This window comes from Mustela putorius, unplaced genomic scaffold (assembly GCF_011764305.1).
Source record: "Mustela putorius furo isolate JIRA1106 unplaced genomic scaffold, ASM1176430v1.1 tig00000759_pilon_pilon_pilon, whole genome shotgun sequence".
NCBI classification, from domain to species: Eukaryota; Metazoa; Chordata; class Mammalia; order Carnivora; family Mustelidae; genus Mustela; species Mustela putorius.
The window spans coordinates 5,060,305-5,204,483 of NW_025421467.1; the positions used below are offsets into that span (position 1 = coordinate 5,060,305).

Sequence of the window (144,179 nt, forward strand, 5' to 3'; positions counted from 1 at the left end):
AAGTCACTGTTATCTTTTAACCCAGAATAAACTAGCCTCTACTGTTCTTCCCGTGTTTAATATTTACGTCTCTTTTCCATGGAGGCAGCCAAGAGGATCCAGTCACTCCCTTTCTCCAAATGCTTCAATTGCTTTAACACAAGCTTTTAAGTTTTTACTTTGACTCATCCTCCACCTTTAGCTTCTTATCCAGCTCCTTCCCCTTTCACTGTGCTCTAGCCACACTACACTGGTTTGTGAATTTTGAAGATACTATTTATCCTCTCTGCTGTCTGAAACCCTTTCACCCTCACTCTTGTGAACAAATGCTAACAATTTTTTCTTTCAGGCCCCAGCACCTCCTCAAATAGGACACCCTCCAAGAGGCACTTACTGACCTCCCTATTAGATTGCTGCATTAATTAATTAAATTACTGTGTTCATTACTGTATTATTTTCTCTGAGAGTACCCTATACTTTTTGTCGGTAGTATTTCCAACTTTTTATTCATTTGAATACTTGTCTGATATTGTTTTCTCTGTTACCCTGCGGACTTTATAATGGTGTCTAGTGGGTATATCACTTCTTGAATAGGACCTAGCAGTGACTTGTGCAAGTAGAGACGCAAAAATATTTGATCAGTGAATTAAAAAAAAAAAAGTGAATGTGAAACAAAAATTAAACATTGGCAATTTACCAACAATACTAACTATTCCATACTAACATATGCCTGGTGACAATGCTAGGTATTTTATTAAAATGTTAGTCTACAAGGAAGTCTATCAATATTTTCTTCATATACAGAAAAAAAGAGGGGATGAGAGGGAGGGGAATATAGTTCAGTGAGAGGGAAGAATAAAATGATTTAGTGACAAGTAGTGAGCCTGGCTGAGAGAGCACCAGTTCTATGGACAGGGCAAAGCTCTTGGAAACATTTAATTGTTCACATAAATATTTATCTGAGGCTGGAAGGGGTCATACATTATTTTTATTTTTTTATACCTGATGGCAAAAGAGTTGTAAAAATATATGTTTTTTCCCAAAATTCATACAGCAGGTTGGAAGATAAGTACACATTTCTTAACTTTCATTCCTAAGTTTTATCTGCAGAACTGCTGATACAGCAGGTTCCTGTAGCCTCCACAATCATCTGTTCTCTGCACGTAACTCTCCTGACATCTGTCGTCCTAATGCAGACTCCAAAGAACCTGTAGAATTTTGCTTAGCAGCACATAAGAACTATGAAGTCAGCTGGTCTCAGAGAACCAACCAGTGGCCCTTGTGCAGCTCCCCATGCTTCTCCTTTCCAGATTCTTGAATTTGCCCTATAAGCAGGGACTTAAGAGAAATTAATGTATGTTAGCATGTTTTTATGTTAGTATGATTTTGGCAAAAAAGGAATATTCCTGAGTTTTATCTCAGAAATTTGGATTTAGTCATTTTAAACCAGGGCCAAGTATCTGAATTCTTTAAAAGCATAGCAGATAATCCTTATGCTGATAGTCTACAGAGAATAAGTTGAAAAACAAGTGGCTATTTCATAGATTTTTATCTGGTTACCTATTTTCTGAAGTGGGAACAGACATTCTGTTGTTTAAGGTGGCCAAATTTTGCCACTAACGCATTAACCTTTGTGTAGGGTCAGACTTATTTAAAAAGTGTTTTCTGTGCTGGCACTCTAATCTCATATTTCCAGATCCTATACCTCTGAGAAAATAAATTTCTTCTGCCTAAGTTAAAAAAAAAAAAAAGAAGTTTGTAAATTGGCATTCCTTAATTTAGTATTACTTTTGGCAACTCATGACATACGCATTTTTTAGTTAATGTTTCAAAAGGCTTAAACTCTTCAATTCTTCTATTTTATCCAGCTCTCAATATAATGAATATAGGCAATATGGATTCAAATTTTTAAATCTATGTAATTTTTCTTATTCTACCATTTTGATAGCATAGGTTTCAGTGTTTTTTTAAAAAGTGAAAAGAGAAACGACTTAATAAACTTTTTTTTTTTAAAGATTTTATTTATTTATTTGACAGAGAGAAATCACAAGTAGATGGAGAGGCAGGCAGAGAGAGAGAGAGGGAAGCAGGCTCCCTGCCAAGCAGAGAGCCTGATGCGGGACTCGATCCCAGGACCCTGAGATCATGACCTGAGCCGAAGGCAGAGGCTTAACCCACTGAGCCACCCAGGCGCCCTGAGACTTAATAAACTTTAAGTGAATTTGGCAAGAAAATTAAACATCCATTAATTGAGTTCTTTAAAATTAAGTCTTAACAGCCCAGCTATACAGATAAAATTAGCATTATGTTACCTTCAGTTTGACTACCACACTGTGCTGGATTACTTCCAAGTATCCCCTTTCCAATCAAAAATGATGATAGAAATGTGATGTTTTACATCAGACACTTGACTAAAATATCTCTACTCATCAGACTTCTAAGAGTCAAACTGCAGGTGGTCCTGAATTTATTTTAGATGTCTGCTATTTTCCTCCATTTGAAGTCTCTTTCAAATAAAACAACTTAAAGGAATATCAGGAAGCAATTTATTGGAGATTATGTATTTATTTTAATCAACAGAGAGAATTAACTCAATCGCTGTAATACATCATCTGGATTCAACTATACTCTGTGTGCTTTCTTTTTTAGATGAAAGACTGAAATTTTCTTTGGTTCATTAAGTGCAGTATGTTTCCTCTCTTTTTAATTAAATTTGAATCCAAATCCATTATTATTTTTCACATTAAGTACTATTCTTCACTCCAACTCAAGATATACTGACTTATGTTCTACCTCATGATCCTGTGCTGTCTGGTATAATTTTTCATGCTTCTAAAAATCCTTATAAATTCTACTACAATTATGCCTTGCAAAAACAAAATTAAACCTATACTTCTTTAATTGTCTATGTCAGAACTGAACTAGTGCATATATATTTGCTTCCTTTTAAGGTGAAGAAATCGGTATACTTGTCCTTCTACCTTCGTATAATCTGCAATTTTTGTCGTATAATCTGCATGTTTGAAACGATTTACCATAACTTTTAAATATTGTTGATTTTTTTCTTTCAGAACTTTTTTATGTCATATGCCCTATTTGATATCAAATTAATGTTATTTTTGCAACTACATACAGGCGACCCCCAAGTTACAATGATTCAACCTACAATTTTTCAAATTTACGGTGGTGCAAAAATGATATGCATTCAGTAGAAACTGTATTTTGAATTTTGAATCTTGATCTTTTTCCAGGCTAGCGCTGTATGACTCTCTCCTGATGCTGGATGGTAGCCACAAGTCACAGAACCCAGTCAGCCACATGATCATGAGGGTAAACAGCCAATACACTTACAGCCATTTTGTACCCATACAACCATTCTGTTTCTCCCTTTCAGTACTGTATTCAGTAAGTTACATGAGATAGTCAACACTTTATAAAACAGGCTGTGTTTGATGATTTTACCCAACTATAAACTAATGTAAATGTTCTGAGAACAGTTAAATTAGGCTCGGCTAAGCAATGATATTTGGTAGGTTAAATATATTATGCATTTTCAATTCATGACGCTTTCATCTTAGGATGTGTTTATTGGAATGCAACCCCATCTTAAGTCAAGGAAGACCTGTATTTCAGTATTTTAATAATCACAGACACAATTAAATAGGCTGATTGTTATTCATTTAAAATGAAATGTTTTTCTTAATTTTAATAGTAATAAAAAGGTCATTGTTTAAAAGAAGATTACCAAAAACTGTAACAACAAGATGAAAATTTTCTGTAATCCAAGCAAAAATATCTTTGTGTTCTTCTTTTCAGACATTTTTTTATACATATACACCAAAAGTTTTCTATAAGTTCCTATAGCATTTCACTCTCCTTGTTACACAGCCTGCTTTTCACTTGACAGTAGATCATGGATATCTTTCCATATCACTGTATGTCTTTATATGTCATATGGATGTGTTTATGTGAATATAAAAATTGTATAACATTTCAAGTTAAAGTATAATGTACAGCTATATAAATGTATCTTTCAATTTATAATCAATGATTTTGTGGACATTTAGATTGCTATTATAAACAATACTGTGATGAATATCCTTTTTACATATTGGTTCAGTTAGTTTCTGTAGATCTTTTTCTGGAGGAAAAAAAAGGCTGGATCACTTTAAGTTTTGTCATATGATTCTAGAGTGTTTGCAATTGGCTGTACTAAAAGTGTGTAAGAGTTCTGCATTATCTATACCCTTTTCTTTTTAAAAACTTATTTATTTGAGAGAGAGAATTAGCAGGAAGATGGGCAGAGAGAGAGGGAGAGAGAGAAGAGAATCCTCAAGGAGACTCCCTGTTGAAAATGGAGCTGGACACAGGGCTCAATCCCTGGACCCTGAGATTATGACCAGAGCTGAAATCAAGAGCTGGAAGCTTAACGGACAGAGCCATCCAGGCACCCACACCCCCTTATCTAAGTTCTTACTATTATATGATATCATCAACATTTTCATCTTTTTAAAACTGAAAACAATTTTTTAAATTGAGGGTTAATTTGTATTTCATGGATTTTATGTGAAGATAAATCAGGACTGGCTACATAAATTTCAGGATCCCATACAAAATGAAAGTCCAGGCTCTTTTTCCAAATTACTAAAATTTCAAGAGTATGACAACACAGTATTACACTGAGCATTGGGCCTTTAGAAGCTTGGGGCTCTACTGACTCTAAAAATTTTACACTCAGGAAACTAACCCGAGGTTTAGCTTTTCAAATGCACATTAACCCTTTTTATTTAATTTGTGACTTTTGTTTATGAGTGGTTTTCACCCTGTTTTAAAAACTCTACTATATCTTTTTATTGATTTGTATAAACTTTTTATATACCTTATACTGGAATTACTAAAACATTATCTATTTTTTCTTATGTTTTATGAGTTTTTTTATTTTTATATCATGTTTATGTATTTAATCTTATAATGTTTTTACTCGAGATCAGATCTTAAGTGCATTTTCTTTTAACCAAACTGGTTATTCAGTTGACCTAATGTCATTTTTCTTGTAATCTATATTCCCCCCAGTGATTAGAAATGCCACATTTTTCATGTGTCAGTAAGAATGTAGGACCAGTTTCTAGATTCTTTATTCTTTGATTCTTCTAGATTCTTTAGTTCATTGATCTGAGTAATCTTTCCCCATATCTACTCTATTTTAATTACTATAGTTTTATGATTCTATTCATTCTTCTTCCTTCAGAATTTTCCTGGTGATTTACATACTGGTTAATTTTCTAACCTATGTTTTTGAATTATTTCATCAAGTTGAGAAAATTCTTGAGATTTTGATTGCCAAAACAATGAATCGCTTGATCCAGCTGGAAAAACTGATGTCTCTAAATATTAACTTTCACACCTAAAAATAAGGTATGAACCTCCATTTATCTGTCTTCGTTTATGTATCTCAGTAAAATATAGCTTTCCTCATATAGGTCTCACACATTCTTATTTATTCTGCTTTTATATTTTATCCTTTCAAAGGAAAATAAAAAGCTGTTATTTTTGTATATTAATTTTGCTAGTGGTCACCATGCTGTTTGCTTCTTATGACCTATCTTTTCCCCTACACTGTGGTATGTCAGAGGACAAAGTCCACTGTGTACTAAATGATTTAGGTTCCTTGAATTCTATTCTGGCTTTCAGTTGAAAACATAAGGAAAGGATATCTTTTAATATTTTGTTAGCCTAGAGAGAATAGCACTTATAATTTGCAGATAAGTAACTTGATGTGCTACAAGAATTCGGTTGAATTCTTCTTACACTTCTTACACTTACTGGGCCTCATTTGATCATTTACACAGAACTTAATTTTTTTTTTTCGTGGATACCAGCTGGGCTTTATTGGAAGCATTGCGGTCTGGGTGTGGAGGAGAAGCTGCACTCCTGCCACACTCACCCCTGCTCACACTCACACTCCCATTGACACTCCAGGTCCTGAACCTGCTGGGTCAGATCTGGTGCAGAGCTACACAGAACTTAGATTTAAGGGATTGGCAAAGTATAAGGTTTTATTACATATTCAAACATTTAGCTGCCGGAAGAGAGTAAGAGCTAAATCCTCGGATCACTAAAGAATTTTTATTCTTTTTTTTGGTTTTTAAATCAGGTACTGTATCCACCACCTATTGCAAGAATGTGTAATACAGATTGTTCTTCTACTGTGATATGAAACTACCACACTGGTATGAATTTAGAAGAGATAAAAAAACAAAAACAAAAACAAAAACCTCTCTAAAAGCTTTGTCTTTATTGGCTGGATGCATATTTTCTCTGCACTTTTTCACCCATAGGCCTCCGTTAATAGAATTTGGTATTTTAAGCAATTTATATGTACCCTCACATCAAGGCTTTACATATCCATCATCTAATGAAATACCTTGCTAACTTTCAGAATAGAAAAACATGTCAAAAATTTTCCCTCTGGATACTTTTTTGTCTAGCTACCTTTAACTGTCAGATGTCAACAGTCTCTTATAATTGACATGTGGCAGGAAGTGAGGCCTCAATTACAGCACACATCTTCAGTCCAAATTCCTTGAAAGTAATATTAATGATTGTTACAAGATTTGAACTTAGTATTTTGATTATTATTTCATCTTATTTTCTTGCTTCAAGAACCCATGTGAATTCTTTCGATAGTATATGACAAACACTTGTATTTTTTTAATATTTGACCAATTATTAAGACGTGCTATTTTAGTGAATTTCCAGATGTTGAACTATAATTTTACTGTGGAGATAAATTAAATGTGTTGTGATATATTATTTCTTAATGCACTACTAATTTCTTTTTGAAAAGTAATTTATTTATATAAAGTATAATTGACATATATTACTGTCAGGTGCACAACATAATAGTTTGATGTTTGTGTATATTCCAAAATGATCACCACAGAAAGTCCAATTAACATCCATCACCATACTTAATTATTCATTTTTGTGTTGTGATGAGACTGTTCAAGATCAATTCTCCTAGCTACTTTAAAATATGCAGTACAGTATTACTAACTATAGTCACCATGCTCTACATTATATCCCTATGACTTACTCATTTTATAACTTAAATTTGTACCTTTCGACCCCTTGAACCCCTTTTCCCCACCCACCTCAGGCAACTACCACTCTTTGTTCTGTTTCCATAAGCTCAGGTTTTGTGTTTTGGTTTTTGTTTTTATTTTTTGTTTGTTTAGATTCCACATATAAGTGAGATCGTATGGTATATATCTTTTTCTGAGATAGGCACTTTTAAAACAAATTTTGTTTCTTAGGGAAGGCTTTTTTTTTTTTTTCAAGAATAATTTTTAGTGTTGGATTTTACTCCTTTTATGAAAACAAACTATTATTTTCCATTTTTCTTCACTCTGTTTTCTTATTCTTTAATGTAGAGAGGTCTTTTATGGCCTGGATTTGTTTAAGTAGCACATGGGAGGACACATTTTGATATCTTTATTGTACACTTAACGTATTTTTCAGAATATATTTTTTACCATTTTAAACTAGAAAGACAGCAAAAATTTAGTAATCCTGCATTCTAAAAAGAATTGGAAGGATGCTAAGACATGGGCAAGCTGAGTGAAATAATTTAATCTGTGCATAATTTCCTCTCTACAATTTATGAGCCTGCTATTCCAGGGACCAGCTTTCTGTGTCTCACTTTCCATTTGCCTCAGTTTTAAATTTACAGATGTGGTGTATCTTGTTGCCTCTCCTGTGTTACTGCCCAATCATTGGGAAGAATCATAGTAGATCAGGGAGAAACCACCACCTACTGGCTTCCTCCTTGAGTAACTTACGTTCTCATGTGTCTCCCACTGCAGGTAATTCAGAACCCTGCTGATGAGAGCAAGTGAATGGATGTTAGAAAGGTGTTCCCTGCATATTATATGTTGTGACATTGCCTTTATCCTTTTTTTTTTCTCGAAATTATGAGTGCCAGAGTTTCCTAAATTTATTTTCTGTAATGTTAATGTATGGCTTACAATCTCAGGAAGAAGAAGCAATGAGTCATTGATGTGTTTCCAGATAAATTAACTCAGTTTGAGGTATATTGATTAGTCATGGTTCCTAAGACTATACAGGATTTTCACCATTTTTTATGTTTCTTTGGGCATTTTGTTATTGATTACTAGGTAACTGAGAATGTTGGGTTGGCAAAGATGCTAGATATACCTATTCACAAGACAATTACTTGTCTAGAAGTCATCATCAATAGCTTCTCATTCACAAACTTAAATCCTCATCAAATTGTGTTGATCTAGAATCATTAATGGAGCTTTTACTCACGTGATCTCAGGTGTATGGAGATTTTAGCTAAAAATAAATATAGATATTTCCTAATGCTTCTTTTTCTCTATATTTTCTATATACAATTCCATCAAGTTTTGTGGCTTTAGTGATCTCTACTTTGTGGATCACTCCCAGATCTTACTACCTACATTTGCATTTTCTGTAAACTCTGGTTTAACCATGCAGATGATAAAGGCCTTAGATATTATGATGATGACTTCAAGTCAAAGCAACATGTCCAAATCTGAGTGCATCATTTTCTACCTCCCAAATCTGCTTTACTACCTGTTCATTCATCTGCTTATTTATATACGTTCATCATTGTACTTATTGAATATTTTCTTTTCAGGTTCTATTGCTGAGTGTATATTGAAGAAGATGGTAGATAAGGTCTCTTCTATGAGGATGTTTACACAGAATTAAGGGACATGCATGCACACAAGTTAGCAGAAAAGTATGAGATGGCATGATAAGTGCCAAGTTATGATGAGCTTGTGATAAGATGAAAAAAAACAAAGAGGTCACCTAATCTTGACTTGGTATCAGAAAAAGCTTTTTTAAAGGAAATAACATCCAAGCTGAATGCTAGAGCTTGAGTAGCAATTTATCCCTGTAAAGGGGAGAAGAAGAGAATATTACAGGTAGAAATAACAGTAAGTATGAAAATAAGAAAGGTCATGACACACATCAAGCCTAGGAATAGAAAATAATTTATTATAGTTAGAGTACAGGTGGTATAGAGTAGTAAGTTTTGAGACAGGAAAGGCAATCAACAGCCAAATTCTTTAGGGCCCTTTAAGCTGTGTTATTTCTTGAGAAACAAAGAAAATATTGAAGTTTATAAGGAAGGGAGTTACATGATCAAATTTGAGTTTTAGAAAGAACATTTTGACTACAGTGTGGAGGTGCATTGAAAGGTCAAAACCAGGGGAAAGATCAATTAGAATCAAATGAAAGGTGATGAAATTTTTGATTAAAGTAGTGACATTAGAGTTGAAGAAAGCTGAGAAGTTTAAAATATATTTTGAAAGACTTGGTGATTTATTTATTTGGGACCAAGAGGGGGAAAAAAAAAAAGACAAAGATTTCTGGTTTGAGTAATAGGTTGGATAAAGATATCTTTACAGGTAATTTTTTTTTTTTTGTCATGACACTAATTAATTCTGACACTAATAGGGTGTCCTACAATTCAATTAAAAGCTGACACTAACTACCCTGCAGGTAGCATCAGCTTCCAGTTTTAAAGGCTCTCAGTCGACAAGACTTCTGTCATTTCAGATGCCAGTTGCAAGTTTGGAATCACAAGGTTATCTTCAGTTCAGTTCCACTAAGCTAAAAAGTCCTGCTAAACTGGTAGTGTTCCTACAATCCCCACCCCCACCATTGTTCACTTCTGATAATTAGAGTAACTCACAAGGCTCAGAAAAATACCTTACTTGCTATTACTGTTTTATTATAATGGATACAACTCAGAACAGCAAATGGAAGAGATGCATAAAACAAGGGATATAGGAGGGGACATAGAGCTGCCATGCCCTCTTTGAGTGGACCTTCCTCTCAGCACCTCAACCCAGTAGCTCCCAAACAGGGGATTAGAGGTTTTTATGGGGGTCTCATCCAAGTTATCTCATAGAACAAATGGTGCTCTTATAACTCTTATCACTGAGACAATTTCTAAGGTTCTGGGAGATGTATGCTGGGAACTGGGAATAAATACCAAATTTTTTTTTTTTAATTATACTGCAAACTTCTATGGAGAAATGAAGCAGAAAGAGAGGAGCAAGTTAAGCAGGAAAACTTGTTCAATCTTGAACATCTTACATTTGAGCTTCCCAAAGTATTTATAAGCATAAATAGTCAAAAAGAAGTTAATGGGTCTGGAGTTTAGAAGAAAAATCTGAACTAGAAAGTTGACTTTGGGATTCTTAGGATACTGATGATTATGAGAGCCAGGAAACTAAATGGAGGTTGCCAACAGTGAGTACATCGCATGAGAAGAGAGAAGACCCAGGCAGAAGAGAGTCTACTTAAGGGCACAACCAAGAAAAAGAAGCATACAAAGGAGATTGTGGGGTCATAAAAAAAGTAATAGGAGGGGCTCCTGGGTGGCTCACTGGGTTGGGGCCTCTGCCTTCAGCTCAGGTCGTGATCCCAGGGTCCCAGGATCGAGCCCTGCGTCAGGCTCTCTGCTCTGCGGGGAGCCTACTTCCTCCTGCCTTTCTGCTAGTTGTGATTTCTCTCTGTCAAATAAATAAAGTATTTTTTTTTTAAGTAATAGGAATAATCACAGGACTAAGCTAATATATTTTGAGCACATGTGTGCATGAGTGTTAAGGGCGGTGCCCTTTGCATGAATTGTCTTTTGTAAAGCTGCAGACTGTGGAGTTAAGAAGGAAGAAGAAAGTGTTCAAGACAGATGGAGGTGACTCTAGAGCTGAATGCGGCCAAGAAATCAAATATGATAGTGACTTTTTTTTTTATTATATTTAGTGCAAGGAGATCACTGGAGGTACAAGGAGATCACTAGAGACCTCGAAAAAGCAATTCCTAAGGAGTGTTTGGAGTAGTAACCATCTCACAGAAGGTTCAGGAAGTAATGGAAGGAGAGGAAATGTTTCCGGTGAGTATTGCTAACAGTTCCACTATTCTATGTATCCAGAATAGAAAATTGGAGTCATCTTGGATTCTTTTCTCTCGTGTGTCTTCTGTTGTTAATTCTAAACATAATGACTCTTGCTTCTTTCTTGCTTCTCCTTGTCATTGCTTTTAATAGGACCATTCTCGTTCAGTCCTTGGCTTATATTCTCACACCCTGCTTCAGTTCCTGTTTATGGAAAATCACACAATATGTATTACTTCAGGCCCAATCCAAATATTGCTTGTTTGATTACATTTCCCTAATGATCTCATACTCAAGCAATCTACTTATCTCGAACTCTTCTAATACTTCACTGATACTTTTTATAATGCTAATAACTTTCTGCATTAAGTGTGACCACCCACATGCATGTCTTAACACCTTTCTACACTGTTAATTTCATTAAGGAAGAAATTGTATTTATTTTTACATTATACATAGTTCCCAAAATAGAACACCCAAGAACTTATTTTTGTTCTGCATAATTTTGAGTTATTAGAACTTCATGAAGTTTTACCTAGGCCTTATGAATATTTTCCCTGCCAAAAAATGATGATAATATTATCTGTTCTCCCTACTTCACATTATAAAATAGTTTTCTGAATTTTAAAAGTATTTGAAACTATAGCTTTATAAGTCACTATAATATAAAACAATTTAATATTTTCCTTGTAATTACCATTGCAGGAGTATTTAGTGTTATTAGTAGTAATACTAATATAGTCATTTTGTACTAAGCATATTTAGATATGCCACAAATCAGCCAATTACTAGTTTAAAGGTTAATTTCTTCAGTTCAGAGCTTATAACACCTGTGGTGAAGTGTCTGCCAATTTACTTTGATGAATAATTCAAGGAGCATTGATTTTACTTAGAGACTGTTTCTTTCCCTAGGTGTTTATATTAGGAGATGTAGTAAGTGATTTATATCAAGGGTCTTGAGGCCAATTGGTCAATTTATTACTTTTTTACTTTTTTCAGTGCAAAAATTAATGTATGCTTTTTGTATATAAACAAACTACTTTTGAGCCTGGTAGTGGGTATTATGGAGGGCATGGAGCACTGGGTGTGGTGCATAAACAAAGAATTCTGGAACACTGAAATTTTTAAAAAAATTTAAAAAATGTATATATAGAAACTGAAAACCCAATTCCCAGAAATAACCAGTTAAAAGTGTTTGGTATATTTATTTCTAGAAACTTGTTCTATATGAATACATATTTATTTTTTGTTTTTGTCAATGTTGTTCTCCTTCTGTCTCTCCCTTTCCTCACCTCTGTGTGTGTGTGTGTGTGTGTGTATATATATAATGCATATTATAACTATGTTACCTTTTGTGACAAAAGTGCATATGTGATTAAGGTTAAGGATCTTGAGGTGGGGAGATTATCCTGATTCTTAACTTGGGCCTACAACAATCTCATGAGTCCTTAAAGTGTAGGAGAAAAGCAGAAGAGTGAGTCAGATGACTATGACATGAGAAGGACTTGACATGTCTTTGCTGGCTTTGAAAATGAAGGAAAGGGGTCGAGCCAAAAAATGCAATGGAATGAGAAACCAGAATCTGTCTTCAGTTTACAGCCAGCAGAAAACTGCAGACCTCAACTCATTTAATGGTGAGACACTGTATTCTGCCAACGATTGAATAAGCAAGGAAATGAAATCACCCCTAGAACCTTCAGTAAGGAAGGCAGCCTTGCTGACACCTTCACTTTACCCTAAGGAGACCCAAGTCTGACTTCTCACCTAAAGAACTGTGAAATAATAAAGCTGTGTTGTTTAAACCACTAATTTGTGGTAATTTCATAGGATAGTGATAGAAAACTATACAGACATAAATGTTATTTCTATAGCCATCTACATAGCTTGGCAACATCATTTTTCTTAAAAAATATACGTGGATATCTTTCCTGTCATTTACTTACATGTATAGCTCGCCCAATATAGGTGTAATTTGTAGGAGAGACTGCTACAAATAGCTCACACAAAGAATAATCTTTACCAGGTGTACCCAAATTGTCTTTTGGAAAGCTTCTCTCAACTAATATTTTCACCAATAATATTTAAGAGTGTCCATATTCTATGTCCTTGCCTGAACTGGATATTATCAGTCATTTTAATGCCATGTCCTTTGTCCTTTGCAGAAATGAAAATTGCTTTTGTGACCATTGAGTGCTATTATTTTTTCTTTGTCTGAATCTCACATGGATTCTAGTGTGACATATTAGAAGGCCACACATGATTTTATAAGACTAGCCTCTTCACCTAATATATTTTCTTAGTGTCTATGAGGGATTAGCAGTATAAAATTCATTATTAACTCAGAAAATATTTAGGCAACTTTGAATAAAATGTCTATAACCCCTGACTCCCAAAGCTTTGTGTTTGGATTTAACTGAAAGGTACCTAACTGTCTACATTCAATCAGATACTTTTTGTACCTCAGTTCATGATGTTATCAGCACTTACCAGATTCCAATGTCACTCTCCAATCTCTTCTTACCACCACAACCCTTTTCACCCCAACTTCTGAGAGTATTAGTTCCTAAATAACTTAAATATAAACATAGGAGGTGTCTTGGGATATTTTCTGAAGGCACAACAGCTTATATGCAGTGATATTAAGGTAAATATTTAATCAGTGGGGATTCATAAGAAAATAGAATAGCTCAGACAAAGAGTAGACATGCTTTATCAGAGAAGAGTTTCATAAGAAACCTATTTCAAATTATACTTGCTTTGGGAGGTTGGGAAGATGAGAGAGTAGGAGGACCCTAAGTTCACCTTGTCCCATGGATACAACTAGATAACTCTCACATCAGTGTAAGTAATCAGAAAATGATCCAACAATGGCAGAACAAACTATACAACTGAAGGAAAAGAAGAAGCCATATCAGAGAAAATAGGAACGTTGCAGACACTGTTTGGGAGTAAAAAGAACCATGGCTGTCTGTGAAGGGTAGGGAGCTACCCCAAAGGATTAGGAGAAGAGCAGGAAAACAGAGTATCATACTCAGGAGTCCACATAGGGAAAACAAATCCCTATAATATTTGGCTTTGAAAGCGAGGGGACCTAATCTTGTGAGTTCTTACAACTAATGGGACTTAAAGTCTAGAATTTAAAAAATCAGGGGTTCTGGCTCTGAGAAAGTCCCAAGGGTATTAGAATGATAAGCATTAGGTGTTATACTCAACTTATAAATCATTGAACATTATATCAAAAACTAATGATGTACTATACCTTGGCTAATTGAATTTAAATCTAAAAAATGAAAGTTAATTAATTTTTTTAAAAAGCGGAGTCCTCAACTTTAAAGAGACAGCATGACAAATAGCCTGCAGGGATATAGCCTGGAAACAGCATTTGGAAAAATGCCAGGGCCAGAGGGGAGGGAAGTACCCATCCTAGAGCTTGGCCTAGAGAGGCAGGGATCATGGGAAGACCTTGCAGGAACAAAGGAGCTGGCAGATGTCTTTTCCTACCCCAGCCACCCATCATGAATACATAGCTACCTGCGAGAACCAGTGTAGATTCCACACTTTTTACATAACTTGCTTATACTAACCCCCACCCAAATCTTGCTTCAGGGGGTCCATCCTTCCAAGCCATGCTTGCCTCAATTGTGGCGATATGGTTCCCCCTTCCCTAGAAGACTGGTGCACCCTCACCAATACCTCACCTCCCAACCTGTGCCGTTCATGGGACCTCAGTTCCAGTAACAGTAGAGGCAGCAGGGCAGGTCTCATTTTGTAAGCTGGCCAGTGTACACCTTCTTAAAATGCACCCTACCCAGCCAGGGACCAAGCACTGCCCATAACAGGCAGAGACAGCCTCTGCAGACAATTGGACAATCGGACTGAAGGAAAAAGTGGCCAGAACTCAATAGTAGGGCACATGTAACATATGGAGGAGACACTTCTGGAAGCACAGGCTCTGGTGAACAGGCGACACTGTGCTTCAGGGCACTAGGGGAACTCTTCTTCATAAGGTTATTATTTTTAAGAGCAGGAGATGTAATTGAGTTTCCTAACATGCATAAACAGATACATAGAGTTAGATAAAATGAGGAGAAAGAGGAATGTCTTGCAAATGAAAGAACAGAAACAACCACAGGAAGAGACCTACAGGAAACAGAGATAAGTAATATGCCAGATAGAGAATTTAAAGTTATGATCATGAGGATACTCACTCGGCTTGAGAAAAGAGTGGAAGACCTCAATGAGACCCTTAACAATGAGATAAAAAAAAAGAGCCAATCAGAGATGAGACAAAATAAATTAATTTAGAAATACACTTCATAGAATAAATAGGTAAGAAGAAGCAGAAGAATGGATTTGTGACCTGGAAGACAGAATAATGGTAAGTAATCAAGCTGAGCATAAGGAGAAGAAAGAATTATGCAAAATGAGAATGGACTTACAGAACTCAGCAACTCCACCAAGCATAATTACATTTGCATTATAGGGATCCATGAAGATGAAAAGAGAAAAAAAGGGGATAATTTATTTAAAGAAAAATAGCTGAAAAATTCCCTAATCTGGGAAAGGAAACAGACATCAAGATTCAGGAGGCAGAGAAATCCACCAACACAATCAACCCAAGGAGATCCACACCAAAACACATAGTAATTAAAATGGCAAAAAGTAGTGATAAAGGAAAAAAAAAAACCTATAAAGCAACAAGAGAAAAGAAGATAGTTATATATAAGAAAATCCCATAAAGCTATCAGAGAGTTTTGGCAGGAACTTTACAGGCAAGAAGAGAATGGTATGATATGATTGAAGTGCTGAAAGGAAAAAAACTGTATCCAAGAATACTCTATACATCAAGAGTATTATTTAAAATAAAAAGAGAAACAAAGAGTTTTTCAATACATCTATACATCAAGAGTATTATTTAAAATAAAAAGAGAAACAGTTTTTCAAACAAAAACAAAAGGAGTTCATGACCACTAATGTAGCCCTACAAGAAATGTTAAAGGGGACTCTTTAAGTGGAAAGGAAAGATCATAAGTGAGAGTATAAAAATTTGGAAGCACAAAATCAGTAAAAGTAAGTGTATCTGTAAAAATTAGTCAAGGGATTCAGAAAATTCTTTAAAAAATGTAAAATATGACACCATGTACCTAAAACGTGGGAGGTGGAGGAGTTAAGAATGAATTCAAATTTAAGTGACCATCAACTTCATATAGACTGCTATATTTAGAAGATGTTATATACAAACCTAATTGTAACCTCAAAACAAAAACCAGTAACACATACGCAAAGAATAAAGAGAAAGGTATTCAGGCCTACCACTAAAGAAAGCCAACAAACCATGAAAGAGAGAAAGAGAAGAAAGAATCAGAGGAAAACTAAAAACAACCATAAAACAAGTAAAAAATGGCAATAAATACGTATTTATCAATAATTACTATGAATATAAATGGACTAAATGCACCAATCAAAAATCATAGGGTGACAGAGTGAATAAAAAAACAAGACTCATCTATATGTTGCCTACAAGAGATTCATTTTAGACCTAAAACCGTGTGCAGATTGAAAATGAGGGAATAGAGAGACATTTATCATGCAAATGAATTGCAAAAGAAAGCTAGAGTGGCAATACTTATATCAGGGAAAATAGACTTTAAAACAAAGTTTGTAATTAGAGACAAAGAAGTACACTAGTCATTCAGGGGACAATGCAACAAGAGGTTATAACAACTGCAAATATTTATGCACCCAACATGGAAGCACCAAATACATAAAATGGTTAATAACAAATATAAAGGAGGTAATCTATAGTAATACAATAATAGTAGGGGACTTTAACACCCAAATAATATCAATGGAAAAATCATCCAAACAGAAGATCAACAAAGTATCGGTGACTTTGAATGACATACTGGATCAGATACACTTAACAGGTATATATTCAGAACATTCCATCCTTAAACAGTAGAATACACGTTCTTTTCAACTGCACATGGTGCATTCTCCAGAATAGACAACATATTAGGCCACAAAACAAGTCTCAACAAATTAAGAAAGATATAACTCATGCCATACATCTTTTTTGACCACGGTGACATGAAACTAGACATCATCCACCGAGAGAAAAATCTGGAAAGAGCATAAATATAAGGAGGTTAAATAACATGCTATCAAACAATGAATGGGTCAAACAAGAAATCAAAGAAGAAATAAAATAAAATACATGGAAACAAATGAAAATGAAAACACAACAATCCAAAATCTTTGAAATTACAAAAGCATTTGTAAGAGGAGAGTTTATAGCAATGTAGGTCTACCTCAGAAAGCAAGAAAAATCTCAAATAAAAAACCTAACCTTACACCTGTAGGAGCTAGAAAAAGAGCAAACAAACCAAAATGCAGCAAAAGGGAGGAGATAATAAAGATTAAAGCAGAAATAAACGATATAGAAACAAACAAACAAAAAGAACAGATCAATGAAACCAGGAGCTTGTTCTTTGAAAAGATTAACAAAATTGATAAACGTCTAGCCAGACACATGAGACAGAGAGAGAGAGAGAGAGAGAGAGAGACAGGGTTCAAACAAAGTCACAAATGAAAGAGGAGAAATGACTACTCCACCACAGAAATACAAGCAATTGTAAGAGAATATTGTAAAAAACTATATGCCAACAAATTGGACAACCTAGAAGAAATGCATAAATTCCTAGCATATCATCTACCAAAATTCCTAGCATATCATCTACCAAAACTGAAGAAATAGAAAATTTGAAAAGAACGATTAACAGCAATGAAATTGAATCAATAATCAAAAAACTCCCAACAAACAAAAGTCCAGGGCCAGAGGACTTCACAGGTGAATTCTACCAAACATTTAAAGAGTTACTACCTATTCTTCTCATACTACTGTAAGAAAATAAAAGGAAAACTTCCAAATTCATTCTTTGAGGTCAGTATTACCCTGATAACAAAGCCAGTTAAAGACACCACCAAAAAAAAAAAAAATAAATAAAAGAGAGAGAGAGAGAGAGAGAGAGAAATACATGCCAATATGTTTGATAAACATAGATGTGAAAATCCTCAATAGAAGACTAGCAGAAAAATCCAACAATACATTTAAAAAAATCATTCACTACAATCAAGTGGGATTTATTCCTGTGATGCAAAGGTGATTTAATCTTCATAAATCAATCAATATAATGTGTCACATCAATAGGAAAAAGGATAAAAACCATATCATTATTTCAATAGATGCGGAAAAAGCATTTGACAAAAAACCCTCAACAAAGTAGGTTTACAGGGAACATATCTCAAATAATAAAGGCCATATACAAAAAACCCATAGCTAGCATTATCCTCAGTGGATATCCTCAGCTTTTCCCAACTTGCAGTTTTCCCCTAAGGTGGGAACAAGGCAAGGATGCTCACTCTTACAACTTTTATTTAACATAGTACTGGAAGTCCAAGCCACAGCATTCAGACAAAAAGAAATAAAAAGGCATTCAAATTAGTAAGGTAGTAGTAAAACTGTAACTATCTGCACATGACAATTTACTATGTATAGAAAGCCCTAAACACCAAAAGACTACTGCAACTAATAAATGAATTCAGTAATGTTTCAGGATATAAAAATAATGTGCAGAAATCTATCACATTTCAGTATATTGATTATGGATCAGCAGGAAGAAATTAAGAAAACAATCCCATTTAACTGATGGAAGCAGCCCAAGTGTTCATTGATAGAGGGATGGATAAAGAAAGTGTGTGTGTGTGTGTGTGTGTGTGTGTGTACAATAGAATATTATTCAGTCATAAAAAATGAAATCTTGCCACCTGCAACAACATACTTGGAGCTAAAGAGTGTAATGCTAAGTGAAATAAGTTAGAGAGAAACATATACCACATAATTTCACTAATATGTGGGATTTAAGAAACAAATGAGCAAAAGAGAATAAAAGAAGAGAAATCAGGAGACAGACTTAACTACAGAACTGATGGTTACCAGAGTAGGGATGGGTAAACTAGGTGAAGGTATAATTAAGAGTATAAATTAAGAGTATATTTTAAGATATATATATATATCAAATAATAAATATATATATTTAAGGTGTAGATTAAGAGTATATTTATCATGATGAGTGCTGAGTAATGTATAGAATTGTTGACTTACTATATTGTACATCTGAAACTAATATAACACTATTAACTATAATAGATTTTAAAATAAAAACTTAATAATAAAATATCTAAAAAGCCAAAATTACACCTGCTTCAGCTGCTTACCAAGTTTCCCCAGATTCCTCCAAGATTCTCCTTGTATTATTATTTTTTAAGATTTTGTTTATTTATTTGAGAGAGTGAGTGAGGAAGAAAGAGAGAGGGCAGGGGGAGGGGCAGAAGCAGACTCCTGGCTGAGCAGGGAGCCTAGCCACAGAGGGCTGGATCCTGGGACTCTGGGATCATGACCTGAGCCAAAGGCAGATGCTTAACCGATTGAGCCACCCAGGTGCCCCAAAATTAAGTGTGGAGTTCTCCTTAGATTTTTGTTGTGTTTTGAAGTGTTTCAACTTTATTTAACATTTTAAATGACTATATAAACTCACTTTTGTATAATGCACAGTACTAAAAAAGTACAAAATGTTTACCATAAACATATGGTCATGAAACTCAGTACCCACAATGGTTGTGTCATTAACTCAACTAAGCACTTTTGTTCATTTCACTTTTTCTGAAAGCTTGTGGCACATTACAGCTGCTCTACATCTTGAACTGGTTCAGGTTGCTCAGCACATATCCAGCAACTATCCTCAAGAAGGTTGTAAAAATCTTCTTGTTTCTTTGAACAGTTTTCAGTGGTTCTTCTAAAACTGCCTGTGTCTAATGGGTTGTTGCTATTATTAATTGTATTGTTGCCTTTGTTGTTTGGCTTCAAATTCTGTTTTAGACACTTGAAAGTATTCTCTCTCTCTCTCTCTTTCTCTACTCTGTTATATATTAAAACCAAATAGTTCGGAATTACATTTTGCTCAGCATTTTTATGTATTTGGGAAGGGGGCTATGAACATTGGTTGGTTTACCCAGTATTGTGTTCATCAGAAACTTGATATTTAAAGTAAGCTCATATGAGAAATTAGAGCTTTCCTTTTCCTCTTGATACTGACTTCTCAGACTAAATAGAGTATATTCTGCACTGGCTACAAAGTCACAGAGAATTTTTAAAGAAGTCAAATACTTCTCTCTAAAAAAACTTGCAAAGAAAATTAGAAGTATATTTGTATATTTTTAGGGCTTTCTTGTAGAAGAAGGATTGTAGTATTTTCTGTAGCTCCTAAGAGCTAGGATCAATGAATGGAAGGGATAAGCTTAGTTTTGGCTTAGTTTGAGGGAAACTTTGCAGCAAGTTATTCTGACTTTGTGGGCATCAGTTGCCTATTTTTGGTTGTTGCCAAGCAAACTATAGTAACCATGTGTTTGGAGTGTTGTAGAAGAGATTGTTCTACAAAGAGAAATGCTGTCCTGCTGAACATTAATATCCTGTCACACTCTAAAATTCTATGAGTTGCCATAACTCCAACAAAGCCCCAGTAGATGCAAGCCTGAATTAATCTAAGGGGAGCCAATGAACCCAAACAGGTACCTCCAGTCAGAATTTTCAGAACTACAAACCTGCCTACAGTAAGAGCTCAAGGGAAAAGAAATCTCAGACTTGGAGACAAAAATACCCCCAGGGAGAATGAGGAAGATAACAATCATCTAGGGAGCTTGGACACATATAGGAGAGAATCAAAATAGAACCAGAAATGTTGGAGAAAAATTTGGGAGAGGACAATATATTCTGTTTCTTGGTAAACCCAATCTAAAATCTCCTTATCTTGTTTTCTTAAATGGACTAAGTATCATTGACACTCACCTGGAAAATATTTTTTAAAGTCAATATTTTCTCATTCTTTTGATATTTTCTTTTATACTTTTCCTGAACATGTTGTATAAAATAGAAAAATTAATATTGCAAAATAAAGATATTTCATACCTAGAACAAGTTCTAAACATATAAAAGCAGTTAAAATATATGCATAAAACTATTTCTAATCTTTCTGGGAGCACATTATATTTTTCTAATGAATCATAAAATATTAAGAGAGTATTTAGAAAATATATGTGTGTTTCTTTGCTATGAAATCAAAAATGGTAATTTGGTAAGTTCTGCTTTTATTGTTGCATTTTGTTATTCTAAAAGATGATTAAGCATCCTACTCAAAGATTTATTTTGAAAGAAGCAGGAACATAAAAATATTACCACCAAGTATCACATACAGGAGTGAACATGCATACACACATAGATGCATAGTACTTTATTCCTTATTTAGTCAATAAAGAATGAATTTCTGGCCATTAAACACATTCAGTTAAAGAAACATATTTGAAGACTTGCTATGCGAAAGTCATTGGGCCAGGTGCTATAAAAATATAAGGATGGGGACGCCTGGGTGGCTCAGTTGGTTAAGCAGCTGCCTTCGGCTCAGGTCATGATCCCAGCGTCCTGGGATCGAGTCCCACATCGGGCTCCTTGCTCCACGGGGAGCCTGCTTCTCCCTCTGACTCTGCCTTCCACTCTGTCTGCCTGTGCTCGCTTTCGCTCGCGCTCTATCTCTGACAAATAAATAAATAAAATCTTAAAAAAAAAATATAAGGATGAATGAAGGAAAGCCCATTTTACGGGAACACAAACTCTTGAAAATATAGACATCTACAAATATAATTGAAGTAGCCCATTCAGTGGTAAATGGATAATTAATATAAACCACACAACGTGTGTCTCTGTATTTTCTAGATACCAAGCTCCTAGAAGGCAGATGTTTCTTCTGAGCTGATGTATTCTGACAGTAGGCAGCCCCCCAAAATTGTTTATAAATGCATAATCAAAACCAATTATAAAATTAACGTATTGAGCAATCTCAACAAAACAAAACTTCCAAAACAACCAGAATAATATTTGATCAATGAAAACCCCAGTTCAGGTTAGTGACAATTAGTGATGATTCTCTCACATCCAAAAAAAAACATTTTAATGTCCACAATAAAAAGAAGAGTAAATGGTACATCTACCGTTTTTCTTTCCACACACTATTTTTAGACCAACCTGCTGTCTCGTAATTAATGTAACATTTACTGAAGCCCTGCTGTTCATTGCTTTATTTATTCAACACATTTTTTGAGCGCCATGTTAGTTTCCTTTAGTTGCTGGAAGCAATTAGTATAGACTTGGTTGGTTAAAAAAGCATTCATTTATTTTCTTGCAGTTCCGGAATTCCGAAGGCTGAAGTTAATTTCACTGGGCTGAAATCAAGGTGTTAGCTTTGTTGGTAGCTCTCCCTTTTGAGGCTTAAGGGAGAATCTGTTGTTTTGCCTTTTCTAGCTTCTAGAGCTGCATTCCTTTCCTTCCTTTTCTTGCAGCCCCTTCCCCAATCTTTAAAGTTGGCAACATATCATTTTGCTTCAGCTGCCACGTTTCCTTCTCTTCAAATTTCCCTTTCCCTGCCTTTGATCAGGACATTTGTGATGATAGTTAGGGCCCATGCAGACAGTCTTCATCTCAAGATACTTAATCATATCTGCAAAGTCTCTTTTGCCATGTAAAGTAACATTCACATTTTCAGAAGATTTGGAGTTAGTTCTCTTAGGGGACCATCGCTCATCCTACCACATGCACCTACTTCATGCTGGATATAGGAGACCCAGCAGTGAATTAGACATCTTTGTGTCTGTGCTCATGGATCTTGACATTATGTGAGGTAAAAAAGATGTACAAGGCACAGACCTCCTTTTTAATTGGGTTCTCTAATAGAGGGATATTTTATCAGAGAATAAGTACATGTTCTTTCCTTTACACTTTTAGCAAGAGAAATTGCCAGCTACTTCTTAGAATAAGCAGGCACAGAAAATCACCTTGCAGCACGCTGTTGAGAAAAATTACTTGTGTTCTGTCTTACATAAATAGAGGATGAGTAGGCTCATCTATCTTAAGCAATAACAGACTTTTTTTGTTTTTGTTTTTTTAGTAACTTTGCAAATTGCTCTTTTTTTTTTTTTTTTTTTAATGTTAGGAGATGATGGTTTTGTGGCAGAAGAAAGGTTAGGTCAGTTTGGTTAAGGAATCTATGTTTCGTTCAGGAAAGGAAAAAACAAAATAAAACAAAACCCAATGCCTTAGAAGATAACTATAAAATCTGGACTTCAGGTAGTACAAAATTTGGGGGTTGGCTAATTCGGCATAAAATTAATGTACTTGATCCTAGTACATGAAACTTCCTTCCCTCAAAACACTGATAGGCTATGTATCAACCTGTGGAGTAGTTGCCCCACGCAGGAAGTGCCATATCTTTCTGCTGGCCCAGGTTTCAATTAAAGACAAGCATCTGTCTCACGGCCCCATGGAACAGGGTCTTGCCAGGAGAGATGGCCCATATCCAGTCAACATGCATTTAGTCTACCAGCACCAATCAGCCAGAGTTTAATGCTCTGCCACCTCTATGTGGAACAGTAATGACACTGGAGTTCTCCCCCCTCTCCATCACTTGCAGTGCCATGACCTGGCCCAGTGCTTCAATCAGAAATGAAAAGAGCTTTGGTCAAAGGGACTTGGCCTGTTTAGTTGGTTTCTCAGTCTGCTTAAGGACTATAACAAAATATTTTAACAAAATATGTTAACCAGATGATTTATAAACATGAAACATTTATTTCTCCCAGTTCTGAAGGCTGGAAGTTCAAGATTAGGGTGCTAGCATGGTCAGGTGAAACTCCTCTTTTGGGTCATAGGTTTCTTATTTTATCCTCAGATGTTAGAAGAGAAACAGGGTCTCTCTGGCACCTCTTTTCTAAAGGCACTATACCATTCATGAGGGTTCTGCTTTCATGACCTAATCACCTCAAAAGTCCCCACCTCTAAAAGTCTCCACCTTCTGGTACCATCACCCGAGTAGTTTTATTTCAACATATTTTGAAGGGATGCAAACATTGAGACTGTAGCAGTTGAGAATTACCTACATTGAGTTTAATACTAGGGTGTGAGTAAATCCTAAATCAGTCTCTACTAATTAGTAAAGAAGGCACCTTAGCCCCTATGGTCACTACAAGGTCAGAGAATTTACACAGCTCTAAGCTAGAGACATGAACTGCCAACACCAGTTTCTTCTTTGACTCATATCACAAGTCATGAATTTATGTAAGGTAGAGTTAGACTGGATTCTTTGTTGTCAAGACTGGTAGATACTCAAGAACGCTGGGTACACATGGTGAAAAATTAGAGCAGTAGGGTGATGGGTAAGAGTTTGTATTTTTGAATTATCTGCTGCTATCAGCTGGTAGAGGCTTTGGCGTTATATTCAGAAGATTTCTTGGGAGTTATAGTCTTTGCATCCCAAGTGGTGTCAAGAGATAGCCTAGTTACATCATTATATAGGAAAATATAAAGAATGGTATGACAATTTAATTAATGAAGAAATTATTGCTGTTCTATAATACTGCCTATAATGTAATAGTTATTAATGTAGGTATGTAGTAATAATTACATTGTACATAGTACAATAGCATTAAAGAAGGCAGACTTGACATGGACATTGAAGCATAATGTAGTAGATAATTGAACTTTTGAGATTTACTGTATTTGTTTGTTTGTTGGCTCTAGAATCCAAAAATCCTGGTTTTAGAGGAAAACCATAGTGTGTGTCTTGTACGTGACTTCTCATTAAGGAAGCCAAAAGGACTGACTTCCATTTTAAGGATGCTAAGGAGATACAGACATATAACTTAGGCTTAGCTCATCAAATTTTTCCAACCAAAGATTTGAATCTTGAAGAACTAAGGCAAACAATACAGGCAGAATGGAGAGATTCTTCATGGTGCTGTCACAAACATTGAGAGCTCAGTGCACACTTGAAATTATCAGTGTCTTAATCCGTACCATTGCAGGAAGCTGTCATCCCAGTTGTCCTGCCCTTCTGTGTTCCCGCCCATTGATTTATTTACTAGACTTCACCTTTCTGCTCTTCTCTGTAACCTTTCACATAAGTTCTATTTATGCTTCATGTGCCAAACTCAGTTTCTATATCTTGCAAAAAAGAACTCTAACTTGAATGGAGAGGAAATAGACAGGAAGTGAGAAGACATGTCAGGTAAGTGGAGTGATGAACAAAGATATGAGATGACATAATATGTCTAGAAGATTCTAATGAAACTGCAGGGACTGGATGGAAGAAAACACGAAGTATTCAGATGACAGTGAGGACAGTTCTAGGACTAGAGCAAACAATACATATCAGAAAGTAGGATTAAATAATAATGAGTAAGTAACCTCTTAGTCTTTAATTCTTTTATCCCCTGAATAAATTATTTGTTGCATTCTTGTTATGTCAACAACTTTTGCTGACTCTGAACATATAAAAAGGGCAAAATCCATGCCATCAAGGAGACACTAATCTTTTACAGTGCAGTAGGGAATTTCAGGATGCAAATTCCTTTTTTGCTTTAATTTAAACATTTAGATAACTTTCTCTCTCGTGACAATTATTGTCACCAATTTACCAATTTTAAAATTGACAGAAATAGAAATTCTAAAGTAAGATTTCAGTAGTATAGAATCCTAATAAATCAAAGTAAAAGAGTACCAGTCCTGAGGGCCTAGTTTTTTTCCTGCATTTTTTGAAATAATCATTATTCCTGACTCTAATATGTTTATGGAAGTTATTATATTAATAAATATTCTGATGTTGAATGAAAGAAAGCATGTTTTATTTTATATCAGTGTATGCCTACTTCTTACAAACTGTTTGATTATGCCTGACAGCATAAATAAATTAGGGTAAATAGATTCTCATTGAATGATTTTTTTCTAACCATCAGATTCAATGCAAAATGGTATTTATAAATTGGATTGGGATTGCATCTAATGCCCCATCCTAAAACTCTGACTGTTCTGTTGGTCCCTTCCTAATGGCAAAAAATGTTGAAATATCACTAATAGAGACAATGTCATCATTGTTCAAAGTGTTTTCGTGTGGATTTCTTGATTATTGGGAGGTATGGGAACAATGTTTTGTTGTAATGATCACAAATATTTTTACATACTAAATCCTGACATTTTTCAAATATAGGATGGCTATAATTTGTGGCAAATTCAATTGGCTATTTTTTACATGTATTTCAACTAAAAACTAGCATTGAAGGAATATGCCATTCATCCAATAGAGGGATTCCCAGAAGGAAAAAAGTGGGAGCTGCATATAAATTGATTTTATGTAGTAAATGGACATTTCAAATATGTTACATCAGGGTGGTCACTGAGCTCCCAAAGGGGAGAGAAAAAAATATCCAAACAGGGAAAAAATAAAAATTTTGTTCATCGAATTCTTGTTGAGAACTGTTCTAATGTATTAAACTAATAGGTGCCTTTGTCTTCTCCTAATTACTTATTATTATTATAATAGTCTCTACCCCACAAGATCCTTGGGGTTGATTTTGTCTTGCTACTAGCAAAACCGTTTCCACTTCTTTTTTGGCATTAGCAATAAAGATCCTTCTCCTTATTTCCCAGGCCTGTGGGTAAAATAATCAATAAAGTCAAACTCATTCCACTCAATATCCAAATAGGATTTTTTATGGATCTTGGCTGAATCATCCTAAAGTTTATATGAAAGAACAAACAGCCAGGACTAATTAAGGCAATTTTTTAAATAAAGATTTTTATTTGTTTATTTGACAGACAGAGATCACAAGTAGGCAGAGAGGCAGGCAGGAGAAAGAGGGGGAAGCAGGCTTCCCGCTGAGCAGAGAGCCCTATTTGGGGCTTGATCCCAGCGGAAAGGCAGAAGCTTTAACCCACTGAGCCACCCAGGCGCCTCTAATTAAGGTAATTTTAGAGAAGAATCAGAAGAGGGGCGCCTGGGTGGCTCAGTAGGTTAAGCCTCTGCCTTTGGCTCAGGTCATGATCTCAGGGTCCTGGGATTGAGCCCCGAATTGGGCTCTCTGGTCAGCAGGGAGCCTGCTTCCCCCCCTCTCTCTGCCTGCCTCTCTGCCTACTTGTGATCTCACTCTCTGTCAAATAAATAAATAAAATCTTAAAAAAAAAAAAGAATCATAAGAAAGAAGGTCTTGCTGAATTTTTCAATATGCAGAGTTGAGTGCATATAACCAACAAGAGAGAAGTACTTAAACTTTAAAAATATATAAAGATTACCTATAAATTAATATCCAAAAACAACAAAGCCTATAACATACTCATTATTTTATTTATACTTTTCTATGTCTAAAAATATTTCATAATTAAACTTTAAAACTTTTAGAAAATAAACGAGAATATCCTATAGTTTCAGGTTTGAAGACTGTTACAAATAAGAAAGCAAAATGGATGAAATTATAATGTAAAAATTTGTTACAACTAGCAGTACTTAAAATATACAGCTTTTGGTTATCAAAAGATACCATAGAAAGTTAAAGGACAATCCATAAACTGAGAAAAGCTATTTGAAACACATAACCAACAAGAAGAGAAGTATTTAAGCTTTAAAAATATATAAAGATCATCTACAAATTAATTCCCAAAAGCAACAAGCCTATAAAAAGTGAGTTAAAATTGAGAACAGGCATTGCACAGAAAACCAAATAGCCACGAAGCATTTATAAATATACACAAGCTCATTGGCAAGGGGATTAATGTAAATTAAAGGCGCAAATTAAGAGATGCTATTGGCAGACAAAAATTTTAAAATCTAACAATAACAGGTGTTATGGTGATGTGCCAGCCTATGTGAAATGTATCCGTGTATAGATGAATCTCAAAACACAAATGTGTAGTGAAAAAAAGAAATTGGAGGGGAAAATGCTGTGTGATTCATTATAAAAAATAAGGATAACATATTTTTAGGGAATCATACATATATAACTATGTTCAAAATGCAAAATAAGTAATACAAAATTTAGCATAATGGCTATTTCTGTCTGGGAGGGGGGATGGAGAAGACTTTTGAGAAGGCTTCAAAAATACTGGTATTCTGCATCTTCAGCTCCGTAGTGAGTACGAGGGTATTCTTTTTATTATTCTTTAAAATGTGCACATACAGGATACATTCATATATGCATATTTCACAACTAACATTTCTACTAAAAATCTAGTGTGATTTTAAGGACGCCCTTACCAAATTGTTCACGTCAGCAAGTTCTAGACTGTGAGCCAGGATTTCCTTGTTACTATGTAACCAAACAAAACAGAGAATTCTCTTGGCTTCTCCCGCTGATGTAAAATGGAACCCTTCAGCCGAAACCTCTATTTCGAAAGTTCTTGTTCTTTATACCTGTCTCATTGTTCTCAATTATTTCTATAATCCACTACAAAGGTGATTTTATAGATTTGCTAATTCAACGTCATCTTTATCTATTAGGGCCTTCACAAAAAGTTCCAGTTTTTTCAAAAACGATAAAACTCGCCCTTAGTTTGTAAACAACCTGCGTACTCGAGTTAAAGCAACTTTGGAAAGCCTCCCATCAAAACCAGGGGTCCTTTTTAGTAAGAGCTTCCCAGAGCAACTTCAGAACAGTTTTTAAGAGAGGGGTGGGTCACCTCTAATCGGAGAGCGAGCCTGGGAGTCCCGCCAGAGTCGGCTCCGCCCCTTTTCTCTGCGCGGGACACCCGGAAAAGCTCTCCCCTCCTTCATTCACGCCCCTCTTCATGCTCGCAGAGAAGGGGAGCCCGTGCCCGTAAAGCCAGCGCCCTGCCCCCTTCCAGAGCCCGGCGTCAGGCCCCGCCCACCGGGGGGCTGCCGGAACGCTCTGCGCGCGCCTTTTGGGAGGCGGGGCTGGATGGGTTCGCCGCGGTGAGGCCGCAGGGTGTCGGCTTCCGCTCTCCCTCTGCTTTCAACCCCCACGGCTCTGGCTGAAGCGTCCGCCTGTGGCCGGATTCCCAGACCCTGGTGAGTAGCCGGAGAAGTCAGGGCACCGCAGACGCGGCCGCGGCGAATTCGGGACCCACCTCCCAGCGCCTGCGCGCCCGTCCCCTAGCCAATGTGCTTGCAGCTTCTGCAGATGGCCTTTGACCCCGCGCCCCTTGGGCGGGCGAGAGGCGGCGAGCTGCGTTTTGGGGACCCGGGATACCCCCGCCCCCACCCCCGTCTCTGTTAGCTCTCTCTTATAGGCTTTGTTGTTTTTGGATATTAATTTATAGGTAATCTTTATATATTTTTAAAGTTTAAGTACTTCTCTCTTGTTGGTTCTATGCCTCTCCTGTGCGGGGAGAGGCGGGAGGATCGAGGCCGCCCGCGCTGGGGTTGTCGCAGGAGAGTCGCGGCCGCCTGCCTCCTGGCGCCTTTGGGCCTGCGGCGAGGAGAGTAGGGTTGGCGAAGCCACCCCAGAGGTGGTTTTTCCCATTCATTTGTCAACGTGTTTGGCTCTATCAGCATCGACATTTATCTTTTGCTAAGTTTCAGGATGCAGCTGTGCCGGACGAATTTCTTTTTCCCATGCCACCGGAGCAGACTGAAATTCAGGCATTCGTGATGGTTTTCGTTTTATGTATTGTTAAGACCCTATGGATGAATGTTAAGAGAAAACGTGGAACTATTTAAAGAGGAGTAAAACAAGGGAGGATGATATAGGACTTCAAGAAAGACAAATAGGACTGGAATGAGTTGTTTATGTTAAAGAATTTTCAATAGTAGTTTGAGAGAAAAATAGAAAATAAAATCCAGGTTGGTTAATACTGTCGCATTACAGAGTATTTTCATGACAATGTGTGATTTTTCTAATTTTGGGGATATGTGTAAACTTAGAAAAAACAATGGGACGCAGTCACTCTTGTAGACTTTCAGGCTCTGTGCATAAAACATAAACAGATTCATTTCTGCTAGTCACATGATTAAATACTATGTGTAAGATCAGAAAACAAACTGTCCCCAGAGTAAAGTTAAGTTGCAGTTTATGAGTAGGTAACAGATTGTTTTCTAAGCCCATTCTATTTAAATGAAAACATGACACCTGTTAGCAGTGTTCATCTGCTTAAAAAAAAAAGTCTCTAAACCTAATTTGTGTGGTAGGTTGTAAGATGGTGGAATAGAAAGCAAGAGCTTGAGTTTTAGAGCCAAACTTGATTTGCTTCTTGCTGGTGCTTAACCTCAGAGTGTTACTTAGCCTTTCACTAAGCCCTCTGAAAACTGTACCTCTGTTACATCTGTCATCTGTAAAATGGTGTTAAAAAGAAGTTTTACTTATTAAGTTGTTATGAAGACTAAAACGGTCGGATAAGATTATGGGAACTGAATTTCCATTAGCCAGAGCGTGTACATGTTTACACTAAAACCACCTGGGCAAGGAAACCTTGGTATAGAAACTGATTTTGAAAGTTCCAGGTGTATCTTCTATTAAGAGTTGTTTATCTAAAATGGCTTCTTAGGAAATAAAATTAGAGAACAATACTAAAAAACACTGCAAGTCTGTATAATTTAGCAATAGGTCACAATAGGTCTTTAAAAGGTTAAATCTTTTGATGTTTCTAACTGGATTGACAGCAGATACTTTCTGAAATAAGTTGATGTCACAATGCTCTGGATCTTTCAGACCTCTTAAGTCAAAAACTAGCATTTCGAAGATTAAAAGCATAAAACACAAAAGTAGAAACCATAGAGTTTCAAGAGAACCTATTAGGTATAACTTCTGTGTATTATGTAATGTCAGCTGCCCTTTGAAGAAAACAGGTCTTCAATAGCCAATACCTTGAGTAGATTCCTATTTTGGGAATCCATACATCTGCAGTTAACTTGTAATTTTATTTTCTCAGGTAATTTCTGAATCATCTTTTGTCAAAGACAAATAGTTCCTCCATTCCTTTCTTCTTAGATCATTAGAATTGCTAGCTTCTCAACAATCATTATGGTTTTGCTATCTTGAAGATAATTTTTATTAAAATGAATTTTTAAAATTATTGGATGTCTCTTGCTATATAATATGTTCAGTATAGATTGTAAAAAGGTCAACCATCTGTATAGTCAGTAGAATCTATACATACACATACTGCCCAAATATATACTAATGTCAAAAACAAAAGGGCCTGAAATTAAATTGTTCAAGCCGAACACGTAATGGCCACTATGTATAAGATGTGTGGAGCACTTCTGCAGTGTAGATACGAGAACTCCCATTTTTTGACCCCAAGGAGCAATCCAGTAGTGGATCTAATGCATGTAATTAAATAGCATAATGCAGTATGTAAAGAAATGCCACTTTAGTAAGTAGGCAAAGCTGTAACAATAGAATGTATGAGAAAATGAGTACTTTTCACCCTGGAACATTAAGGAAGGTTATCAAAAAGAAGCAACATTCCAGCTTTGTCTTGAGGGATGAGTAGCATTTTAAAAGTTAGCCATGTAGAGAATAGATTTTTAGATAGAATTAACTATGTTATTAATTGCTTGCCAAATGCCCATCTTTAATAATCATCATAATACTCAGTGTTACTCTAAACAGGAAATGATTCTAAAAGTTTTATTATAATTTATGCTCAAATATCTGTGAATCCGGTAATAACTCATTGTATAGATGAGAAAAGCAGAGAAAGATGAGGTCATTTGAATAGGCAAAATAGCTTTAAAAGGCACAGGTGGAGGTTATCCGCCTTTAACCACAGTGCTCAGGCTTTAAGTTGCTGTGACTTACTGTTAATAGAGATGTGGAGGTTGGGATAGAACCAGTGAATCATCTATAATGATGTAATAAATGAACATTCTAAGTGAGTGAATTAAGTAATTAAAAAAGAAGGACCAACTTAAACTACATTTATAGGTAAGAGTAGGGTGGTGGGGCACTTGGGTGACTCAATTGGTTAAGCAACTGCCTTTGGCTCAGGTCATGATCCTGGGATTTTGGATGAGTCCCTTATCAGGCTCCTAGCCCCACGGGGAGTCTGCTTCTCCCTCTGACCTTCCCCCCTCTCATGCTCTCTCTTACTGTCCCTCTCTCAAATAAATAAATTAAAATCTTTAAAAAAAAAAAAAAAAAAAGCAAAGGTGGGGTGGCGGGGCAAGGCAGCTTCTTCCATAAATGGACATTTTGTGTTCTTGTGTAGATCTGAGAAATGAATCTAAAAAATATAAAAAAGTTTCAGAGCTATTTGTCTTTTATATTTCTTCACCTTTATTTTTAAATCTAATTGATATTTACCGTATGATTAAAATACTATCCTTTTACACTTTCATGTACATTATCTTGCATGATTCACAGAACAGCTTTGTCAGAAAACACAGTAGGTAATATGTTCTTTTGTTTTGTTTTGTTTTTTAAAGAGGTAGACATGGCTGATTTGGGACTTTGGTTTTTAGATTGCAAGGCCAATCTGACTCTTCCACACATTTTAGCACTCAGGCTCTCAAAAAGCAAGGTCTTTCTACTTTTTATATCCTATAATCATTGCTCCTGTTCTCTGTCTTGCAAATGTTCATTACTGTTATTTCCTAATCTTTCCTTATGAAATGTTATGTTCTAATTTTAGAAGGTAAAGTAGGAAAATAATCACTATATTTTATCACCCAGAGGTAATCATTTTACATGTCTTAGTGCTTTTCTTTGTGTATTTTTAATGTAGTTGAGATCTTGTTATATCCAGGATTCCTTTTTTTTTTTTTTAACTTCATGGCTTGTCAAATTTCTTACAGTCCTTAAGGGAAGGATTTGTTTTCATCTTGATATCTTGATATTTTGGAATTTTCAGGACAAGAAATGATAGAGGCAGGCCAAAATTAGGCCAAAATTGTTGTATCATCTCTTTTCTTCTCTGTAGGGCTGCCACACTCTTAGAATTTTACTCCCTGCAGTCCTGTATTGCAGAGCTTGAAGGATGGTATTAATTGGCGCTTCCCGGAAATGAGCATTAGGTTACCAGCTTATGTCCTCCAATTTTCTGGTGGGATTGGGATTTTTTCTTTCTTTCTTTCTTAAATTTTCAAATTGGTACTTCTAGAAATGTTCCAAAAACAGTGCAAACAACTCAGTTACTGTTTATTTTTCTTGTATATTCACCAAATGGTAATATTTTACTATATTTGCTTTATCATTGTATACATGTACACACCTTTTACATTATATATAGTTATATACATTACATGTAATATGTATGTGCATATGTGTGAGTGTCTAATACATTGTCTGATGTTTCCTCATGTTTAGATCCAAGTTAAATTTTGACATACTATAGCAGTGATTCTGTTTCCTTCTTGGGTTATCTTCAAAGTTCATTTTGATCACTTGTTTAAAGTGTTGTCTGCTAGGTTTTGCACTGAGTTACTATTGTTTCCTTTGTATTAATTAGGTGTCTTTTGGGGAGATTGTTTGGTAATATATGGGTATCCTGTTTCTCATCAAACTTTTATTTCCTCATTTAATATCCGTAGATGATTTTTGCCTACTATGGTTGTTACGGTAGTTTCCGAATAGTGATATTCCATTAGTCCATCTAAATTTATTAGTTGGCATTCTAATATGAGTCTTCTTTATTCCTTTTATTTTTGCATTAAAAAAAAGTATGAAAAAATAACTGTATGGATTCATTAATTCTTATTTTAATACCTGTTATTTATGACTCCTTATGTTATTGCTGAAATTGTTCAGGATTTAGCCAGTGGTTGCCCCTTCAGCCTGGCTCTTATATCCAGTAGACATGTCCCTGACACTTTCTGAATACTTCTTACTTTCTGATAAGATAATCAAGGCTCATTTTGTACTTTCCCAGTCACAGTCTGGGAATCAACATTTCTCCAAGGAACTTGGTTCTTCTAAGCAGCAAAGGATATTTAAAAAACAGCATCTTGGACCAGATGTGTTCCTTTGATTCTATACTCTTAGTTTCTTTGATTCTATACTCTTAGTGTACAGAACTAGGAAATAATATGAACATATTAATGTGTATACACACAAACACACCCCTTTTTACTAATAAAAGCCACACATTCATGCAGATACTAATTAACAATCTGACAACACGAGTTTCATTCTAACCTCCCACTTTTTACATAGCTTTTTGTCTGTGAAAATCATGAGCCCCAGTTTCCAGCATACATTTGCTTACAGGACTCCTGGGTGGCTCAGTCAGTTAAGCGTCATTTGCCTTTGGCCCAGGTCATGATCCTAGGGTCCTGTGATCTAGTCCCACATTGGTCTCCTTGCTCAGCGGCGAGTCTGCTTCTCCTTCAGCCAGCCACTCTCCCTGCTTGTGCTCTCTCTCTCTGACAAATAAAATCTTAAAAAAATCTGCTAACATGTACCATTGCAAAAACAGTTTACTGACTGGAATTTAGCATTTCATGCTTGTTTTTTGAGTATGTGAAATATGACATGGCTCAAAAAGCCAAAGCTGTACAAAAAAGTAGACTCCCTTCTATTCTCCAACCCTTCTACCCATACTTCTCCTCCTACATTCTCTGTCCTCTTTGTTTTTACCCCCATACATAATCAACCTCCTTAAGATTCTTGTTTATTCTTCCTGTGTTTCTTTTGTGCACTTGAGAAAATATTTTTTTGAGACAATGTATATTTTATTTGCACTTGCCTTCTTTCACATCACATATCAGTATATCCAGAAAATCAATTTATGTCATTTCAAAGAACTGTTCCTCCTTTTATTTAGCTTAACATCCCAGTATTTTATAATTAAAGTGCTATATATGGATTTATGTGCTATTTATGTGCTTTTTATTTTTCAGGTAATTTCCATGAAGTAGGACTTCTGAGTCCAAAGATAAATGGATGTGTAATTTTGTTAGCTATTGCCAGATTCACAAAAAGACTACACCAATTTACATTCAGCTAGTTTGGAAGTGCTTTTTTTCTCGTCTTCTTACCAACAAGATGTATTTTTGTTTTTGTTTTCTTAGTCTCCTGGATAAGGAATGATATCTTTATGTAGTTTTATTCTGCATTATTTTAAAGATTTATTTTAGAGGGGGAAGGGGCAGAGAGAATCTCAAATAAGCTCCATCTCACAACCCTGAGGCTGTCCACTGGAGCCAAAATCAAGAGTTGAATACTTAGCTGACTGAGCCACCCAGGAACAGCTTTAATTTGCGTTTTTAAAAATTCTGAGTGAGGTAGAAGAACTTGCCAGTATTTTCACTGTTAATAATGTTTTGTTAATAGTGTTTTCAGATATGCCTATCTTTAAATTTATGTAATTAATTTGCCTTTTCCTTTATTGCATATGAATTTTGAGTCATTGTTATAGTCTTCCATTAAACTCAGGTTATAAGGGAATTCAGATGGAATTTCTTAGTCATTTCAATGGCTTTGAGCCCTACAACATGCATTATTTTTTGGGAGACTGTGGAGGAAATAGGGGAGGATTGTTTAAAACTCCTGATTTAGGGACGCCTGGGTGGCTCAGTTGGTTAAGCCACTGCCTCAGCTCAGGTCATGATCCCAGGGTCCTGGGATCGAGTCCCACATCGGGCTCCTTGCTCAGGGGGGAGCCTGCTTCTCTCTCTGCCTCTGCCTACCACAATGCCTGCTTGTGTGCTCGCTCTCTCTCTCTGACAAATAAATAAATAAAATCTTTTTAAAAGAAAAAAAAAAAAACAAACTCCTGATTTAAAAGGAGCAGAGAAGCTAAGAACATAAGTAGAAAATAGAAAGTGGCAGGATCTTGTTAAAACTCATGACTTTAAATTCAGTATCCATGCATGTAAGTGAGTTAAGATTAATCAGAAATAGTTCAGATATTTACAAGGACCTAAAACCAGGTTTGAAGATTTTACTGATTGGATTAAGATAATCTTCCTCTACCCTAACAGTCCTCAAGAAGCAAACACAGGTTTTCTCTGGAGAAAAATTGTCTCTAAAAATTTTCATTACAATGGCTGACATTCAATTAAAAAAAATGCCCAGCTTGCAAAAAAAGTGACCAGATGTTGAGAGAGAACAAAAACAGGCAATAGAAGCAGAATCCAGTTCAGGTTAATAGAGGTGGACTTTAAATAAGTGGAATTAACATGTTCAGAGAATTAGAAATTGGAAAATTTTAGCAGATAACTGATGGCTTTAAAAGAGTTAAATGAAAATTCTAAGAGTAAAATAACATTAGATCACAGCTAAAGAGAATTAGGAAACTGGAAGAGTTCAGAAGTACTCAGACTGAGACATGGAGGGATGAGGGAAATTTTAAAATGTTTAAAAAACTGTAACATTCTAACAGGAGTAATGTATTCCAACATGAGAAATGAATTAGAAAGCAATAATGGGCAAAAGCAGTATTTGAAGAGATTGTGGTCAAGAATTTTACAAAGCTAAGGAAAGATATCAACCCACAGATTGAAGAAGCATGTTGGGCCCATAAGCAGGATAAATACTAAGAAAACCATATTCCATAGCGAAACTGCTAAAAGCCAAAAATGAGAAAAATAATAAAAGGAGCCAGTGAAAAAGAAATTATCCTTAAAGTCTTTAAAAAATTAAGGGAAAGAACCAGAAAACAATAGTTGTTTTCAACAGAAACAAAGGCAGAAGATAATGGGTTGTGCTGAAAGAAAATTGCCAATATAGAAGTCTATAGATCCATATTACAGTGAAGGCAAAATATATTTTTAAACAAATTAACATGGAATTTATTAGCAGTGGGCTGATACTAAAAGCCTTATTAAAGTGAGTAATTTCTTCATGATAAGATTGTTTTGAATGGAAGTAGGGGGATGCAGGAGGAAGTGAAGAGCAAAGGGAAGAGTAAATGTAATGAACGTTGACTGTGTAAAACAATATTCCATCTGGTGGGGTTTAAGATGTGTGTGAAAAGTAAAGTACACCAAACAGGAGCACAAAATTGGGGGAGGGATAAAGGAAATAAAGTCTTCTAAGTGCGCTTTTATTGTTGAGGCATAGTAGAGTTCTAATTCATCCTGGATTTTGACGAGAATGTATGCTGTAATCAAAGATAAAAATAAAAGCAAAGAATGTAAATGTAAAATTAGCAAATAGGGAGAAATAAAAAGGTAAGAGAAAAAATGGAACTTGAAAGAAGGCCAAAAGAAAAAGCAAGGGTGTAAGAAGTAGATTTAAATATCTGTATTTGCAGAATTGTAAATGTACTGCATACTACAATTACTGGACAGAGTCTGTCAGGTTAGATTAAAAACAGCAACAATAATAAAGTGATGTCCTATTTGAAAAAAAGCTAACTAAGGTGACAAAAAATGATGAAAATGATACTCTGGTTCAGCATGAACCAAATGAAATCCATTGTAGCTAAATTAATATTGGAGTCGAATGTAAGACAAAACCCATCAGTGGAGAAGGAAAGGACATTTCATTGTAAAATAAGATTCAGGAAAACAGTCTGCAAATTTGTATCTACATGACATTAAAATTATGTAAACTATAGATATAAATACAGTCATGGGGGATTTTTAACACAGAAGATGAGTGAGGATATCAAAAATACAAACAAAACGGTTAGCATATTTGGGGTGCCTGGGTGGCTCAGTGGGTTAAGCCTCTGCCTTCAGCTCAGGTCATGATCTCAGGGTTCTAGGATGGAGACCCACATCAGGCTCTCTGCTCAGCAGGGAGCCTGCTTCCCCTTCTCTCTCTCTGCCTGCCTCTCTGCCTGCCTCTCTGCCTACTTGTGATCTCTCTCTCTCTCTCTCTTAAATCTTAAAAAAAAATGGTTAGCATATTTGGTTTGGTAGACACAAGTAGATGCCTGTAACCACTATCTATGGAATATGTATCCTTTTGAAGTGTATATGGGACACTTAATAGAAGTAGTCATTGATTAAGCCTTAAAGCAAGTCTCAACACATTTCAAAGGACTGAAATCATATAGGGGATGTTTTCAGTGGATTCACACTATAAATCAGCAAGAAAAAAATCTAGAAAGTCTCGCAGATATAACACACTTATAGTCATGAGATGAACAATAATGGAAATTTCAATATATTTTGAGCTAAGTGGTCATAAAAATACAGGGTACAAAACTCAAAAGATACTGCTAAAGATGCGATGGCAACAGCAGTGGTATAGTGTTTGAATCATTCTGAGATCCTTAAACAGACCATTAAATAGTAAAACCAAAACAAATACCTGTAACAAAACTGAAATAACAGATTATCCCCATAGACCCCAAGGTAAGAGTGGAAGGGGACAGCTCACTCACAGCTATAAGACTTCTAACTCGGTTTGTGCTGGAAGAAGGAGAAGAAAGCAATAGTGCATCTGCTTCAATTGATAACACGGATAAATACAGATGTTCTATTTATGGAATATATTAAATATATAGATATTAATTTGAAAGGAGGATAGCCCAGTCTGAGAATAAAAGCTGCAAGGGGGATATTAAATATAATATAGATATTAATTTGAAAGGACAATAGCCCAGTCTGAATAATAGCTGCAAGGGGGGGAGGGGAACTTTGAAATCTTCTATCTAAAGAGGCTAGAGCATCTTGGTATTCAGGACAAAACCCCCACATGCAAGAGTAACTTCCTGAAATAACTTTCAAATTGAGCAGAATAACAAAATAGAAGCCAAGAAAAAAAAATCCAGAAAAATGTGGGAATGGAAGAAAACCCAGCTGATCTCAGATAAAACTCAAGGCCATAGAAAGATTTCACAAAAACAGTATAAGTTCTCTAGAGCGTTGGGTTGGGAAAACTACCATGATAAAACACTCCTAAAAATCGAGAGAAAATTATTTCATGTAATATTCAGTAACAGAAAAAGATCAGTCAAATCTCATACAAAGTCCTTATAGGCAAAAAGTTTGAACATACTTGTAAACACTGAAGGCATGCCAGAGAGGCATGTTTATAAAATATGACAACTGTAAACTAGTATTTAGATAGAAATAAAATAGTTACAAGATATGAATAAGCACATTACAACTAAGAAAGATCAGAAATGAGCTAATTATTTCATAAATGACTACAAGATAAACACAACAGATCAGGCCTTATAAGAGGGTAAAGAAACTTAGAAAATGCAGTTTAAAAAATTGAGCAAAATTCAAAAAATTAAGATTTTCTATAGAAGAAAAAGGAGTGAAACAGAACAAATATTATAATTGCAAACATTTGCTAACTAAAGTTGATGCCAGTAGGTTAGTTAATTTCTTATTGGGAACATAAGGGAGTTCCTGTATGATTGTTTCTTTTTTCTCTATGAAGTACTATTGACTCTTGAGTGCTGGAGGTTAGGGGTGCTGACTCCTGTGCAGTTAGAAATCTGCATATAACTTTTGACTCTGGAAAAATTTAACAATCAATTACCCACTGTTGACTGGAAGCCTTACTGGTAACAAACAGTTCATTAACATATGCTTTGTATGTCCTACATACATAAAGAAAAGAAATGGTATTAAAATAATAAGAAAGAGAAAATACATTTTTAGTACTGTATCATGTTTATCAGGAAAAAAAAAAATCCACATATAAATGAATCTGCATGGTTCAAACCCACATTGTTGAAGGGTCAACTGTGTAAGACCCAGCTATTTGAAGATAATAAAGGAAATTCAGTGGGTATGATGAAAAATGAAAATGAAATTCTGAGGTTAGAAAAGTGAACATATTAGAGTATGGTAACAGGAAGTTAAGTGGTCTTGAGTGTTTACTTGAAATTTGTGGTCATGAATTCGGTGTGAAAAGTTAGCATGGTTGCATGTTTTTGTCCAATATATAGTTCTGTAGTTCTGAATCAAAGTCAAGACACACGTATTTATTTGAAGTTTTACCAGGTATGTATCAAGAAAGGAGAGAAGTGAGGAATTAAAATGTTGGATGATAAACTGTGTCACTAGAAACAAAACATGAAGAACAGGAGAAATAGCAGAAACAGTGGACACAGTGGATAAGACATCTCAATAAGGTCAAGAAGTTGCCAGAATGGATTCTATTAAACTAGAGGGGTTCAAAGCACAAAAGGTTATGTTTGGAAAATGGGGGGGGGGAGAAGTAAAGATTTTGGAGTGGTATAAAACACTGGATCCAGAGAGGAGTATGATAGCTGAGTTGGTGAAGTGGGGGTGGAAGAACAATCTCTAGAAATGAGGCAAAGAATTGGGAGGCTAAACTGCTGTATGGATCATCCATGTTTGTAGAGTCATTAGAAATAGTGATGTAGGAAGAGAGTATGTTAAAAATATTATGAATAGAAGATTATTAGATTGAGAAAATGGTAAAGTTTGATGTCTTGAATATTTTTTATAAGTGCTCTTATGGCAGTATTTTGTAACAAGTCTTCAGTGGTCTCCTATTTAGCAGAAAACTCCTCTTTCTCTGGTATAGGATGATTCTAGCACGGCATGATAGCTTTATTTTTCCTCCTCATCTTGTTTTCTTAGCTGCAGCCTAGAGAGGTTTTTTTTTGTTTCATGATGTGTCTTTCACGTCCAGTAAATATATCTTTGGGCACACTTTCTCTAACCCTATGGCCATCTTTTTCCTTTCCTTTTCCATCAGCCTTTTGCATATTATACTCATTCTTTTAAGATCTTACTATTTTTTTCCTAAAGCATCTTCTTCAACTTATGTAAGGCATTTTATTGCTTTATATATGCCTTTCACTTCTCTGCTGGCACCTTTCTTTGAATTACAGTTACTTGCATGTGTCTTCTGCTTTCCTTATGGACTCTAAGCACCTTGAACATAAGAACTATGTCTAACTAAATCTATCTAATCAGTCTGTTTCATGTGGCGCTTAGCATACTAGTTTTTCCACAGTTGAGTTTCTCAGTTAAGTTGAATTATACATCTTTTTAGTTTTCTAGACTTTTGTTGATATTTCAACCAAATGAAATTTTTGTTCAAAAACAACAGTAAGGACTTAACTGTTTCTCATCTTAGAGTCAGCTATGTCTATTTTCATAATGCTTGCTTTAGTTTATGTGTAATGTTATTGATTGGTTGCATGAGATACTTAAATGAATTTAGTTTGTTGGTGTGGTCACAATGTATCCATTTAATAATAAAATATAATAACTTTTGGAGGGACTCCCTAAACTAGAGTCTTAGGAGCAATAGAGAAAGGGTCACTTTGTATTTCTAAAGCGTAAGGAGAATACTTGGCATGAAAACATTTTCATCAAATCAGTGGATTAATACAGTTTTAAGACAAAATTCTCCAGACCTATCTACCTATCCCTTTCCATTTTCATGGTTTTTTTAATGAGAGTGAAAGAACTGATGTTTTGGAATGCAGGTTTGGGAAAGAGGTGAGACATCAAGTAAGTGTCAGAGAAGGTTTAATGTTGTACCATAATATTTTTATATATTTTATGTATATCTAATTATATCTAATTATACATATTTATAGCATATCTATATGTAAAACTTATATAATCATGTAGAAGGCTAATATGCATTTTAATAATGTGTGTGTACCTATGCATATATATATATGTATGTTTATATGGATGTACCATATCTATTTAAATAAAATGTTGAAGCTGGCAAAACAAAATTAAAATTGGTTAGATTGTTTATGTTTTGGAAAACTATGAAGAAAGGTAAGAGGATGGTAAATACAAAAGTCAAGTTCTCCTTAAGGTAAAGGGACAGGGCTGGTGACTGGCAAGGGGCACAAGAGATGGAAATGGGCATTTACTCTGGCAATTTCCTTTTTGAATATTTATGTGTTTCAACCTAGACATGACTTTCATATTAATCTTTAGGTGTAATGTCTTTTGCAATTAAACACGGTTAACTTTGAGAGGAATCTATGATTTTAGTCTTAAAAAGAAATATGCTTGCTCATCTTAGTATTTCTTGCTTGTATGCATAATGATGTAGCAATTTGTAGAAAGTCTCTGTGTGTGTGTGTGTGTGTGTGTGAGTGTGAGACAGAATTACTTACTGGTTAGATTAAGTGTTTTTCTGTCTTTTCTATTAGGACTAGTTTATTGTAACAATTCTCTAGAATAACAACAGCATGGTTTATTATAAAAAGTCATATTTTATAAATAAAGTTAATGTCAGTTTTTCCCCAAATACTTTTCTAGTAAGAAATTTGTACATAAAGACATTTTTATATGTATATACCTATGTACATATACACACATTACGCACACATGTGTATATATAGTTATTGAAACATAGAAATACAAACACCATACCATTTTAAAAGTTTTAAGTCCATGTTTATAACTTTTGATCAGTAAGGTGTTCATAGTTATAAAGCAGTGCATTTTTATTATTTATTTATTTATTTATTTTTAAAAGATTTTATTTATTTATTTGACAGAGGTCACAAGTAGGCAGAGAGAGGCAGGCAGAGAGAGGGGAAGGGAAGCAGGCCCCCTGCTGAGCAGCTAGCCTGATGCGGGACTGGATCCCAGGAGATCATGACCTGAGCCGAAGGCAGTAGCTTAACCCACTGAGCCACTCAGGTGCCCAAAGCAGTGTATTTTTAAATTAGGAATCCCTTACTTGTGATCAGTCTTTATCTTTCTTTTCATTTCAGAAATGTCATAAAATGTGATTACTCTCTTCTTGTGCAGTCATTATTTTAGTTAAAAGTTTGTTGAAAATCCATTTAATGACTAGGCTTTTAATCTATTCATAAGTATTTCCTTTTTTAAACTATGAGCCTTTAATTTTATATTTGGAAAATTTTAGTCCACTTGCATAGAATATTCTTCCTTATATTCAACATACACAAAATCTGTTCAAGTGATGCAAAATACTTTCTTAAATAAAATTTCTAAGATGTTTATCTGACAAAATATAATTGTGATACTTCCAAATAAATACCACCATTTAGTCTAGCCGTGTATAGATTTGTAGACATCAGTATTTGATGATACAACTAATGTATTGCGCTTTTAAAACTTTTCAATGTAATGAACTTTAGGGATTTTAGTTTTCATTCAAATACATTGGGAAACATTGTTAATACCATTTACTAATTACCATTTTTCAATAAATTACAGCTAAATATTTACCATTTTGGAGTTTAAAGTATGTCATCATGGCAAAGTTTCGAAGAAGGACTTGCATCATTTTGTCACTTTTTATTCTATTTATTTTCTCCCTGATGATGGGTTTAAAAATGCTGAGACCAAATAAAGCTACTTTTGGAGATCCTTTTGGACTTGAACTTCTTCCACTACTTCATCAACAAACTCGCTTAGGGAAAAGCTTCGATTCCCAAAACAATGACAAAATCAACCGTGAAACAAGTAACAAGAATTTAAAAAGTGTTGAAATCACTATGAAACCTTCCAAAGCCTCTGAACCTTACCTGGAAGAGCTGCAACCTCTGAATTATTATTTACATGTATTTTATTACAGTTGGTATGGAAATCCACAATTTGATGGTAAATATATACATTGGAACCATCCAGTCCTGAAGCATTGGGACCCTAGATTAACCAAGAATTATCCACAAGGGAAGCACAGTCCCCCGGATGACATTGGCTCCAGCTTTTACCCTGAGTTGGGAATTTACAGCTCTCGGGATCCTTCTGTCATTGAAACTCACATGAAACAAATGTACTCAGCTTCAATTGGTAATTATTTTTATGTGTGTGTGTTTAGATATGTGATCTGTGTGTGTGTGTCTGTGTGTAAATGTAGAACATTTAAGTTACTAATTACTCTTCACATTGTTATTAATTATAATCTTAAACTTATAAACTCTAAATTAAGCTGCATGTATGTTCTTAAACATCCAGGAAACCACTTTTTAATAGTACTTTAAAATGCATTGTATAATTTATAATTTTTGGAACATTTCTAGATATATTTTTATTGATTTCTAATTTAATATTAGAAATTTAAGAATTGAATTAGAAATTAGAAATAGAATGGAATTAGAAATTCAATTAGAGTAGAATTGAAATAGAAATAGACTTAGAATTGAATTGTCACCTACATAAGATACATTGGATTCTCCCACTTCAAGTATACAGCTCAGTGATGTTTCTGTAAAGTATACACCTGTTTAATCATTAGCCCAACATGAAGTAAAATATTGTATAGCCCAGAAACTTTCGTCGTGCTTCCCTCTTGCACCTTCATATTCTTCCCCAGGAAACTATGAATCTAATTTCTCTCACTGTAGTAGAATAGCTGTTAATGTTCTAATACTGTGTGAAAGTAGAATCATCTAGTGTGTGTGTAGGTGGGCAGGGGGGACCTTTTGCTCGGCACATCATTCTTAAGTTTACCCATGTTGTTAACTATGTCAGTAGTTGAGTTATAATTATTGCTGGGTAGTAATCCCCCATTGTATGATTATAGCCATTTGTTTCTGCATTCATCTGATGAATATTTGGACTGTTTCAAATTTTTGGCATGTAGTATATCATTTGGTCTTGTTTTTCTGTTTTTTAAAACTTGTCTCATCTCTGCTTTTTAAATCTATGCTTATTTATATGTAATAGAATAATGATATGGTTTATTTTAAATGTTTTGTTTGCTGTTTTCTATTTATACTATCCTATTCTCTTTTCTTCTTTTCTGCCTTTTTTTATAGGATATGTTTATCCCATTTTTTTTCTTCTGACTTTTATTTTATTTTATTTTATTTTATGATTGCTCTAAACTTTACAGTATGCACTTTAACTTAACTGGTCACAAATCTCTGGTTATTTTTGTTCCCTTTTTCTCTCAACTTTGTCTTCTCTCTAACTTCTGGCACTCCAGCTGCACACATTTACATAGATTTACATACATTATCCCACAGGTAATTAATAAAAAAATATATAATTGGGTGCCTGAGAATTCTTCAAATTAACCTACGCTTTAAAATAAAAAATGTCTCTGCTGTGTTTCCTCTCTTATTAGTGTCCCTAATACTAGGGCCACAAAAATAAATTGGGTGTTCCCATATTTTTATAGCTGTAAAAAGGGCCAAACTCATTATTGAGCTGATAGGTATATAGAGGTATGCAAGGCATTTCATGAACAAAACAATGTAGAATTCTGTGAATCTACATCAGGTATGCAAGATGACTTGTTTTTCTTCTGTAATTATTTTTTCCAATTATTTAAGAAAATTTAATTTATAGTATATACTTATAGCTCCAGTTTCTATGTTCTATGATATAAAATATGACATGAAATAGGATTGCTAAATTCAGAGAGCATTGACTACAGTCTCAGTTTACAATTTACTTTTGGGTAGAGGACCTTTCAAATGACTTTACTATTTTGTACAAAGAATTTCTATCACATTTAAGGCTTTTTTATTACAAGGTTGGCTTGTTTGTGACTGCTGTGCTTGACAAAAAATGGATATCCATGGTAGTTTCAGATTTTTTTTTTTTTAAAGCAAACTGAGCTTTATGCAATGAGTATTCACCCCACCCCAACCCCCTGGCCCCCAGGTATGATTTATCTGAAGAAATAATATGAAAATGACATCTTTGGTATGTTATTATTTGTGATTAGGAAGAAAACTTCCAGTTCATATGTAGTTTTATGCCTATCTTATGTTTATGAAGACCTTTTCCCCTTATATTATTTTACTATGACATAATATGTGTGAACATGAATTATTTGAAAACATTGTCAACAACATAATTATTTTAATTTTAAATGTTGACTGTTTCACTATTGATCAAATATTTCTTTTGGTAGGTGTCATGGAAAAATAAACCCTTTGATAGAAATAAAAGTGACATTTTAATCAATCTGTATGTTATTTCCTTATCAGTGAAGTATTGAATTATACTAATTTTTATTGAAATATTGACATTTAACATTCTGTAAGTTAAAGGTATATAGTGTAGTAATTTGATATATATTGTTCCATTTGATTACCATTGTAGCCATTAGTGAGTCCTTCTATCACATCTCCTAATTATTTTTCTAATAGTGGTGGAAAAAATGAAGATCTAGTCTCCTAGCAAGTGAATGTTTTTAATACAGTTTTGTTGTCTATAATCACTGTACTATGTATGAGATTTCCACATCTTATTTATGTATTAGTATCATATGTGTACCTTAAACAACCTCTCTCCCATTTCCCCACTACTGAGCCTGTGGTAACCACCATTTCACTCTTTGTTTTGTTTGCATTTCATACAAGCTATCGGACAGTATTTGTCTATGTCTAACTTAGCATAATGTTCTCAAGATACATCCATGTTGTTGCAACTGGCAGGATTTCACTACTTTTTCTGGTCGAAGAGTATTCCATTTTATATATGTATATGTTCACACTTTATACACACTTATATATATATGTGCGTGTGTGCACACATGTGCACGTATGCATCTATCTTTATCTGTCCATCTATCTGTTTTTATCACCATGTCTTCATCCATTTACTCATTGATGGACACATTTTGGCTGTCGTGTAATGCTGCAGTTACACAGGCATCCACATATCTCTTTGATAAAGTGTTAATTTCTTTTGGATTTATACCCAGAGTTGCGACTGCCAGATTATAAAGTAGTTCTATTTTTAATTTGCGGGGGGGACCTCTATACTCTTCTCCATAGTGGCTGAACCAATTTACATTCCCACCAACAGTGCACAAGAGTTACCTTTTCTATACATCCTTGCCAACACTTACTATCTTGTTTTCTTGATAATATCTGTTATAACATGTATGAAGGGCTATTTCACTATAGTTTTGATTTGTATTTCCTTGGTGGCTAATGATGTTGAACACCTTTCATGCCAACAGTGGCAAGTCTTTGGAAAAGTGCCTCTTAAGTTCTTCTGCTCATTTTTTAAGTGGATAATTTGTGGGGATTTGTTCATTATTGAGTTACAGGAATTCTATGTATATTTTGGGTATTAACCCATTATCTGTTAAATGATTTACAAATAATTTATTTGCCTTTTAGTTTCTTAATTGTTCCTTTCGCATTGTATAAGCTTTCAAGTTTGATGTAGTCCCACTTGTTAATTTTTTCTTACTTGGGCTTTGGCTGTCCTATCCAAATGTTTAAGTCTGATCCATTTCTAGGTGATTTTTGTGTGTGGTGTAAGATAGTCCAATTTTCTTTTCCTGCATTTGGTTATCCTGTGTTTCTGGCATCATTTGTTGAAGAGATATTCTTTCTCCATTGAATATTAATATTCTTTGCTTCCTTATTCTTTATTAGTTGACTATATATGTGGGGGTTTAATTCTAAGTACTCTATTTTATTCTGTTGATCTAAATGACTATTTTATACCTATTTTCATACTACTGTATAATTAGTATGGCATCATAGTATAATTTGAAATCAGTAAATATGGCCCCAGTTTTGTTTTTCTTTGTTATCATTGCTTTGTCTATACAGGGTTTTTTTGTGGCTCCATACAAATTTGAGGATTTTTTTCTTTATATTACTATGAAAAATGCTATAGGAATTTCTTTCTTTTTTTTTTTTGGCTTAAATAATGGAGGTTTTTTTTTTTTTTTTTTTAAAGATTTTATTTATTTATTTGACAGAGAGAGATTACAAGTAGGCAGAGAGGCAGGCAGAGAGAGACAGAGGAGGAAGCAGGCTCCCCGCTGAGCAGAGAGCCCGATGCGGGACTCGATCCCAGGACCCTGGGATCATGACCTGAGCCGAAGGCAGCGGCTTAACCCACTGAGCCACCCAGGTGCCCCAATAATGGAGGGTTTTAAAAATATATTTTTATTTTCATTCAATTAATTAACATAGGGTATTATTAGTTTCAGAGGTGGAGTTCAGTGATTCATGAGTCTTATATAGCACCTGGTGTTCATTACATCCTGTCACCTCCTTAATGTCCATCACTGAGTTACCCCATCCCCCCAGCCCTCTCCCCTCCAGCAATCTTCAGTTTTTCTCCTATGATTAAGAGTCTCTTATAGATTACCTTGCTCTGTGGAGTGCTTGCTTGCTTTCTTTCTTTCTTTCTTTCTTTCTTTCTCTCTTTCTCTCTTTCTCTCTTTCTCTCTTTCTCTCTTTCATTTTATTTATTTGTCAGCGAGCACACGCACAAGCAGGGGTAGCAGCAGGCGGAGAAGCAGGCTTCTCACTGAGCATGCAGCCTGACATGGGCTTTGATCCCAGGACTCTAGAATCATGACCTAAGCCAAAGGAAGACACTGAACCAACTGAGCCACCCAGGTATCCCACGCTCTGTGATATCATCTTGTATTATTTTACCCTTCCTTCACTTATGTTCCTCTATTTTGCTTTTTTAAATACCACATATGAGTGAAATCATATAGTAATTGTCTTTCTCTGATTCACTTATTTCACTCAGCATAATACCCTCCAGTTACATCCATGTCGATGTAAATGATAAGTATTCATCCTTTCTGATGACTAATATTCCATTGTATAAAAATATATACCAATCTTCCTGGGACACCTGGGTGGCTTAGTCGTTAAGCATCTGCCTTCGGCTTAGATCATGATCCCAGGGTCCTGGGATCGAGCCCCGCATCAGGCACCCTGCTTGGTGGGAGGCCTCCTTCTTTTTCTCCCACTCCCTCCTGCTATGTTCCCTCTATTGCTGTGTTTCTCTCTGTCAAATAAACAAAACCTTAAAATACACACACACACACTCACTATCTTTATCCATTCATCTGTCTATGGACATCTCACCTCGTTCTACAGTTTGCCTGTTGTGGATATTGCTGCTATAAACTGTGGGGTGTGGGTGTCCCTTTGGATCAATACATTTGTATTGTTGGGGTAAATACCTAGTAGTGCAATTGATGGGTCCATACGGTAGCTCTATTTTCAACTTTTTGAGGAACCTCCATACTGTTTTCCAGAATGACTATAGCAGCTTGTATTTTCACCAAAAGTATGCAAGGGATCCCCTTTCTCCATATCCTTGCCAATGCCCGTCATTTCCTGACATGTTAATTTTAGTCATTCTGAATGGTGTGAGGTGGTATCTCACTTCACACCATTGTGGTCTTGATTTGTATTTCCCTGTTGCCAAGTGATGTTGAGCATTTTTCCACGTGTCTGTGGCCATTTGGATGTCTTCTTTGCAGAAATGTCTGTTCATGTCTTCTGCCCATTTCTTGATTGGATTAATTATTCTTTGGGTGTTGAGATTGAGAAGTTCTTTATAGATTTTGGATACTAACCCTTTTTCATAAGGCATTTGCAAATATCTTTTATTCTGTCAGTTGTCTTTTGGCTTTGTTGACTGTTTCCTTTGCTGTGCAAAAGCTTTTTATTTAGGTGAAGTCCCAATAGTTCATTTTTGCCTTTGTTTCCCTTGACTTTGGAGACGCATCTGGCAAGAAGTTGCTGTGGCCAAGGTCAGAGTGGTTGGTTCCTGAGTTCTCTTCTAGGATGTTGATGGATTCCTCTCACATTGAGGTCTTTCATCTATTTTGAGTCTGTTTTTGTGAACGAGATAAGGAAATGGTCCAATTTCATTCTTCCATGTAGCTGTCCAATTTTCCCAACACCATTTGTTGAAAAGACTGTCTTTTTTCCATTGGAAATTATTTCCTGCTTTGTTGAAGATTAGTTGATCATAAAGTTGATGGTCCATTTCTGGTTTCCGTGTTCTGTTGTTCCATGGATCTATGTGTCTGTTTTTGTGCCAGTACCCTATCAACTTGATGATTACAGTTTTGTAATAGAACTTGAAGCCTGGAATTGTGATGCCACCAGCTTTGGTTTCCTTTTTGAACATTCCTTTGGCTTTTCTGTTTCCATACAAATTTTAGGATTATTTGTTCCAGCTCTCTGAAAAAAAGTTGATGGTATTTTGATAGGGATTGCATTAAATGTGCAGATTGCTCTAGGTAGCGTAGACTTTTTTAACAATATTTGTTCTTCCAATCCAGGAGCATGAACGTTTTTCCATTTATGTCTTCCTCGGTTTTGTTTATATATAGTGTTCTGTTCTATAGTGTTCTGAGTACAGATCCTTTGCCTCTTTGGTTCGGCTCATTTCTAGGTATCTTATGGCTTTGGGTGCAATTGTAAATGGGATCAGTTCTTTAATTTCTGTTTCTTCTGTCTTGCTTTTGGTGTATAAAAACGCAACTGATTTCGGTGCATTGATTTTATATCTGCCACTTTACGGAATTCTTGTATGTGTTGTAACAATTTGGGGACAGAGTCTCTTGGGCTTGCCACATAGAGTATCATGTCATCTGAGAAGAGTGAGAGTTTGACTTCTTTGCTAGTGTGGATGCCTTTTATTTCTTTTTGTTGTCTGATTGTTGTCTGTCTGGTACTATGTTGGGCAACAGTGGTGAGAGTGCATACCTGTTGTGTTCCCGACTTTGGGGAGAACCTCACAGTTTTTCCCCATTGAGAATATTTACAGTGGGCTTTTTGTATACTGCTTTTATGATATTGAGGTATATTACCCCTATCTATACACTACAAAGAGTTTTAATCAAAAAAGGATGCTGGGGCACCTATGTGGTTCAATCAGTTAAGCATCTGCCTGGGGCTCAGTTCATGATCTCACGTTCCTAGAATTAAGCCTGGTGTCACTCTCTGCCTAGCAGGGAGTATGCTTCTCCCTTTCCCTCTGCCCCTGCTTGTTCTCCCTCTTCTCTCTTTCAAATAAAATCTTAAAAAAAAAAAAAAAAAAAAAAGCTGTACTTTGTCCAATGCTTCTTCTGCATCTATTGAGGGGATCATGTGGTTCTTGGCCTTTTATTAATGTACTTTATTCGTTGATTTGAGGATGTTGAACCACCTTTGCTGCTCAGAAATAAATCCCACTTGGTTGTGGTGAATACTCTTTTTAATGTACTGTTGGATCCTATTGGCTAGTATCTTCTTGAGAATTTTTGCATACATGTTCATTAGGGTTATTGGTCTGTAATTCTCTTTTTTTGATGGGGTCTTTGTCTGGTTTTGGGATCAAGATAATGCTAGCCTCATAGAATGAGATTGGAAAGTTGCCTTCCATTTCTGTTTTTTGAAACATTTTCAGAATTATAGTTATTCTTTAAATGTTTGGTAGAATTCCCTAGGAAAGCCATCTGGCCCTGGGCTCTTTTTATTGGGAGATTTTTGATTACTGCTTCAATTTCCTTGCTGGTTATGGGTCTGCTCAGGTTTTCTGTTTCTTCTTGGTTCAGTTTTGGTAGTTTGTATGTCTCTAGGCATGCATCCGTTTCTTTCAGATTGCCTAATTCGTTTGTGTATCGTTGCCCAGAATGTTTTTATAATTCCTAGTATTTCTTTGATGTTGGTTGTGATCCTCTTTTCTTTCATTCATGATTTTTATTTGGATCCTTTATTTATTTGGGTCTTTTTTCTTTTTGATAAGTCTGGCCAGGGATTTATCAATCTTATTCTTAAAAAAAAACCAGCTCCTAGTTTTGTCGATCTGTACTGTTCTTTTGTTTTTTATTTCATTGATTTCTGCTCTACTCTTAATTCACTTCTACTGGGTTTAGGCTTTATTTGCTGCTCTTTCTCCAGTTCCTTCAGGTGTAAGGTTAGGTTGTGTAGTTGAAAGGCTTATATTGCTATGTACTTCGCTCTTAGGACCGGTTTTGCTGCATCCCAAAGATTTTGAACAGTTGTGTTTTTATTCTCATTTGTATCCATGATTTTTTTTTTTTTTAACTACTTTAATTTTCTGGTTGACCCATTCATTCTTTAGTAGGATGCTCTTTAGCCCTCCATGTATTTGAGCTCTTTCCAAATTTCCTCTTGTAATTTGACATCAACTTTGAAAGCATTGTAGTCTGAGAATATGCAGTTAATGATCCCAGTAATTTAGTACCAGTTGAGATCTGATTTGTGGCCTAGTATGTGATCTATTCTGGAGAATGTTCCATATACACTTGTGAAAAATATGTATTCTGTTCCTTTAAGGTGGAATATTCCGAATACATCTGTGAAGTCTATCTTGTCCCGTGTGTCATTCAAAACCCTTGTTTCCTTGTTGATCTTCTGCTTAGGTGATCTGTCCATTGCATTGAGTGGGGTGTTAAAGACATCTCTTGTCATTTTTGTTTTTGTTACTAATTCATTTATGTAATTTTGTTATTAGTTGGGTTTTTTGTTGTTGTTATTGTTGCTATTTGTTTATGTAATTGACTGTTCCCCAGTTAGGGGCATAAATATTTACATTTGTTAGATCTTGTTGAATAGACCCTTTAATCATGATATAGTATTCTTCCTCATCTCTTATTAGAGTGTTTAGCTTAAAATCTAATTTGTCTGCTATAAGGATTGCCACCCCACCTTTATTTTGATATCCATTAGCACAATAAATGATTTTTCACCCCCTTTATTTCAATCTGGTGTTGTCTTTGGGTTCAAAATGAGTCGTTTGCAGACAGCAAATTGATGGGTCTTGCTTTTTTATCCAGTCTGATGCCCAGTGTCTTTTGATCGGGGTATTTAGGTCATTTTAATTCAGAGTAACTATTGAAAGATATGAATTTAATGCCATCGTAGTACCTGTGAATTCAGTTTTGTGTATAATCTCTGTTTCTTTCTGGTCTGTGTTACCTTTGAGTTCTCTGTTTGCTTAAGGATCCCCTTTAATATTTCCTGCAGGGCTGGTTTAGTGATCACAAACTCTGTTTCTGTTTGTCCTGGAAGCTCTTTATGTCTCCTCCTATTCTGAATGACAACCTTTCTGGATAAAGTATTCTTGACTGTATTTTTTTTTTTCTCATTTAGCACCCTTAATAGTATCACACCATACCTTTCTTGCCTTCCAGGTTTATGTGGGTAGGTCTGCTGCCTGTCTAATGTTTCTATCCTCGAACATTACTGACCTCTTGTCCTGAGCTGCTTTCAGCATTTTCTCTTTGTCTCTGAGTTGTATAAGTTTCACTATTATATGTCAGGGTGTTGACCTATTTTTTGGGGGGGGGGATGGGGGACTCCTCTGTGCCTCCTAGACTTGAATGCCTGTTTCCTTCCTCAGATTAGGGATGTTCTCAGCTATAATTTGCTTCTTCCACCCCTCCCTCTTTCCTCTTCTTCTGGAATCCCAATTATTCTAAGTGTTTTGTCTTATGGTATCACTTCTATCTTGAATTCTCCCCTTCATGATCTGGTAGTTTATCTTTTTCTCAGCTTCTTTATTTTCCATCATTTGGTGTTCTATATCACTAATTTTCTCTTCTTCCTCATTTCTCCCAGAAGTTAGAGCCTCAATTTTTTTTCTGAAGATTTTATTTATTTGAGAGAGAAAACACAAGCATGGGGAGGGGCAGAGGGAGAATGAGAATCAGGCTCCCTACTGATCAGGGAGCCACATGCAGCACTCGATCCTAGGACACTGGGATCATGACCTGAGCTGAAGGCAGATAGTTAACCAACTGAGCCACCCAGGCATGCAGTCTCATTTTTTTTTTTTAATCATATCTCATTAGTAGCCTTTTTTTTTAAATTTCAACCTCATTAGATTTTATTTCTTTTATTTCTCCAGAAAGGGATTCTCTAGTGTTTCCTATGCTTTTTAAAGTCCATATTGTATCTTTATAATCAGAATAATGATTCTGATAATTCCATCATTTACATCCAAACTGATTAGGTCCTTGGAAGTCAGTATTGCCTCTTATTCTCTTTTTTCAGGGGTTTTTCCATCCTGTCATTTTGTCCAGAGAAGAATAGGTGAGAGAACAAAATCATAAAAAAGCAACAATGACCTCAGAGAATTATACTAAACTCAGAGACCAGAAACCAACAAGGAAAAAAAAAATATATATGTAATCAGACACTTGAACAAAACCAAGCAATACTCTAGATACACTAAATCCTGATTGTATTTTGGTCTTTTAGAAAACTAGGTACCAAAACTGTATAGAAAGAAAAACCTATGTATATATACAAAAATGAATACTATTGGAAAGATAGAATGTAACTGCAAAAATAAAAATTAAAAGAGAGTTAAAAATATAATCAGGTGAACAGAACAGAGCAATACACTTGATTCTGGGTGTATTTTGGTCTCTTTTTTAGAAGAAATTACATCTCAAAATTGTAGAGCAAGAAAAACATACATACAAAAACAAAATATAATGAAAGAATAAAATGGAACTAAAAACAAAAATTTAAAAAGACTTAAAAGACTTGATAAAAGAAATTAGTTGAAAAGGAAAATGAATTAAAATTGAAAGACTAAAGAATCATGAGAAAAATACCCCAAATTTTACATACTATTTTCTCCTAGTGTTGGAATTTTGCATTTCTGCGTGATCAGTAAACTTGCTCTTAGCCAGATATTCTTGCTGATCTTCTGGGGGAGGGGCCTCTTACACTGATTCTCAGGTGTCTTTGCCCCTGGTGTAACTGCATTGCTGTTGCCAGGGGGTTGGGCTCACTGTAGGTGGCTTTGGATTTCTCTATGTAGCTTTTGTTCCCTGAAGGCTTTCTGCCTTTAGAGGATAAAAATAGAAGTGGCAGTGTCTTGATCTCTGGAGTTGAAAGATCCTGGACCCCCACTCCTCAGTGCATTCTCTGGAAAAAGCAGTTAGTCACTTTGATCTCACTGTTTTCTCTCAGCACTCTGCTCGCCCAGCCTATAACCAAGTGCTTTGATCTCAGGCACACTGCCTCCTGGTGTGGAGTCTCCAAACCCTGCAGTACAGTTTGCACCTGTGCTGCTTCTCCCAGGGGATGCAAAAGGGTCTTGCTTCTGCCACTTGCTGGACCTTGATTGGAGAGTGGTTGCCTTATCAACTGTGCTGTGGCTTATGGGAACACCCAGCTGAAAGCCTACTCCTGGGCTCACTGATTGCAGCTGGCATCCCTGCTCAAATGCCTGTGAGCTCTGCTACATTCATACATTCATGCACACTCCTTCTTTCTGTGACCTTGGAGATTCTGAGACCATACTATCCCAGCTAGGATTCTGTCTGCTTTGCCACCTAAGCGCCTTTCAGGCGGGGATGTTCCTCACTTTCAGAAGACTTCTGAAAGTTCCAGTTTTGCACTCTGCTGCTATATCACTTTCTGGTAGTCGGCTTTCAGAGTGTCCCTCCCCCATGGTTTATCTTCCAACATATCGCCTCAAGAGTCACTTCTCCACACCTCCTACCTTGCCAAAATTGAACACATTTCTATTTGTAGAATTGCAGCAATTCTTTTCTTGGGCCTCCGGTTGAATTTGCCAGTGTTCAGAATGATTTGATAGCTCTCTAGCTGAATTCCAGGGACCAGATGAAATGAGGGTCCCCTACTCCTTTGCTGTCTTCCCTAGTTCCCCACCATCTGCTATAGGAATTTTCATACTGATTGTGTTGAATATATAAATGGCTTTGATAACATGGACATTTAAAAAATTTATATGAGAGAGAGTGAGAACAAGAGGGGAGAGGGAGAAGCAGACTCCCTCCTGAGTGGGGAGCCTGACTCAGGGCTCGACCCCAGGACCCTGAGATCATGACCTGAGATGAAGGCAGATGCTTTACTAACTGAGCCACCAAGCACTCTGATAACATGGACATTTTAACAATATTAACTCTTCACATCCTTGACATGGGATGTCTTTCCATTTATTTATGTCATCTTCAGTTTCTTTTAGCAGACTTTTGTAGTTTTCATAGGTCTTTAACTTGGTTAAATTTATTATTAGGTATCTTATTATTTTTGATGCTATTGTGAATGGTAGTTTTCTTTAGTTTTTTTTTTTTTTTTTTCCAGATGCTTTATGGTTAATGTATAGAAAACAACTGATTTCTGTGTTTTGATTTTATACCCTGCAACTTTATTGTATTCATTGACTAGACCCAATAGTATTTTATTTCAGTCTTTGGGATTTTCAACATAGAAGATCATATCATCTGTAAAGAACAACAGTTTTAATTCTTCCTTTCCTATTTGGTTGATTTTTCTTTGTCCTGCCTGATTGTATTAGCTAGGACTTCCAGTACTATGTTGAATAAGACTGGTGACAGTGGGCACCTTTGTATTATATTTGATCTTAGAGGAAGAGCTTTCTGTTTCTCTTCATTGAATATGATGTTACTGTGGGTTTGTTGTATATTACTTTCATTATGTTGAGGTATGTTCTTTCTATACTCAATCTGTCGAGGGATTTTATCATGAAATAATGTTGTATTTTATCAAATGTCTTTTTTTTTTAACATCTTTTGAGATGATACATTTTTTATTTTTCATTCTACTAAGCTGGCGTATCACAATTATTGATTTATATATGTTGAACCATCCTTGAACCCTAGGAATAGGAATAAGTCCCACTTGGTGTATAATCCTTTCAGTGAATTCTTGAATTTGGTTTGCTAATGTTTTGTTTAGAATTATTGCATCTGTATCCATCAAGGATATTGGTCTCTAGGTTTCTATTCTTGTAGGGTCGTTATCTTGTTTTGGTAGCAGAGTATTGCTTACTTCATATAGAAACTTTGGAAGTGTTTCCTTCTCTCCATCTTTTTGGAAAAATTTGATAATTGGCTGTAATTCTTCCTTTAACATTGATATACTTCACCAGGGAAGGGATCTGGTCTGCATACTTCAGTGTTGGGAGGTTTTTGATTATTGACTTATTCTCTTTACATGTTATCATTTTGTTCAGATTCTGTATTTATTCTTGGTTCAGTCTCAGAACATTATAGGATTGTAGGAAATTATTCATTTCTTCTATGTTCTGTAATTTGCTCACATATACTTGTTTATAGTAGTCTCTTAGCCTATTTCTATAGCCAATTATAATTTCCTCTCATCCATTTGATTTTATTTGTTTGAGTTTTCTCTCTTACTTAGTACTCTTGATAAAGTGTTATCAAATTTATCTTTCAAAAAAACCAACTTTGCGTTGACTTTTTCTATTGTTTTTCTGGTCTCTTACACATTTTTTTCCCCCAACTCTTGTATTTATTATTTCCCTCCTTCTGCTAACTCTGAGCTTTCTTTGTTCTTTTACTTCTTTGAGGTATAAATTATGTTTAAAGTTATGTTTATTTGCAGTCTTTCTCATTTCTTAATATATGCATTTATTGCTATAAACTTCTAGAAATGTTGTGTAGCATCCCATTTGTTTTGGTATGTTGTGTTTCCGTTTTCATTTGAAGATACTGATTCCCTTTTTAATCTGTTGTTTCACTTATTGGTTGTTAAAGAGTTATGTATTTGTAGATTTTCTAGCTATTTTTTTTGATGTAAGGATAGCTATCCCTACTTCCTTTTGGTTTCTATTTGCATATATTTTGTTTTTATTCCTTCACTTTGAGTGTAATGTGCATTCTTAAACCTGAAATTGATCTTTTATTGGTACCACATAGCTGGATCTTGTTCTTTATTCACTTTGTCACTGTGTGTTTTTTGATTGGTGAATTCAATTCATTTATATTTAGGGCAATTATTAATATGTAAGGACTTACTAATGTCATCTTATTAATTGCTTTCTGGTTTTATTTTACCCTGTTTCTGCAACCTTTATAAATTTGTTATTTTCCATGATGGTATGTCAGTCAGCAAACCCCCCCACCCCACCTTTTTTTTTTTTTTTTTTTTTTTTTTTGGTCTTTTGTAGATCTGCTCTAGGTTTTGGTCTTGTGGCTACTATTGGGCTTACGTAAAACACTGTATAAAAACATCCATTTTAGGCTGAGAACAGCTTATCTTTGATTGCCTATAAAGTCTTCACCATTTTACTTCTTCTTTTTATACAACTGACATTAGAGTTTATCTACATTTTGTTGTATAATTTATAATAGCTGTAGTTATTTTCCCAACTTTCTGTTAACCTTTGTACTATAGTTTAGTTAATAAATACATCATTACTAATATAGAGTTAGAGTTTTCTATGTGTGACTGTATTATTTTCACTTTTACCACTGTGTTGTGTACTTTCATATGTTTTTATGAGTCTGATAAGCCTGTTTTCATTTCAGCTTAAAGAACTTCTTTCAGTATTTCTTGCAAGACAGATCTAGTAATAGTGAGCTCTTTCACATTTTGTGTGTTTGAGAAGGCTTTTACTTGTCCTTCATATCTGAGGGTTAACTCTTGGATAAAGTATTCTTAGCTGGCCATTTTTGTCCTTCAGTTCTTTGAATATGTCATTCCACTCCACTGGCATGTAGAATTCTTCAAAGAAATCCACTGATACCCTAATGGTTTTTCTATTGTAGGTTACATTATTTTTTTTTTTCTGTATCTTTTCTTGTTGACCTTAATTTCTTTTAGCAGTGTTTTGTACTTTCCATTGTACAAGCCTGTCAAATCCTTGGTTAATTCCCAAGTATTTTATTCCTTTTGATGCTATCATATTGGAATTATTTTTGCAATATCCTTTTCAGAACATTCATTGGTAGTATAGAAATGCAACTGATTTTTCCATGTTCTCTTTGTATCCTGCTACTTTACTGAAGTTATTTATTCATTTTATTTATTTATTTATTTATTTATTTATTTTGAGGGGGGCTTGAGAGTCTTCCATATATAAAATCATTTCACTTGCACACAGATAATTTTACTACTTTCTTTACACCTTGGGTGTCTTTTCCCTTCCTTATTGTTCTGGCTAGATCCTTCAGCACTATGTGTTTTGCTTTTTGTTTTTGTTTTTATGTTATGCTTTTCTTTTCCTCCAAATTTTTGTTTAAGTTCTAGTTATTTGACATATACTGTAATATTGGATTCAGGAGAAGAATTTTGCAATTTATCACTTACATACAACATCCCATGTTCATCACAACATGTGACGACCTTAATACACATCAACCATTTAGTCCATCCCCTGCCTCGCTTCCTCCATCAACCCTATTTTTTCTCTATAATTAAGAATCTCTAGGGACGCCTGGGTGGCTCAGTTGGTTAAGCAGCTGCCTTCAGCTCAGGTCATGATCCCAGCGTCCTGGGATCAAGTCCTGCATCGGGCTCCTTGCTCGGCGGGGAGCCTGCTTCTCCCTCTGCCTCTGCCTGCCATTCTGTCTGCCTGTGCTCGCTCTCTCTCCCTCTCTCTCTGATAAATAAATAAAATCTTAAAAAAAAAATGAATCTCTATAATTCTCTAAAATTAAGTTTTCCCCCCTTCCCATATGTTCATCTGTTTCGTTTCTTGAAATTCCACATGGGAGTGAAATTATATGGTATTTGTCTTTTTCTGACACATTTATTTCACTTAGCTTAATACAGTCTAGCTTCATCTACATCATTGCAAATGGCAAGGTTCCCCCTCCTCCCCCTTTTTTTGATAGCTCAGTAGTTTCAGTGCTATGTTAAATGGAAGTGGTAAAAGTAGCCATCCTGTCTTGGTCTTGATTCTCTAGGAAAAACTTTGAATCTCACTGTTGGCTATTCACTGTGGGTTTTGTTGTTGTTGTTGTTGGCTATTCACTGTGGTTTTTTGTTGTTGGTGGTGATGGTGGTGTTTTTAATATATAGCTTTTGTTGTGGTAGTGCCCTTCTATTCTTTGTGTTTGAGTATTTTTATCATGGAAGAGTTGAATTTTGTCATATGCTTTTTCTGCATCAATTGAGACAATTTTTCCCCCTTCAGGCTGTTAATGTGTTACATTACATTTATTGATTTCCACATATTGTGAAATGCAATGAATCCTTGCATTGCTGGTGTAATCCTTTTATTATACTGCTGAATTTGTTTTAGTAATAACAGTTCTTTCTTATGTTATGGGTTGGTGTCCTGACTAACCCATAGTTAGTTAAAAATATCAGAAGTCAAAAATACATTTGATGTGCCTAACTTAACAGATATCATAGCTTTATCTAGCCTGTTTAGGACCCTACTGCCAGCAGCTGGGTAAAACCATCTAAAATGAAGCCTCTTTTATATTTAAGTGTTAAAAACCTCATGTAATTTACTGAATACTATATTGAAAGTGAAAAACAAAGTAGTTGTATGGGTACAAAATGATTCTAAGTGTTTTGGTTGTTCACCTTCATGATCTCATGGTTGACCAGGAGCTGTGTTTCCTGCTGCTGCCCATCATCAAGAGGACGCATTGTACCATGGATTGCTAGGCCAGGAAAAGATAAAAATACAAAATATGGTTTCTACTGAATGCCTGTCACTTTCACACTGTCATAAAGTTGAAAAATCTCAAGTTGAACCATATTACATCTGGTATCTGTATTTTGTTGAGGAATTTTTACATCAGTGTTCATTTGGGATAGTAGTCTAGTTTTCTTTTGTCTTTGCTTTTGTAGTAAGGTAATGCTGACCTCATAAAATGAATTAGAAAGTACTCCCTCCTCTTTAATTTTTTGGAATAGTTTGAGAGGAATTTACTTCTTCTTTAGGTATTTCATAGAATTCACCTCTGAAGCCACTGGGTCCAGGGCTTTTTTCTTTGTTGGGAGATTTTTGATTATTGATTCACTTTCCTTACTAATATATATAAGTATAAGATATAAGTGTATGCTGTTTATTTCTTGATGGTTGAGTCTTGGTAGCTTTTGGGCTTCTAGAAATTTGTACATTGTAATGTGGCTATCCAATTTTTTTTGCCATATATTTGTTCATAGTACTCTCTGATAATTGTTATTTCTGTTTTTAGATTTTTGTTTCTGATTTTAGTAATTTGTATCTTTTCTCCTGTTTTCTCAGCTCATCTTGCTAAAGGTTTGTTTATTTTGATGATTTCATCAAAGAACCAACTTTTGTTTACACTGCTTTTCTGTTTTTTAATTTCCTCCTTCATTTATCTCACCTCTAATCTTTGTTTCCTTCCTTCTACAGGTCTTAGGATTAGTTTTTTGGGTTTTGGTTTTTGGTTTTTGTTTTGTTTTGTTTATAATTCTAGTTCTTTAAGTTGTAAAGGTATGTGGTGGTTTTGAGATCATTCTCATCTTTTATTTATTTATTTTTTAAGATTTTATTTATTTATTTGACAGAAAGAGAGGGATCACAAGTAGGCAAAGAGGCAGGCAGAGAGAAGGGGGAAGCAGGCTCCTCACGGAGCAGAGTCTGATGTGGGACTCGATCCCAGGACCCTGAGATCATGACCCTAGCCGATGTAGAGGCTTAACCACTGAGCCACCCAGGAGCCCCATTCTCATCTTTTAAATGTAAGTATTTATAACTGTCAGTTTATCCCCATAGCACCACCTTGTTCATATCCCAGATTTTATATGTCATGTTTTTGTTTTATTCATTTCTAAGCATTTAGAAAACACTTAGCTTATGATTTCTTCTTTAATCTATTGGTTATTTAATCCTTTTGGCCTTAATATAGTGACTTAGGAGGATTTATTTTCAAGTGTTGAATTTTATTCATTCTTGGAATAAACTCCATTTGTTGCTGACTTGTTGTTTATATAGTATAAAATCCTGTTTGCTAATTTTTTAAAAAGATTGTGTTCATGTTCAGCTGGTGCATCATTCTATAGTTTTTTTTTCCGTGAAATATATTTGTTTTTCTGTTATTAAAGTAGTGTGGCAGGGCAGTAGGTAACTCAGTCAGTTAGGCATTCAACTCTTGATTTCAGTTCAGGTCCTGATCATGGGGTTGTGAGGTCAAGCCCCACAGTAGGGTCCATGGTTAGTGCAGAGTCTGCTTGAGATTCTCCATTTATCAAGGCCCTTTTCCTTGCTCATGTGTACAAGTGCTCTCTTTTCTCTCTTCTCCTAATAAATAAATAAAATCTTTAAAAATAAAAATATAAAAATAAAGTGGGGCTGTTTGTCCTCATAAAACTAGCTAAGAAAACTTACTACTTTTTTTCTGGAAAAGGTTGGGTAGAGATAGTAGTATTACCTATTATGCATTTGATAGAAATCACCATTTAAACCATCTTGGCCTGGTGCTTTCATTGTTTAATTATAAATTCAAGCTCATTAATAGGACTATTCAGGTTATCTATTTCTTCTTGAATGAGTTTGGTCCTTTTCTATTTTTTAAAGAACTGATCAATATCATATTTTTCAGTTTTATGTATGAAGAGTTGTTTGTGTTATCCCTTTATTAAGCTTTGAAAGAAATTGGGTCTGTATATTCTGTATGTTTTACCTCTTTATCCATGCTTTTGATAGTTTCTTTTTATGATAGATTTTTTTTTCTTGGTCAATATATTTAATTAAAATTTTTTACCCTTTCAAGAAATCAACACTTGGTTTCATAATCTGGAAAAAGCTGGTTTTTTATGCTGCTCTGGGATTATCTTATAAATGTGAGTTAAAGTTCTTGATAGTATTGTTCAGGTCTTCTGTATGCTTGCCAATTATCTTGTCTATCACTTATTGATAAAGCAATGTTGATGTATAATTTTGGATTTATCTATTTCCCCTTTCAGGTCTGCCATTTTTCTGTATTTTAAAGGCCTTTTGTTAAGTACATAAGCATTTAGGACTGTTATATCATTTGTATAGAGTCCTTTATTATTATGAAATACTCCTTTTTTAGTGCTGGGAATATTCATTTTCTAAAGTCTACTTTGTTTGACATTAATATAACAATTCCAGAATTTTTTTTATTAGTGTTTGGTAAATCTTTTCCCATTCTTTTTGACCTGTCTTCATACTTAAGTCGTGTTCAAGGAAATCATTCTGTGGTCAGGTATTGCTTTTATAAAAATCCATTTTGAAAATTCTGTCCTTAAAATGATATGCTTAGACTGTTTGTACTCCGTGTAACTAGTAATATGTTTATATTGATTGAAATCTGTCTTTTTAGCCACTTGCTATTTATTCCATTTCTTTGTTCCTTTTTCCGCCCCCCTGTGTTCTTTTGGATTAATTGAATAATTTTTGTGATTCATTTGCTCTCCACTATTCACTTATTTTTTTTTCTTTTTTTAATTGCTTACATAAGACTTACCAAATATTCCTTTTTATCGTCAGTCCACTTGCAAATAATACATACTTCGTATGTAGTATAAAGACCTTACCACAATATATTCCCAATTTTTCCCTACTATATCTTTTGCTGTTGTTATAATTGTCGCAAAAGATCCTGTACATTATTACTATTCTTTTTCTTGTAGATCAGAGGTTCGCTAACATTGTCTTTAAAGAACCAGCAATATTTTTGGTTTTATGGACCACATGGACTCTGCAACCACTCAAATGTGCCATTATAGTGTAAAAGTAGCTATATATAAACAAATGTATAGAAGACATAAAAGGAAAGGTTTGACTTATGGGCCATAGTTTGTTGATGACAGCTTTAAACAATCATTCATCTTATAAAGTATTGAAAAGACAAAAATTAATTTTCTTTTTATTACATTTTCAATGTTCCGTAATGCTGGTCTGCTTGCAATGAATTCTTTCAAATATTGTTTATATTCTTTGTTTTAAAAGATGCTTCCTCTGCTATAGTAGAATTCTCAGTGGGCAGATTTTGGAGGTTTTAGTTTCCTTTTGGGAATTTAAAAATGTTACTCCATTATCTTCTATCATGGTTTATGATGGGAAGTGTACTGTAACTTTTACAAATCTTTTCATAACTTTACTTTTTTTTTTTTTTAAAGATTTTATTTATTTATTTATTTTACAGACAGAGATCACAAGTAGGCAAAGAGGCAGGCAGAGAGAGAGGAGGAAGCAGGCTCCCTGCTGAGCAGAGATCCCAATGCGGGACTTGATCCCAGGACCCTGGGATCATGACCTGAGCCGAAGGCAGAGGATTTAACCCACTGAGCCACCCAGGCACCCCATAACTTTACTTTCCTGTATGTTTCTGTCATTTTGCACTGATTTTAAACTGTTTTCTCTGTTTTTGATTTTTATCAGTTTAAACATGTGTATGTGTTAATTTTGGTATTTATCTTTCTTGGAATGCTCTGAGCTTCTTGAATTTGTTGTTTTGTGTCTGTCATCAACTTTAGATAATTCTTAGAAAAAAATTTTTTTTAACATATAATGTATTATTAGCCCCAGGGGTACAGGTCTGTGAATCGCCAGGTTTACACACTTAACAGCACTCACGATAGCGCATACTCTCCCCAATGACCATAACCACACCACCCTCTCCCTTCCTCCCCTCCCTCTGGCCCCCCTCAGGTTTTTTGTGAGATTGAGAGTCTCTTATGGTTTGTCTCCCTCCCAATCATATCTTGTTTCATTTATTCTTTTCCTACCCCCCAAACTCCCCACGTTGCATCTCCACTTCCTCATATCAGGGAGATCATATGATAGTTGTCTTTCTCCAATTGACTTATTTCACTAAGCATAATACCCTCTAGTTCCATCCATGGCATCACAAATGGCAAGATTTCATTTCTCTTGAAGGCTGAATAGTATTCCATGGTATATATATACCACATCTTCTTTATCCATTCATCTGTTGATGGACATCTAGGCTCTTTTCATCTTTTGGCTATTGTGGACATTGCTGCTATAAACATTCAGGTGCACATGCCCCTTCAGATCACTACGTTTGTATCTTTAGGGTAAACACCCAGTAGTGCAATTGCTGCACCATAGGGTAGCTCTATTTTCAACTTTTTGAGGAACCTCCATGATGTTTTCCAGAGTAGTTGCACCAGCTTGCATTCCCACCAACAGTGTAGGAGGGTTCCCCTTTCTCCACATCCTCGCCAGCATCTGTCATTTCCTGACTTGTTAATTTTAGCCATTCTGACTGGTGTAGGGTGGTATCTCATTGTGGTTTTGATTTGTATTTCCCTGATGCCGAGTGATGTGGAGCACATTTTCATGTGTCTGTTGGCCACCTGGATGCCTTCTTTGCAGAAATGTCTGTTCATGTCCTCTGCCCTTTTCTTGATTGGATTATTTGTTCTTTGGGTGTTGAGTTTCATAAGTTCTTTATAGATTTTGGATACTAGCCCTTTATCTGATGTGTCATTTGCAAATATCTTCTCCCATTCTGTCAGTTGTCTTTTGGTTTGTTAACTGTTTCCTTTGCTGTGCAAAAGCATCAATTTTGCCCTTGCTTCCCTTGTCTTTGGCCATGTTCCTAGGAAGAAGTTACTGCAGCTAAGGTCGAAGAGGTGTTCTCCTCAAGGATTTTGATGGGTTCCTTTCTCACATTGAGGTCCTTCATCCATTTTGAGTCTATTTTCGTGTGTGGTGTAAGGAAATGGTCCAATTTCATTTTTCTGCATGTGGCTGTCCAATTTTCCCAACACCATTTGTTGAAGAGGCTGTCTTTTTTCCATTGGACATTCTTTCCTGCTTGGTCGAAGATTAGTTGACCATAGAGTTGAGGGTCTATTTCTGGGCTCTCTATTCTGTTCCATTGATCTATGTGTCTGTTTTTGTGCCAGTACCTGCTGCCTTGATGATGACAGCTTTGTAATAGAGCTTAAAGTCCAGAATTATGATACCACCAACTTTGGCTTTCTTTTTCAATATTCCTATGGCTATCCAAGGTCTTTTCTGGTTCCATATAAATTTTAGGATTATTTGTTCCATTTCTTTGAAAAAAATGAATGGAATTTTGATAAGGATTGCATTAAATGTGTAGATTGCTCTAGGTAGCATAGGCATTTTCATAGTATTTGTTTTTGCAAGCCATGAGCATGGAACATTTTTCCATTTCCTTTTATTTTTTATTTTTTTTAAAGATGTTATTTATTTATTTTGACAGATAGAGAGGCAGGCAGAGAGGCAGGCAGAGAGAGAAGGGAAAGCAGGCTCCCTGCTTAGCAGAGAGCCCTATGCGGACCTCGATTCCAGGATTCTGGGATCCTGACCTGAGAGGAGGCAGAGGCTTTAACCCACTGAGTTACCCAGGTGCCCCCATTTTTCCATTTCTTTATGTCTTCCTCAATTTCTTTCATGACTACTTTATAGTTTTCTGAGTATTGATTCTTTTCCTCTTTGGTTAGGTTTATTCCTGGGTATCTTATGGTTTGGGGTGCAATTATAAATGGGATTGACTCCTTAATTTCTCTTTCTTCTGTCTTGTTGTTGGTGTAAAGAAATGCAACTGATTTTTTTGCATTGATTTTATATCCTGACATTTTACTGATTTCCTCTACAAGTTCTAGCAGATTTGGAGTGGTGTCTTTTGGGTTTTCCACATATAGTATTATATCATCTGCCAAGAGTGATAGTTTGACTTCTTCTTTGCCAATTTAGATGCCTTTAATTTCTTTTTGTTGTCTGATTGCTGAGGCTAGGACTTCTAGTACTATGTTGAATAGCAGTGGTGATAATGGACATCCATGCCGTGTTCCCGACCTTAGCGGGAAAGATTTCAGTTTTTCTCCATTGAGAATGATGTTTGCAGGGGGTTTTTCATAGATGGTTTTGATAATATTGAGGTATGTATGCTCTGTCCCTATACTTTGAAGAGTTTTGATCAAGAAAGGATGCTGTACTTTATCAAATGCTTTTTCAGCATCTATTGAGAGTATCATATGGTTCTTGTTTTTTCTTTTATTAATGTATTGTATCACATTGATTGATTTGTGGATGTTGAACCAACCTTGCAGCCCTGGAATAAATCCCACTTGGTCATGGTGAATAATCCTTTTGGATCCTATTGGCTAGTATTTTGGTGAGAAATTTTGCATCTGTGTTCGTCAAGGATATTGGTCTGTAATTCTCTTTTTTGATGGGATCCTTGTCTGGTTTTGGGATCAAGTAATGCTAGCCTCATAAAATGAGTTTGGAAGTTTTCCTTCTATTTTTATTTTTTGGAACAGTTTCAGGAGAATAGGAATTAGTTCTTCTTTAAATGTTTGGTAGAATTCTCCTGGGAAGCTGTCTGGCCCTGGGCTTTTGTTTGTTTGGAGATTTTTGATGACTGTTTCAATCTCCTTACTGGCTATGGGTCTTTTCTATTTCTTCCTGGTTCAGTTGTGGTAGTTTACATGTCTCTAGGAATGCATCCATTTCTTTCAGATTGTCAAATTTGTTGTCATAGAGATGCTCATAAAATGTTCTTATAATTGTTTGTATTTCTTTGGTGTTGCTTGTGGTCTCTCTTCTTTCATTCATGACTTTATTTATTTGGGTCCTTTCTCTTTTCTTTTTGATAAGTCTGGCCAGGGATTTATCAATCTTATTAATTCTTTCAAAGAACCATCTCCTAATTTCGTTGATTTGTTCTATTGTTTCTTTGGCTTCTATTTCATTGATTTCTGCTCTGATCTTTATGATTTCTCTTCTTCTGCTGGGCTTAGGCTTTCTTTGTCGTTCTTTCTGCAACTCCTTTAGGTGTAGGGTTAGGTTGTGTATTTGAGACCTTTCTTGTTTCTTGAGAAAGGCTTGTATCGCTATATATTTTCCTTTTGGACTGCCTTTGCTTCGTCCCACAGATTTTGAACCATTGTGTTTTCATTATCATTTGCTTCCATCAATTTTTTTAATTCTTCTCTAATGTCCTGGTTGACGCATTCATTCTTGAAAAGGCTGCTGTTTAGTCTCCATGTATTTGGGTTCTTTCCAAATTTCCTCTTGTGATTGAGTCTAGCTTCAGAGCATTGTGGTCTGAAAATATGCAGGGAATGGACCTAGTCTTTTGATACCGGTTGAGACCTCATTTAGGACGCAGGATGTGATCTATTCTGGAGCATGTTCCATGTGCACTAGAGAAGAATGTGTATTCTGTTGCTTTGGGATGGAGTGTTCTGAATATATCGGTGATGTCCATCTGGTCCAGTGTGTCATTTAAGGCCTTTATTTCCTTGTTGATCTTTTGCTTGGATGATATGTCCATCTCAGTGAGGGGAGTGTTAAAGTCCCCTACTATCATTGTATTATTGTTGATGTGTTTCTTTGATTTTGTTATTAATTGGTTTATATAGTTGGCTGCTCCCATGTTAGGGGCATAGACATTTAAAATTGTTAGATCTTCTTGTTGGGCAGATTCTTTGAGTATGATATAGTGTCCTTTCTCATCTCTTATTATAGTCTTTGGCTAAAAATCTAATTGATCTGATATAAGGATTGCCATCCCAGCTTTCTTTTGATGTCCATTAGCATGGTAAATTGTTTTCCACCTCCTCACTTAAAACTGGAGGTGTCTTTGGGTCTAAAATGAGTTTCTTACTGGCAGCATATTGATGGGTTTTGTTTTTTTCATCCATTCTGATACCCTGTGTCTTTTGATTGGGGTATTTAGCCCATTTGCATCAGGGTAACTATTGAGAGATATTAATTTAGTGCCATTGTATTGCCTGTAAGGTGACTGTTACTGTATATGGTCTCTGTTCCTTTCTGATCTACCACTTGTAGGCTCTCTCTTTGCTTGGAGGACCCCTTTCAATATGTCCTGTAGAGCTCGTTTGGTGTTTGCAAATTCTTTCAGGTTTTGTTTGTCCTGGAAGCTTTTAATCTCTCCTTCTATTTTCAATGATAGCCTGGCTGGATATAGTATTCTTGGCTGCATGTTCTTCTCGTTTAGTGCACTGAATATATCATGCCCGTTCTTTCTGGCCTGCCAGGTCTCTGTAGATAAGTCTGCTGCCCATCTAATATTTTTACCATTGTATGTTATAGACTTTTTGTCCTGGGCTGCTTTCAGGATTTTCTCTTTGTTGCTAAGACTTGTAAATTTTACTATTAGATGTCGGGGTATGGAACTATTCCTATTGATTATGAGGGGGGGTACTCTGCCCCTCCTGGATTTTGATGCTTGTTCCCTTTGCCATATTAGGGAAATTCTCTACAATAATTTGCTCCAATATACCTTTTGCTCCCCTCTCTCTTTCTTCTTTTTCTGGAATCCCAATTATTCTAATGTTGTTTCATCTTACGGTATCACTTATCTCTCAGATTCTCCCCTCGTGGTGCAGTAGTTGTTTGTCTCTCTTTTGCTCACCTTCTTTATTCTCTGTCATTTGGTATTCCCTATCACTAATTCTTTCATCTGCCTCATTTATTCCAGCAGTAAGAATCTCCATTTTTTATTGCAATTCATTAATAGCTTTTTTTATTTCAACTTGGTTAGATTTTAGTTATTTTATTTCTCCAGAAAGGGCTTTTATTTCTCTGAGCAAGGTTTCTCTAGTTTCTTCCGTGCTTTTTCGAGCCTGGCTAGAACCTTGAGAATCGTTATTCTCAACTCTATATCTGACATATTACCAATGTCTATATTGATTAGGTCCTTAGCCTTCGGTACTTCCTCTTGTTCTTTTTTTTGTGGCAAATTTTTCTGCCTTGTCATTTTGTCCAGCTAAGAATATATGAAGGAGCAAATAAAATACTAAAAGGATGGCAAAGACCCCAGAGAAATGTGCTTTAACCAAATCAGAAGAGATCCCAAATCGTGGGGTGGGGAGATAGGGGTTAAAATTTCAGGAAAAAAAATTTTAAAAAGAAAACAAAATAAAGAAAAAATACAAATATATATATATTTGTATTTTTTCAGACTGGTGACTAGAACAGGGTCACCCACTTAATTTGGGGAGTATTTTCGTCTCTTAGGAGAAACTACCTCTCAAATTTTTAAAGAATGAAAAACATATATAAGGGTAAACACAATGGAGGGATGGAATATCAGTATAAAGATGAAAAGTGTTTTTTGTTTGTTTTGTTTTAAATTTCTAAAAAAGGAGTTGATAAAGTAAGTTGGTTGGGAGAATAAAGAAAAAGGAAGTAGAGAGAATTTGCCCGGGCTGGAGACTTGAACAAGCCTGGTGCTAGATTTAGGGTGTATTTTGATCTATTAGAAGAAGTTGTACCCCAAATTTTTTATAGGAAAAAACCCTATGTGTATACAAAAATAAAGCTAGATACAATGAATGATAAAATGTGACTATAATAATGAAAGTTCAAAAAAGATTTTTTTAATGAAAGGTATTAAGATAAACTAGTTAAAAAATGCTAAAAGAGGAAAGGGTAGAAGTTAAAAAAATTAGCAGAAGAAAATAAATAAATAAAAAAAAATTAATTTACTTTGCAAGACTAACAATTCATGTGGAGAAAGCCATGAATTCCATGCTTTGCTTTCTCCTCCTCTGGAATTTCACTGTTCTCCTTCGTAAGTGAACTTGGTCTTGGCTGGATTTCTTGTTGATCTTCTGGGGAAGGAGCCTGTTGTAGTGAATCTCAAGTGTCTTTGCCCCAGGTGGAATTGCATTGCCCTTACCAGGCACCAGGCTAAGTAATCTGCTCAGGTTCGCTTTCAGGAGCTTTTGTTGCCTGAATACTTTCCGTAGAGTTCTGGAGGACGGGAATGAAAATGGCAGCCTCCCAGTCAGTCTCTGGCCCAGAGGAGCCGAGAGCTCGGGGCCACACTCCTCAGTTCATCCTCAGAGAAAAGCATTCTGTCACTCTTGTCTCCCTGACCCTGGCCGTGCTCAGAGAAAAGTGCTCAATCACTCCATCTCCCTGGCCTCTGGCTGTACTCCGAGCTCACCCAGCCTGTGACCAAGCATCTCTGTCTCTGGCACACAGCTATGCCTAGAGTCTCCAAACCCTGCAGATGCCTGAGCTCTTACAGGGAGGGTCTCCCCTCATTGTGGGGACTCCCCTCACAGAGCAGTGTCCTGTGCCATGGATTAGGGTTCAAGGTAACCCTGACTTGAGAGCTCACTCCTTGGCTCTGTCTCTATAGCTGGCTTCTCTGATCTAATACCTGCGAGCTCTGTGACACTCAGATACCCCCAATCCTCCTGTGAACCCACAGTACCAGGGGCCACATTGTTCTCGCCTGGGCGTCCCCCTGGTTTAGCCTCTCGAGCGTTGTCCCTCAGTGGAGCAGACTTTTAAAAGTCCTGATTTTGTGCTCCATTTCTCTGCTGCTTGCCGGGAGCCGGCCCCTCCCCTGACATCTATCTTCCTGTCACTTTGGATTCACTTCTCTGCCAGTCCTACCTTTCAGAAAGTGGTTGATTTTCTGTTTCTAGAATTGTTGCTCTTCTTCTCTTTGATCTCCTGTTGGATTTGTAGGTGTTTGGAATGGTTTGATAAGCTGTCTAGCGGATCTCCTGCTACCTGATGTTGTCTCAGCCTGCTACTTCTCTGCCATCTTGACTCCTCCCTCCTGCAATTATTTTGACACATATTCCTTCTATCTCTTCTGAGTTTTTAATTACATGTATGATAGAATATTGATGTTTATCCTAGAGCTGTTGGATGTTGGATACTTTGTTTTAATCTTATTCTATTTTAATTTTTGTAATTTTTTGTGACTTGCTTGAAGATACCTCTTTTCCTCAGCTCTGTTCAGTCTGTTCATGAGTCTATTGAAGGTATTCTTCATCTTTTAACATTTTTCATTTCCAGTATTTCTACTTGATTCTTTGTATTGAAGTATAATTAATATACAGTGTTGTATTTGTTTAAGATGTACAAAATATTGGTTCAGTGTATCCTATATATTACTTAGTGCTAGCATAAGTGTGGTCACCATCTGTCACTATGAAATGTTATTAGAATATTATTGACATTCCCTATGCTATATCTTCTATCTCTATGACTTACTCTTTTAAGTTTGCACTTCTTAATACCTCTCATCCATTTCACCTATTCCCCCACCTTCCTCCCATCAGGCAACGACCTGTATTTATGGGTCTGTTTCTGCTTTGTTTGTTGTTCTTTTATTTTTTTAGGTTCCACATATAACTGAAGTCCCATGGTATTTGACTGCCTGACTTATTTTACTTTATATGCTCTAGGTCCATCCATATGGTTGCAAATGATGAGATCTCATTCTTTTTATGACTGGGTAATATTCCATTTTGTGTTATACATGTATACACACACCATATCTTTTTAGCAGTTTATCTGCTCATGGACACTTGGTCTGCCTCTGTATTTTGGCTATTGTAAATAATGCTGCAATAAACATAGGGGTGCATATATCTTCTTAAATTAGTGTTTTTGATTTCTGTGCATAAATACCCAGTAGTAGGATTTCTGGGTCATTTCTGGATATTTTTTAAGATTTAGAAGGAAGAACAGACTCCTGACTGAGTAGGGAGCCTAATGTGGGGCTCAGTCCAAGGACCCTGAGATTGTGACCTGAGCTGAAGGCAGAGGCTTAACAGACTGAACCACCCAGGCACCCTGACCATATGGTATCTCTATTTTTAATTTTTTAAGGAACCTCCATACTTTTTTCCACAGTGTCTGTACCAATTTACAGTCTCATCAGTGTGCACAAGGGTTCCTTTTTTCCCACATCCTTGCCAAGACTTATATCTTGTTGTTTTGATTCTAGCCATACTGTCAGATGTAAGGTGTCTTGACTGGCATTTCCCTGATGATTAGTGAGTTGAACATCTTTTCATGTGTCTAATGGTCATCTGTGTGTCTTCTTTGGAAAAAATATTCAAGTCTTCTGTGCAGTTTTAAAAAAAATTATTTTTTCAGGTTTTGTTTTGTTTTTGGTGGTGCTGGTGTTGTGTTTGTGATTTACAGATACCTTCTGTTCAGTAGGTTGCCTTTTCGTTTTGTTTATGGTTTCCTAGGCTGTGCAAAAGCTTTTTATTTTGATATAGTCCCAGTAGTTTATTTTTGCTTTTGTTTCCCTTGCAAAGGGAAACGTTACTAGAAAAATTTTGCTAGGGACAATGTCAAAGAGATTGCTATTTTCTTTTAGGGAGAGATATAGTTGCAGGTCTCACATATAGGTCTTTAATCCTTTTGAGTTTATTTTTTTGTATAATGTGAGAAAGTGTCCAATTTCATTACTTTACATGTAGCTGTCTAGCTTTACCAGCACCATTTATTGAAGAGTCTTTATTTTTACAATTATATGTCCTTGCCACCTTTGTTATAGACTAATTGACCATATAAACAGGGGTTTAGTTCTGGGCTCTCTATTCAATTCCATTGATTTATGTGTCCATTTTTGGCCAATACCATACTGTTTCGATTACCACAGCTTTGTGTAGTATACTTTGAAATCTGGGATTGTGATACCTTCAACTTAATTCTACTTTCACAAGATTGCTTTGGCTCTTTGAGGCCTTATGGTTCTATACAAATTTTAGGATTACTTGGTTCAGTTCTGTGAAAATGCTGTTGGTATTTTGATAGAGTTTGCATTAAGTCTGTAGATTGCTTTAGTTAATATGGACTTTTCACTTTTTCTTTTTTTTAAAAGATTTTATTTATTTGACAGAGAGAGATGCAGCAAGAGAGAAAACACAAGCAAGGGAGGGGAGAGGGAGAAGCAGGCTCCGCACTGAATAGGGAGCCTGATGCATGGCTCGATCCCAGGACCCTGAGATCATGACCCAAGCTGAAGACAGACACTTAACTGACTGAGCCACCTAGATGATCCTGGACATTTCAACAATATTAATTCTTCCAAACCATGAATATGGAATACCTGTCCATTTATTTGTGTCCTCTTTAATTTTTTTCATCCATATTTTATAGTTTCAGAGTACAGGTTTTTCACCTCCCTAGTTAAGTTTATTCTTAGATTTTTAAATTATTTTTGGTGTTATTGGAAACAAAATTATTTTCTTAATTTCTTTCTGCTACATTGTCATCAATATATAGATAATGCAACGGGTTTCTATATATTATTCTTCTATCTTGCAACTTTACTGAATTATTTATTCTTAGTAATCACATCATATAATCATATGCAAATTCATATTTTATTTATGCATATTTTTGCATAGTGACTGTTTTACTTCTTCCTTGCCAATTTTAATACCTTTTATTTCTTCTCTGGTTATTGCACCTAGGACTTCAGTAGTCTGAATAAAAATTGTGAGGGTGGACATCTTTATTTCATTCTTTTTTGTTAGAGAGAGAGAGAGAGATACAGAGTGCAAGCACAGGCAGACAGAGTGGCAGGCTAGAGGCAGAGGGAGAAGCAGACTCCCTTCCGAGCAAAGAGCCCGATGTGGGACTCGATCCCAGGACTCTGGGATCATGACCTGAGCTGAAGGCAGCCGCTTAACCAACTGAGCCACCCAGGCGTCCCTATTTCATTCTTTCTTTTTTAAAGATTTTATTTATTTATTTGACAGAGAGAGATCACAAGTAGGCAGAGAGGCAGGCAGAGAGAGGAGGAAGCAGGCTCCCTGCTGAGCAGAGAGCCTGATGCGGGACTCGATCCCAGGACCCTGAGATCATGACCTGAGCTGAAAGCAGCGGCTTAACCCACTGAGCCACCCAGGCGCCCCCTATTTCATTCTTGATAGAGGAAAGACTTCAGTTTTTCACCATTGAGTGGGATATTAACTGCGGGTTTTAATATGTAGCCATTATTAGGTTATATTACCTCTAAACCCACTTTGTTGAGAGTTTATCGTGAATGAGTATATTATTGTCAGTTGCTATTTCTGCATGCATTGAGCTGACCATATGATTTTAATCCTTTCTCTTAGTGTGATGTATCACATTGATTGTTTTGTGCATATTGAAACACCCTTGCATCCCTAGAATAAATCCTACTTGATTGTGGTGAATGATCCTTTTAATACATTGCTGAATTCTGTTTGCTGGTATTTTGTTGAGGATTTTGCATCTATGGTCATTAGAGATATTGGCCTCCAGTTTTATTTCTGTGTATTGTTTTTTTCCAGTTTTGGTATCAAGATAATGCTGGCCTCATAGAATGAATCTGGAAGTTTTACATCTTCTGTTTTGGGGAATACTTTGAGAAAAATAAATATTAACTCTTCTTTAAATGTCTGGTAGAATTCACATGTGAATCCATTGGGTATGGACATTTTTTTTTAAGTAGAGTGCTAATGGTGGGAGGGGCAGAGATAGAGGAAGAAGGTTAAGCAGGCTCCATGCCCAGAGAAGAACCCAATGTAGGTTTGATCTCTTGATCCTGAGATCATGACTTCTGCCAAAATCAAGTTGGGTGCTTAACTGACTGAGCCACCTATGCACTCCTTGTCCCAGTTTGTTGGTATGTAATTTTTCATTATATTCTCTTAAAAATCTTCACAGCTCTGTGGGGTTGGTGGTTATTTCTCCCTCATTTCTGATTTCATTTCTTTGAGTCCTCTCTTTCTTGGTGAGTCTGGCTAAAAGTTTATCAATTTTGTTTGTCTGTTAAAAGAACAAGTTTCTGGTTTCTTTGATCTTTTTTCAGTTTTTCTTTTAGTCTCTATTTTACCTATTTCTGTTCTAAACTTATAATTTCCTTCCTTCTGCTGTTTTTTTGCCTATGTTTGTTCTTTTTCTAGCTCTGTTAGGTGTGTGTTTGGTTATTTATTTGAGATTTTTTTGTTTGTTTCTTGAGATAGGCCTGTATTGCCATAAACTTCTCAGAACTGCTTTTGTTGTATCCCAAATATTTTTTACTGGTATATTTTCATTTTCACTTTTCTCTGTGTACTTTTTGATTTCCCCTTTGATTTCATTGTTGACTCATTCACTGTTTTGTAGCATGTTGTTTAGCTTCCATGTGTTTATGTTTTTTCCAGATTTTTCTCTGGTAATTGATTTCTAGTTTCATACTATTATGATCAAAAGATGCTGTATGTGATTTTAATGTTTTAAATTTATTGAGACTTGTTCTGTGTGATATGTCTTCGAGAATGTTTCATGTGCATTTGAAAAGAACATATTCTTGTTTTGTATAGAATGCATGTTCTTTATATATCTGTTAATTCCCATCTGCTATAATGTGTCATTCAGAGCTACTTTTTACTCATTGATTTTCTGTCTTGATTATCTATCCATTGATATAAGTGAAATGTTAAAGATCTCTACTATTATTGTAAGGCTGTCAGTTTCTCCATTTCTGTCTATTAATGTTTGCCTTATATATTTAGGTGCTTCTATTTTGGATGCATAGATATTTATAGTCATTATATCTTCTTGTTAAGTTGATCTCTTTATCATTATGTAATTCCCTTTGTCTCTTGCTACAGTCTTTGTTTTAAGGATTTTTTGTCTTACAGTAATATTGCTACCACAGCTTTCTTTTATTCCTCTCTCTCTCTCTCTCTCTTTTTTTTTTTTTTCATGATGTATGTTTTTCCAGCTCTCCTTCACTTTCAGTGTGTGCATATATTTAGGTCTGAAGTGAATCTGTTGTGGGCAGAATATTGATGGGTCTTGTTCTGTTATCCATTCAGTAGCCCTGTTTTTTATTTAGTCCAGTTGACATTTAAATTATTGATAGGCATATACTTATTACCATTTTGTTAATATTTTGTTGTTGTTTTAGTTTTTCTCTGTATCCTTTCTTAATTTAGTTTGATGGCCTTTCATAGTGTTAGTCTTGGATTGTGTGTGTGTGTATGTTACAGGTTTTTGATTTGGTTTCCATTAGTTTGTATATAACATGCATATCAGTCTATATTAATGGTTGGTTAAATTCAAACACATTCTGAAAGCACTAAAGTTTTACTCCCCCTTTGTTTTATATATATTTTGTCATATATATTTTTATTTTGTATATGTATTGAATGATTTTTATAAATATCATTGACTTTACTGCTTCTGTGTCTTTTTTTTTTATATTTTTTAAAGATTTTTATTTATTTATTTGAGAGAGAGAGTGAGAGAGAGAGCGAGCATGAGAGGGGAGAAGGTCAGAGGGACAAGCAGACTCCCCATGGAGCTGGGAGCCCGATGCGGGACTCGATCCTGGGACTCCGGGATCATGACCTGAGCCGAAGGCAGTCGCTTAACCAACTGAGCCACCCAGGTGCCCCTGCTTCTGTGTCTTAACCTCCATACTGGCTTTATAAGTGATTCATCTATTACCTTTTTTTTTTTAAGATTTTATTTATTTATTTGACAGAGATTACAAGTAGGCAGAGAGGCAGGCAGAGAGAGAGGGAAAAGCAGGCTCCCCACTGAGCAGAGAGCCCGATGCATGGCCAGGACCCTGAGATCATGACCTGAGCCGAAGATAGAGGCTTAACCCACTGAGCCACCCAGGCGTCCCCATCTAATACCTTTACTGTATGTGTGCTTTTACCTGTAAAATGTTTTTCTTTATAATTATCCTACCTGAAATTATGTTCTCTTCTTCTGATTTGAATAATTCTATTTATCATGTAAGCCTGGTTTAGTGGTGATGCACTCCTTTAACTTTCGTTTGGAAAACTACCTCTTGTTCTATTCTGAATAACCTTTTTGGATCTTCTTGGTTGCGAGTATGTTTTTCCCTTTCATCCATTTAAATATATCATGCCACTTGTTTCTGGCCAGCACAGTTTCTGCTGAGCAATCAACTGATAGCCTTATGGAGTTTCCTTTGTATGTAACTGTTTTCTTTTGTTGATGTTAAAATTATCTGTCATTACTCTTTGCCTTTTACTTATGTGTCTTGGTGTGGACCTTGGGTTTATCTTGTTGGGGGCTGTGTGGACTTTTTGGATGTGGTATCTGTTTCCTTCCCCACATTATGGAAGTGTTCAGCTTTATTTTTCTCAAATATTCTCCTCCCTTCTCTCTTTCCTGTTACTATTACTTCTACAAAGGGAATGTTATTTCACTTGGTAATGAGTTTCCTTAACCTATTCTTACTGTTTTATTAATCTCTTTTCTCTTTTTTGTTCAGCTTAGTTTGCTTTCCATTGTCCTGTCTTCCAGATTACTGATCTATTCTGCATCCTCTAATCTGTTGATTCCCTCTAATGTATTTTTTTAATCTCTGCTGTTGAGTTCTTTATCTCTGTTTTTTTTTTTTTTTTTTAAGATTTTATTTATTTACTTACTTACTTGACAGAGAAAGAGTGCACACAAGCAGAGAGAGTGGGAGAGGAAGAAGCAGGCTCCCCACGAAGCAAGAAGCCTGATGTGGGACTCAATCCTAGGACCCTGTGATCCTGGCCTGAGCCAAAGGCAGATGCCCAGCTAACATCCCTTACTGGTTCTTTTTTACACATTTCTTTGTTGGAAGTTCTGAGTTCATCTACTCTATTGTAAAATCCAGTTATTATCCTTATGCCCATTACTTTGAATTGAATTCTCTGTCAGGCATATTTGCTTATCTTAGTTTCATTGAGCTCTTTTGATGTGATTTGTCTTGTTCTTTCACTTGGAACATATTTCTCCATCTTCTCGTTTTGTCTAACTCTCTGTGTCCATATATTAGGGAGGTCAGCTATGTCTCTTTGTCTTTAAAATTGTGCTTTCTGTAGAAGTCCTGTGGTACCCTGTCAGTACCCCCTTGGTCACCAGAAACAGGTACTCCTGGGTTGTCTCCTCTGCATGCTACGTGTGCCCTAATGTTGTGACTGAACTGCATTTGCCTTCAGCCGAGCCAACTGCAGTGACCTGCTTTGCCTACTTTGGGCAAACAAGGCAGAATTTGTACAATTGAGAAGTCTGTTTGAGGCCTCAGCAGTCTCATAGGTGGGTGGAATCAGCAGTCAGGCTCTCTGAACTTAGCCTGCCATAGCTGTGGTATACCAAATAGCAAACCTTACTTTTTGCTCAGCCAGTGAAGAGTCTTTGATGCAGGAACTGTGGGCATTCTGGTGTATGGGATTATCTTCCCCCTCCCCAGGGTAGGCACCATTTTTGAGTGGTGCTAGTTCCTAGTGGAGCTACTTGCAGGTTCTTGGTGGGGGGGTAGGAACCACTTTGGTGGGATGCTTTCCAATGCAGGAGGGTTGGATCAGCAGGTCTACAGGTAAATAGTGATAGCAAGATAGGTAGTGTTTTGCTGGCTCCTGCAAGTGTCTGGCTATCTAGCACTGGGGAGGGGAAGAGAAATGGCACCCACCAGTACTTTTGATGATGCCTACCCCTCAAACATATGTTCTGAGATTATTAAGTAACTCTCCTTCATGTATACCCCAGGCACTTTTCAAACTGCTACTATTATGCTTTGGTTCTGGTTGAGTTTTTTTTATTATTCTGTCTTTTTAAAGGCAGGACTGTTTCCTATCATTGTCTGACTCTCCTGAAGTTAAGCCTAGCTGATTTTCAAAATAAGTGGAGTTAATTTTTGCTGATACTAAAAGCTCCTGAAGTTAAGCCCCATTGATTTTCAAGGCCAGATGTTATGGCGACTCATCTTCCCAGGGCATTTCCCAGTGTTCTCTTTGCCTGGTGTGAGGTTTAATCCTCTCCTTCTCTTTGCTAGTCTGAGTACTGGTTGTGGTTAATCTCACCCAGTGTTTTGATTCCCAACTGTGATTCCACCACTCCTACCTTTTTGATGTGACTCCCTGGGTATGATTAACTGCAGAGGGTCTTTTCTGTCAGTCTTCAGATCATTTTCAGAGCTAGTTACATAAATGTAGCTATTATCTCACAGGTGTGTCCATGAGAGGAGGTGAGCTTGTGGTCACCCTACTTTATCTTCCCTGAACTCTTTGATTCTTAGAGTTTTCATCTCTGCTGAAACATCCCACCTGATGATCGACATATAATGGCTATCTTTTACCATTAGATCCTTTAGTGTTTTAAGCACAGTGATTTTATATTCCTTGTCTAATTATTTCAGCATCTGATTCATATCAGAGTCTGCTTCTGTTGCCTGTTTTGCCTCTTGACAGTTTTTTTACTTTTTTTCTTGCTTTTTTATATGCCTTATATTTTTTGTTGAACATGGGTTATCTTGTGTAGTGATAATATTGTTTATATCTGGAACTGGGCTTGCCTTTCTGCTAAATCTTTAGTTTGAAGTAATGTTTGGTATGTTTAAAGGAAACAGTAAGTTACGTACCTGAATATAGGGGAAGCTATCATAAGTTCTGTGGAGTTAAATGTATCCTAATTTATTTGCCATTATCTTTTTATTATCATCTTTGTAATTACTTTTGGGGGTCTTATTCTATGTAAGTCATTCTCTATACTTTTTAAAACACACTTTTAGGGAATGAACTGAACTTATCCCCAATTTACAAATGGAAATTTAAATTAAAGATAACCAACTATCAAATAATAAAATGGAAACTTGAGTCTCTAGGTCTGTCTGATTTCATATCTTATGTTCTTAACTATTGTCCTGTTTAGATTTATCATGTAACCACACACACACACACACACGCACACACACAAAAGTGAGTATCACTTATATTGAAGGCCCTATGATGTGTGCTGTGGAGAAACAACATGATTGATGTGACATCTGCATTTAATAAAATGTTAGGGATGCCTAGATGGCTCAGTCATTTACATGCCTGATCTTGGTTTCAGTTCAGGTAGTACTCTCATGAGTCATGAGATCGAGTCCCTTGTTGGGCTCTGAGCTTAGTGAGGAGTCTACTTGAAGATTCACTCCCTCTGCCCTTCCCTCTAACTTTTGCACACTGTCTTGTGCTCTCTAAAGTAAATAAATAAATATTTTTAAAAATAATAAAATGAAATGCTAATATTCTGAGAAAAGACCTCAAAGAATATCCCTTTTCACTACACAAGTGAGATAGTAGCAATATGCAGTAATCTTATTTATAAATGATACTTAGTTTGTGTTAGAGAAACCTCTGGTTGTTGTGATGATTCATAACCATTGTAAGTGGTCCACTCCTCTTCCTGAGGAGGACCATCACTGACTTATTTCCCAGACCATTACTTATTCAGAACTCAGGAGTGATATAGTCCAAAAGATACTGTACAAGGAAAAATTAGATTGTGGAGCACAGTATGGAGATAGAATTAGACATTTGGAAATGATAATTTGATATAATAAAAAGCTGAAAGTAATAATCAAGAACAAAGAGCATTTTCCTCAAGGCTTAGAGTATAACTTCAGTGAGAATAAGGAGGAAGAAAATCAGTAGATAAAAATGAAATGATTAGGGTATTATGAGAATCAGCAGTTTAGCAATACTGTCCAGTAGAACTTAGTGTGATAATGAAAATGTTCTTTATCTGTGTTGTTAAATACAGTAGAAAACACTACTCACTTTAAAGCCAGAGAATTTCCCAAGTGCTGTTAACCTGGGGCTTTATCCACTGGTTTTGATATTTGGTTTACTTCTGCCAATTATGTTTTGGGAAGACTGAATTCCTTGCTCATTTCATGTTTTTGCCTCAGTTTGGACAGGTAATCCCTTACTTTTCAGCTCTTTGGCTAAGAAGTTTTTTGTAACCTATATTTTATTTAATATTTTTTTTCATGGAAATGTTGGTGTGTGTAACCTAATCTATTGCTAGGAACAGGAATATTTTGTTTTGAATTTCATGGAAGAATGCTATGCTTACAATTTTACTAGGCTTCATGGCATAATCTTTCTTTTATATGTCCTTTCTTTACTATTTTGTCTCAATTTATTTTTTTGTAGGATTTTTACATAAGTTATATTGAGGGGTTTTTTTTTGTTTTGTTTTTTGTTTTTTGTTTTGTTTTTTACTGTGACTCTCCATTGGTATTGTTCTTTTTACAAGCTAGACTCTTAGGCAGCTTAGATGTTTGATCAACTGTTTCCACTTTTCTTACCGGCATTTTTCTCTATATAATAGACTCCCTTCATGGCTAATTATAAGCTTCTCTAAAGCACTTTATGTATTATAGATGATTTTTCTACTTCTTATGTTCTTATTGCTATCTTATTTTCAGAGTGGATAGAGGACATGGACATCTTTTTTTCTGTAAACTTTAATGAAAGTTCTGCTTTGTTTCTCTAGATTGGGCTATTCTGTATATGGCAGGTTGACTATAAAGCTTAAATATTATAATTTAGTTCTCTGCCAGTTTCTAACCTTGCAGTTCCTATATTTCCACATGCTTCTGTTTTTGTACCATTGTATTTTGTCCATGCCTTAAAAAGTGTGTTGGTTGATATAGAAATAAGCAGTTTTTTCTAATGGTCTCTCATTTCTTCATATTATAAGTGAGGGTTTGATGGTTGATTTCAAATATTCCTTCAAAGTAATTTTTTCCCCCCTGTGGGCTTATGTTTCTAAAACTTATTTTGTGATGTATCATTTCAAAAGTAAGTACTACAAGGAGAAACTATTTTTTTTTCTTGAATCTTCATAATTGCCCCAAATTAGGAGCATCCATGGTATGTTCCAGTAAGTGAATGGATAAATTGTCATACATCTATGCAATGAGTTCTCATGCAGCAGTAAAAAGAATGATCTATAAATATACAAAAAGATATAAATGAACCTTTATTATGTATTGCTAAGTGTAACAAGCCAGTCTGAAAAAGTTAGTGGTAGGATTCCACCTATGTAGCATTGTGGAAAAGACAAAACAATAGAGATACTGAAAAGATCTATTATTATCCAGGCGGTTGAGGGAGGAGTAAGAGAGGAGGGATAAATAGGTGGATTTCAGTGGGTTCTGAGGTCTGTAAAACTATTCTGCATGATACTTAATGGTGGGCACATATGCTTTTGTCAGAAGCCATAGAGCTGTACATCAGAAAGAGTAAGCCCTCATCTAAATTGTGGGCTTTGGTTAATAATGATGCATCAATATTGGTTCATCACATGTAACAAATACATATATATATCTATATATGTATAAATGTATATATATGTATGCATTTATGTATATACATAATTTTGATGTGCCAGTATTTGTTCATCACATGTAACAAATTATGTGTGTGTGTGTGTGTGTATATATACACGTGTGTGTGTGTGTGTGTGTGTGTATCTTGTATAAATGCAAGATATTAATAACAAGAACTGTATGTGGGGAGCAGGTATGTAAGAGGAGCATATATGGAAACTGTACTTTCTGTGCAATTTTTCTATAAACCTAATCTGGAAAGTAAAATCTATTAACTTAAATATATTCATACTTGATAAAGAATTCATAAATATAACAATATAAAGTAATCAAATAACCATAGATCCTGTCTAGTAAAGTAACAAAACAACAACTTATGAGGATGTCTTTCTTTTTTGCTGTTAACAATTTGGTCTTTATTCTGCCTCCTTAATTTTTTCTTTTTTTTTTTTTCTTTTTTTAAGAATATCTCCAATTACTCCCACTTCTGTATTTATTTTTCTTTTTGGTGTTTTCTTTTAGGTGTACTAGCCCTGTCTTGGTACCCACCTGGTACAAATGATGAGAATGGAGAAAATACTGATGACTTGGTACCAACTATTTTGGATAAAGCTCATAAATATAATTTGAAGGTATTTCATTTTATTTTTTTGAGATATCATAGACATATTACATTAGTTTCAGGTGTTCAACATAATGATTTGGTGTGTTTATTTTGTGAAGTGATCATACAATAAGTCTAGTTAATATTCATTATACAATTACAAAATTTTTCCTATGTTAAGAATTTTTAAGATCTGTTCTCTTAGTGGCTTTCAAATGCATCATACAATATTAACTGTAGTTACTATGCTGTACATTATATACCTAGTTTTTGGTTTTTATTTTTTAATTTTATGACTGGAAGTTGTACCTTTTAACCATCTTCACGCATTTCACCCCCTCCCCACTCCTACCTCAGATAACCATGAGGTTTTGTATTTTTTTTTTCAATCCCACATATAAGTGAGGTCATAGGATATTTGTCTTTGCCTGGCTTATTTCACATAGTATAGGACCATCGATGGTCCTCAAGGTCCATCTATGTTGTAGCAAATGGCGAGATTTCCTTCTTTTTGTGGCACAATAATATTTGCCTTGTGTATAGGCCCCATTTTATTTTTCCATCCATTAATGGACATTTTAGGTTATTTCCAGTTCTTGGCTATTGTGAATGAGGCACACCTCATTTTGTTGCATTTAGATTTTGTGCTTTGCAGATACTACATTTTTAAAAAATTGAAGTTTTGTGACAAACCTTCATATAGCAAATATACCAGCATTTTTCCAACAGCATTTGCTTCATGTTCTGTGTCACATTTTAGTAATTCTTAAAATATTTCAAACATTTTCGTTATGTATGTTAAGGCGATCTGTGATGAGTGATTATGACTTGCTGAAAGATCAATGATGGCTAGCATTTTTTAGAAATAAAGTGTCTTTTAATTACGATACATAGTGTTTTAGACATAATGCTATTACAAACTTAACAGACTATAGCATAGTGTAAGATGAACTTTGTTATGCACTGGGAAGCCAAAAAATTCATTTGACTCACTTTTTTGCAATATTCACTTTATTGTGTGGTCTGGAACCAAACCTGTAATGTCTGAGGTATGCTTGTAATTGTGAAGTAAACATCAGTATTTTTTTTAACTTGTTTTATTTCCTTTGGTTAAATAACCAAAGGGGAACTGCTGGATCATTTGTAGTTTTTTGTTTGTTTTTGTTTTGTTTTGTTTTTCAGTGTTCCAAAAATCATTGCTTATGCACCACACCCAGTGATCCATGCAATACGTGCCCTCTGTAATACCCACCATGAGGCTCACCCAAACCCCCACGCCTGTCTCCTCCAAAACCTTCAGTTTGTTTTTCAGAGTCCACAGTCTCATGGTTTGTCTCCCCCTATGTAGTTTTATTTTTAGTTCTTTAAAGTACTTCCATAGTGTTTTCCATAGTGGCTGCATCAATTTATATTCCCACCAACAGTGCACAAGGGTTCTCTTTTCTCCCCATCCTCTCCAACACTTGTTATTTCTTAAGGATTGTTTTATTTGGGGGAGAAAGGGAGGGCCTGTGTGTCCATGGGTGGGGCTAGGGTCAGAGATCGAGAAGGAGCATCTCAACTCCACGTGGAGCATAGATCCTTTTGGGGGACTTGATCCCCTGATCCTGAGATCATGACTGGACAGAAACCAAGAGCTGGATGTGCAACTGACTGAGCAACCCGGTTGCTCCCAATACTGGTTATTTCTTGTCTTTTTGATAATAGCTTTACTAGTAGGTGTGAGGTGTATCTCATTGTGGTTTGATTTGCATTTCCCTGATAATCAGTGAGGATGAGCACATCTTCAGGTACCTGTTGGCCATCCAGATATCTTCTTAGAAAAAATATTCTGAACTTCTGCCCTTTTTAAAATTAGATCGTATGCTTTTTAAAATTGATTTTGGATATTAACTCCGTATCAGATATATGATATGCAGATATTTTCTCCTATTTCCTAGGTTGCCTTTCACATTGTTGTGCAGAAGCATTTTAGTTTGATGTAGTCCCACTTGTTTATTTTTGCTTTTGTAGACTTTGCCTTTTGGTGTCAAATCCAAAATATCATCACTAATACCTTTGTCAAGGAGTTTATCACCAATGTTGTATTCCAAAAGTTTTATACTTTCTAGACTTATGTTTAAGATTTTAATCCATTTAAGTTAATTTTTTATATGGTATAATTTAGTGGTTCAGTTTCATTTTTTTGCATGTAGCTGTCCAGTTTTCGAAACACAATTTGTTGAAGAGACTGGCCTTTCCCCATTGTGTATATTCTTGGCTCTGTCATTGAGGATTAATTGATATCTGCAGTAGTTGTTTTTTGTTTTGTTTTGTTTTGTTTTTTTGGTTGGGGGCAGTGAGGCTTTCTATTCTGTATGTTCCATTGATCTGGTTCTGGTTTTGTTTTTTTGTGTTTTTGCAAGTACCATACTGTTTTGATTACTGTACCTTTGTTATACAATTTGAAGTTAGGGACCTTGATACTTCCAGGTTTCTTTTTTCTTTCTCAAGATTCCTTTGGTTCTCATGGTTCCATACAAGTTTTAGGAACATTTTTTCCATTTCTGTTGAAAATGTCACTGGAATAGTCATAGGGATTGTATTGAATCTGTATGTTGCTTTGTGTAGTATGGATATTTTAACAATATTAGTTCTTTTAGTTTATGAGCATGGAGTATCTTTCCATTTGTGTTTTCTTCACTTTGTTTTCATTAATGTCTTATACTTGTCAGTGTCAAGATTTGTTCCTTTTTTTTTCTTCCAATTTTATTTATTTGGCAGAGAGAGAGATCACAAGTAGAGAGAGAGAGATCACAAGTAGGCAGAGAGGCAGGCAGAGAGAGGTTGGGGAAGCAGGCTTCCTGCTGAGCAGAGAGCCCAATGCAGGGCTCCATCCCAGAACTCTGGGATCATGACCTGAGCCAAAGGTAGAGGCTTAACCCACTGAACCACCCAGGCGCCCCAAGATCTATCCCTTCTTAGTAAAATTTATTCTTTGGTATTTTATTGTTTTTGATGCAGTTATAAGTGGGGTTTTCTTAATTTCTCTTTTAGCTCATTATTAGTGAATAGAAATACCAACATTTTTATATACTGGTTTTGTTGTATTCTGCGACTTTACTAAATTTTGCATTTGTATTGTATAAATAGTAAATTCTATATTCTAATGGCTTTTTGATGAAGTTTTAGACTTTTTATATCATCTGCAAATAATGACAGTTTTGTTTCTTCCTTTCTAATTTGCATTCCTTTTGTTTCTTTTCCTTGTGTTGTTGCTCTGGCTGGGAATTTGAACAGTATGCTAAAAAAAAGTGGTGAGAATAGGCATCCTTGTCTTGTTTGTGATCTTACAGGAAAATACATTCAGTATTTCTCCTTTGGCTGTGATGTTAGCTGGAGGCTTGTTATATATAGCCTTTACTATTTTGAGATACATTTACTCCAGACCCACTTTGTTGATAATTTTATCATAAATGGATATTGAATCTTGTTGAATGCTTTTTTTTAATCTATTGAGATGATATGCTTTTTATTCTTAATGTTGTGTTTCACATTGACTGATTTGCTGATGTTAAACCATTCTTGTGTTCCTGGAATAAATCCCATTTAATCATGGTGTATGATCTTTTTAATGTATTGAATTCAGTTTATTAATATTTTGTTGAAGATTTTTGCTTCTGTGTCCATCATGATTGTGGACTGCTGCATTGATAGTGGGGTTTATGGTTATATTGTGTCTCAGCCTGTCCTATCCATTTCAACTTTTTTTTTGCTTTTCCTTGTTAGCCTAAAGTACAGAAGTAATTCAGCTACTTTTTGGATTTCTTACAGAGGAAATTGTTTTTCACATAGTTGTAGATTCGGTATATCCATGGGAGGAGGTGACTTAAGGATACTCCTATGTCACCATCTTGAACTGGACCCTCTGAAGATATTTAATTTCATTATCAAGCTACTTATAAGTTAATTCTTTTGGACATGAGGATATTAGTTTTTGGAATAGATACTTTTATTAAAATATTTGCAAATGTGAATGAGAATCTTTTCTAATACTCTATTTTTCCATAAAAAATTTCTGTCATGAATTCCAAACTTGTGTGCATTATAATTTATTAAAGATCTCTTACTATTTTATTTTATTTTTTTTTTAAAGATTTTATTTATTAATTTGACAGAGAGAAATCACAAGTAGATGGAGAGGCAGCCAGAGAGAGAGAGAGAGGGAAGCAGGCTCTTTGCCGAGCAGAGAGCCCGATGCGGGACTCGATCCCAGGACTCTGAGATCATGACCTGAGCCGAAGGCAGCAGCTTAACCCACTGAGCCACCCAGGCGCCCATAAAGATCTCTTACTATTTTATATACATATATTACACTCATTTACTTATTGTTTGCTTAGTGGAAAATAATTGAAGTGTTCTTTTATGAAGATATATAGTGATTAGATTTTTAAATATCTTAGATATCAAGTATGTATTGAAAACAAGAATTGTTAACCGTGTGAATTTAAGTATCTATAAAGTAATTGAAAAAGAAACTGCCACTCTAAAAATTTGTCAAAATCTGATATTTACTCAAGCTGTATTTAACACATACACCTCCGCCCCAACACATACACGTATACACACCTATTTATGTACATAAAAGAAAGATACTGGTGAAATTCTGAAAACATCTGTAAGACCAAGTATATCCTTTTATTTATTTATTTATTTTTTAAAATTTTCTTTATTTGTCAGGTAAAGGGAGAGAGTATGCAAGCAGGGGGAGCAGCAGGCAGAGGGAGAAGTAGGCTTCCTGCTGAGGAAGGAGCCTGATATAAGAACTTAATCCCAGGACCCTGGGATCATGACATGAGCAGATACTTAACTGACTGAGCCACCCAGGTGTTCCAGACCAACTATATTCTACCCATATATTAAAATGTGTTATAAATGGGGGAAATATTTTCACAGTAAGATTTTATTTCTTTTGGAAATTAATGGATCATGGAAACAAATAGAAATGATGATTAAAAGGATTGCAGTAGCACTCCAAAGGAAAATTTTATACTAAATAGCAAGAGAATAAGCATTGTTTTTATTCACACTTTTCAAAAACTGGTTATGTAGAGGGTGGCAACATTAATCATAATAAATTCACAAGAACTATAATATAACCATAGATTCTGCATTCCTTGGCCATATTCAGTATAACTAAATATTTAAGGCCATATGAAACATCTAAAAGACATCAAATTTTAAAAAATTTTTTAAAAATTGTTGGATTCTAATTAAAATAACACTTAAAAAGAAAAATCAAGAGTGAAATTTAAGATGATAAAAAATAGGGAGCCTGGGTGGCTCAGTGGGTTAAGCCGCTGCCTTCAGCTCAGGTCATGATCTCAGGGTCCTGGGATGGAGTCCCACATCGGGCTCTCTGCTCAGCGGGGAGCCTGCTTCCCTCTCCCTCTCTGCCTGCCTCTCTACCTACTTGTGATCTCTCTCTGTCAAATAAATAAATAAAATCTTTAAAAAAAAATCACTGACAAAATTACTGCATTATTAATACTATAGTGGGATAGTGATAATAAGCTAAAAGGGGAAGGAGAAATTAATAAGGATGAAGTAAGCTATTAAATAGAATACAAAACCTTCAAATCAATAGCCTGTGTAAATCTATCATTTTTTCACTTACAAAATAGCAAAGTCACTGGTGAGATTAAAAAAGGAAAAAAAAATAGATATATACCATGCAGAAGAGAGTTTAGATTTTATATCACCATATTTAAAATCTATAAGAAATGGGCCATTTTCTTAGAAAATACAAAAAAATACAAAAAAATAAATATATGAACAGAAAGAAGTTTAAAATAATCTGAATTGACTTGTATCCTAGAAAAAAAATTTTTAAGTTTATTGAACATGTCTTTCCAGAGCATCAAATTTCACCTGGCACTTCTAGTCAACCTTTGAAGAAACAGCAGATTCTTATGGTACTGAAATACAATGGCAAGTTTATTCATTATTTATTGTTGTATAACAAATTATCCTAAAATTCTGCAGTTTAAAGCAACAAACCTGTATTATCTCATCCATTGTCTGAAAGTGTCTTAACCTGGTGGGTCTGGTCAGACTTTCCCAAGAGGTTATAGTCAAATCTGTTTACTGGAACTACAGTTATCTAAAGGTGTAGGATCCTTCCAAGCTTACTCATGTACCAGTTCATAGGCCCTCAGTTCCTTTCAGCTATTGGAATGGGAGTTTTGGTTCTTTTAAGCCTCTGCATAGAGCTACCTGAGTCTCCTTAAGACATGGCAGCTACTTTCCCCATAGTGAATGATTCGAGAGAGTCCAGTGGAGACGCTGCAGTGTTTTCTTGACCTAATCTTAGATGTGACTATCACTTTTGCCATATTCTCTTGTTTTACCTATTGGATAAACCAATCAAACAAGTATAGCATGAGGAAGATTTATAGACTGGGCACCTGGGTGGCTCAGTCGGTTAAGCATCTGCTGTCAGCACGGTTCATGATCTCTGAGTCCTGGGATCAAGCCCCAAGTCAGGCTCCCTGTTCCGGGGGCGGGGGGTATGTCTACCCTTATCCCCCACTTGTGCACACTCCCTCTCTCTCAAATAAGTAAATAATCCTTTAAAAAAATTATAGACTGATCTTACTAATGAAAATATGTACAAAATTTCTAAAGTAAACTTAGATAAATGTTCATTCATAAGAACCTAAGAATGGTTTCAAGAGTATAAAATCTGAATACAAATCTCTGTATTCAGTCCTGGCTCAACCACTTATAAGAACTTTGTGACTCTTGTGCCTCAGTTTTCTCATTTCTCAAGTGGAAGAAGTAAGAAAATATACTTTACAAAGTGTTTATAAACATTATATGAGGTAATACATGAAAAGTACTCAGTGTCTGGCACACAGTTAGCACTATATTGTTAAGTAAATTAAATTTAATTATTTGCTGGAGATAAAGTAACAGGTACTGAAATTTCAAGGAAATAAAAACTCATTAATAAATCTGTTTTGAGTTCTTTAACTTGATAGATGAGGTCTTTTACTAACCTATATCAAACACTATCTTTTTTTTTTTTTTTTAAGATTTATTCGAGAGAGAGAGAGAGTATAAGCGGGGCAGTGGTTGCAGAGGGAGAAGCTGATCAGGGAGCCCTCTGGCTAGATCCCAGGACCCTGAGATCATGACCTGAGCCAAAGGCAGATGCTAAACCCACTGAGTCACCCAGGTGCCCCTCAAACACCATCCTTAATGGAAAAACAGTGGTATCATGCTCATTAAACCAAAATCAGTAAAGAATGTCTTCTGTCATCAGTATTACTTAATACTGTTACAGAGATTCTTTTTTTTTTTTTTTTTAATTTTATATATTTATTTGACAGAGAGAGCACAAGCAGGGAGAAAGGCAGGGGTAGAAGCAGACTCCCCACTGAGCAAGGAGCCCAGTGCCGGGCTGGATCCCCAAAGGGTCCCAGGATCATGACCCCAGCCAAAGGCAGACTCTTAACTGACTGAGCCACTCAGGTACTCCTGTTTCAGAGTTTCTGAACAAATCATTTTAACTAAAAAAATACAAAAAGAGAAAATGTTCTAAGTAAAATTACTATTCTTTGCAAATGGAAAATACCTATCAAACTCATGAAAAGTATCTAAAAACTTGTTTGTAATGAGTCCAGTAAGGTGGTTGAAATCAAAGAATATATGAGTCAATAGGATTCCTATATTAACAGGGAGAAAAAATGGAAAAAATATACACTGAAAATAGGACTTATGAAAAAATCTTTGGCATTTTATGAAAGGATATAAAGGACTTGCATAAACAGAGAAACATGAATTTAACGTGAAGATTCAGAATTGCCAAGTAGCCATTCTTTTGTTCATTTGTATTAAAAAAAAATATATATATATATATTATATATATATATATATTTATATATATATATTTTTTTCCTACTATTTATCCACTCATTTGAAAGAGAGCGTGCATAGGAGCATGAGTGGTGGGGAGTGGCAAAGGGAGAGGGAGAAGCAGGCTCCCCCTGAGCAGGAAGCCCGATTTAGGGCTCCCTCGCAAGATCATGACCTGAACTGAAAGCAGATGTTTAACCAACTGAGTCCTAGGCTTCCCCTGTATTTTATATTTTAATATAATTTATAAATCTAATGTAATCCCAATGAAAAATTCTGATGGGATTTTAAATACAGAATTTAACCACCTAATTCTAAAGTTTATAAATAAATTGAAAAAAAAAATAAGACTTTGGGGTGCCTGTGTCGCTCAGTCCATTAAGCATCTGACTTCAGCTCAGGTCATGATCTCAGGGTCATCCTGAGATTAGCCCCCAGTTGGACTCTGGGCTCAGCAGGAGTCTGCCGTTCCCTCTTCCTGTCCCTTTGCCCCTCCCCTGCTCGTGCTTGACCACAAGACACTCTCTCTCTAAAAAACACTTTTTTAAAAAAAATATTTTCTTATTTGAGAGAGAGAGTAGCAGAGAGAGAGGGATATACAGATTCCTTGCTGATCAGGGGCTTGATATGGGACCTGATCCCAGGACCTCAGGACCATGACCTGAGCAGAAGACAGAATCTTAACCAACTGAGCCACCCAGGCACCCTTTTAAAAATTTTTTTTAAAGATTTTATTTATTTAAAACAAAATCTTAAAAAAAAAAGGCTTTAAAAATGTTAATTAATGAAGGAAAAACTTGTTTTTCCAAATAATGAATGTACTGTCAAATGTCAGGTATTAAGAGTATGGTATTACCATTAGTATACAGAAAGAGATCAATGAAACATAATAGCCCCAAAATAAAGCACTTTATATGAGATTCGATTATATAATTCAGGAATCATTTAGAATGAAGTGTAAAAGGAATGTTTATTAATAACCTTGTCTTTATGATACTGATTTAGCTTTTTGCATTATCTGTTCTACTGTTCTTGTCCTTAAGCAAAAATTTTCATGTCTAATAACTCTTATACTGTGCACTTTTCTTCACGTTTATTCCTGTTTTTTAAGGTAGTGTGTTAACAAATCTTAATGAAAATGGGAATCAGAGTATCTTTTCACTTAGACACTATTTATTCTGAATTCTCAGGTTGTTACAACTAAAAATCACAGGTTTTGTTCTGTTTTGTCTTGTTTTTGCACTCATTTTCTTTTAGATTCTACATATAAGAGATATCCTAAATTGTCTGTTTCTGACCTATCTCACTTATCTTAATGACCTCAAGGTCCACCCATGTTTTCACACAGCAGGATTTCTTTTATTCTCATGGCTGAATAGAATTCCATTGTGTATATATACCACATTTTCCTTATCCATTCATCCCATTGGACACTTACATTGTTTCCATATGTAGTCTATTGTAAATAATGCTAGAAGGAACAGGACAGTGAAGGTATCTTCTGGGGATAATGAGTTCATTTCCTTTGTATAAATACTCTGAAGTGAGAGTTCTGTATTATAATACTGCTATCTTGAATTGTTTGAAAACCTTCATACTGCTTTCTACAGTAGCTGCATCAGTTTACATTCCCACTAACAGTACATAAGAAGGTTTCTTTTTCTCCATAGCCTAATCAACACTTTTTTTTTTTTTTTTTGATGCTAGCACTTCACATCTGTTATCATGGCTATCTTACTTTTTTTCATTTTCTTCTTTTATTATAATAGTAGTACACGCTTGTAAAAACTTCAAAAAATTTAGAAAAGTATGAAAAATAATGTAAAAGTCATTGGAGTTTCCACTATATAGAGATATCCACTGTTAAGTTCTGAAGAATATCTTCCTAGATTTTTCAATATTCAGGGAGCCAGGATATATTACATATATACTATACCATATATAGTATGTAATATTTATTTGCATTTCCCTGATGATTAATGATACTGAACACCTTTTCATGTACCTGTTAGCCATTTGGATATCTTATTTGGAAAAAATGTCTATTCTTCCTCTCTACATTTTTTAATCATATTTTTTAATTGACTTGTATGAATTCTTTATAAATTTTGCATATTAAATCCTTATCCAATACATGGTTTGCAAGTATTTCCTACCATTCCATAGCTTTCTTTTCATTTATTTTTTTTTTTCAGTGTAGATTTTAAGTTTTACTTAGTCCCACTTACTGATTTTTTTTTTCTTTTGTCATTTGTACTTTTGGTGTCATATACAAAATATCATGTCAGACCAGTGTCAAGGAGGTTCTTACCCATGTTTTTTTCCTAAGAGTTTTGCCATTTCAGCTCTTAGGTTTAAGTCTTCACGTCTCTCTCAAGGCAATTTTTGTAAGCTGTATAAGTTAGTGGTCCAATTTTCTTGTTCTACATGTGGTTATACAGTTTTCCCAGCATGATTTGTTGGAAGAGACTATCCTTTCCTCACGGGTTGTTCCTGACCCCCTTATCAAATACTAGTTGACCTTATATACAGGGGCTTATTTCTGGGCTCTTTATTTGTCCCATGGGTCCATATGTCCATCTTATGTCAGTACCGAAGTTTAATTACCATAGCTTTGTAGTATAGTTTGAAATTAGGAAGTGTGATACCTCTAGTTTTATTGTCCTTTCCCATGTTGTTTTATCTATTACGGATCTTCCGTGGTTCCAAACAAATTTGAGGATTGTTTTTTCTGTTTCTGTGAAAAATTATATTCGATTTGGAGAGGGGTTGCATTGAATCTACAGACTTCTTTGGGTAGCATGAACATTTTAACAATATTATTTCTTGCAGCTATGAACAGAAGATGTTTTTCCATTTGGTTATGTTGTCTTCAATTTCTTTTAGCAAAATTTTGTAGTTTTTATTATACAGATCTTTTACTCCCTTGGTTAAGTTTATTCCTCTGTATTTAGTATTGTTTTGGTACATTTGTGAATGAGACAGGTTTTTTTTGTTGTTTGTTTGTTTGTTTTTCCTTTTCAGATGTATGTTAGTGTATAGAATGCAACTGATTTCTGTGTATTGGTTTTAATTTGTGCACTTTACTGAATTCACTGATTAGATCCTATACTTTGAGTCTTTGGAATTAGCATTATATAAGGTCCCATCATCTGCAAATAATGACAATTTTACTTATTTCTCTCCTATTTGGATACTTTATATATGTTTGTTTTGCCTGACTGCTCTAGCTAAGACTTGCATGGCTATTTTGAATAAGAGTGGTAAGGTGAGCATACTTGTCTTGTTCCTGTTTCCCTGAGTATAATGTTAGCTATGGCTCTGTTGTATTTTGCCTTTATTATCATTAGATATGTTCTTTTGCCTCTCTTTTCATAGGATCTATAGTTTTCCATTCATCTCTATAGCATCATTATCTAGCTTTGGCATCAAAATAATTCTGGCCTCACAGAATTAGTTTAGAAGTGTTCCCTCCTCTTGTTGTTTTTAGGAAAAATTGGAAAGTACTCGTACTAATTCTTCTTTAAATATTTGACAGAATTGCCCAGTTAAATGAAACCTCTGTGGTCATGGGGTTTCAGTTGTCAGGAAGTTTTTGATAATGATCCAAATCACCTTACTTGTTACTGTTCAGACTTCCTATTTCTATATCTCTAGGAAATTATCCATTTCTTTTAGGTTATCTAATTTGTTAGCATTTAATTATTCATAGTAGTATCTTATGATCCTATTTATTTTGGTAGTGTCTGTTGTAATTTCATTTTGAATTTTCTGTCTCATACTCTGTCCCACTTAAGAGTTGTAAATTTTGTTAATCTTTAAAAAAAAAGCAGGATCTTAATTTCATTGATCTTTTCTATTGCTTTTCTGGTTTCCATTTACCTTTGCTCTGATCTTTATTCTTTCCCTCCTTATGCTAATTCTGGGCTTAGTTTGTTCTTTTTCTAGTTCCTTGAGGTATAAAGTTATGGCTGTTTATGATTTTCTTATTTCTTAATATGTGCATTCATCACTATAAACTTTTGTCTCAGAACTAGTTTTGGAGCATTCCATTGGTTTTTGTTTGTTTTGTTTTGTGTTGTTTTTTAATATTTTATTTATTTATTTGACAGAGAGAGATCACAAGTTGGCAGAGAGGCAGGCAGGGGGGGCGGGAAGCAGTCTCCCCGCTGAACAGAGAGCCTGATGCAGGGCTCGATCCCACGACCTTGAGATCATGACCTGAGCTGAAGGCAGAGGCTTAACCTACTGAGCCACCCAGGTACCCCTCCATTGGTTTTTTTTTTTTTTTTTTTTAGATTTTATTTATTTATTTTTTTGACAGAGAGATCACAAGTAGTCAGAGAGAGAGAGAGGAGGAAGCCAGGCTCCCTGCCGAGCAGAGAGCCCAATGCGGGACTTGATCCCAGGACCCTGAGATCATGATCTGAGCCAAAGGCAGAGGCATAACCCACTGAGCCACCCAGGTGCCCCCCTCTATTGGTTTTTATATGGTGTGTTTCCATTTTCATTTGAGATATTCTTTGATTTCCTTTTTTTTTAAATTGGGTGTAATTGACATGTGACATTGCATTAGTTTCAGATGCATAATATAAAGATTTTAAATTTATATATATTGTGGAATGATTACCACAATAAGTTTAGTTAACATCTGCCACCATATGTAATAATAAAGTTTTCTTGTGATTAAAAACTTTAAAGAACTACTCTCTTAGCAAATTTCAGATGTACAGTATAGTATTAGGAACTGTAGTCACCATGTTGTACATTACATCCCCATGACTGACATTTTTTTATAATTGGAAATTTGTACATTTTGAATACCTTTGCTCATATCCCTCAACTCCCACCCTTCGCCTTTGTATCTGTGAGCTTGGTTTGCTCCACATTTGAGATCAGCCTTTCTTTTTCTGACTTATTTTACTTAGCATAATTACCTGAAGGTTTATCCATGTTGTCACAAATAGCAAAGTTTTACTTCTTAATTCTTTTATTATGGCTGAATAATATTCCGTTTTGTGTGTGTGTGTGTGTACACACTTACATACTGCTACTTCTTTACTTATTCATCCTTCACTGGACATTTAGATTGTTCTGTTATCTTGACTTTTGTAAATAATGCAGCTTAGTAATCTTTTGTTGATGATTTTTGCATCTGTGTTCATCATGGATGTTGGCCTGTAATTTTCTTTTCTTGTGGCATCCTTGTCTGGTTTGGATATCAGGGTAATGCTAACCTTGTAAAATTAGTTTGGAAGAGTTCTCCCTTCTTCTATATTTTGGAAGAGAAGAAATTTCTGTAAATTCCTTGGATACTTGGTGGAATTCACCAATGACGCATTCTGTCCTGGACTTTGTTTATTGGAAGTTTTCGATTACTGACTCAATCTCATTCCAGTTACTGATTTGTTCAGATTCTCTCTTTCATCATGATGCAGTCTGAGGAGGTTGTATGTTTCTAGAAACTTATCCATTTTTCTAGGTTGTTCAGTTTGTCAGCATATAATTGTTCATTGTAGTTTTTATGATCCTTTTTATTTCTGTGGTTTATTTGTAACATCTCTTTCATTTCTGATTTTTTTTTCCCCCTTGGGGAATCTAAAGGTTTAAAGGTTTCTCAATTTTGTTTATATTTTCAAAGAAACAGCTATTGTTTGCTTTTCTATTGTCACTTTTTCTATTTTTTTCTATTGTCATTTTAATCTCTATTTCCTATATAAAACTCCAAACTTTGTTATATATATATTTTCATTTATAGCTCTGAACTTTTTCCCCCCTAGTTCCTTTACACATAAAGTTAGGTTGTTCTTATTTCTGAAGATAGGCATTTATTACTATGAACTCCTCTCTTAAGTTTTTGTATTTTTTATTTCTATTTTCATTGTCTCATTTTTTTTATGTTCAGTTAGCCACTGTATAATATATATTATTAGTTTTTGATATAGTGTTCAGTGACTCATTAGGTTCATGTAACTCCCAGTACTCATTACAATATTTGCCCTCCTTAATACCCATCACCCTGTTACCACATCCCTCCACCACCCTCCCCTCTGAAACCCTTGGTTTGTTTCTCCATAGTCTGTCATGGTTCGTGTCCCTCTCTGATTGCACCCACTTCAGATTTCCCTCCCTTCCCCTATGGTCCTCCATGCTATTGCTTGTGTTCCACATATGAGTGAAACCATATGATAATTGTTTTTCTCTGCTTGACTTACTTCACTTAACATAATCCCCATCCAGTTCCATCAATATCAGTGCAAATAATGGGTATTCATCCTTTCTGATGTCTGTGTAATATTCCATTGTATATGTGGACCACATCTTATTTATACATCTGTCTGTTGAAAGGCATCTCAACTCTTTCCACAGTTTGCCTATTGTGGACGTTGCTGTTATGAACATTGGGGTGAATGACCTCTTCTTTTCACTACATCTGTATCGTTAGGGTAAATACCTAATAGTACAATTGCTGGGTCATAGGGTAGCTCTATTTTTAACATCTTGAGGAACCTCCATACTGTTTTCCAGAGTGGCTATACCAGCTTGCATTCCCACCAACATGTAAGAGGGTTCCCACATCGTTGCCTACATTGTTGTTCCTGTTTTGTTCATTTTAGCTATTCTGACTGATGGGAGGTGGTATTTCATTGTGATTTTGATATGTATTTTCCTAATGGTAGTGATGTTGAACATTTTTTTATGTGTCTGTTAGCCATTTGTATGTCTTCTTTGGACAAGTGTGTGTTCATGTCTTCTGGCCATTTTTTGAGTTGATTATTTTGTTCTGTTTTGTATTTTCTTTTTTTAAGATTGTATTTATTTATTTGACAGAGATCACAAGTAGGAAGAGAAGCAGGCAGAGGGCAGGAGGGAAGCAGCTCCCTGCTGAGCAGAGCACCTGATGGGGGGTTCGATCCCAGGACCCTGAGATCATTACATGAGTGAAGGCAGAGGTTTAACCCACAGAGCCACCCTGGCACCCCTTGATTATTTGTTTTTTGGGTGTTGACTTTGAGAAGTTCTTTATAGATTTTGGATTTCTCAGACTGCTATAGATATTTGATTTACAAATATCAGCCCTTTATTTGTAATGTCATTTGCAAATATCTTTGCCCATGCCATGGGTTCCCTCTTAGTTTTGTTGACTTCCCTTTGTTGTACAGAAGCTTTTTATCTGATGAAGTCCCAAAAGTTAATTTCTGTTTTTGTTTCCCTTGCCTTTGGAGATGTGACTTGAAAGAAGTTGCTGTGGCTGAGAAATTTTTAAATTTCTCTTTTAATTTCTTCTTTGATATATTGGTTGTTTAGTATCATGTTGTTTAATCTCCACATGTTCATAAATTTCCCAGTTTTCTTATAATTATATTCTGGTTTCATCCAAGCATCTTTTCTGACATGGTATATGATTTTAATCTAACTATATTTGTTAAGACTTGTTCTGTGGCCTAATCTATGACCTATCGTGGAGAATGACTGTGCACTTTAAGAAGGATGCCTGGGTACCTCAGATGGTTGAGCCTCTGCCTTCAGCTCAGGTCATAATCTCCAGGTCCTGGGATTGAGCCTCACGTCAGGCTTCTTGCTCATCGGGGTGTCTGCTTCTCCCTCTGCCTCTGCCTTTCACCGTGCTTATACTCTCTCTCTGTTTCTGTCTCAAATGAATAAATAAAACCCTTAAAAAAAAAAAAAGTGCAGTTTGTTGCTTTGAATGAAATTTTCTGTAAATATCTGTTAAGTTCATCTGTTCTGACATGTTAAGGCCTATAATTCCTTTTACTCTCTGAATGATTTATCCATTGACTTATGTGGGTATTTAAGTCCTCTACTATTATTGTATTGCTTTTCCTCCCTTTAGGTGTTTTAACATTTGCTTTATATATTTAGATACTCCAGTTTTAAGTGCATAAATATTTACAAATGCTATATTTTCTTATTGGATTGACCCTTTTATCATTATATAACCCCCTTTTTTATCTTTGATAATCTTTGTTTTCAAGGCCTATTTTGTGAGACATACATATAGCTACTCCAGCTTTCTCTTGATTTCTATTTGCATTTGTATGGAATAACTTTTTCCATCCCTTAACTTTCAGACTGCATTTTTTTTTTTTTTTTTTAGAATCTATAGTTTTTCCTTAACTTTATTTTACTTTTTTAGTGTTCCAAGATTCATTGTTTATGCATCACACCCAGTACTGCATGCAATACATGCCCTCCTTAATACCCATGTTCTTATATCTGAATACTCTTGTATAGGTACCATATGGATGGGTCTTGTTTTTGTTTATTTTAATCCATTTAGTCTGCCTTTTGATTAGAGAATTTAGTCCATTTACATTTAAAGTAATTTAATAGTTACATATTTCTTGCTGTTTTATTGTTTTCTGGCTGTTTGGGGGTTCCTGTTTCTTTGGTCTTCTTTTGTTCTCTTCCTTTTTGGTTTGATGGCTTTCTAGTGGTGTGCCTAGGTTCATTTCTCATTATTTTGTGTGTGCACTTATCCACTGTAGGTTTTTGCTTTGTGATTACCATGACGTTTACATTTAACAAGTTATGTTTGTAATAGTATGTTTTAAGTCGTTAAGTTTGAATGCATTCTAAAGCTATACAATTTTACTTTCCTTACACCTCTTTTATGTTTTTGGTGTCACAATTTACATCTTTTTGTTGTATATATACTTTAATTATTGTAGTTATTTTTACTTTTTTATTTGTTAACCTTCATGCTAGCTTTATGATTAATTCACTACCCTATTTACCAGTGAAATTTTTACTTTTACAAGTTGTTATTAAGCACCCTTTCTTTCCTAATTAAAACAGCCCCTTTAACATTTCTTGTAAGGCAGTTTGTGGTGATGAACTCCTTTGGCTTTTGCTTGTGTGGAAAACTCTTTATCTCTTCTGAATTCTGAATAACTTTGCCCAGGATCAGTGTTCTTGCTAGTGACACTTTCTTCTGGTTAGCTTAGTTTTTGCTGAAAAATTTGCTGTTAGTCTTATGGAGGTTCCCTTGTATGGTATTCCCTTGTATGGAGAAAAACAAGTGTTTTTCTCTTGCTGTTTTTAAGATTCTCTCCCCATCCTTAACTTTTGACACTTTAATTACATTTTAATACATTTAATAATCTCTAATTGTGAGTCTTTCTGGGTTCATCTTTTTAGGAATTCTCTGAGTTTCCTGGATCTGGAGGTGTTTTCCTCCCTCAGGTTAGGGTAATTTTCAGTTATTATTTCTTCAGGTGAGTTTTCTGCCCCCTTCTCTCTCTCTTTTCTTTCTGGGACCTATACCATGCAAATGTTAGTTTGCTTAATGTTATTCTATAAGTCTCTTACTCTAGCTTTACTGTTTATTCCTGGTTTCTTTGTTTGGGTATTTTTTTTGTTTGTTTGTTTGGTTTGGTTTTTGCTGCTCTGATTGGTAAGTTTCTATGACCTGTGTTTGAGCCTCTCTTTTCTTTCTATCAAACCCATCTAATGTATTTTCCAGTTCAGCTATTTTATTCTTTACTACTGACTTCTGTTTGGCACTTTCTTATATTTCCTACCCCTTTGTTGAAGTTCTCACTCTTTAAATCCATTCTTCAGAGTTTGAGGGACATAGTCATGATCATTACTTTCAACTTCTTATCAGGTAAGTTACAATCTCTGTTAACTATGTCACTTGATTCTGTATTGGTTTCTACGCATTAGATGCAACAACCACCTCTCCCAGTCTTTAGTGGCTAACCAGTCTTCAATGGCTAGCTTTGTGCAGGAGAAGAACATTAACATTCAACCCTGTCCTAGCTTTTGGTCATCTCTCGATTTTTGTGTTTGTCCAAGCATCCTATATTATTTCTAACAGATCCCTGTAGTTGGTGTGTTCCAATAACTAGTTAGTTACCCACACTGGGGGAGGGTCTCAATCAGCACCTAGATTCAGGCTGATTAGAGGCCAGACCCTTGGGCAGTAACTTTAAGAATGCAGATATGTTTGTGGTCCCACCAGACTGTAGATAAGACTCACTGGCCATGAGAGCCAGAGGTGTTGTCTGCATGGCAGTTATGAAAATTAGGGCACCAGTTTGGTTGGTTACTATTTTTTGTTTTATTTTGTTTTAGATTTTATTTATTTGTTAGAGCATAAGCAGGGAGAGTGGCAGGTAGATGGAGAAGCACGCTCCCTGCTGAGCAAGGAGCCTGACACAGGACTCAATCCCAGGACTCTGGAATCATGCCTGAGCCAAAGGCAGATGCATAACTGACTGAGCCACCCAAGCATCTCAAATGTGTATTTAATTAGAAGCCTGCCTCAGAATGCAGCTCTCATATAAACCAATAGGCCTCTTTCACAAAAGACTGAGCTCCTAGTTCACTTTACCTCTTGTTGTGCCCTAGGGGTGGTAGCTTGGTAGCTATTTAAGAACTCTTTCTCTGTTGGTTACAGACCTTTGGGATTTATGAGCATAAACTCCACTGGACACCAGAGCCAAGTGATATAGAGGTATCCTCCAGAAGCAGCTATGAAAAATCAAGGCATCAGCCAAGAATATAATAAGTTCCTTTCTTAGGATAATGGCAAGCTCCAGCAAGGTAGATGGAGAATGTAAAATATTGCATCCACTGGCTTCTGTTCAGTGAGAGCAATTCTGTGGATATCTATAAATGTGCCAAACTAGAAGCCTCAGGTCGGAGCCCCTGGACAAGAAAATAGGCCTCTCTCTTAGATTGGGAGTGGGTTTTGGTCTGCAAGCTGTACTCTGCCATAGTAGTGTTAGTCTGTCAAACTACCTCTTTGATTGTTCCAGTTCTGTGAGACCCAGCAACACAAGCTCTCATTCTCTAGAGAGAGCCAGCTAATCAAGGATGTTTTCTGAAAGGCAGCTACAAAAACTGGGTCACCTGGCACAAAAACCGGGATACCAGGTATAGATAAAATCTCTTCTCTAGGAGATACTGGTGCTCTAGAGCATAACCGAGAGAGATTAGGAAGATGGTACCCACCTGCTTTCTTCCCCAGAGACTCTTCCTCTAGGCCCCTGCCTTTCAGACCAATGCTCTAACATTAGCAAGTAAGTCTCTTTCACATGAAACCTGGCACCTGCAATGGATGGCTTCCATGCACATGAGTCTGCACATGAGCCTTTTAAGAGTCATTTTTCAGTTTCCTATATCCCCAGTCAATCTAATAGGTGTAAACCCTGTAGGTCTTCAAAGCCAAATGTTCTGGGGTCTAATCTTTCAGGTGCCAGTCTTAAATGTTAGGGTGCCCAGTGTGGGATCAAACAATTTGTTTCTCCAACTGCTGACTCCCCCTCTGATTATGGGTCTTTGGTGGGGGTTTGTGGTGAGATTGTCTCAGTCTTTCCTACCCACGTTGATCTGCTTTGCCTCTTGTTTACCAGACGTGAAGAGCTCACTCTGCCAAGTTTTAGGGGTTTTTTTCTGGAGGAAATCGTTCCATAGATAGGTATAGATTCAGTGTGCTATGTGAGGTAAGTTGAAGGATCTTCTGTCACTATTTTGAATTGGAACTGTTTCTTTGTTTGTTTGGTTGGTTGGTTGGTTGGTTTTTGATTTTTGTCTTTTGTTTTATATTAGAGTTATATTTATTTCAACAAAATTATCAAGTAAGACTACAAAGAAAAATATTTGACACAGAGTCACAATTTTGTAGAGAGGAAGTTTAGCATTAATTGAAAATTACATCTGGTGATATTTGGGGGGAAACTATTACCAGAAGAAACACTGAAATACTGCATCATTGCCACAGCATATGAAAACATTCCCATAAAAATTAAAGATTTTCATTTGAATACTTAATTTTTCAGCCCTCTTTGAATTTATATTCTGAAATTTGATGTCTTATTGCAGTTTCCACTTGCATAGAGTATCTTTCCCATCACTGCAGGTCTCATATGTAGCTTTAAAACTGAAGTATATCTCCCATTGGCACCCAGTAGTTGGGTCTTTCTTTTTGCCCAGCCAGGCGGTGTGCCTTTTGATTGGAGAATTCATTCCACTTCCATTTAGAGTAGTTACTAATAATGTAAAGACTTAATAATGCCATCTTAATTGCTTTCTCGTTTTGTATTTCCATTATTTCTTTTTCCCCTCACTTTCTAGGCAGGAGACTTTGTAAATTGTTATTCTTCCTGGTGGTATGCTCTCTTTCCCCCTTCTTGGTCAATCTGCTGTAGGTTTTTGTCTTGTAGTCTGATAGTGTAATGGGAATTTCTGGGGAGGTTACATTTTTTTTTTTTCTTTTTTAACCTGGATGCCTTTAAAACTCTTTATTATGGATTTATGACAATTTATGTCTTAAAAAGGTCATTTTGTTTTGAGATAAAAGGGTAATCTATGGGGTGCTTGGGTGGCCCAGCTGGTTAAGCATCTGCCTTCAGCTCAGGTCATGATCCCAGGGTCCTAGGATAGTCCCATGTTGGGCTTCTTGCTCAACTGGAAGCCTGCTTCTCCCTCTCCTGCTCTCTCTCTACTTGTGCTTTAATAAATAATTTTTTAAAGATTTTATTTATTATTTATTTGATGCAAAGAGACAGATCACAAGTAGGCAGAGAGGTAGGCATAGGGACAGGGGGGAAGCAGGCTCCCTGCTGAGCAGAGAGCCTGATTTGGGGCTTGATCACAGGACCCTGAGACCATGACCTGAGCCAAAGGCAGAGGCCTAACCCACTGAGCCACCCAGCCCCCCACCTCTTTCTTTAATAATTTTTTTTTTTTAAAGATTCTTTCTGTATTTATTTATTTGACACAGAGAGACATAGTGAGAGAGGAAACACAGAGGGAGTAGGAGAGGAAGAAGCAGGCTTCTATCTGAGCAGGGATCCTGATCTGGGGCTTGATCCCAGGATCCTGAGATCATGACCTGAGTCAGGCAAATGCTTAATTAGGCACCCCTATTTTATTTATTTATTTTTTTCCAACGGGTACTCTATGAGTTCAGTAGACAGGTCTTTCCTCTGGTTAGGGAAATTCTCAGCCTTGTTTTTGGTTTTATTCTTTTTTTTTTTTTTTAAGATTTTATTTATTTATTTGACAGAGAGAGATCACAAGTAGGGCAGAGAGGCAGGCAGAGAGAGAGGGGGAAGCAGGCTCCCTGCTGAGCAGATAGCCCGATGTGGGACTCCATCCCAGGACCCTGGGATCATGACCAGAGCCGAAAGCAGAGGCTTTAACCCACTGAGCCACCCAGGTGCCCCGGTTTTATTCTTTTTAAAATAAACTCTCTGCCCCCTTTTCTATCTCTCTTCTTCTGAAATCCTGATTATTCTGATATTTGGGTTTTTTTATGGATAATCACCACTCATGTAGGCTTTCTTCATTATTTAAATTCTAAGTTTCTTCTACCATGTTATGTCAAAGTTCTTATCCTCCATGTCAATTATTATTTCTTTCATGTGGTCTTTATATGTTCTCTGTTATATTCTTGATCTCATTTACTGAATTTCAGCCCCAGAATTTGGAAAGAACTCATTTTGTTTGTATTTTAAATTCCTGATTTGATTGAACTTTCTGAATTTTCTTGTAACTTACTGAGTTTCCTCATTATAGCTGTTTTAAATTCTTTTTTAGTGAAGCCATATTTCCTTGATATTTCATAACCTTTATAGATATTTACCAGTACTTTGGAAGTAGTACATACCTCTTTATTCTGCTTATTGCTTCAGCAGATAGGGTATTATGTCCCATAGTATTGTTACCTTTTCCTCTGTGTTTATGAAGGTGCATCTACTCTAGTCTTGTCCCTTCTTTGGGGTAGTTTTGTTTTTTAAAGCTTTTGTGTCTCCTCTGGTTCTTATAATTTACCAAGTCAGAAGCCTTTCTTTTGTTTTTTAGCATGGCGTGGTTTCTGAGCATGCTCTCTGTCCACCAGAGACTGCTCTCACAGTGGCACATGGCATCCTGCGCAAGGAACTAACAGCATGAGGGAAGGTATGGGTTTAGCACTGTGGGTGCGCTCACAGACCCAGTAGGAGGATCCTGGGAGTAGTACCCCCTGCTAAGCACAATCCCTTTTCCACCGTTTGAAATTCTTACCCCTTGCTTTCCCAGTATCCTCCCAACCTCCAGTTATAGATCTCCCACCACAGTACTCTACGTGCTGAGGGAGAGAAAGGTTTTCTTCAGTTGCCATAACTAGGCACTCACTGCTTTCCTTTTCCTGTGCTCCTAGGAGAGGTCATGGCCATTGGCCAACCATGGTCATGGTTCCAGATAAATCAGAGCTCTTCAGTGTTTCATTTCGCAGATGGGTAGTGCCAGGTAAATTTATCTTACAATCTCTTAGGCGGCCAAACTCCTATTTTTTTCCCATTACAGTGGTAAGCTGGAGTCTGCTTTAGGGAAGGCTAGACTCAGGAAGTTTCTCTCTCTAATGCTATTCCAGTCTCTACTCACCCTTTTTGTTTAAGAGAGGTACAGGCATTTTGGCTGGTTCCTCTGGTTGCCCAGGCCATTCAAGGTCCCTTAGTGGCTGCTCTGGTGGGTGAGACTCCTGCCAGTTTCCCTGGATTAAGGTGATAGGTCTAAAAACATCCATGGGGATGGTTTTGTTCATGTTTAAATGTCTAATCTTTTCATTTTGGGAGTGGATTAAAGAAGGAACATTTTATGCCAGCATGTTGCTGAACCCACTCTCCAGGATCATCAGATGTTCATTTTAGAAAGTATACTCAGGATGGAGAAGAGCTGGAAAGGTCAAAAGTGTAGAAGTATGAAATGGGAGAACATTTATGACTCTTATGAAGTTACTTTAATGTGGGTCTAAGAGAAACATTAACTAGACTATATCATAATTAAACTTACAAAATATATAAATAAGAAGTTTGAAATAGGAGAGAAAATGAAGATATTGTATATTTATCAATAATGGCTTTTTCTTGGGGTGCCTGGGTGGCTCAGTGGGTTAAGCCTCTGCCTTCGGCCCAGGTCATGATCCCAGGATCCTGGGATCAAGCCCCACATCGGGCTCTCTCCTTGGCGGAGAGCCTGCTTCTCCCTCTCTCTCTGCCTACGTCTCTGCCTACTTGTGATCTCTCTGTCAAATAAACAAATAAAAAAAAAATGGCTTTTTCTTATCTGTACTTTACAAAAGAAGGAAAGGATGCCATTTATATTTTGACATACAACACCCTTTATATATATAAAATGGAAGCTTAGAAAATATAACATCCCCTCTAAAGGGAGAATTACCCAAGGTAACATTATATAAGAGCATGAAAATACCTATACCCTTGCCATTCTGCTTTCACTTGATGTTAAGAAGCAAATACTAGAGTTACTGAAAACTGTGACTGTCCTAACAATCTTAAATATACAGTATTGAATTTGACCTTATTTTGTTACTGATAAAACTTCCTTTTAAAAAAATGAGATTTCGGGGCACCTGGGTGGTTAAAGCCTCTGCTCAGGTCATGATCTCAGAGTCTTGGGATTGAGCCCCCATTGCATCAGCTCTCTGCTCAGCAGGGAGCCTGCTTCCCCCTCTCTGTCTGCGTCTCTGCCTACTTGTGATTTACCTCTCTGTCAAATAAATAAATAAAATCTTTAAAAAAAATAAAATGAGATTTCAATAATATACCAAGTAGGGAATATTTTCACTAAATGCTCTCTAACTTTAAAATTCTGTGGCTAGTAAAATCCATTTTATTATTCATTATTCATAGTATTCTTGTTATTTATTCATTTTACTTTAATTGGGTAATTGACAACAAAAGCATTTCAAAGATTGATTTGTTTTAGAGAGAGAGAGCATGAGAGGGAGGGGCACAGGGAGAGCGAGAGAGAATCCCAAGCAGACTGTGCTGAGCAGCAGCCCAAGCCTGATGCCACCGTGTTGAGATCACAACTGAGCTAAAACCACGAGTGGGATGTTCAGTCGAGTCAGCTGTGCCACCCAGTCGCCCCAAAACAAAGGCATTTTATATTGCAGTAGCATAGAAGTTTCTAATTCCATACATGTTTCAAAGAGACTAAACCCTAAAATTAGAGTAACATCAAGTTGTTTATTAGATTGTCATAAAGACGTTTAATAACTACTGGTAATTCAGTTAAAGTTAGTAATAAAAGTGAAAAATCTCCTATTTGATTTACACATCTGACAATCTACACTATTAGTTAGTATCATACAAAATGGTTTTACTAGCCATAATTAGTTTTTCTTGATTTATAGATAACTTTTTTTTAAACTAAAAATGAATCTTCTTTGCACAGTAGTTAGTAAATACTTTGGTTACTGCTTTCTGCAATCATGGTAGAGATGTATAAACCATATCAATAACAAGCATTCATAGTACTAGTGGATATTTTTCCAGTAATTTTGTGATAAATTCTTCGAGTAATAGTACACATTAAACATAGATTATTTTGTGAACTGGTGTTTTAATGGTAGAGGACTTTGCTATCTGACTCTCAGTTTCTGCTCAGGTCATGATCTCATGATCATGGTTGGTGGGATCTAGCCCCCAAGCATCCTCCTGGTTTGGCAAGGAGTCTGCTTGAGATTCTCTTTCTCTGCCCCTCCCCACACTGGTACATGCTCATTCTCTCTTAAATAAATCTTTTTAAAAAAATTGTGATTGGTCACACCTGGGAAAAGAATCCAGATTTTTCTGGACCATGTTCTTTTCACAGAAACATGTCTGGATGTAGAATATATCCCTATTTTATAAAAAATAAACATACAGGAAGAAGTATTGCATGGCCTTCAAACTTTTGAGTTCTGAATTCTGATTGCTTATTTTGCCTCCAGCAGTCTGCCTCACTTAGTAACTATGTTGGGTTGTGAGAATATAAACTAATAGGCATATTTTTTTCACAGTAACAATGTTACTGTGAGCTTTCTCTGCTAGAATTCCCTGTTAATAATGTTTATATTCAATAAGTATTCATCTTAATTTATTAAAAATATGAAGTACACTTTCATTTTTATTTTTACATCATAGATAATTTTTTCTAATCTCTTTTTTTGTTTTGTTTTAGGTCACTTTTCACATTGAACCATACAGCAATCGAGATGATCAAAACATGTACAAAAATGTCAAATATATTATAGACAAGTGAGTTTCTTATGTGTTTATAATTACTGTTTTATGATCCAATTATAGCGAGTACATTTAAATTATATTTGAGATTTGAATGACTTATGGTCTCATATATTAAAATTAAATTTTGTAGTAAATAAATACTCATTTTGAGGAACATTTCTGAAATTCCTTATAATTCACTTTCTGTATAGATTATTTACTATTTATATGTTTATTAAGCTATTTATGATTTGCTGTCTGACATTTTAAATTGGTATTCTATAAATCACGAATACAGATTATCTTTTTAAAAGAAGGTTCAAATTATGAAATGTTAACTGCTTTATATCTATGGACCCACATCCAATATTTTCATTTTTATTTATTCTGATTATAAGGAAAAAATTAATACAGCTTCATTTTGTTCAAGGATTTTACTGATAAGAACCTGTGACAGATACAATACTCATAAAAGGAAACTTGTCAGCAGGAATAGCAGTTGACATATTCATATAGAAAATGGGCTTTTTATGGTGTTGGTCATCATTTGTAAACCTCAATATAAGATAATTTCTTGTTAGAAAAAATGAGATACTGGATACATCAAGACATTACCTATCTGCAAAATTGAAAATGCATTTTTAATGATTATCCTTAATATGACTGGATCCCCCAAAGAAAGTGAACAATATGCTGTGCTGATTACCTTCATCTTCAATATAGAAACAGTTATTGTCTGTGGAAAATGAGTTACAGATATTCACTTCACTTTTACATATTTTTGTATTCTAGATATGGAAATCATCCGGCCTTTTATAGGTACAAGACTAAGACTGGCAGTGCTCTTCCTATGTTTTATATCTATGATTCCTATATCACAAAGCCTGAAAAATGGGCCAATTTGTTAACCATCACAGGGTCTCGGAGCATCCGCAATTCTCCTTATGATGGACTGTTTATTGCACTTCTAGTAGAAAGCAAACATAGATATGATATTCTTCAAGGAGGTTTTGATGGAATTTACACATATTTTGCCACAAATGGCTTTACTTATGGCTCATCGTATGAGAACTGGGCGAGGCTAAAATTTTTCTGTGACCAGTTCAACCTACTGTTTATCCCAAGTGTGGGCCCAGGATACATAGATACCAGCATCCGCCCATGGAATGCTCAAAACACTCGAAACCGAATCAGCGGGAAGTACTATGAAACTGCTCTGGGGGCTGCACTCCATGCTCACCCCAGTGTGATTTCTATCACCTCTTTCAATGAGTGGCATGAAGGAACTCAGATTGAAAAAGCCATTCCCAAAAGAACGAGTAATACCGTGTACCTGGATTACCGGCCTCATAAACCAAGTCTTTATCTAGAACTGACTCGCAAGTGGTCTGAAAAATACAGTAAGGAAAGAGCAACTTATGAATCAGATCAGAAGCTGCCTCTTTCTTAATGCATTAAGTACCTTTTGTTTTAAGTGTGTACTGATTGGCAGTTATCCCCATAATAAAAAGAATTTGCACTTTTTAAAAAAAATTGTGATATCATCATTGCCACCCCTCACAATGCTGCACTGAAAAAATATCTGAGAGAAAAACTGTGCAAATAACATTCCCTGTGGCATAATTTGCTACAAGTTTTTATCTCACACAAAACTGTATTACATAAATAATTAGTGTACGGTTAAATCCTTCTTGTATTCTGGGCCCAAAGAAATAGATTGTGTATATTGGGTATGTCTAGTGAAGAAAATAGGACCTAAAAGATCGTGCACATGTTTCATTTAGACTTTTTCCCCAATGATTCAGTCATCCAGAGTGTTCACTAACACAATAAGGTCTGCAATAAAAATTCTTAAGGAAAATAAAAACACAACTTAAGCCTTACTGTGAATCACATTGTGTTTGGAAGGCCTCCTTTCTATAGCACAATATGCATCATCCTTGGAGGATTTTTTTATTACTTATAGCATGCTAGGTGTTTTGCATGCCTAATACGCCTGCTTTACAATGCTAAATTCCAGATTTTAGAAGCTATGGTAAGTTCTTTCATGCTTCTGTATTAAGAAAACATAGTTGGTTCACAATTATGAAGATAGAATGCCCAAAATACCAGTTTTGGATAACCTGTCAATCTTTAACTTGTTATTCTATTCATGTTTTTAATCAGAAACCAACTTTTAGTAAGAAAGAAAAAAGTTGATACTATCATTGGGTTTCCTTCTTAATATTTAAGCTGTTTTTACCAAAATAGGGAACATTTACTTAGCATTTTAGGAACACGGAAATGAAAATTCTCTTATATCTTAAATTCATTCCTGAAGTTTGACTTGTAAGTTTAATACTTAATGATGGCAGTAATTTCATTTGAAAGACAATATATCCCCATGTAAAAACATGCTTTCATGGTATCTACCAGATTCAATACTTGTGATCAGTTGATTGTCCTATTGTGACAAATTAATCCACATATATGCTGAAAATGGATCTCTTTAATACGTTATCCTTCAGTTCTTATAGTTAACCAGAACTCTAAAATATATATATACTATTACAAGAATATTATTTCTTAGATACTTAATTTGCTAAAGAGAATACTGAACAATAATAGATATAAATCTCCACGTTTTAGAGATATTTGGAAATAAAGTAACTGTAGAATTTATCATACATAGCCCATTAGATGATGAAATTTATTTTAGCCAGTGATTTTCAAGGAAAATATCTTTCCTTTGAAAAAAGGCATAACTAATGTTAAACTTATTTATAAATTAAGAATTTGCCATTTCTCAGAGAATGATCAGGCCATGAGGAATCTGCGTAATACTAGTAACTTACTTTCTAGAGGAAATTACAAGAATAAATCACTATAATGATATAACCAAGGCTTTCATAGGAACATTCACACAGATATGACCTGTGGATTTTTTTTTTCTTATATCCATGTAGCTACTATGTGTTATCACAGGAATAAACTCTAAATGTATCATGCCTAATAATCACTTACACCTTATTTTATTAAATTTAGAGAAATTACTAGAGAGGAATTTTGTCATTGCTTATACTGTATATTTGAACCTGCTGTGACAGAAAATTTTATGAAATAGTTCAAGATTAACAGAAAGCTTATAAAAACAAGGTCAACAAATACTCAGTGTGAATACTACCACTTTCTGTCTTGCTTCCACTGCAGACCTAGGTCATCTACTACAGCACTCTTTACCTCTGGGCTTTGTTGTGGTTCCTAACACATTACTCCAACCAGCCAGTGAGGATCAGATTTCAAAGTAAAACAGATTTTTTTCTCAAGGGAAGAATGTTTGGAATCTGACCTTATAAGAGTTTAAGAATTTATAATTATATGAAAACCCTGTGTCTTTTTGCCTGTTTTAAAAAACGGGAGGAATTATCTCTAATTTCATAAGTCTTCCTCAGGTACTCATTACAGCTGCCTTTATCATTTGACTTATAACACAGTTTAAATCATTATGATCACAAATAAAAGCAAAGAACTGATTGCCTAATTTAAACTATCTAGGTGTGACTTCATTAAACTAAAATAACTTTTAAACAGTGTAATATATGCAATGCATGAATCACAATTCTTTTATGGTTTAATCAGTCTATTTTGACTGTATAGAACATAATCTTTGTTTTATTTTTCTCCTTAAGGACTAATATTGTCAAAAACTGCTGTTATTAATGTTTAAGTTGTATGTTAACTTTTTTCTGTTTTAAAAGTAAAAGACTTTTGTTATATGGAGTAATTAACTTTCATTTAATAAAAGCATACATGAATTAGTGTATCTTAGGTATAAAAATGTATCCCTTTCTATTTATGAAATATTTAATTTCTGATTAGCAGATGAAAAGTAGTATTCATTCATAAGAATATATTTTCTCTATTTGAGATATGCAGCACTTACAGAGTCTGTATCTTTAACTGTATATACATTTTAAAATGTATATAACACACACAAAATGTTTTGGGGGTAGCGGGTAGAGGTGTTATTTTTTATTCTTTGGGCATGATCCTATGTTAGCTCTAACTCTTTTGGGAAATCTTACCCTAACAAACCACCAGAGAATCTATCAAGTTTATAACCATGCACTTTTTCATACTGACCAGTTAAAGATGAGGGTTCCTGAATTCTATAGTGTCTTCAGAAACAGCTCTTAAAAGTCTATATCTAAATTTTGAATCAAGGTAGAACACCCTCATGCCCCACAGTATAGAAGCAATACTTTATTTATGATCAACAAAATTGCAGTTATTTTTTTATAAATATCTATAATTTCCAAATGAAAAATGGACCTAACCACAAGCAAAAAAGTTTATTCATTCAGGTAAAATTCTTTACTGACTTTGCTATATATCCACATAAAGTCTAAATGTTATTGTACGCTTCCTTTAAGATTACCATTCTTGAGAATTCAAGTGCTACATTGCTTAATTACTTTAGAGGTTCATTGTAGTCCAAAGAACTTAATAGTAGTCCTATTATATTTCATCAATGACGAGGGGAACATTTTTTCAATGTGGTTAGTTTTTGTTGTTATTGTTACATAATTTATGATATAAAAAGAAAAAAAGAAGTATATGGTCACAGATCTAAAATTTAGTGAAGTTAAAACATAGTAGCACTATTTTGGATGTTCTAGACTTCATTTAAAAGCATCTTACATATTTTAAGTTTCTCAATTTACATAAAATTAACCATAAATTCAATCAAAGTTAAAGAGCCTTTTAGAAAAGACCCCATGAAATGAATATTTTATGACATAAGGAAATGGTGTACTATGGTATATGATTTGTATCATCATGCCTTGTTTTTGATTTTTTGAAAGAATTGGTTAATCTGAGCAAAGATTGTTGTAAACATGAAATAAAGTGACACTTTAGCTAATTACATTTAAAATACATTAATTATATTTATGTTTATGCATAAAAGTATGAGTCAGTTTTACAAAAGCCATTATGAAAACACTATTAATTTGGTAATGTCTAGTGTAATATGATCTTTACCCTGATTTTGAAACAAATACAAAAGAGAAAACTAGAAGAAATTCACTTGTAATAAATGCAATAAAATTTAGAAATTTATATATTTAAACACAGTCACCTAAGGGTAGTATGTCAGAATGTTTTTTGGATGTAGTAAGTTTATATTTACTAATGCTGCCATTCTATGTATTGTTTTTAATTACTTAGATTCTTTAGCCATGTGGCAGTCTATTAAGCCATTCATATTAAAATAGCTCAGTCTAATCTCTGGTTTCATGTAAAAAGCTAACTGCAAGGCTGCTAAATTCTTACTTGAAAATTTGGTGTTATATTAAAGTACATTACTGGAAATTATGCTCTTGACTTTTTAGCTGTCTTGTAAAAAAAAAAAATGTTGACATTCATTTTATGAATAGTAGCTGAGCTTAAATTCTGTTTTTCCTCATGAGTATTATGTATTCTTAGCTAAAGACTTAATATAATCCCCCAATAAAATATTCTTTTAATGTATAATATTTCATTGTTTTCTTTTTATTTTAATCATTCTTACATAGAGTGTAGGTAATGCTTTCTCTTTTTAAAATGTGTACTCATTTTGAAAACAGGATTTAAAGTATTTTTTCCATAAAAAGAATTTTAAAGTATATGAACAATGAAAGATGGGAATTTAGGAAGAATATACATCTATATACATGCTAGCATTTATAGCTGACTGCATATTTGATATTGAGCTTCTGAGTAGTTAATACAAGATGTTATATGGTTTTGGTTTTTTGACCAGGAAAGGAGCATCTCCTTTACAAGGTAAACTCTATGTTGTCATCACAATTTAAAATAAAAGGTAAAGTATAGGGAATATAGTCAGTGGTACTGTGTATAATGCTGTATGCTGACAGATGGTAGCTATACTTATGGTGAGCACAATATAACATATAGAGTTGTTGAGTCACTATATTGTACACCTCAAAATAATGTAACATGTATCAACTATATAAAAAAAAACTAAAAAATTTTTCCAATTGGCATTATACCTATGGTTTAAAAAAAATAATGTAGGGGCACCTGGGTGGCTCAGTGGATTAAGCCTCTGCCTTCAGCTCAGGTCATGATCTCAGGGTCCTGGGATCGAGTCCCACATCAGGCTTTCTGCTCGGCAGGGAGCCTGCTTCCTCCTCTCTCTCTTTCTCTCTCTCCTTGCCTCTCCACCTATTTGTGATCTCTCTCTGTCAAATAAATAAAATCTTAAAAAAAAATAAAATAAAATTTAAAAATAAATAAATAAATAATGTGAAAACCTATAGGAACCTGTCAGGTAATGTACTATAAATAAATGCATCAGGTTTAAGACCATAGAGAGTCCTAGGAACTGTGGACCACTCTCAACTAAAAGGAGTAGTTGCTAATCAGCTCTCAATTCATTTTGTAGGTATGGGAAACTAAAATGAGGAAGTATGTATGCCCATATGAGTGTAAATTTTTTCTAATTATAACATGTTGGCAAATACTAGAAAAGACTTTTAAAATATTTGCTTGGTGGGATCACTAATTTGTGACCTCTGATAGAATATAAAATTATTGAAAACATTTTTCATAACATTACACTCAAGAGGATTTCATATGACTAGTTATTGTGATGATTATTGGACAAGTTCTAAGTATATAATGAAACTCAATGAAAGTGAATCCATGAAGGTTCTGATTGTATGATAACTTTTCCCTGATCTTACAGGAGATCAGAAATAAAGCACCCCAACAATGAGGTGCATGTCTCTTAGCCAGGACCAATATGCCAAGACCAAACTTCATTTATTATTTATTCTAATTTGGCTTTTTGAATGGCTGATTTGAATTAATTTTATTTACCGAGAAGGACCAATGCTTTCATTCTTTTGCTATTCGATATAGATCCATGTTTGGAGCCTGGAAAGTAAGTAGAAAACACCATAATTGCCTTTAATTATAGTCCCCATTTTTGTAACCTATTTTCTGCCTTTTTGATGCCTGTTATTCAACCTTTCTTTCTTACTCTCAACTTGCCTGCCTTTCGATTCTGTTTTGTTTCAAAGAGGATATTAGTGATCTGTTAGAATATATAACGTGACAAAAAAGTCTCAGTTGAAGTGGAACAAGAATAGGAATACACATTGAACCCAGCATTAACAGGAAAACAATATTATGGTAAATACACTGCTATACTGGTGACCACAAATTTAAGCTTTTGAGTAGGCAATATGAAAAATAAAATCTAATCATCTACATATTGTGCCATACTCAGAGAAAGATACAAATTTCTCAAGAAAAGTATGGCTGTCTTAAGGATGTCCACTCTTCCCACATTTATTCAAATGAGTCTAGCCACAACAATCAACAAGAAATAAAAGGCATCTAAATTGGTTAAGAAAGAAAAACTATTTACAGGTGACATGATACAAAACACAGAAAGCCTACAGGCTCCCCTAAAAAACTACTAGAAATATGTGAATTCAGTAAAGGTGCAGGATACAAACTTATATAGAAATCTGTCATCTTTCTATATGTTAATGACAAGAGAGAAATTAAAATAATCCATTTAAACCATATTAAAAAAAATACCTTGGAATAAACTAAAGAGATGAAAGATCTGTATTCTGAAAACTAAAACACTGATGAGAGAAATTGAAGATAACACAAACAAATGGAAATATATCCCATACTCCTGGATTGGAATAATATTGCTAAAATGTCCATACTACCCAAAGCAATCTACAGATCAATGAAATCTCTATCAAAATGACAACAATATTTTTCACAGAACTACAATAATATTAAGAAATATATGGGACCACATTAAAACCCAAATAGCAAAATCAGTCTTGAAAGAACAAAACTTTCCCAGATACCAAAATATACTACAAAACTAGTAACCCAGACAGTATGACACTGGGACAAAAACAGACACATAGATCTATGGAACAGAATAGAAAGTTCAGATATAAACCCACACTTATGTGGTCAATTAATTATGACAAAGGTAAGACTACAATGGAAAAAAAAGGTTTCTTCAATAAATGGTACTAGGAAAACTAGACCACTTTCTTACACAATACACAAAAGTAAAATGGATTAAAGACCTAATCATGATGACCTAAAAGCAGAACACTCCTAGAACAAAATAGGCAGTATTTCTTTGACCTTAACTCTAGCAACATATTTGTGGATATGTCTCCTTAGGCAAGGGAAATGAAAAAATACTGGACTATACCAAAATAAAAAGTTTTTGCACAGCAGAGGAAACTAGCAAAATGAAATAGCTCGCTACTGAATGGGAAAAGGTATTTGCAATATCCAATAAGGGATTAATATCCAAAATATAAGATCCAAACTTAGACAATTCAACATCAATAAAACAAATCTGATTTAAAAAATGGGCCAAGGACATGAATAGATATTTTCTCAAAGAAGATATACAGATGACCAGCAAAAACATGAAAAGATGCTCAACATCACTAATCACCAGGAAGCGCTAACCCAACTAACAATAACACATCACCTTATACCTATCAGAATGGCTAGAATTAAAAAAAAAAAAAAATGTCAAGGATGCAGAGAAAAAGGGAACCCTCATGAACTGTTGGTGGGAATGTAAGTTGGTACAGCCACTATGGGAGTTTTGTAAAACATTAAAAATTGAAACACCATATGATTCAGTAATTCCACTACTGGGTATTTACCCACAGAAATGAAAACACTAATTTGAAAAGATATTTGCATCCTTGTTTGGCATTACTTACAGTAGCCAAGATTAGGAATCAACCAAGGTGTCTATCTATGGGTAAAGAAGATGTGGTAAATATATACAAAGTAATATTATTCAGCCATAAAAAGAATGAGATCTTGCCATTTGCAATGACATGGATGGACATACAGGGTATTGTGCTAAGTAAGTCAGATAGACAAAAGACAAATACCATACAGTTTCACTTTTATGTGGAATTTAAAAAATAAAAATGAACAAGTAAGCAGAAACTGACACATAAATAAAACTATTGGTTGCCAGAAGGGAGAGGGGTGGGGGTATGAGCAAAATGGGTAAAGGGGAGTGGTTTGGAAAGACAGGCTTCCAGTTATGGAATAAAGAAATCACATGGATGAAAGGTACATTATAAGGAGTATAGTCAATGGTATTATAATAGTATTGTATGGTGAAAGATGGTAGCTATGCTTGTGGTAAACCTAGCATAATGTATAGATTTGTCAAATCACTATGCTGTACACCTGAAACTAATGTAATGTGTGTCAACTATATATATTATATATATATATATATAATATATATAGTATTAAGAGAAATTTCTTTTTGAGAGTTCTCAGAAGATACTGTATGAACAATGTCTTTATATCAATACCTTCCTTATAATATGCCAAGGCCAAATTTCATAAGGCTTTTTCTTATAAATATCTCTAGAATATGTGATTGCAGTCTCATGCTAAAGCACAATCACTAAAAGCATTTTTATATTTATCCATCCATCCACCCACCCACTCAGCCATCCATTTATCTCAAAAAGTGAATAGTCCATGTGTGTATCTTTCAAGTAATTTCCACAATTTTTTGAATATTCACTAATATTTCTTGAATTTTTGCCAGAGAGTGTAATGGTGAAGGGGATACACATGAGTAAGACACTAGCTTCCTGCTTTCAAAATACTTAAAGTTTTTAGCAAAACATTATGGTTTAGGTGATGCAGTTTACATTTTTTGATCCCATACTCAATCAGCTGTATACATAACAGAAGTTTTCTTATAAATAATCAAAATGAAAGGCTGAGTGAAGTATATATTGGTTTCAGAAGGGAGGGAAAATGAAATTATGCAGCTCACAATTTTATACAGAAAAGCATTTGCATTTGCTGATTTGGTAGTACATTAGCCATAGATCACCATTTATTCACAAAAAAAGGAGACCAAAATGTTTACTGATAACTCATCTGTCTGGTTTCCATATCTTTAAAATGAAGGCATTGGATTGGAAATAACTAGGATTGCTATTTAGAACTATTACTATTTTTGGGTTATCAATAGCATCAAAACCAAAACAAAAAATGAAAAGTCTGCATTTCTACAGACATAAAAACTATCTGAAAAAAAAGATTTAATAAAATCATACAAATCTTAAAATTATCATCTGCCATCCACTCTGGATTTTATTACTCTTTCTATTTTATTAACTTTTGCCTTTCAAATAACATTGTTGTAGATATTAAATATGTTAATACAAATAAATTGTCTAAAATCATTCCAAAACATGCTAATGTTCAATAAATGTTGGCCATCCCTATCATTTTTATGCTCCAAATAAGAACCAAATTGTCCATCGGTGAATTTTGGTCCATTCATAAAATATTGTTAAGCAATGAAAAATAATAGAACACTGGATAAATCCCAGTATATTGTGCTAAGTGAAAGAAGTCAGCTACCAAGGATTACAGGTATTCCCCTGCTTATCCAAAAGCAGAACATGCCTATGAAACCCTTGTGAGATAAAATCACATAAAGCAAAGAAGTAATTACCATTTCACAAAAGTGAAAATCAGCTGTATACATAACAAATTTCTTTTGGTTCGAGAAAATAGATACTAGTGTAGGTCTTTCGTAAAAGAAAAGTGGCATAAAGCCAACTTTTCAGTAGCAGAGGAAGCCTGTATATATTTTATGTTTCTACTTCTATGATATTCTGAAAAAAGCAAAATAGATTGGTGGTCCCTAAGGGGGACCTAGGAATTGGGGACAGGGGCTTCATTACAAAGGAATAGCACAAGACATTTGCTTACTAAACAGCACTATACATTTCCCAAAATTCACAGAGCTATATAACTCCTCTCAACTCAACATATACAGTAAAAACAACAACAACAATAACAATAAAAACGGATGAATTGTCTGTATATTAGCATTTTTTAAGCCTACAGTATGGTACTACTACACAGTCATACAAATGACTAAAATTAAAAAAATGCTAAAGCACTCATACTTTTCTGGTGCTAGTATAAAAGATTTCCCCACCTTTCAAAAATTTGTCAATTTCTTATAAAGTTAAACATATCTTTACACTATGGCCAACATTGTCACTTTCACTAGTTAGTAGAATTTCTCTTCTCTCCTCATTTTCTCTTCCCTATCTCAATTCACAACACTGCCATTCATACCATACAACCAAAAGCGTGGAGTCATTCTTTGCCTTAACACAGTCTCTCAGTGCCCTAAGCCACATCAGCCAGTAAGTACTGCTACATTTTTTCTCTAGATATTCCCTAAATATTTATGCTACTTTCCATCTGAATAACTTCTGGACATCATCATTTTTCACTTGGCCTTTTAGACCTTCTCAACTAGTTTATGTACCTGTAGTTTGCCTAATACAAGTCAATATCTAGACCCAGAGTCTAGGTCATTCTCTTGCTTCAAATCCTTTAAGTGACTGCCAATTTCCTCTAGAATAAAGCATAAACTTCACAAGGCATATAAGATGTCCCATTACTGTTCTATGCTTACAGCAACAGGCTCATCTCCTGGTTCATTTTCTCCCTCAAAATTTTTGTTACAATAATATTTTACTTCAATGGGGTTCCCAAACACCACTTGCTATTTCAGAACCCCATGAAAATGAGTGTGTGTGTGTGTGTGTGTTTATGTGTGTGTGTGTAATGTCTTTTTCATTACTTCTCATCTATTTACTCCTCCTTGAAAAAGAATGAGAATGGAATAGAAAAAAAAAAAAGGAAGAAAGGAAGCAAATATTTTTCACTGGTATCTAATGTATATCAAACTCTGTTAAAGTGTTATACATGTTATTTCATATAATACTCATCCAACATAGAGGTAGCTTTTATTTTATAGTTGAATAAACAATATTACAGAAGTTGCCAAATGCCCCACAACTGAGTAGAGATGGGTCTGAACAAACTATGTCATTCTACTATGGGGCCAACTTATCTAGAAGTATTTCCCTATGCCCGACAATCTCCCTGCTCTTAGGTTAAGGAACTCTGAGTATACTTCTATTGCAGTGCTTACTACTTTGTATTGAGATAAGTTTCATCAGTGAGTATCTTTCTAGGGGTGGGAAATACCTTTGGTTTCACTTAAGAATATAAATATATCACATATAGAAAGAGAATATGAAAGATAATTATATTATTTTTTAAAGGCAGTGATGGGCCCAACACTAAATTTAATGAAATGTAGCATTCTTCATAACTTTGAAACCTCAGGGTATATAACTTTTCCACCTTTACACTCTCAGTATCTGACACAGAGTAGATGCAAATTAAATATTTGTTGAACACATATATATGAAGCTTTGCATATACAAAATGATGTGTTACATAAAGTTTTCTGTTCATGGACATTTATTGTTATCTTATTCCTTTTGAGCTACTGGCAAGAAAATTGTAGATGTGTTCCATGATATGATGGTTATAACTAAGTAATATTGGCATATATAATTTCTTTTTTAATCTTCATTAATTAAAACATTAAAAATAAAATTATAGTTTTATTTCATAAGTTTGGGGTTTTTTTCTGACACTTTTATACAAAGTAAATTTCAGAGAAGTTCTGTAATGCAAACAAAACAAAAAAACTTCCATTGCTTACATAAAAGTAAAGCTATTTTGTTGATTAAACACATTAGTGGCAGAAATTCTAGAAGTGTCCCAATTAAACAGACTTGTAATCAGTCATTTACTCTAACAGTATAATGTTTGAGATAGTCATAGCTTCTGAGCTATTTGCATAATCCCTGTGCTCTTTCCACTAAATGTTTTGCTAAATTTAACGCAGCTATTAAAAGAGAACACGCACCAGAAATTTTTTAAAAAGTAAATATTGACATGCTTTTCAATCAATATTAAGATTTAGAAAACTATGTGTTGAATATTAACCTCATTTCTCCATTAATCATAATTCCTCATAGGTTATTCAATCTTAAGAAAGACAGCAGAAGCAAAAAAAAAAAAGTAGAGCCAATTCTTTTCTTGCTATTTGTGATAAAGTCCCATAAATACCATTCAGAATATTAAGTAATTGACAAAAGTGTGATGATTGGGTTGAATAAGCCATTATCCAAGGAAACTACATGCTGGTGAAATCTTGAAAATATTAGTCAAAAGTACACATTCTTAGATATAGGTCATCCTTTTCTCCCATTTCTGGAAACCTCCACCACTTTGTGGAGGTTTGTGATCTCGCTTCTTACTTAAGAATGTTAACGTCCAATGAGCCATGCTCTTCTATAATGCCCTTCCCATAAGTGTTAGCAGGGTCTATTATTTATTTCTAACAGTACAGCACAGTTAATGGGTTATCATCCCTGCAATTATTGTATGGCAAAGGTGAAGGAATTTTGAGGATATAATTGAGATACCTATTCAATTGGTTTTAATTTATCAAAAGGTAATTAGTCCTTTTTGGTTTGGTCAAGTGAGACCTTTTTTAAAAAAAAAGTCCAAAGATTAGAGACAAGACCTTAGAGATACTCTCTAACTGACAAGAAGCAAACCACCACGAGTCAACATCTTCAAGGAAATGAATTCCCCCAGTAGCCACATGTGCTGAGAAGAGGACTCAGCTTTACATTTTCCTCAACACCAGCTAGCACCTTAGGTACAGCCCTACAAGATCCTGGAGCTGAGAATCCAGGTAGGCCGTGCCGTGTATCCTGACTCACAGAAACTGAGGGATAATAAAATATTTGCTGTTTTAAGCTGTTAAATTTGTGATCATTTGTTACATAGCAATGGAAAACTAACACACAATTAAAAGAAGATGTGCCTAAGCTGTTACCACCACATGCTCTCTCCTTCATGCCTCTGTGCTCACAAACTGTGTCAGCCTTTCCTTTAATTATGAATAAACCATCCTTTTTTCATCTAAGGCCAATTTCTCCCTCTGGGTTCTAAATCCTGTTTCTTCTTGTGTGCTCGAAGGCATGACTCTGACAGTAGTACCCTCTTACTTGAACATCATTAAATCTCCCCTCTCTACCGACTCATTTTATCAGCTAACAGGATCTGTTTTCTTCTAACTTCAAAAAACATACTGCCTCGATGGTATCCCCTCCAAGAAGCAAAAGTCCAAGTCTAGTCCTAAGAAAAATATCAGACACATTCATATTGAGGGGCTTTCTGCCCCGAACCAATACTCCACAAAACTGTCGACCTCATGAAATAAGGAAAGGTTGTCTGTCATAGGCCAGCAGAGACTAGGCAACATGGCAACTAAATGCAAATGGTTTCTGGGACTGGACCCTGAAACAGGAAAAAGACATTAAAGGAACTACTGAACGTGAATGAAAGTCTGAAGTAATCAGTGTGTTTCCTAGTTTTGACAAATATACCATGGTGGTCCCTTACCTTCTTCAGGTTTTGCTCAGGTTTACAGTGAGGACTTTCCAGTGAGGCCTTCTTTGACTAGTCTATTTTAGTTTAGATTACACCCACAATTTTCACTGAACACACATATAGAGTGTACTCACTTTTAGATAATGTAGAAATAAAATGAAGGTAATATCTCCATCCCCAAGGAATTCACAGGTTAGAATCAAAAGAATAATTTTTTCACAAGATAATCATCATTTTTGTTTGGCAGTGTCCCTTAACTCAGGATAAAAAAATCTGTCCTTGGTATTTGAGGAACAACCTTTCCCTATTCTATGTGGTCCTGATGGGGTTATTAGTCCCTGTACCTTTGGGTTGGCTATATAGTATAAACTAGCAAATAAATCTTCTCCATTTGCTACAGTGATTGTTCCAGGGCCAGGCATTTGAACCAAGCTCAGTTATGCTCTAATGATAGAGACTTGGAGCACTCCTTAGATAAATTTTGTCCCACATGGAAATCTTCAGTCTGAGAAAAAAAAATATACAAAAGGAAGCAAGAGATGGAGAAAAAGAGCCTTGATAACAACATTTGAAACACTCAAATTATACCCTACGCTATGGTTGCCTTTCAGCTCCAGTCCATTAGTCATAAACATTTCTTTTTGATGAAGCAAATTTTAGTTAGATTTCATTCATGGGACTGAAAGACTTCTGATTAATACAACTGCATATACTGTTGTAACTCTCAACAGAGAGGTACATAAGGAAAGGCATCAGAAAGTGTGAGTCGATCCTCTGAAAGACTAAGGAAACATTCACAGAGGAGTTACTCTCCAGCTTTAAACCCAAGAACCCAGCATATTGGCTCACCAAGACAATAATACCTTATTGAATTTCTTTCTCTTAAGTATATCACACATGTTATGAAATCGACGGTTGTCATCATCAGTCTCTTAATGGAGGGAGAAAACAATAATTTGCTGAAGTTCACATCTGATAACTGAATCATCACCAAATTCCATTGTATGCGCACTTTAGGAAAACAGGTTTTATGATATATAACTTTTGAAATGTTTGACATGTTCTGAGAACTCATTAAACAAATATACAATTTATTTTTTGTGGATTCAATTTCCTATAAAGAGTATAATTTGAGTCCTGAAACCACCTGACTTTGGTATAATTAAGATGAACAATATTCTAAAGACCAATGGGTAAAACAGAAATGGGGCGTATGCAGATAACTAAGTTTATTTACCATTGGTCTACTACCTAGTGGGTGGCTGACCCCTGAGTGGAGCAGTTATGTCTAAGCATATACAATTATGAACAACTTCTTATCGAAATCAAGTATGTCTCCTAGTGTGGCTGAACCAGAGTCAGGTAGAGCTGATGACAACTGCTTGGATGAGTTAGTGGGTGTTCTCTCCGTGAGTGCAACTTAGTCAAGAAAAAAGAAAAAACAGTTTGAGACAATTAAGTGTGATAGTTTTAAAATGCTTTATTTCTGAATAAAGCACGATAATTTTTTACAAAGAATATATTAATTTCTATAAGGAAAAGTGGCAAATATTTTGAGGATGCATGAATAACCCTGTAAGAACTGAGAGTTTTGAGAGAACTTCAGATTTCTTTTATTTGCTCACAAAATCTAGTAACATCTAACACCAATTAATGTAGAATTTTTTACATACTGCAGCTTCTTGAACTTTTTCTCTTATGACTCTTCCTCTTATAAAACTATTTTAAGCATAATATGTAAATTATGCATGATTTATTTATTTAATCATTATATGTGTTTACATAGAAGAAAAAATAAATATTATTTAAATTATGTTGATTTTGTTGCCCCAAGTAAGCACGCCCTGTCTAGCTTCAACCCAAATTTTTCTGCCCATACTAAAAGGGATCTTCACTGATGAATATTAAATTATTTCAATAGTGAGGAAGACTGAATGACAAAACCATATACTGAGATCTTTTGTTTAAATTTGTGTTGTTTTATCATTAAAATCCACATAAAATTAGCTGTTTTATAAAGTTTTGTTCTATAATTTATAATATTGAAAAATAAAAAATATAAGAAAATATATTTATGCAAGCATGACTAATAATTGAGAACCCATTATTTTATATATTTTCTCAATGTCAGCTGCCACAGGCTTATATTTGGAAATTTTCATGGTTATTATAGTATTTGATAATTATATGAAATCACATTTAATAACAGATATTTTCAAATATATTTACTTAAATTTATTCTTAGATTTCTTACATTACATAGGTATAAATATAATTAAAATTCCACACAGTTATGGTTAAGTGACACCTGAATTCACTTAAAATGGTTTTATTCTATTTTATTTCATTTTAATTTTTTATTGACATATAGCTGATACACAATATAATATTAGTTTCAAGTGTTCTAACTTTGGTTTAACTAACATAATTTAAATACTTTAGAATACGATAGAGGTTAAGTCTAGTTACCATCTGTTACCAGTTATTATATTATTGACTAAATTCCCTATGCTGTACTTTACATGACTTATTTATAACTAGAAGTTTGTACATTTTAATCCCCTTCACCTATTTCACTCATTCCCCATCCCCCTCAAACATCAGTCTGTTCCTTTCATCTGTGAGTCCTGTTGTGTTTCTTTTGTTTTCTTAGGTTTTACATAAAAGTGAAATCATAGAGTGTCTTTCTCTGACTTATTTCACTTAGCGTACCTTCTAGGTTCCTGTCATAGCAAATGGCAAGATTCCATTGTTTCTTATGGCTGAGTAATATCCCAGTTTATATGTGTGTGTGTGTGTGTGTGTGTGTGTGTGTGCGTGTGTGTGTTTCACATCTTCTTTCTTTATTCATCTATCTATGGACTATGGGTATATCCATATCTTAGCTATTGCTGCAGTGAACATAGGGGTGCATATATTTGAATTAGTGTTTTTGTTTTCTTCAAATCAATACCCAGGGGTGGAATTACTAGATCTTATAGTTCTATTTTCAAATTTTGAGGAACCTCCATTCTGTTTTCAGTAGTGGCTGCACCAATTTACATTCCCATCAACATTACACAAGGGTTCCCTTTTCTCCACATTTTCAAACATTCACTTCATTCAAATGATATCTGACATTCTGCAGGTGTGATTATAACGCATGAAGATTGATCTCAGTAATCTCTTTATCATTAGTGAAACACCCAAAACTTTTCCTTAATTAAGGTATCTTTCACTAATTGACAACTGTTCTATTGTTGCTCAGCATTATGGCATTATATATTATTAAGAGAGCTGAGAAAATATTGATTTTCTTTAATGATGCCCTCCAACATTTCAGTCTTTTTGACTTTTTACCTTTTGTAGGCATTAATCCAAGAGTTCATAAGCTGAAATATTTCTTCTTTATTGTGCACTGATTTCCAAGAACTCCAGAGAAATGTGCTTTTATTCACCATTTATAAGCATCATACTTTCTTAATGCTAATTACTATGCTCTAAGAAATATTTTCAACTATGAATTTGAGAAACCTATTTTACCTAACTAGCTTCAAGTAAGCCAACAATTTATAGTGACATTTTCACTAAAATTTTGATAATCAACTTGGAAATATACTTAAATGTACTTCATTTTCAAAGTTTTAAAAATTTCTCTAAGGCCTCCTTTTTTCTTATTTTCTCTTCACTTTTTTCTTGTTTCCTGTCTTTCCCCCCTTCCTTCTTCCTTCCCTCTCCATTGCTTTTGTTTTTCCTTCCTTTCTAAAAACAACAACAACAACAACAAAAACAACAGCAACAACTAAGTGCTAGAGACAACATTCTTCCAGATTTTTTTTTTTAATAGGTAGAACTATTGGGATAAAATATGATGCCATACATTTTTGAATTCTCTTTTCAATTTTTAAATCTAAATACCAAAGTAATTTTTGCATGTTATAATCTGCCTTAAGCTTTGTGGACTTTGAAAGTAAGTTTTAGGGGTAATGGTCTATCATATTTTTCATAAATTACAAACTCTAAATTAGGTAATAGTTGAACTTCCATTACTTTCCCTACATATATTTTGATTAGAGCAAGTTGTTTCATCTTAGATTAGGATGCTCTTTATGACTAATTATTATTGAATATCCTCTATGTTTTAAGTTTATTGTCCTGTTAACCTTCAAAATATCCTTGTAGGGTAAAGGAGCTAACTTTAGCTCTAGTTTTAGTTTCCTCATCTGTAAAATGCAAGTAGTAGCACTTACCTCCTGGAGTTATGCACTATTAGTTGAGGGAAATGATTCACAGTAACCTACTCAGGGTTCTAGAGCTAATAAGTATAAGACCAGGATTTAAACCTAGACATGTTCAACTCTATTTGCTTCATTGTGCTATACTGAAAGTGAACTGTTTCTGGAAAGAACCCCTTCTCCTAATTCTTGCACTGCTTTTCATTGGATCAGGAATTGCAAGGGGTGGGGAGGAGTTTCTCTCTTACTTTCACTATGAGTTTCTCTCTTACTTTCACTATGACCATGACTTCCCATCCTTCAATCCTCCAAACTTTATTTTGAATCAGTTCCAAGATGGGCCAATAATTAGATTTAATCCATATCTCCATAAGATACTATCAACACAATAAGACCGAGTCCTATAGCCTGTGTATTTTAGTCCACCTGACAAAAAAATCCATAACCCATATCCCTTCCCAATTTACCTGCACATGGGACTAAACATTTTTTCATCTGACTCAAGTTCCCATTCTTCCCCATGGTCCACAGACTCTAACACAACCTCAGTTACCCTAACTTTCTGGTACACAAGTTCTTGTGTAATCTCTTCCTCTTGAGTGTGTGGAAAGGGTCTGGGACTTGCTTCTGACCAATAGAATACTACAAATTGATGATGTTCACATCTGTGTTTATGATATGAGATTATCATTTCTGCTTTGCTAGAAGCAGAAATCTCCCTTGCTGGCTTTGATGAAGCAAGCAGCCTTACTTGGAAAGTCAACATGAAAAAGAGCTGAAGGGAATCAGCTGACAGAAGCAAGAAACTAAGCAAGAAATAAGGTCCTTAATCCATCAGTCTACAAGTATTTGAATCCTGCCAAAAGCTACATGATTATGAAAGTGAATCTTTCCCTAGTAAAGTCTTAAGAACATTCTTTGGCTGGCACCTTGATTGTAGTCTTTTAGAGGACCAGATAAACTATGCTTGGACTCCTGACCCACAGAAAATATAAAATGATAAATCTGCTTTGTTTTAAAGCAGGAAAAGATATCCAGTTGAAAAAAGGACAATCTCTTCAATAAATGGTGCTGGGAAAATTGAACAGCTATGTATAGAAAAATGAAACTTGACCATTCTCTTGCACCATACACAAGGATAAACTCAAAATGGATGAAAGACCTCAAATTGAGAAAGGAATCCATCAAAATCCTAGAGGAGAACATAGGTAGTAACCTCTTTGACATCAGCCACAGCAAATTCTTTCAAGACATGTCTCCAAAGGCAAGGGAAACAAAAGCGAATATGAACTTTTGGGACTTCATCAAGATCAAAAGCTTCTGCACGGCAAAGGAAACAGTCAACAAAATAAACAGGCAGCCGACAGAATGGAAGAAGATATTCGCAAAAGACACTATAGACAACGGGCTAATATCCAAGATCTATAAAGAACCTTTCAAACTCAACACCCAAAAAACAGATAATCATGTCAAAAAATGGGCAGAAGACATGAACAGACACTTCTCCAAAGAAGACATACAAATGGCTAGCAGACACATGAAAAAATGTTCATCATCATTAGTAATCAGGGAAATTCAAATCAAAATCATGTTGAGATACCACCTTATACCAGTTAGAATAGCAAAGATTAACAAGACAGGAAATAACAAGTGTTGGAGAGGTGTTGGAGAAAGGGAACTCTCTTACACTGTTAATAGGAATGCAAGTTGGTGTAGCCACTTTGGAAAGCAGTGTGGAGGTTCCTCAAAAAAACTAAAAATAGAGCTACCCTATGACCCAGCAATTGTGCTACTGAGTATTTACACCAAAGATAAAGATATAGTGAAAAGAAAGACCATATGTGCCCCAATATTCATAGCAGTAATGTCCACAATAGCCAAACTGTGGAAAGAGCCAAGATGCCCTTCTACAGACAAATGGATAAAGAAGATGTGGTCCATATATACAATGGAATATTACTCAGCCAACAGAAAGGATGAATACCCAACTTTGTGTCAACATGAGTGGGACTGGAGGAGATTATGCTGAGTGAAATAAGTCAAGCAGAGAAAGTCAATTATCATACAGTTTCAAGTACTTGTGGAACATAAAGAATAACATGGAGGACATTAGGAGAAGGAAAGGAAAAGTGAATTGAGGGAAATTGGAGAAAGAGGTGAACCATGAGGAACTGTGGACTCTGAGAAACAAACTGAGGGTTTTAGAGGGGAGGGGAGTGGGGGAATGGGTGAGTCTGGTGGTAGGTATTAAGGAGGACATGTATTTCATGGAGCACTGGGTGTGGTATATAAGCAGTGAATTTTGAAACACTGAAAAAATAAAATAAAAAAAAAACCTACCTTGTTTTCAGCTGCTATGTATTTATGATATTGTTACAGGGCAATATGCAACTAATACACCCATGAATTCCCAAAACTCTTTGTCTATGATCTCTGGAATTCATTGAGGAAATGGATCCTATCTGAAGAGAATTTCTACAACCATTAGCCAGTATTCCAATCTACCTACACCTCTCTTTGATTATTCAATTGTCTTTCCTGTTACAATGTATAAAATTTTCGTGTTCCTAAAGCCATCTTTTGAACTAGGCATTTAATACAATTCCTTCTCACCTCAAAGACTTTGCTCCTAGAATTATTTCTTCCCTCTCCATCTTCCACTTATTTTCTCTATCTTTTGGATAGTTCTCATTTGCATAAAAGAATGTATAATATTCCCATCCTAAAACAACAACAAAACCTTCCCTTGACTTTCTTTCCCACCAGTTATAGCCCTCTGTTCCTTATTATAGTAAATGTCTCAGGAGAATTGTTTATATTCTCTTACCTACTTCTTCCACTATTCTCTTGGATTCAATTAAATCTTTCTTTCCTATCGCTTCACTAAAAATACTCTTATTAGAGTCTTTAATGACCTCCAAATTGCCAAATTTAAAAGACAATTTTCAATCTCCATCTTATTTAAATTCAGCAATGACATAGTAGGTCACTTCCTTCTCCTTGAAGAAATTTCTTCCCTTAGTTTTGGTAACATCACCCACTTCTGTTTTTCCTTCTAATATTCATTGCTCTTTTTCAATCTACCTTGTTGTATACTTGTGGCCTTTCTCAACCACTGAAGATTATAAGGCTCTGGGCTCTGTACTTGTATGTCTTCTCTATCCACATTCTTTTTCCAAACTTGTCTAGTTCCATGGCTTTAAATCTCATGGATATGCATATCACTTCCAAAATTGTATCTATAAGCTCTGACTTCTCATCTGAACATTTTGGCTTATACAGCTAATCGGAATTTGGATTTCTAATAGGTAACTTAAATTTAACTTTTTAAAAACTGAACACAATTTCCTGCATCCCACAAACATTTGCTTTCCCAGCAAGTGACATCAGCATACTTTCAGCTCCTCATGCCAAAATCCTTGCAATCAATCTATTTTGCATCCCACATCCATTTTTTTTTTAATGGTGAATATACCAGGGCTGCCTTTAAAATATGTCCCAAATATGAATCTTTTTCATTTCATTCACTAGGACCATTTTGGTCATAACCACCAACTTTCCTGACTGAAACTTCTCAACTTGTTTCTATTTTTGGAAGCACAGAGTCTATCTCCTTCTTAGTCCTTGAGTGATCCTTTTTACTATGTTAAGTTACATCATATTTCATAAAGCCATTCAGTGACTCCTCTCAACCCTAGAAATAAAATCTAAAGTATTTAGTGGGTATTTAAACCTGCATGAACAAGCCCCTGCTTCTGTCCTGATCATCTTTTCCTCCTTCTTCCTTTGCTCTCTCCATTCTCCACACAGACCTTTTTGTTGTCTCTACAGTGCTCTATGTAGATGTGTTCCTCAGGCTCCTCTTTTCTCTGTCTGCTGTTTCTTCTCCTTGAATGATCTTCCCCAAGATGATTGTAAATCTTCCTGCTTTCTTCATTTCATTTTTGCCTCTGCCCAAAGGTCTCAAATTAATTCCCTGACTATACTATTTAGAATAACAGCCATATCATTTTTAATCCCTTGTACGATGTCACTGCTTTGTTACCAAAAGACAGTATTATATAACTGTTCTTATGGTCTGCGATCCCTTCTAGAATTAAAGCTCCATGTCCTGGTACGTCCTCTCTGTTTACTCACTATCATATCTCAATACATACAAATTCCTGGGGTTAAGTGAAGCAGAAGCAAAGCAGCAAATCAAAGAAAAATTAAAATTTTAAAATACTATCATTTGCTGGGTTATAGAAAAGACAGTTTTCCATTAAAATGTATATATTTTTATGAAGAATTTTCTGCTATGCAATAGATCTATCACCTAGTGCTACAATTTATTTGTAGCTGTATATGTGGTTTTGATGATTTTATCACATTTCTGATAGGTTCATTTTTCTCTTCTGGAAAATAGGGGATCTTGTCTCCATTCTCCTTGTTCACTATCATAGCCATGTTTATCTAGGCTTTTAAGAAATTCTCACTAACTGATCCTTTTCTAAAAACTTCACTGAGAAAATAGAATTACTTGGGACATCTTATAACATTCATTACCTAATCAGTAATCCTCCAGTTAGTTCTGATATTTTACAGATGGCAAGAACATTCAAAAGACCTTTCAAAACTTTTGAAAGACATTTTGTCTTAGCTGGCAATACCTCATATCTCCTTCCAACTTACTTTTTAAGTGTGCCAACATACGTATGAATGTTTTTGAGACTATCACAGAACTTTTCCTTTTTCTCATTTCTTTTTCATTATAAATATTACAAAAGAATCCTACTCCTTTATTCCGAGTCCTTATTTAACACGTTTCTCACACTGTGCCCATCCTCATAATAAAATTTTAACACACAGCCAATTTGTCATTTAGTGCATAAGAACGGTGCTATATTTCCACAGAGATGAGTCTATGCCAAACTTTCAGAGCCCCATTGTGTGTTACTGCAGAAGTATCCCTTCATAGTGTTCTTCCTTTTAAACAGCTTTCTTAAATTCCCTCCAAAATTGAAGATGAGAGTTTCATACTAATAATCCTTCATTTTCAATGCGCTTGGACCTCTGACAAAATCCAACTTGGATGCACTATTAGAAAACTGTATACATACAACAAATACAACCTTAGAATGAGGTTTTAAATTTGCAAAAAACAATCACTCTGTGCCTTCAAATTAGCATTTCTTCTATCATCACTCCATTCCTCTTCTCCATTTAGAATGTGCTTCCTGAATTTGAGATTAAAATCTGGCTCTAAGAGTTTTTCTTAAAACTGCAAGTAGTTTCCATGGAAACACAGCATGACTTCTCAAATGTCAGCTTTCTCAAACTAGCACTTGCAGTTTATGAAGGATCCTTCATTGAAGTGTGACAATCTCTTTCACCTCTATGAAGTAAGTAGGAAATATTGGAACAAGAAGAGATATCGCGGGCATGTTATATCGTTAAATAGTATTTCTGCACCTAAAAACACAAATACCAATCAAATTAAAAATTGGTGTTTTAAGAATAATTATCCTCCTGCATACTAATAAAAAACGAGTAGCAGAGAAACAAACACAGGAAGCCTATTTGTTTCCTTTTCCAAAAAATATGTTAGAATGGCTGTGTCCTGCCTCTCTCACTGCTCTCAAATCAGTTTCACAAAGCAGAGGGGCTATTTCACATAGCATAGCCTCCTCCCTTATCTGGGAGCTCTTGCACCTGGCCAACCATTAGGTTAAAACATGCAAAATGGACACTAACAAAGAGAAAAGTGGGCAATTGAGCTTGTGAATTACACATACCAGGCAGGCCCCTGTGGTGTGAAAAACAGAGGTAGAAGAAAAGTTTTTAAATTTCCTTACTACCTAGAGCCCACTGACAAGTCCTTGAAACAGGAAGAGTGACATTCCGCTAGGGACTCAACTGCCTCCACCTTAATACTTTGCTAAGGGCAAAAGGCAAATCTAAACTGACCCCCGCCCCCAACCAGGATTCTGTAAGTCTACTTTAACATATAAAAATTCCTTTGGAAACTTCCTTTACCTCTAAACCCTCCAAGATACATGCTGGCAATCATCCCCAAGCATATGGCCCACTGATATACATCTGAAGGGTCTCATGACTAAGATTTTATTAGATGGTGATAAGTGACCTTTTCCCAACAATAACTAGCTCTTAAAGGTCCTGGAAACCTTGCTTCCAAAATTCCTTAGAGACTTAAGCTATCCCTGACCCCCTTGCAACTTGCAAGTATATAATGGGCCACTCTTCACAACCCCAGTGCAGCAGCACTTTCGGCCCATGGGTCCTATCCCCATGCTTTAATAAACCACTATTTTCCACCAAAGATGTCTCAAGAATTCTTTCTTGGTTGTCAGCTCCAGACTCTATACCACTGAATCTCACTTACATTCTAAAACTTCATCACTTATGTGGCAGTAAGCATAGAAAGTGATGAGCTCAGTCCGGAATCCTGGTTTTCCCTGGATAATGCCACAGGGAGGAAGATCAAACATATGGATCCATGTTCATATGGATATCCTGTTATGAGCACAGCCATATGCTCTCCACTGGGTCCCAGATCATTGAGTCCCTCCTCTCCTTCTGGTCACTGTGCTATTGTTTCAGATAGATCTCCCACAGTCCTTGCCACTTCATTCTTCCAACACATCCCTTTATGACAATATTCTCAGAATGACAGGAGTAAATCAGTGGTTCCCCCAGTGGATATTTGGCTCTAACACCTAGGATTGCCACTGTAGGTCCCCCAGAGGACTTCTAGGGATATGGAAGGGTAGTTCAGGGTTTCTCTCTGAATCAGTTCCAAAACAGGCAAGAATAAAGAATTCAGCATATTTGTGTCCTTGCAGTCAGAATTTAGCTAGAGAAGTTGAGCAGAAAATTGGGACAATGAATCCAAATAACCACAACTAAAAGAGACTTTTAAATAAAAGTTCATTGTAAGTTCTTATTTTAAGATCTTATCTTTGAATACCCCATACACCTGATACTTACCTCTTGATTTCTTCACATTAAAGAAAGAAATGAATTGGTCGATAGCCTACAAAGTTTTCTTTCCAGGTATCAGTTGGTTGAAATTTCTGTTTAGTACGTCAGTTATCCACAGAGTGGCTCTTCCTTCTCCTCCAACTGCTTTTCATCTCTCCACTCCTCTACTTCCCTCTCATCTTTCCAAATCTTTTTGGTAATTCATTGTCACCTTGCTTTAAAAATAAAAAAAATTAAAAAAATAAAAGTCCTGTCTACGTTATCCTTTTATTATGTTTTTGTGTTCATTTTTGGCCTTGTCTTTCATATTAAATGCATTCTTAATTTTTATTTTTTATAAACATATATTTTTATCCCCAGGGGTACAGGTCTGTGAATCACCAGGTTTACACACTTCACAGCACTCACCAAAGCACATACCCTCCCCAATGTCCATAATCCCACCCCCTTCTCCCAAACCCCCTACCCCCCAGCAACCCTCAGTTTGTTTTGTGAGATTAAGAGTCACTTATGGTTTGTCTCCCTCCCAATCCCATCTTGTTTCATTTATTCTTCTCGTACCCACTTAAGCCCCCATGTTGCATCGCCACTTCCTCATATCAGGGAGATCATATGATATTAAATGCATTCTTAAAAGTGTTGGAATACCTTTGGCTGTCCATTTATATTTTAGAATAGACAATAACACACTGATAGGGACATCTAAGTAAGATTGTATTGAACGTAGTTTTAATGAGGGATGTTCATCTGGACTATTTATTTACTGAGACAATTTGTGTCAATATCATTAAGTCTTTCTTCTTGATTGATCCAGAGTACTTGGAGAAGATTCTTTCTATCCCCTGACCTGGCTGCTAGCATTCTAGGGGTCAAGTGATGGAGGAAGTCTGAGGACTTAATCAATATATGCACTTTAATTTTCTCCCTCTATTCTGTATGGACTCTAATTTTCAACTTGGTCTGCTCTTCCCCAGTTCAGAAACTCTTAGTTTGATTCAACACATGAGAAGAACTTCGATCACTCTCTGGATAGAGGAAGAGCCATTCCTTAGTTGGAAATCCGAAAATGGTATGTGAAGATTTACAGATGTCTTAAAGAGATTTTCAATCAGCCTTGTAAAGTCCTAGTTTCTGCCCCATTTTCAGAAGTAACTAATAAAGAGAATTCTGGAGTCTTTTGAATGGTCACAGTGTAAATATAGTTGCTGTTCTGCTTTCCCTATAATTGGCGTAAGGTTCAGTTTTCTTGGGTATACCAAGTCAGTTGCTCCTTCTCCCTCAATTTTCCAGCTTCCAAATTTTGTTGCTATTATGTCTTCTCCCATTCTCATTGTTCTTGTCATTTTCTTGTAAGATTTTCTCTCCAAATCTTCAAATCTCTAAATCTTATAAACATTCTTTTGGTGTCATTTAATGGGATTTTATGAAGAGCAAAACATAATACATACATTCAACATGCCATTATTTGTGGTTTTAGATTTTATTTTACTGCACTAGTAATCTACAATTTCCAATGTTATTCTTGAAAAAGCCTATGCATATCAGATTCTTTCTCTTGTTTCATAGTTGAGAAACCTAACCCCAGGGAGATCAACTGGCCAATCAATAGAGTTTATCAGAGTGGATTTGGGATTTGAACATAGGCCTTTTAAAATATCAGTTCTAAGAATTTCAGAATTTTACAGCATGTAGACCCTAGAAATTATCTCATTAAAATCCTCATAATTTGAACCAAATACCAGAGAAGATAAGAGACATGTACTTGGTCAAACTGCCAGATAAAACTTTGGTCTCTTGACAACCAATCCATATTGTCACAAATTCTTTTCAGGATATTTTCTTCAGTTAGTAAAAAATAGATTTGGAATAGAAAATAGATGTGGCTCCTGTTTTAGAAAGTACATGATATCTGTACTTTGGGGTTCTCATTGAGTCTCTAAACTTAGTAAGCCTGGCTGAATCAATACTGGTGTTAGCCCTTAGCAAAGTTCTGATACAGTCTATTTCCATAGCAAGAAGACACTCAACTAGTTAGATTATTCAGAACCCACACAAATCATAAGGTGGTAGAAGTGATTTCATATGATAGGTTTTGATACCAGAAATATTGCATTAGATATGTGTAATGCAAACTAATGTAACAAAGATAAAACAACTATTAGTGAAAATGCTCAATCATTGTGAAATGAGTAAACTAACTTCAGGCTCAGACATGAAGGTAACAAAAATACAAAACTTTCTAAACTTTGTATCATCACCATACTTGGGAAAACACACACACACACACATACACACACATCTCAATACATAAAAAGAACTGCAAATAAGTGGGTAGGTTAATATTAGCTTCAGGAAATATTTACTGTCATGGTATAAAACTTAGAAAATAGGATTTTATAATGAAGTGCTAACTTTAATTATAGCAAAGAGATTAGCAGCATAATAATTAACATGCAAAGCATACGCAAATGGTCCATTATTATGTAAAAGTCAAGCTGAGGTTCAATGCTAAAAATCTGCATATTTAGTGAAAACAAATAAAAAATTATGATTAAGTCACTGTAACCACAGAGTAGCTTCAGAAAATGTCCTAGAGGATTGTAGAAATGGCAGGGAAAGGAATAGGCTTGATGATTTTAATAACAGGAATAACTCTAGCTTCTGGATACAACATGTAAAACAGACCCAAGAAATAAAAAATGACTTCCCAAATTGATTAAACCCTTAAGTTGGGATCTTCTAAGTACAGCATTATTTCTGGTTAATTAACATTAGCCAATTGCATGAGAGAGTTTTTTTGTCCATTTATTAAATTTGTTTTACTCCAAGTGACTTGGAAATTATTTGTGCTGAAAAGAAAATGAAAATGTTAGGAGTCACCCAACCTGTGCCCTGCTGTGAGCCCTGGTTTGGGCACCATGTGAGACTCTAGAGAGATAACCACCAAGTCCAAACTGATGGGAGAGAGATGTGTTTTACCTATCTTGTTGTTCATTGAATAATCTGTTGGCAGTTGCCAAAATACATGTGGGTGCCTAAGCAGGACTGATCTTTCTTTCCTGGATCTGAGATCAAGGTGCTATCTGGTGTGAAGTACAAGCTAGTCAAAGAAAGCTTTCAGGACAATTATAATTCCTTTTATTCCTAGGGCCTCTATTATTCATTGGTTGCTATTTGACGTAGTCAAGACAGTTTTCCTTCTCTTTTCTTTTTCTTTCTTTTCTTTTCTTTTCCTTTCTTTCTTGTCCCTCTAGTCAGGAATTCTTATTTGTAATCTTTTTCAAAACCCCTATCAGGGAAACTTCCTGTGTCATTTCTATGATATGAATCTTGTTGCTTACCCACCCAACTTGATATGTTAAAAACCTAAAGCCCCAAAATGATTATATTAGGAGGTGGGGACACTGGGAGTTGCTTAGGTCATGCAGGTAGAGCCCTCATGAATGGATAGCATTTATATAAAAGAGTCCTCAGGGAGCTCCTTGCCCTTGCTCCTTGCCCTTCCACCAGAGGAAGACATGGCAAGAAGTTTGTGATCTGAAAGAGGGCCCTTACCCGACCGTGAGGCACTAACTTTCTGTTGGTTATAAGCTACTCAATCTGTGCTACTTTGTTAGAGCAGCCCAAACTAAGATAGTCATCATAATAGTAGTGATTATGATTAGATAGTAACAAGTCTCTTACTAGTCTGTTACTAGTGCCAGGCACTGAGCTTTGGGCATAACATGTATGTTAGAATTACATCCTAAAATATTAATTAATAGAGCTTACTCCCTTACTCTGCTACCCTCTTCTTTCATACTTGTAACCCAGGGGCTATTTTCCTTCTGTCCATCTTACTTTAAAGGAAAAGAAAAATTAAAAGAAACTGCCAATCTAAGGGGGAAAACAGTTTTCTTTGCAGAAATAGGCTTTTTCTTACATAAAACAGCCTGTCAAAATGAGAGGGGGGAAAAATGATGTGTCATCTATAACCTAAAGGAGAGACTGAATGGTTTGGAGAGACCTCTAAGATGGAACTTTGGTAGGTCATGAATTTCCCCTATCCCTACCAATCTATTTATGGTAAACAATCTTCCACAGGTTGGATGCTTGTAAGCTCTCTCTTAAAGAGATAGTAGGAAATTCAAACATTCTGATAGAAACAAAGCTGAAGAAAGAACCTCATCCCTGACCAAAGGAGCACTAAACTAAACCAGCATATATCCCTGTACGCATGGGTAACATTAGACTCCTTATCATGTATGTAATTAACATACTATATTCATTAGGAAACTGAGATTAAATAACTTGAGTGAGACCAACTATTCAGTCATTTTTGGAGCTGGGATACAAGTCTATGTAGTTTGGCATCAGAGTTTTCATTTATCATAATGTTCTACTGCTTCTAAATATTCACTGCAAAATAATTCAGAATAAGGATTTATCAATATAGTGGCATTCCCTTGCCTCTAAAAAGTATCCGTCTTCTCACAGGATAATGCTGGGCTTCATTTTTTTTTTCTCTATTACATACTTATTTTCTTCATACAGAGATCTGGAAAAAGGGCATTTCTGACAGTGAAAAATAACTTACCCATCCTTATGCAGCTGGGCTTTAGAATGTCAATATCACTTGCAGGTGTTCACATTTCAGATTTGTGGGAAACCTAATACAATTTAGATAAATGGGTTTTTAATTAACAAAAGCTGAATTCCAACCTAAGGGAGAGTACTTGAACCTTAGAATTAGCTGTATAATAAATCTAGTTTTTAAAATGTCAGCCATGCCCACCCGCCTGCATTTCTGATAACTGTGCTATGGTTTCCAAAGAGCTGTCTGTCAATTTGACCTCCTGGTATCAATTGCTGAAGTAAGATTTGCACAAGAACAAAGTAACTTTAGCTTTTATAATCAAGTCAAGCTACTTTGTCTTTTCTTTACTATAACAATAACAACTTACTATTACTATAACAATTTATAGGACTGAGCCTCAAACATGACAATTAAGGCTATAAGAGTCCATGTACAACACACCACTTCCTTCTATCTTTCCTCTTCAAGATACATTCTCAAAAATTCAACCAAAGATTTTAGGAGCCCTCAAGTGCACCCAAGACCCAGAGAAGATCTGTACCCAGAAACATGAAACTTGAGTAACAGACTAGAACTCTAGGGTCCCATAGCACCAAGGTGGAGTTTGGTTTGGCAGCCAACAGAGCTATCACATCTAAGGAAAATGTTGCCAAAGTTTTTGCTTATCTATTAGAGGCCAGACCACTCCCAAAGACAACTTTTCTTTAATCCAGCTCATTCCCTCGTGACTGAGCATTTGACAAAAATGTCTTAGAAGATTCATCTTAACAAAAGTAACAACAACAATAACAAAACCAAGAAGATACTTTAATTGATGTGTATATTACATAAAAATGTATATCCCAAATATAAAATGAAAAATTATAAAACTGTTAGAAGAAAATATGTGAGAAATTCTAGGTGGTCTTAAATCTGGTGATTAGTTTTTGATGCAACACTAAAAGTATAATCCATAAAAGACAAAACATGTAAGCCGGTCTTTAATAAAATGAAAAGCTTACAAAAGATACTACTAAGAGAATTAAAGACAAGCCAAAGACTAGGAGAAAATATTTGCAAAACACATATGATAAAGAACATATCAAAAATATACAAAGAACTCTTCAAACATAAAACTAAGTTAAATCAACAAATAATGAGCACAAGAGTGGAAAAAAATACCTCATCAAAGAATATATAGGGATAGCAAATGAGCACCTGAAAGGATGCTAAACATTTAGGAAAAACATTTTATGTCATTAGGACAATACAAACTAAAACTATAATGACATACCCCTATACATGTAAAAGAATAGCTAAAATCCAAACAACTAACATTCTCAAATGCTGGTGAGAATATATAGCAACAGAAACTCTCATTCATTACTGGAGGGAATCAAAAACGATACAGCGGCTTTGGAAGACACTTTGTCAGTTTCTTTCAAAGCCCAACATAATCTTGTGATTCAGCAATCAAACTCTTAAATATTTTCCCAAATAATTAAAAAAAATATATACACACACACACACACACACACACACACACAATTTTTTATAACAGCTTCATTTATAATCACCAAAGACCGGAAGCAACCAAGATGTCCTTCAACAGGTAAATTGATAAGTTGTTTTATGACCATACAAAGGAATACTACTCAGCAATAAAAAGGAACAAAGTATCAAGTCACACAAACACATGGATGGACCTAAAATGTATATTACTGAAGGAAAGTGAGTCTCAAAGTCTACATATGTATACTTTCAATCATATAACACTATTGCAAAGACAATAAGCAGATCAGTGGCTTCTAGGGGTTCATTGGTTATGGGGGAAAAAGAATTACAAGGGATGGGAATTTGGGGGAGAGGCAAAACTGCTCACTATGATGCTATAATGATGGGTATACAAAACTGTGTATTTGTAATAACCTATAGAACTGTACAGCAAAAAGAATGAAATTTTGTGTATGTAAATTTTTAAGTTATTTGAAATATTTAAAAGATACCATACAATGGAATGGAGAATAAATGTATGAAATTTCATGAAAGAGGATGGAGTGAAAAGGGCTAACTGAAGTAATTTTAGAAATGTGTGGAGTCTGTGAGACTGACTAAAGGCAAAAGAAACTGCATGTAAGTACTATACCCTAGTTGATTCACACAGCATAACTGATTAACAATTCTGATAATGTTGTGCATGTATTTTGCAATTGACCAATGAAATTCATGGCTTGTATACAGTGGGAGCCAGGTTTTTTATTATTGGAGTAGGAGGTTACACACAGTTATATAAGAACAAAAGCTGGAAGGATTCATGGAGTAATGGAATAGAGTGTGCTTTGTGAAGATTTAGGAAACAGATCAACCAAAAGATAAGAAGGACTTTTTTGCTAGAAGTGTCCTTCATTACTACGGAACATTATGAAATAAAGACAAAGGAAAATGATAGGGCTGGTTTCTATGTTAAAATGATGTTTTTCATTCTTATATTAATTTGGCTATTCTTTAATTCTTTTTTCCTGGTGTCATATAATACAGCCTCAGATGATCCTCCCAAGATGCTTGGGCTTTATGAAGTCCTTAAAATCCCCAAAAGTTCCCCATAAATCTATAGCTATAATTTGCTAGAAGAGATCCTTCCCCAAATTCAAATTACCAGAGTCTGCATCTGTTTTAAGTTGAAATTGATTTGTCTCATTGACTAAATGTTAGAGCACACATTTTACAAAGAAGTTTCTTATCTGGCTTTGTGAACAACATGGATATGTATTCACTATGTCTTCTACTTTTAAGGAATTTAAACGTTATTTTTTCATCAAAGAAATAATTGAAAATCTATGATATGAAAATCAGTGGGATAGATATCATGGTTGTGAAGATAAATAGCACAGTTTTCACTTTAAAAAATGTTAACCAAGTACAGGGAGACATAATAAGGACAACAGAGAAGACCCACTCTGATAGAGAAGGAAGTGATTGCTTTTCATTACCCCCAAGTAGATTGTCTTCCTCAAGGTACAGACATAAAAACAGAGAATCCTGCTAGTAGGCAGGTAGTTTATTTTCAGAAATAGTTACAGGAAAGAGGAGTGGCAGTTCAGGCTGAGGGGAATAGGGAAGAAGGAAAAGCCAACGCCAGAGTACATTCTTGAATTGGTCACTACTGATTGCTACTTGGCTGGATTCTCTCTTGACTTTCTGTGGAGCCATGAAGGATATGTCCCAGAACTGCCTGTCTAAAGGACAAAAGAGGTCAGAACTTAATAACAATGACTCTCTCTCTATTCTATCAGTAGTGGCCTATTGGGACACTAATGCTCTCCTACTCCCAGGTTGCACATAAGTGTCCAGATTGTTTCCCACAGGTGTCCTTTGTCAGAGAAGCTTGGGACAGAAAGTAAAAGATCACTCGTACAGCTAATGAAGGTACTGTCAGGTCATATCTGTATAAGGCTCGTTGCTATCCAATGGCTAAAGTAAAAGGTAGACTGAAAGAATGTAAGAGGATGAGAAGGGGGGGTACGATTTTTTTTTTTTTAATACAGAAAACCCTTAACATGAGGTAGCATTTGAGCTAGAATTCAGAGATATATTAGGATTTTATACACAAAGATTAAGAAGATATAATAAGATGAGGAAATTATTTAGAAACATATTTTCAACAGGAATCTGTTAGACAAATACATAAATTTGGGAGAGTAGAGAGTATGTTGATAAAGGGATTATGATAGGTAACTGTAGATACATCTCTTGGATTAAAGAGTGAATGACCGTTAGTACTAAACTCTGGAACATAACTATCATTGTCCAGTGATGGAAGTCATTAGCCTGATCTGGTTATATGCTAACTCCTGGGTCCAGGAGAGCACTGGAAATTCAGATGCATTCTTATGGCAGAAAAGTAGTTCTCTGTAGGAAGGTACTTTGGTTTCAAAATATATCCACAAATCATCTCATACTTCTCCTTTCGAGAGGTAAAGCTTAATTGCCCTGTCCTTAAATGTGGGCTGGATTTAATCACCTGACTCTGAAAAATAGAATATGGTGAACATGAAAGTCACAGCCAGTCACAGTTCCAAGATTAGATCATAAAAGTTATGTAGCTTTCTTCCTGTCATGAGAACATTAGAGCTTTCCTGTGGTCCCTATGGTGAGGAATGAAGGCCTCTGGCTAACAGGCAGCAATGAACTAAGACATCTTGCTAACAGTCATGTGAGTGAGATTCCAAGTAAGTCCTTTAGCTCCAGCAAATCCTCCAGATGAATGCAGCCTAGCTAAAATCTTGATGGCAACCTAATGAGAAATTTTAAGCCAGAAGCACTAATAAGGGCTCCCCAGTTCTTAATACACAGAGTGGTACAATAATAAATGGATCTTGTTTTAAGAGCTAAGTTGGTATTTTGTTAAGAACTAAATTGGTAATTTGTTACTCAGCTATTAAAAACTAATATAGAAGTAATGTCATGCAGACAAAAAAAAAAAAAAAAAGTGTGACTGGTACAGATTATAAAGCCCAAATTTAGGATGAAGGTGATCGACAAAGAAAGAAAATGAAGCCATACAAGAGCTGAATGAAGTCTAGGTTTCTGTGATAACAGTAACAAAGCATGGTAGATAATTAATAGACATTAATAGAATCCTACCACATATCAAAAAATAGAGTATTAAATTTTGTTTTTTCATCATTTAATGGATCATCCGAGAGTAACAGATTCTCAAGGATAACTCATATTACATAAGGGAGTCAGTTTCTGATTTGGCCCCAGGAATACATAGATAATAGGGAAATGATAAAATATGAGCCCTACTTGGTTGGTTCTCTCAATTCAAAAGAAGTTAGTGGAATGTCTGGAGGATACTGGTAGATAATAGACTCCAAATTAAAATCAATTTCACCTTAAGTCTGCAGTTTTCCTTTTAAGTGTGGTGGATCTGATATTTTGAAATATATTAAGGTACCATTATTGGGTTGTGTTTTTTTTTTTTTTCCTGTAATGGGTTTGTGACTGTTTTACTAGTCTGTCAGAAGCAAGCAATCCCTTTCAGTTTATATGTGAAGAATAATAGTTGGCGCAGCAGGAATGCAAAGGATTAAAGAGTTAAAGCTGTACTCAGTTTATATTATTCAGAATAGTATTGTGATGAAAAGCAATTATTTAGTTATAAGTTTTTCTATAGAGACATGATTTTCTAATATTTTTTTAGTATATAAGCACTAACTTTAATAGACTCCATTCATAGATTTTCTTTCATATTGCACAGAAGATATCTGCTTATGATGATTAGGTCATAAGTCTTACTCTTTTAAGGCAAATTAGTTAGTTTCAAGGTCAAAACTCCTTTCTTTTTTATCACTCAGTACCAAAACTTTAAGGTGAGGGCTTTAAAAAATCCATTCTTATAAATTAGATTTTGGAAACACTGTAGCAAATGGCATAATTCCATGGGAATTGTGATGGCAGCTACAAATCCCTGATATAATGCTCTGGATCCACTGTGTTGATGTGGTATAGAAGTACTGGGTCAATGGTGATGGCCAGAGGCATGTTAACAGACTTGAAGCTGTGCATGCACATGGTCTTCTAGGCCTTTATTTGTTGTACTAAGACTCTGGGCCATCAGACACACCTTGGGAGGAAAAGCAGTTGTGCAAAGATTGGCAGGAGATGCCCTGCCAATCTTGCAGTTTCATGACAGAGCTGGTACATATTGGAAATTAGAGGCATAGGACAAGTATCTGTAACCAGAAGTGGGTGCCTTCACAACACATACAGAGTGACATATGATTAGTTGTACTTCACTGGATCAGAGGGTTGACTAGTCTAAGGCCCTCCACAGCCAAGATCATAGAGGATGCATGGGACACTGTTAGAAGATGGAGAAGGGGCAGCAAAATATCCTCCAGACTGTGAAGTCACTTTGAGACCAAAAAATGAATCAAGCCACTCCATACTGTTTACATAGAGTTTTGTTCAGGATAACTTACTGATGGGTGGTTGGGTAGATAACAATCAGGGCATACACAGCTATTCTTCACAAAGTCTAGACCTAAATACCCAGATTTTATAGAGCAAGGGGCATTATGGTGAAGTCGAAGGATAGTTATCTAAAGTAGAACCATCTGTGTGCCAGAAGGGATGAAACTATGTTCTCTCTATTAGTTATCTAAAGTTTAGGGAAGATCAGATCAAGCCTTCCTGAATTATGGTCAAGCATACATTAACCTCCAAGGGGCCTAGAACATTTAGCCCCAAGGGAGGTCATCCCTGGGACATGAACAAGATGGAGTCAGTATTGTGAACCCTTCTACATATAACATGTGGGTTACAGCCTGAATCTCTTCTGTTGACATGAGAGTGCATAAATGGGTGCCTTCTCTCAATAGGAAAAAGATATTCAGTCATCTGAAAGAAAACCTTTTATCTAAAGAAATGGAGTTAAAGAGTTATTTGACATTATTGACTCAAACAGATTATTAGACTAGGTAAATTTGGTTTTCTTTCTATTAGCTGTCCAAAGGGGGTGGAGGTTTCTGAGGAAGAACAGATCAGGTAG

General features: G+C 35.3%; 1 protein-coding gene across 2 annotated transcripts; it reads left to right on the plus strand.

Annotated features, from left to right (window-relative positions):
* Positions 1-28,744: 28,744 nt before the first annotated feature.
* Positions 28,745-113,007, plus strand: MANEA (mannosidase endo-alpha). 2 transcript variants are annotated; one of them, XM_004767061.3, is made up of 5 exons: positions 28,745-28,887; positions 42,868-43,446; positions 82,487-82,596; positions 107,448-107,524; positions 108,284-113,007. In XM_004767061.3, exons 2-5 carry the CDS (start codon positions 42,906-42,908, stop codon positions 108,939-108,941), a joined length of 1,386 nt encoding a protein of 461 aa, XP_004767118.1. In that variant the 5' UTR covers positions 28,745-28,887; positions 42,868-42,905; the 3' UTR covers positions 108,942-113,007. The 2 variants fall into 2 exon arrangements, with proteins under 2 accessions (XP_004767118.1, XP_044940166.1); XM_045084231.1 differs by having other exon boundaries at positions 28,780-28,887; positions 43,229-43,446.
* The last annotated feature ends 31,172 nt before the right edge of the window (positions 113,008-144,179 follow it).

Coding starts and splice junctions, on each gene's coding strand:
- MANEA (XM_004767061.3), top strand. CDS start 42,906: ATGGCAAAGTTTCGAAGAAGGACTTGCATCATTTTGTCACTTTTTATT. Junction 82,597..107,447: donor CTCATAAATATAATTTGAAG/GTATTTCATTTT, acceptor GTTTTGTTTTAG/GTCACTTTTCACATTGAACC. Junction 107,525..108,283: donor GTCAAATATATTATAGACAA/GTGAGTTTCTTA, acceptor TTTGTATTCTAG/ATATGGAAATCATCCGGCCT.